Raw genomic sequence first — 137,819 nt, forward strand, 5'->3', positions numbered from 1 at the left:
TTTCTTCAACCTAAACTTATCCTTCTTAGACAATATCCAGTCAAAATCTTTCTCAGACCAATCACAATGACATATATTCACACAATATAAAGGAATATTCTGTAACCTGTTCTTGATTAGTTAATATCCTCTCTTTTTATTACATTTTATTTATATGCTGATGTAGACATAAATTGCCATTTTAGCTATCCACTTGTAAAATTTTATGATTAAATTCATTCATAATAGTGTTAGTATGTATTATTTTATATGTATTCTTAGTAGAAAATATCTATGTTTTTCCTTACATATTTCACTTACTCAGCAGTGATGTCATCATCATGTCTACAAGCTGAAGATCGACCACATGGACATTGAATTTAAACATGCCCAGATGATTCTTAACATCTTACCACAGAATGGGCTATGATCTACAACTGCCTTACAATATGGGATAAATAAACAAGCTCATTTTCTTAGTCAGACTTCTCCTCCCATTTTGCTACCTGACATAATCAAACAGTACAATTTCAAAGAGTAAAAGCACTGTGACTTTGTCTCCAAGGAGATAAAGAAAGCCTAGTAAAGGGAAATATTACAGTACTCATATTTTTTCTGTCTACCACCTGAAATAATTCAAAAGCCAAAACACATTTAAATAACAATAAGTTATATGTAAAGGCTCTCATTTGTTTTTAATGTATTTTTTTGCTTTTTTTATATATGATATACCTGGTACCTTAAAAAGACATATCACTAACACAGGGAATTTCATTAGGTATTATTTTACTTCATATGATCATATCATCATTGCATTTTTTTTGTTCCCACTATGCCTAGCCTTTACTAGATAGTCTTCCAGAGAATGGGTTCCCTAAAATCAGAACATGCAAGATGAATCAATCCTGGTCCCGCTGGCCCTGGGCCCACAGTCTGCCCCAGTCATTCAACTCTCTCTCACATTCAGAGTGCTTAGATTGTTAGTATCCTAGTTCCCTCACTGTCAGGCCAGAGATCCTAGGCTACCAATAGCTCAGGTAAGCTGTTTCAGTGGGTGGTCACATCATGCCCTTGATATCTTGCATGTATTCTTACAATTCCCATTATTCAACTGGGCTTTAGGAACTCAGCCATGTGATCAATTGTGGATCTTTGTATCTGCTTCCATAATTTGCTGGATTTAGGTTCTATGATGATGACAATTAATAGTCATCAATCTGACAACAAGGCAAGGACTGTTGAAGTACCATTTCCACTATTACTTAGGGTCTAAGTTGTGGTAATCTTTGTGAATTCCTCCACTTCTAGATTTTAGCTATTCCCATAATATTTCTGTCAATGAATTTAACTTTTTCTTGCTCGCTGTCTCTTTTCTTCCCCAATCTTTACAATCCTGTTACTTCCAGTTCTTTCCTATTTGTTTTTCTCTTTGTACTTACTTTTCACCACAACCATATTTTCCCATTTTTTCATGATATTTGTCTTTTTCTTCTTCCCAGGGTTATCAGTTTTTTTTCACTTACTGTTCCCCTTATTTCTTAGCTTCTCTGTAGTCCTGAGTTATAGGTTCCCTATTAGATGCTTTATAGTTGTTTTTCACCTATGATTAGGTACAAACCATCCTCATCATTCTGGTCTAGGTTACCTCAATTTTGATGGATTTTTATAATTTTATTCATTTGACTGCAAATTTCAAAATATCTTTTTTTTTACTGCTGAATACTTCTTTATTGTGTAAATATGCTCACATTTTTTAAAAATCTATTTTTGGCCAATGACCATGGATTTTCTTCCATGTTGCTTTTATTACATTACATGCTTAAGGATTATAGAGGAAGAATACAGACATTTGCCTATTTCTGGACATTATTATCTACTATTAAGAAATGATAATTTAACATTGGTATTTACAGAGGACCATATCATATTTGGTGAGTTAGTAGAATACAATGATCTTAGAGTGGTTAACTGTGTGTTCTGTAATTTATACTCATTATATTAATTTTTATGCCTTCACAGTTACATTGAAAACTGAGACAGTCGGGAATATTCTCATTTGGAAATTTGCAAATCTGGAAGCCATTTTTAGAAAATTTGTTTTCTAAAGCTGTTAAGCTGGTATTGTACAATTCCAGGACATTAGAGAAGTGTGGTAACAGGAAGTTTTCTGAGTATTCATGGCCAGCTATGCTAGAATGGCACGTTTTAGTCCGAGGAGGAAACTTATCTCAATTGCACAAGTTGTAATAAATACCTGCATTAAATCACTATTGATTAAAATGTAAGCACGTTTTCCCTAATGAATTTCCAACAACTGTAACTAAATGCATAATCCTTGGCGTATATCCAGTGCTCAAAACGCAGTATGCGTAGAGGAAGGACAGTGAAGCCAAACCCTTATTAGAATAGCTATTTGTAGTATTGAGCTAATTGAGAAAGAAATTTAGAATTATTATCAGCATAACTTTCCATGTAGGGCACTCATGTACCAATATATGATTTCTAATCAATGGACATACAACTTCCTTAAATATATTTTGTATACATTAAAGATTGAAAAATATGATTCAAATTTAATAGTGATTATGAAATTTTGAGAGGAATTCTAGTACTTGGAATCTAGTGGATTTTTAAAACAAATATAAATTTATATCAAGAGAAGATTTTATGAATATTAATTACATATGATAAGAAACATTATGAAAGTTGCTTTTTGCAAAGGTGGGGGTGTAAATACCTATAAGGACTTTAAACAGGTAAACATATATGTTAAGAATATAAATATATATAATTTTTTTCTAGAAATGAATTAGCGGAAATTCATTTTTTATCGTTAAGACACAGTGGGATAATTTATTACAGTCACGACTATTTCAAGAGGGCTTGAAATCAACATTTCTTTCTACAATCCATCCATCTCCTTATACAACATTCTAATGGACTTAAATATATTATGTATTGTAATCCAACTAAATGAGCCATTTTAATCATATATTTATATATTACATATAACATGCAGTATATAAAACATAATTAATTATATCTCAACTACATAAACAAAGACACATAAAAAACAGACAAAAATAGATCACAAAGCATATGAAGCCAGATGCACTTGACAGTGCGAAGTCACAATCAAAGAACCAAAGATAGGAATGGAGGCTTTCATGTATACAGTTAGAATCTAGGCAAAGTCTGCTGTAATGTCGCTGTGGCAACCAGTTATAATTAGCCAGGTTTGTCTGTTGTTAACTGGAAGCAAAACAAAGGATAAATTACATTTTATCCTCTGTTCCCTTTAAATGGCTCTGCTTCTTTTTACAACACATAGGGAGGGGGGAGACTCAGCTCTGGATGAGATCACCACGTAAAAGAAAACGCAGTCAGGTGCTTTCTTGTCCTTCATTTGAGAACTCTCTTCTTATTGGTTCCCAGATAACATAAAAAGGACTGCACTGAGGGATTTTGCCAGCCAGTCTCCTGGCTAAAGTCCAGCGTTTAGCTGGAATTTAGTCAGGAGATTGGCTATAAACAAACTCAGAAAGAAAATCAGTTGCAGAAACCTGCAGGATACAGAAACAATAGAGACCCAGTAATAGCAAAGAATTTCTGAGATTCCCCATGCTTCTGCTAAGAGTCACCTGTTCCTGTTTGCCGTGGAGAAAATGTACTCGAGTCTCTGAAGTCACTGCTTCAGCCATAATATCTGTGATTTTTTGATTAGCTTTTGATTATTCATTTTCTGTAATCAAATTTTAGTTTGGGAGTCAATACCTGACAGAAACCGGAAATGTATTGATCATATGAACCATTAGAGGACCCACTATGATAATAGCTATATCGGGGAATAGCTTCCGGCATCTCAGAATCTGAAAATTTCAAGTGGCAGATTCCACAATCAGTGTGTTTAGGGAATATGATGTGACATTTCTGAATGTGATACCAGAGAGCTGCAATTGGCAGCGAAGAACAATAATCAGCCACCTGCAGGCAGAAATGTTGGATTTCAGGAAGATAGGCAGGATACAAACCCAAGAAGTAGAATATATGATCAATTTCTAATTACCTCTCAGTGGTTTCCCCTATGATAATTGGATTCTTTTCTGAGATAAACTGCATTTTTTTTCTGTCACCCACTTTTAGTTTCATTATTTCTTCCGGACCACACATTGAAATGGGAGGGAGAAATGAGTCAGTAGCTCTGATGGACATCTCCATGGTTACCACAGGATTTGTTCCTATTGGTAGAATGCAGATAAGTCTCCTCATTGGTTTATATTCCAGGAACAATTTGAAAGCACACACTCCTGCTGTGTGAGGCAAGGACTGCTAATAACACTTTCAGCATAGCAGGTCCTTATTAGGCATGCTCTGGCTATATTCTATTTCTCAGATGCTCATCTCAGTAACCAAAACCAGATTATATAGCACTAAGTAGCAGTCAATGTTAAACTATTACATATCAGCCCTTAGGCATATTTTGGTGTCACCAGAGATGGTCCCATTGGCTGTCATAAGTATGGGTGCTGGATATGTGAGGGAATGAGGTGTCAGAAGAAAGATAGACATTATCTGAGTCACTTGGAATCATAGCAGGAAAATTCTTGAAAGAAAGACAGCATTTGTGTGGATGCTATTGGTGCAGGACTAAAAGACAGCTAGGAAGTTCATGGAAGGTATCCATCATAAAGCAATCTAGGGGAAGACAAATTTATCCCTTGTGAGGATAAATATCTATTGCAACTTTTCACTATGCTTCCCAATTTAACATGAACAGCCTGGGAATAACCATATCCTTATTCTGTTGTATGAAACAAACAAGAGTTGAAGAACTGACATTTTCTACAATTAGGACCTATGTAGAAAATAGGTAGATATTCATGAAGTAGAGGCCTAAAGTCATCCCCGTTGCAGTTTGAGTATCTTAAAGGTAGAGAAGGTAGTAGTATTTTCATGTCTCATCTAAATACACAAGTTTATGGCATAGCTGCAGGTATTCTCAATGTTATTCTCTGTACTAATATAAAAAACGTGACTAAGATTTACAAAAGCCAAACTACATAGAAAAACTAGAGGTACACCTAGTGATCTAAGCATTCTGTGCATATTGTAATTAAAGAAAAATGAGAGTAGTCACATCCAAATCTCTCAATTCATGCATTGGTGGGAGAAATAAGGAGTTCCATTGATGAGATCTAGGTGATGGATGTTGTTAGATTCAGGGGAAATTAAATTGAATTTACACTTCTTATCAAAGAGAACATCATATTTTCATGTGCATATAACACATGAAAATTATATGTCAGAGATATAAATAGTGACAATACATAAGAATTACACATCCTCCAGAAGACCATGCCTATATAAACCTTAGTTTGTAATTAGCTTTGAATATTCTGACACTTTCTCAGAACAGGTGACTGTGAAATTCACAAATATTCACTATCTTTTGTATCATTGCAGGCCTATTTTTAATTTTTTTAAAAAATTTTATTATTATTTTATATGCATTGTTGTTTGACCCTGAGTGACCTTCTCTTCACATCACTGAGTTATTTCCCATCTAGTTTCAGTAGAAATATTTCTCGTGAGTTTCTGGTGATGCACAAATATATAGGTATGAGAATATATGATTAGGAATAAGGTTATTTCTATATGATCATTCACATGAGAGTGAGAAATTTTGTTCCTTCTTAATTAAGCCATATCATGCAGGTTCAATTTCAGTCATATCTCATGAATTCAATTCCTCTGAGAACATAATTGTGCAGGAACATCAAAAATAGATGTTTTTGCCTTATATTGGGAGGTGCAAATATATTTTTGAAATGCTCTTTTAGCCTGAGTGTGGAATTATAGGAATGCCCTTTCCCAAGAAGCACATCTGGTAACAATGTATTGAAACCTTTGTTAAAATATTCTCCTATTATTTCATAATAAAGGGGGTTCACTTTTCATAATATCTCACCAATTGTCCTGTGAAGTTTTCAGTTCTGTTCAAATATTTATATAAGTTTATGTATGGCATATATATATATATGAGCTTCATATATATATATATATATATATATATATATTACAAATGTTTTATATAGTTTAGAAATTTCATGTGTAAGTGCAGTATTTATATTACCTCACAATTTTTCCTGCTACTTTCAGTGAAATATCTACATTAGAAAATGTCAAAATAAATAGAATAAGTAGGAATGTTATTTTACATTTTTGTTCACATGCAAATGTACACACAACTATCACGAACTGTATAAAGAACGGGGTAATTATATGTAATCATTTTAGATTATCATCTTGAAGTTTAAAACTATCAATATTATTTTATAGTAAAGCAGATCTTTTCTGTTTTGCATGAAATTTTTGGCCCTGACTTTTCTGCTATGAGCAGGAATTTGAGGTTTTCCCAACTTTGCCGGCATTACAATTTCTGATGTCATTTTCCTTACAATATTTTTAATTTTAATTGCTGTTTTTTTTTTACTTTTTGTTGGAGTTTTTATTTTCTAACCTTATTTTTTTATTATTCTCTCATGAAGTGAGAGATGATGTATGCTGAGAGTTGGTTTTATTGCCATTGGCTAATTAAGAAATGCCTTCAACAAATGCCTTTATAGAGTAAAGCTAGGCTGAAAGAAATAAATAGAGAGAGTAAACAGATTTTGGGAAAAGCCATGCAGCTACTGCAAGATGCAAATGCCTCCAATGGTGCCTGCCGAAACTTTGCCAGTGAGTTATGTATTAATAAACAGATTTGTGAATATTGGTTAGTTTAGGATAAAGGAGCTAGCTACAACACACTTAAGGGAAGAAATTGGACAAATAGTAATGCTGATAATATAGTTTCTTAGTTATTATTTCAAGTCTGGGCAGTTTTGAAATGAACTAGCAGTATGGTCAACTATTTCCATGTAAAATCTGAGAAAGCTTAAAAAGGAATGCTAGACACAAAAGGAGAGAGTTAAGCATGGATTTTGATAGTATTTTCTTGGGAGGAATCTGATTGGTAGTAGCAAGCTGAGGCATTAGTTTTATTTTCAGACAAGACTTCCTGACTCAGTGGTACCAACAAAAACTTCAAAACTCAGTTTAGAAAGCTCCCAGGTTCATGCTAGTTGCAGGATTAACTATGATCCTTTGTGGTGCTCTGGGTGCAGAGCATTTAACTGAGGTTTGTGATCAGATTACTTCAATTTACTTAATTACAATCCAGACCTGGGGAGACCTTGGGTGAGAACCAAGCTTGGACCTGGGTCTGAGAGATATGCTCTCAGAGGCAGTAAACATGCCCTCACCATGATGGACTAAAGGAAACTGGCAGGCATGATGGCAGAGTTAGTCCTAGCCATGCCTGCTTAGCATTTAAAATGTTTCTTTTCAAAAATCAGTTATAGCTATAAAAGAAACAACTGGTTGCAAAAATAAAACAAAGCCTTTAAATAGACAAAATTTAAATAGTCGTAGATTAAATGAGTAAAGAAAAACAAGTCATGTAAAGATGTCATGTAAAGATGGAAAATACACAGAGAGACTGAATTATGTACATTATTGCGTTTTCTTTTATTTCTGACTGTTGTTGCATGGAGAGTGGGACCTTTTGTTCCATCCACGCCGTCCCTCTAGCTTTCACCTGAAATAATCACACAGAAACTGTATTCATTTCAACACTGCCTGGCCCATTACCTCTAGCTTCTTATAGGCTAACTCTTACATATTAGTGTAACCCATTTCTATTAAATCTGTGTATCGCCAAGTGACTGTGGCTTACCAGCAAAATTCTAACCAGCATTGTATGAGGCAGGAGATCCATGGCATCTCTCACTCTTTCCCTTTTCCCAAAATTCAGTTCTGTCTACTCCCTCCTTACCTAAGTTCTGTCCTATAAACTAGGCTAAAGCAGTTTCTTTATTCATTACTAATGAAAGCAACACACAAATAGAAAGAACTCCCACTCCAGACTGTAAATGAGTTAAGTACAGAGGTACATTTCATACTATGTGGTGCTAATCTAAACCAGCATATATGTTTTAAAGATGTCTTGACTTCAAAATTTGGTTCGAGTTGTATATTTGCATATAATTCATTCTTTCATAATACATGTAAAAATTATAATCTGACTACATAAAAACTACACATATAAACAGGCAAAAACCGATCACAAACAATCAGGAAATAAGATGCTTTGGCAGCCCAGATTCCCAATCAAAAATCTCCAGACATGAATGAAGGCTTCTATGTATACAGGTAGATTCGAGGCAAAAGCAGCTGCTGCTCACTCAGCCTGTCACATTGCCAGTTTTGTAGTCTGTTAACTGGACCTAAAACCCGGTATAAAGTAGATTTTATCCTGTGTTCCCCTGTCATTTTTTTTCTGCTTCTTTTCACAACACACAGGGAGGAGGGAGACAGAGATGACTCATCAGCTCTGGATGAGATCACCATGTTAAATGCAGTCCTGCGCTTTCCTGTCCTCGGTTTGTGATCTCTTTCCTTATTGGTTCCGAGATGGCATAAAAAGGATGGATCTGAGGGATTTTGCCAGTGGGGCTTTGACTAAAGTCCTGCTCAAAGCTGGACTTTAGTCAAAGCCTCACTGTAAACAATACCAGTGAAGAAAATGTGTCCCAGAGACCTGCAGGATACAGAAGCAATAGGAAAAGCATGGAATTTGTGAGAAGAGTCACCCGTTTCTGTTGGCAGTGCAGGAAATGTGCTCGAGTCTGATGCCACTGATTCAGCCGTAAAATCTGTGATACCTAGGTGAGCCGTAGGTTCTGTATTTTCTGAAATGAAGATTTACTTAAAAAGTCTATACCTGATAACATCCGGGTTGTACTGATCTTATGCGTCTTTGGAGCCCTCCCTAAGATAATTGCTATGCCGGCAAATAGACTCAGGTACCTGGGAATATGAAAATTTCAAGTGTCTGATTTCCTCATCAGTATGCATAGGGGACTCTGACTTGATATTTCTCAATGTGATACCGGGAAGCAGCAATCGGAAGCACAGTATCACAATCAGCCATCAGCAGGAAGAAATGGAAATTTTCAGGTAGATATAGGATGCAGACCCAAGAAGTCAGATATGTGATCACATCCTAGTTAACTCACAATAATTTCCCCTTTTTAATAATCGAATTCTGGTCCTAGGTAAACTATATTTATTCCTGTTATGCACTTTACTTTCATTTTTTTTCTGTCAGAAGAAACATTGAGGTTGGGGGAGAAATGAGTCAGCAGCTCTGATGCAGATCTCCAAGGTAACCACAGGCTTTGTTCCTATTGGTGGAATTGAGATCACACTCCTCATTGTTCATGGAAAAATTTGAATGCACACACTCCTTCCGTCCGCAGCAAGAAGAGCTAATAATATTGTCAGCCTACCAGGTCCTTCCTAGTCCGCCTTTGGAAATATGCTATCTCTCTGCTACAAATTTTTTTATACTGGAACCTGGAATGTACATTGGCTCAGACCCGGCAGACTGCTCTTGACATCTGTATGAGAAAAAGCCCAGGGAAATTAGCAGTCAGGTAATGTTTTATTCCCACTATTAGAGTTCTGAGGCACCTGCTATGGTCTGTGCGTCATGTCCATCCCTGTTTCTGAAAATTCTCCTTCTCTTTAAACTCGTGGTACCACTGTATCTGTTTAAAACACTGCAGTAACGGCAAGTAAATATTTCAATTCAGGTTTCAGTATCTGACAGCGTCTAGGGGAGTCATGCCCTTTACTCTTTTCCCCGAATTTCATTGTGAAAATTGGTTGGCATTGCAGGTTTCTTTTTAATAAAAGCTTAGACTCATTGAAAATATCATGTAGTAATCTATGAAAGCACTTCTGTATCCCTCACCAAAGACTCTGAATTTAGAATAAGGTTTCGAAGAGGAAACATACTTCTTACCATCCTATTGCTTTTTAGGTTCTTACATTCTCAAATTTGCTGTTTTGGTCAAAATAGTCTTTGTGATTTTGTGTATAAATGCTCATGTACATGATACTTTCATACTGTAAGCCCATTCCTAATTAGGAAATCTGACAGCCTGAGCTTTTTTCGAAATCAACTCTTTATTGATGATGGTTGCTAGGTATTACATACTTCCCTTGAAAATAATTAACACAATATATTTCTTTGTTATTGTGTGTCTTGTTGTTGTATGCTTTAAACAAGTGCAGATCTTATATTGTATCTTCCATAGCAGACTCTAAATGCATATGTCTGCTACTAATGTTGAGACTTGAAAACATTGGTACCTTAGAATCAAGATCCTCCATTTGAATCAGTCACAGTATTTCTGATATCTTTAAAATATAAATGTACAAAGCTTTCAAGTAGTTTTAAAGGCATGAAACATCAAACACAGTAACACACAGCCTCACATTTTCTATAAAAAGATCTTCCCTGCACATGTTATTTTCCTACTAGTGCCAAAGATCATCTCTGATGAGGGTCAAATAATGCTCAGATATATGAACATATCTATATTTTTAGACTATGGAAGAATAAAATATATTATATTTATGAAAGTCTGTTATATTTGTAGTCATAGATTCCTAACATTAAGGCTATTTGAGTTATGTCTTCCATTATATAGTTTTAATAACAATATTTACTTGATTTCTGTCTTCATTTTTGGCTATTATGAAAAGAAAGAACTTCTGAAGCCTTCTTACTATTTTCTTATTGACTTGTAGCTAATGAAAGAATTAATCTGCAATTTTTGCACACGTAGTTAATCCCACTTAAATTACTCATAATTGGAGAAGTACTAACATTCTATAGTGATGAAAATATGTAGGAACTTCCAAAGCAGTTTCTTTCCATTGTATTGGCATTGTAAGCATAATTTTGAATTTTTCTGTGAATGTCTAGTTTTGCACCTATAGCCATGACTTCGGCAATTATACAGATGAAATAACACACTACATGGATCTGAGTGAGAAACAGCTGATATACCTCATAGTATAAGAAGTTCAGTTTTACAATCTTTTTCCTAATATATTATGAAGCATCTCAATTACTTTTCAATATTTATATAAGTTTGTATATTTGTACAAATATGAGATTGACTATGCATAATTATATTTATACATACATATGCGCGTATGTGTATACTTTCTCAATATAGTTGAGAATTTTATACACCAGTACAGCATTTATGTTACTTTATACTCAATTCTGCTTCTTTCTTTAAAAATATATCTATACTCAGTGTGTGGGTGCACCCCTTGCGGTCCTGAGTTCCTTGCTCGTGCTCTCTCTCCTTCTACTCCTAATTTGGACCTTGAGATTTATGTCCGGTGCTCGAATGTGGGTCTCTGTATCTGTCTCCTTTCATCGCCTGCTGAAGGTTAATATTCAGAAGGATGCCTATATGTTTTTCTTTGGGTTCTCCTTATTTAGCTTCTCTAGGATCACTAATTATAGGCTCAATGTCCTTGGTTTATGGCTAGAAACCAAATATGAGTGAGTACATCCCATGTTCCTCTTTTGGGGTCTGGGTTACCTCATTCAGGATAGTGTTTTCTATTTCCATCCATTTGCATGCAAATTCGAGAAGTCATTGTTTTTTACCACTGAGTAGTACTATAATTTGTATATATTCCACACTCTCTTCATCCATTCTTCCATTGAAGGACATCTAGGTTGTTTCCAGCTTCTGGCTATTACAAATAATGCTGCTATGAACATAGTTGAACAAATGCCCTTGCCATATGATTGGGCATCTCTGGGGTATATTCCCAAGAGTGGTATTGCTGGGTCTAGGGGTAGGTTGATCCCAATTTCCTGAGAAACCGCCACACTGATTTCCAAAGTGGTTGCACAAGATTGCATTCCCACCAGCAATGGATGAGGGTACCCCTTCCTCCACAGCCTCTCCAGCAAAGGCTATCATTGGTGTTTTTTATTTTAGCCATTCTGACAGGTGTAAGATGATATCTCAAAGTTGTTTTGATTTGCATTTCCCTGATCGCTAAGGAAGTTGAGCATGACCTTAAGTGTCTTTTGGCCATTTGAACTTCTTCTGTTGAGAATTCTCTGTTCAGTTCAGTGCCCCATTTTATAATTGGGTTGATTAGCCTTTTAAGGTCTAGTTTCTGGAGTTCTTTATATATTTTGGAGATCAGACCTTTGTCAGTTTTGGGGTTGGTGAAGATCTTCTCCCAGTCAGTGGGTTGCCTTTGTGTCTTAGCGACAGTGTCTTTGCTTTACAGAAGCTTCTCAGTCTCAGGAGGTCCCATTTAATCAATGAGGCCCTTAATGTCTGTGCTGCTGGGGTTATACGTAGGAAGTGGTCTCCTGTGCCCATGTGTTGTAGAGTACTTCCCACTTTCTCTTCTATCAGGTTCATTGTGTTCGGACTGATATTGACTTGAGTTTTGTGCATGGTGATAGATATGGATTTATTTTCATTCTTCTACAGATTGACATCCAGTTTTGCCAGCACAATTTATTGAAGATGCACTCTTTTTTCCATTGTATACTTTTAGCTCCTTTATCGAAAATCAGGTGTTCATAGGTCTGTGGGTTAAAGTTAGGGTTTTCTATTCGATTCCATTGGTCGACTTCTCTGTTTTTATGCCAATACCAAGCTGTTTTGTGTGTGTGTGTGTGTGTGTGTGTGTGTGTTTTGGTTTTTTTTTTTTTTTTTTTTTTTTTTTTTTTTTGGTTTTTCGAGACAGGGTTTCTCTGTAGCTTTGGAGCCGGTCCTGGAACTCTCTTGGTAGACCAGGCTGACCTCGAACTCACAGAGATCCGCCTCTCTCTGCCTCCCAAGTGCTGGGATTAAAGAAGTGCGCCACCACCGCCCGGCTATCAAGCTGTTTTTAATACTGTAGCTCTGTAATAGAGTTTGAAGTCAGGGATGGTGATGCCTCTGTCTAGAGTCTTTTTTTGTCCCGAACTTTTGTTTTGTTTTGTTTTTCGAGACATGGTTTCTCTGTGGCTTTGGAGCCTGTCCTGGAACTAGCTCTGTAGACCAGGCTGGTCTCGAACTCACAGAGATCCGCCTGCCTCTGCCTCCCGAGTGCTGGGATTAAAGGCGTGCGCCACCATCGCCCGGCTGTCCCGAACTTTCTTTACTGAACATCTGCATTGTTCTTTGTTCAGATGAGACAAATGTGAAACTACAAAATTAGTTGCAGTTTAACATCGCTCAGAGTAAAGCATGTGTTGTTGCATGGCATTTGTAGCTGGCTCCTCACCTTTGGTCCCCCTGAGATGAGCTTCATGGCTGAGGACTCAGGGAATCCTAATTATCACTGCACCTCTGGGACATTATTGGGTTCATTCTTACACTGAGTATCATACAGGCCACTGTGAATAAACCTTATAAAGTATTTGATTGTGGGAACATTTAATAGAGCTATGCTCTTGGTAGTCACCAGCACCCAGCTCATAAAAGATCTCTTAAAGAGCCACTCCACTGTTTTCCATTAGCATTGATCTTAGCTGAACAAAGACACGTATTCAGATGCTATGTTTGATTCAACTTTTTGATTGCTTAGATTCTTTTAGATATCTATTTTTATTTGTTTTATGATAATTAGGTTTTCCACATCAGAATGTCATTAGTAGACAGAGTTTTGTTTCCCTCTAGACAGTTCCTGAGTAAACATAGAGAAAATTATTATCATTTCTAAACACTCAACAAATTGCTCAGGTCATTACTAGTTAACATATAAATTTTAAATTAATTATATTTCTTATAAGTGCTCTGCCATGGGGATTGGTACCTTTACTCAGTAGACCAATTATATCTAATTCCCACAGCTTCTCATGATACTGAGACTCCTCCAATTTCATAACTACTATTTCGTCTGTTTCTTCAGCCTAAACTTATACTACTTAAACAATATCCAATCAGAATCTTTCTTAAATCATTTACAATGACATATATTCAAATAATATGAAGGAATATTTTATTCCCTGTTCTTCATTAGTTAATACCCTCTCTCTTTTTATTTCATTTCATTTATATGCTGACATTCACATAAATTGCCATTTTTGCTATCATCTTGAGAAGTTTTATGATTAAATTTATTCATAATATTGTTGGTATGTATTATTTATATGTATTCTTAGTAGAAATTATTTATGTTTATTCTTTACATATTTCATTTACTCAGCAGTGATGTCATCCTCATGTGTACATACTGAAGCACAACATCATGAACATTTAATTTAAACCTGCCCAGATGATTCTAAATACCTTACCAGAGACTGGGCTATGATCTACAACTGTCTTACCATATGGGATTAATAAACAGGCTCATTTTCATAGTCAGGCTTCCACCCACAGTCTGTGACATGACATAAGCAAATAATACAATTGCAAAGAGTAAAAACACTGTGACTTTGTTTCCAAGGAGATAAAGAAAGTCTAGTAAAGGGATATAATTCAGTATTCATATTTTCTGTCTCCAATTGAAATTATTCAAACGACGACTCACATTTAAATAACAATATGTTTTATGTAAAGGCTCTCTTTTGCTTTTTAATGTATTTTTGTTGCTTGTTTACATATGATTTACATGATATCTTAAAAAGACATCACTAACACGCAATTTCTTTAGGTATTATTTTATTTCATATGAACATATCATAGTTACATTTTTCATTTATTTTTTGTTCCCACTATATCTAGACTTTGCTAGATAGCATTCCAGAGAATGGGTTCCCTAAAATCAGAACATGCAGGATGAATCAATCCTGGTCCCACTGGGCCTGGGCCCACAGTCTGCCGCAGTCATTCAACTCTCCCTCACATTCAGAGTGCTTAGATTGTTAGTATCCTAGTTCCTCACTGTCAGGCAGAGTTCCTAGATACCATCAGCCTAGGTAAGCTGTATCACTGGGTATTCCCATCACGACCTTGATCTCTCTTGTATGTATTCTTACAATTCCCATTTTTCAACTGGGCTTTAGGACCTCAGCCATGTGATCAACTGTGGATCTCTGCATCTGATTCCATAATTTTCTGGATATAGGTTCTATGATGATGACATTTAAGATAGTCATCAATCTGAAAACAAGGCAAGGACCTTTCAAGTACCAACTTCACTATTACTTAGGGTCTAAGTTATGGTCATATTTCTGAATTCCTACAATTCCAGTGTTTAGCTATTTACATAATATTTCTGTCAGTGAATCTAACTTTTTCCTTCCTTGCTATCTCTTTCGATCACCAATCTTTAAAATCCGGTTACTTCCAGTTCTTTCCTCTTCATTACTCTCTTTATCCTTACTTCTGCATTTTATTTTTACCGCATCCATATTTTCCCATATTTTCATACTTGTCTTTTTCCTTTTCCCAGAGTTATCATTTTTCCCTTAATGTTCCCCTTATTACTTAGCTTCTCTGTGGTCCTGAGTTATAGGTTCCGCATTCTATGCTTTACAGTTGTTGTTCACCTGTGATTAGGTACAAACCCTCCTCATCATTCTGGGCTAGGTTACCTCACTTTGAAAGGATTTTTATATTTCCATTCATTTGCCTGCGAATTTCAAGATATCTTTGTTTTTACTGCTGAATAGTTCCTTATTGTGTAAATGTGACCGCATTTTTAAAAAATCTATATTTGTTAAAATAACCTGAATTTACTTCCATGTTGATCTTATTATATTATATGCTTAAGGATTATAGAGGCAAAACCCAGACATTTTTCCACTTTTTGACATTAGTATCTACTATTAAGAAAAGATAATTTAACATTGGTATTTACATAGGGCCATATCATATTTGGTAAGTAGAATACAATAATCTTTAGAGTGGTTAACTATGTGGTCTGTGATTTATAATCATTATCGTAATTTTTATGCCTTCACGGTTACATTGAAAACTGAAACAGTAAGGAATATGCTCATTTGGAAATTTGAAAACCAGGAATTAATTTTTTGATATTTGTTTTCTAAAGCAGGCCTGCTGGTATTGTACAATTCCAGGACATTAGAGAAATCTGGAAACAGGAAGTTTTCTGAGTATTCATGGCCAGCTAGGCTAGAATGGCACGTTTAAGTCCCAGGAGGACACCTATCTCAATTGCACAAGTTTTAATAAATAACTCCATCCAACCACTATTGGTTAATATGTAAGCACTTTTGCCCTAATGAATTTCCAACAACTCTAACTACCATAATTCTTGTAGTAAATTCATTGATCAAAAACACACTATGCACAGAAGAAGTACAATGAAATAAAAATTCTTATTAGAGTAGCTATTTATAGTCCTTAACTAATTGAGAAAGAAATATAGAATTATTATCAGCGTAGTTTGCTATGTACGGCACACATGTATCAAGAGATGGTTTATAATTAATGGACATACAACTTCCTTGAATATATTCTGTATACATTAAAAATAGAAAAATATGGTACAGATTTAATAGTGATTATGAAATTTTGAGAGGAATTTTAGTATTTGGAATCTAGTGGATTTTTAAAACAAATACCTATAAATTTATATTAAAACAATATTTCAGGTATATCAATTACATATGATAAGAAACATTATGAAAGTAGCTTCTTGCAAAGGTGGGGGTGCAAATATCTATAAGGACTTAAAAATAGGCAAACATAAATGTTAATAATAAAAATATATTTATTTTTTTTACAGAAATGAATTAACTTGAATTCATTTTTTATCATTGATACACAGCTGGAATATGTTATTACTGTCAGGTCTATTTCAGGAGGGCTTAAACAATATTTCTTTCTAAAATCCATCCATCGCCCTATACAACATTCTAATGGACTTAAATATATTGTGTATTGTAATTCAACTACATGAACCATTGTAATCATATATTATATTTATATATTACATATTGCATGTAGTATATAAAACATAAATAATTATATTTCAACTGCATAAACAAACACATAAAAAAAACAGATCAGAAAGAATAAGAAGCCAGATGCACCTGACAGCGCGAAGTCACAATCAAAAAACCCACAGATAGGAATGGAGGCTTTCATGTATACAGCTAGAATCTAGGCAAACGGAGCTACAATGTTGCTGTGGCAACCAGTCTTAATTAGGCAGGTGTGACTGTTGTTAACTGGAGGCAAAACAAAAGGTAAATTATATTTTATCCTGTGTTCCCCTTTACATGGCTCTGCTTCTTTTTACAACACACAGGGAGGAGGGAGACACAGATGAATCATCAGCTCCGGATGAGATCACGATGTAAAATGCAGTCCTGTGCTTTCAGGTTTGAGAGCTCTCTTCTTATTGGTTCCTAGATAACATAAAAAGGACTGCACTGACGGATTTTGCCAGCCAGTCTCCTGGCTAAAGTCCAGCGTTTAGCTGGAATTTAGTCAGGAGATTGGCTATAAACAAACTCAGAAAGAAAATCTGTTGCAGAGACCTGCAGCAGACTGAAGCTATAGATACCTAGTAAAAGCACAGAATTTCTGAGATTCCCCATGCTTCCGCTTAGAGTCACCTGTTCCTGTTTGCAGTGCAGGAAATGTGCTCGAGTCGCTGAAATCACTGCTTCAGCCTTAATATCTGTGATTTTTGATTAGCCTTTGATTATTCATTTTCTGTAATCAAAATTTTAGTTTGCGAGTCAACACCTGACAGAAACCGGGAATGTACTGATCATATGCCCCACTGGAGTACCCAATATGATAATTGCCATATCGGGGGATACTTCCGGCATCTCAGAATCTGAAAATTTCAAGTGGCAGATTCCACAGTCATTGTTTCTAGGAAGTATCACATGGCATTTCTGAATGTGATACTAGTAAGCTGCAATTGGCGGTGAGGAATAATAATCAGCCATCCTCAGGCAGAAATGTTGGATTTCAGGAAAATAGGCAAGATACAGACCCAAGAAGTGGGACATATGATCAACTCCTAATTCCCTTGCAGTGCTTTCCCTTATGATAATTGTATTCTCCCCTGTGAAAAACTGCGTTGTTTTTTTTTTGTCATCTACGTTTACTTTCATTTTTTTTTTTCTGCCAGACCACACTTTGAGAAGGGAGGGAGAATGAGGCAGCAGCTCTGATGGACATCTCCATGGTTACCACAGGATTTGTTTCTATTGGTAGAATGGAGATCATTCTTGTCTTTGGTTCATATTGCAGGAACAATTTGAAATCACACACTCCTGCTGTCTGAGGCAAGGACTGCTAATAACACTTTCAGCACAGCAGGTCCTTACTAGTCATGCTGTGACCATATTAGATTTCTCAGCTGCTCATCCCTATAACAAAAACTAGACTGTATAGCACTAAGTAGCAGACAATGTTGAATTGTTACATTTGGCCCTTAAGCATGTGTTGATGGCACCAGAGATGGTCCCATGGATGTCACAAATATGGGTGCTGGATTTGTGAGGGAATGAGGTGTGAGAACAATATGGACAATATCTGAGTCAATTGGAATCATAGCAGAAAAATTCCTGAACGAAAGCCAGCATTTCTGTGAATGGTATTGTGGCCAGACTTAAGAACAGATAGAAAGTTCATGGAAGGTATTCATCATAAAGCAATCTAGGGAAAGACAAGTTTATGCCTTGTGTGAATAATATCTATTGCAAATTTTCACTATCCTGTCCAATTTAACATGAACAGCCTAGCAATAACCACATCCTTATTTCATTGAATGAAACAACCAAGAGATGAAGAACTGAAGTTTTGTACACTTAGGACCTATGTAGAAAATAGGTAGATATTCAAGAATAGAAGCCTAAAGTGATACCTGGTAGGGAGTGAGTATCTTAAAGGTAGAGAAGGTAGTAGTATTTTCATGTCTTCTCTGAATACACAAGTCCAAAGCATAGCTGCAGGTATTCTCAACGTTATGCTCTGTACTAATATAACAAATATGTCTAAGATTTTCAAAAGCCAAACTACAATGAAAAACCAGAGTTAACCTGAGGGATCTAAGCATCACGTGCATATGTAATCAAAGGAAGAGGGGAGCAGACACATCCAAATCTCTGAATTCATGCATTGGTGGGATTAATTAGCAGTTCCACTGATGAGATCTAGGTGATGGATGTTGATAGACTCAGGGGAAATTAATTTGAATTTTGTACATACTATCAAGTGGAGCATCATATTTTCATTTGCATATAACACATATATGTCAGAGATATAAATGGTGGCAATACATCAGAACTACACATTCTCTCAGAATATTATATCTACATAAAACTTAGTTTGTAATTAGCTTTGAATATTATCACACTTCCTCAGAACAGGTGACAACGAAATTCACAAATCTTTACTATCTTTTGTATCACTGAAGGGCTATTTTTAATTATTTTTCTATTTTTTTAGCTGTTGAAAAAAAATTTCCGCCTCCTTCCTGTCTCCATTTCCCTCCCCATCCTCTCACACTTCGCCCCCTCCCCCCCACTCCCCTCCTCCTGTCCCCCTCCCTCCCACTCCATTCCCCCTCCCTCTGGAGAATGAAGACCATTCCAGATTCCCTGCCCTGCTGGAAGTCCAAGCTTTTCCCACTTCTATCCAGGACCAGGAAGGTGAGCATCCAAACAGGCGAGGCTCCCACAAAGCCAGTTCATGTATTAGGATCGAAACCTAGTGCCATTGTCCTTGGCTTCTCATCAGGCTTCATTGTCCTGACGTTCAGAATGTCTGGTTTCATCCCATGGTTATTCAGTCCCAGTCCCGCTGGCCTTGATGAGCTCCCAAAAGATCAGTTCCACTGTCCCAGTGGGTGGGTGCACCCCTCATGGTCCTGACTTCCTTGCTCATAGTCTCCCTCCTTCTGCTCCTCATTTGGATCTTTAGAGTTCAGTCCGGTGCTCCAATTTGGGTCTCTGTCTCTATCTTGATCCACCTCCAGATGAAGGTTTTTTATAAGTCAAGTTATTGTTAATTTTTTTTTTAATTTTATGTTTATTTTTTATGAATTGGTGTTTTACATGGGTAATTGTGTTAAAATATCCTATTCTTTCATATTATAGGAGGAAAACTTTTCAAAATATCTCACCAACTGTATAGTGACATTTTTAGTTTCTTTCAAATATTTATATACGTTTATGTATCACTTGTATTTATGTGTTTCCTCATATATACATATATAATTTATTTATTAATTGGTACAATTGTTTTATGTAGTTTTGAATATCATGTGTAAGTACAGTATTTATATTACTTCACAATTCTTCCTGCTACTTTCAGTTAAATATGTGCATTGGAAAATGTCAAATAATACAATAATTATGTGAAGTTATTTTACATTTTTTTGCATACAAAACTATCAAAAACTGTATAAGGAATGTGGGGATTATATGTAACCATTTTAGCTTATCATTTTGAAATTTAAAACTATCAATATTATTGTACAGTAAAAGCTGGTCTTTTCTGATTTTGCATGAATTTTTTGTTCATGACTTTCCTGCTATGTGTGGGAATTTGAGAGTGTTTGAAGCTGTGTGGGCAATAAATTTTCTGATGTCACCGTGCTTACACAATTTTGGATTTTTAATTAATTTTGTTTAGTTTTTTGGTGAAGCTGACTCAGTGGTAGTATAAAATCTTCAAGGATTGTTAAGAAAGCATCCTGGTTCATGTTCGTTTCAGGATCAACTATAACTCTTTCTGGTGGTCTGGCTGCAGAGCATTTATCTGGAGTTTGTGAGCAGAGTGCTACAACTTACCTTATGACAACACATATCTGATGAGACCCACGCCTGGATCTGGATCTGAGAGAAAGGCTCTCAAAGGCAGTAAACATGCCTTCAACATGTTTGATTGAATGGAACTGACAGGCAATATGGCAGAGTTAATTCTAGCCTTGACTGCATAGCATTTCAAATGCTTCTGGTCAGAAAACAGTTATAGCTATAAAAAGGAACAACTCGTTGAAAACAAATTAAGTATTTAAATAGACAGAGTATAGATAGTCATAGATTAAATGAGTAAAGAAAAGTAAGTCATATAAAGATGAAAAATACACAGGGAGACTGGCTTTTGTATATTATTGTCTATTATTTTTGACTGTTAATTAGTTAAGTACAGAAAGACATTACATAGTATGTAGTTCTAATCTAAACCAAAATATGTGCTTTAAACGTATCTTGACTTAAAAATTTGTTTCTCGGTAAGGATATTTGCTTTGGAAAAGAGGTTATACTACCTTTGAAAAGAGAATGGAAACCTGTGGATTTCTCAAGATTAATGTGATTCAAGGGAAAAAGACGCACTTAAAGGTCTAAATAATCTCCTCCAAATACTTAGCCCAATAAACATCAGGAAGAAGTTAAGAAACAGGTATGACCAAAAAATTTTTTTTATAAAATTTGGTTACATTTAAAGCATGATACACAATAGAGATATGCATTGGTATAGATTTTGGTTTATTAATATAAATTTAATAAATTTGTTATATATATTATAAATCATATATATATATATATATATATATTTCTCTCCTGTTTAAGGTATTGTATTGTGCAGCTAGTTTAAAATAGAATGTATAATTTTGAAACATAGGTTAATATAGAGTCATCTATAAGAGTCAAGTTTGTTGCCAGGTTACTTAGCTTTTCTAGAGTTACAGAGATATATTTCAGATGGATAGTTATTATTTAAGCTTCTCAAAGTTTAACAAAATATGATATTTAAAATGTTTTCAAAACTTAGGACTTTTCATGATATTGAGACTCATACTCATCTGTTCCTGGTAGCACCAATTACTTCAAGAGGAAGATGGGCATCTAGCAGGCTCCTTATGGAGTTTGCTAGCCATTTGGACAAGAAACTGTTTTTTCCTGGACTGCTTAATGATATATTGTATTAACTAGACATGCTGGACCCACAGAGAAATGTCGGCTAAAGTTGCCTAGAGAAGGTGAGAGAAGTCTTTAACAGATCCTGCTTTATGAAAGGGTCTCTAGGACAATCTGCAGGACATAGAAGAAAGTGACTGACAAACTGCCAATATAGGGGGAACTGTCTTTGAAATTTCTTGATAAAGTCTGCCAGAAACTATGGGCCAGTAAGATGAATATAGGTGCCTGTAAAGTTACAGAATATCCCTGGATGATTGTACAGGCAGTCAGATGACTTTCTTAATTCTAGAGTTTTGGAAATTGCATACAATGGAATTCCTGTTAACTTAGGTAATATCATCTCATTTTCGATACATTGATGGAGTTGAAGAATAAATAGTTATAATTAATTATAGTTTTCCCTAGTTATGATAAAATATAAGATACATATGAATATAATAACTGTGATTCTTGCTAGATCACAGATTTTTATAAGAGATTTCAATATGTTAAAGTTAATTCTTTCTCTTTTATTTAGAAAAAAGGGAAGGTGTTTTGGAAGGTTATGATATCTGTGAATATTTTTAATTGCAGGAGCAGTCAAGAAGATATCTTAACTAAGCAAGCTATTTTAGGGTTGGCAAGAGTCTTGGCTCTAGAGGGGTTCCCAGGTGTCCAAGAGGATTTCCCCAGCTAGGTCTGTGGGCAGCACAGGAGAGGGTATCGGAACTGGCCTTCTCCAATAGCAACACTGATGAATATCTTGCATATTACCATAGAACCTTCATCTGGCTAGGGATGGAGATAGAGAGACTTAGACAAAAATTAGGACACTGACCTAAGCTCCCAAAGCCCAGATGAAGAGCAGAAGGAGGGATATTATATGAACTGCGGGCTGTGTTCCATCCGGCTCCCAGCTGCCTGGCTAGCTTATGGCCCGAAATAATTACATGGAAACTGTATTCATTTAAACACTGCTTGGCCCATTAGTTCTAGCCTCTTATTGGCTAACTCTTATGTATTGATCTAACTCATTTCTGATGGAGCTGTGTCATCTTTCTATCTGTTTTTCATTGGTTAATTAATAAAGAAAACTGTTTTGCCTTTAATAGGACAGAAAATTAGATAGGTGGAGTAAACAGAACAGAATGCTGGGAGAAAGAAGCTGAGTCAGTCAGTAGTTATGATTTTCCCACCCAACAGAGCATCAGGTTAAGATCTTCCCTGATAAGCCACCTCATGGGCTATACAGATTATTAGAAACGGGTTAGATCAATATGTAAGAGCTAGCCAATAAGAGGCTGGAACTAATGGGCCAAGCAGTGTTTAAAAGAATACAGTTTCCACGTAATTATTTTGGGGCATAAGCCATGTGGGCGGCTGGGTGCCGGGGATGAGGCCCCGCCACAACCTCAACACATTTCTGATATTTTGTGTAGCCCCACAAGGTGTGGCTTACCAGGGAGATCTTCACCTGCATCTGTGTCTGGTGGGAGAATCATGGAGACTGCTTTACTGGGCTCCTTTCTCCCAGCATTCTGTTCTGTTTACTCTGCCTACCAAATTTTCTGTCCTATCAAGGGACTAAGCCAGTCTCTTTAACCAATGAAATTAATACAAAACAGAAGACTCTCCCCATCAGAGGGAGAACATGAGCAAGGAAGTCAGGACTGTGAGGGGTGCATCCACTCACGCAGACAGTGGGCCTGATCTAATGAGAGCTCACCAAGACCAGGTGGACTGGCTCTGAACGAGCATGTGATCAAACTGGATTCTCTTAATGTGGCTGACAATGAGGATTAACTGAGAAGCCAATGATAATGTCATTGGATTTTGATTCTACTGCATGTACTGTCTTTTGGGGAGCCTTGTCTGTTTGGATGCACACCTTCCCAGACCTGATTGGACGGGGGCTTGGACTTCCCACAAGGCTGGGCACCCTGACTTCTCTTATGTCTGGAGAGGGAGGGGGAGGGTGAGTAGGGGAAGTTGGAGGAAAATGGGAGGATGGGATGAGCTGGAAATTATAAATAAATAAATAAATAAATAAATAAATAAATAAATAAATAGACAAAAAAGAGTTATGGAGTTCAGTCCCCATAAATACATCTACAAGATACTATCTGAGCTAAAGCTCAGGTAAAATTTGAAGGTCTGATGGCGGTGGTCGAAAGAATCTTAAGAGCCAGATAAACAGGGAGTTTTCTTCAAGCCTGTTTCTTTGTGTCACATGAGTTCTATTTGGAATTAATAATAAAAACTCGGAGCCAGACATAGGGTAAATGCTGAAAGATCAGAGAGACAAAGCAGAAAGTCACAATTAACTCTTAACTTGCTAACACCTTAGAAGAAAAAGAGGCTGATCTCCTATCCTCCTACCTTATATTCCTCTCGCCATCCTTTCTGTCTGTACAGGCCTCCAGATCTCTATGGTTAACTAGTAGCTAGCTCTGCTCTCTTATCTTAAGGCAAGCTTTATTTTTTTAGAACACAAGCAAAATATCACCACACCTTTGGACTTAATAATTTAACTGTCCTACTATCCTTTAGTGAGTTGACAATATTGGAACTTGACAACTTATTCTAACTTTTTTTTCCTGTAGACCACTTGGTTTCAATGAGTATTATCTTTGCAAACAGAAAAATACCTTTAGCTTTTTTGGTATAAAATATTGCTGACAATTCTTTCTGCTATTTTCATCACTTACTTGACCTTTGCATTTGAAAGTTATTTTCTCTGACTGCATTTTAGATTGATAGATTTTTGCACTTATTATATTTGATTGCTCACATTTGCCTGTTTTGTTTTGTTGTTTAGCATTTCAGCATTCTGTTCCACTGTCTAACCTCCTGATTCTGATGGGACTTACAGTTGTTTACCAGAGTTTTCTGCACATAATGTTACTGTTTGTTTTGTTTCCTTTCTATGTTCTCTTATTTTCTGCAGTTTGATGAAGTTTGTTTGAAGTTATATAAGTCACCATGATAAAAACTGGCACCAAATAACAATTTACTGAACTTGTTTTGTTCCTCATATCAAATGGAAGCAAACATTTAAAGAGCTCTTGATGGGGCAATCTTCCAGTTGAGAGCCACAAAGTGACATTACTTGTGGCTGAAAGAAACAAAGATACTACCTAGCCAAATATTTTTTTAGATATTATGACCACCAAAAATAAGGGATAAAATGGTTAATCTTTTTCTCATTATTTGACAACAGTTGGAATAGATTTGTTAGACAAAAACAATATTTACTGAAGAGTAATAGATTAAATAATAAACTCCACATAATTAATTTCTTGAGATACTGGGTAAGCATTTCACAACATGCAATAATCCACAGTTTTAACTTAAAGAATCAGAATGATCAGGAATGCTAAATATAAAGATAAATGTTTTTAAAGACCTGAGCAATTAATACAAAAATTATAACAAATAGGTAAAATTTGGTAAAAAGAGAAAAACATTTAGTATTATATCAAATAAAGTTAAAAAAGATCATGCTGAAGTCTATGAAGATCCTTCTAATTACAAATACATCACTATCATATTCATAGTCAGGCATGTTATCTGAATGCAAACCCTCTAAACCATCGTCTACCCATTGGAGAAAACGTGGAGTGGGAAGATATGGAAGTACATGCAATGGTATATAAACTTCTGCATTACACTTTTTTGTTTTAATGAGCATATATTGTGATATTTTTGTGACTTAAAATTAAGCAATGCAAACAAACAAACGAACAGAGAATGGAACAATAAATTCATGTTTGATGCAGTCTAGACACAGAAAATGGTGAGTTCAGTAACGTTTGTAACAGAAATCTCTGGTTTCCAACTCTGGCACTTTCTTACTCTCTCAGAATTAAGAACTCTAATTAAGAAGAAATACATATCTCCTCACCTAACTTTGAGGTGTTAAAATGTGATTACATTTTTGTTATTAAGCTGAAGTACATTTTCAGAAAAAAAGAATGTAGAAATCTTTTCAGTGTTGTAGATAACAAACCACTGTCTTTTTGCTATTATTTCACATTCTCCTGTTCATCCTGGGCTTTTGAATGAGACGATTTTTTGTTATTGTGTCCTGTAATGTTTCTATGAACTCACTTTTTATTCTGCCTCTGTTCTCTCTTTTCCAGCACATTCTGATTCCACAGAATAATCTACAATGAGTGTTTTAACTAAGCATACTTCAAAACCAGAACCCTCCTTATGAGATCTGAGCCTCCCTGAATCAGGTATTTCCTTGAAGCATTGACTTCCCAGCTTTATACTTCATTTAAAATATTGTTAACCACTTCAAGTTTTTCATGTTGTAATTGTGTATCTTTTGTGCTGTTTCTGCTCTTGGAAGTCCCAGATTAGCAAAATGGATGTTGCCTTTGTTTTGCTATGCTTCTTTTCACACTTTTACTCAATTTTTCTTTCAGTATGTACCCTTCTTTTTTTATTTACTACATCTTAAGTTTCTTACTTGTCTGTTGCTGTATATGCTATGCTAGCAAAAGCCTGTATGTTTGCATTTACCCAAAGCTTGTCATCATTGAGTATGACATCTTTCTATTTAACAAGAGGGTCTAGTTCTGTACTTTGTATAACATAGGCTACCTGTCCACACATTCCCCTCCCATGGTTCACAAATACCCATCTTCTTTCTATCATTGGTGTACTTACTCTGTTTCTAATTGGATATATTTTCTGTAGAATATGCCCCTGTCAAATCTAATTACTGTGATGAAATGTGCTTTTTGTGTTGACAATGTGCCCATTGAATTAGCAAATTTGTATCTCCTTTCGTTAATCAAATCTTTAACTTTTCTTTTTTTTTTGTTTCATAGAGATAGATGTCAGAAAAAAAAAAAAAGAACCAGAGCAAATAGAATGTTACTCTGTGCATGACATACCTTCTTGTACATCTTTATGAGGAAATATATCTTGTGGAAATTATATGGTCTTAATATTGCCAACATTTTGTTAGCCATAAGATCTATAAAATACTGAAATGGCTTCTCTCTTTCCCTTAGAGGATATAAAAATATCACCACAGAAATGGTGATGGTCACCTTTATTACTGTTGATGAAACACAAAGCAGAAAGAGCACAGAGAGATGTTAAAATGATCACCACACTACGAGGTCACACAGTGCTTACTTCCTTATGCCTCTGTTTAGTTGAAGCATATGCGTTCAAATTAGAATACAAAGAACTCTTTCCTCTTCTGTGACAGGTGTGATAAATCAAGAAATCCCTTTGTCTTAATCAACAGAGGCTGTGAACATTCTCTGGTATGGCCAACAAGACGTTGTAGCTACAATGAAGTACATGAATTTGAGATGTACAAGTGATCGTGTACTATTTAGATTAGCTATCTCAGTATACCCACAGAGGTCTTTATTGAGATGATAAGGGACCTAAAAGATAATGTAAGAAACACAAGCATTCACTGAAAAGGCAGGAAGTCACCCGTCTATTTGTATGACATTGGTATGGACTCCTGAACAAAAGTCGCAGAAGGAAAGCAGCCTGAACAATACCTTGTTTTGAGATCAGAAAAACCCATTTAGTACACTAACAATCAGGAGTATTATCCACTTGTGTTGCCTTAAGACAGCAAATGCTTGGTGATTTGTCTCAGCTGCAACAGAAAACTAATACATTGTCCAAAGAGGTAGATTCAATATGATTTACTGATTCAGTTCAAGGCTCCAGCTAACTTCCTAGAGAATGAAAGAGGTTTAATTACTTCTCACTTGGACCTTCTCAAATTAGGTTCATTTTTATTTCAACAACCTAAATGTCTGTTCCCGACTTCCCCTTAGGCTGAACTTACTTTAATATCTTCAGGTCTTCATCACTGCTGCCTCGGTTTGCTAAAATGACCTAGTCATACAATACAAAAAAAGCCCTAGATGTTCCTTGCTCTATCTTCAGTAGAGCAGAATCAGTGAACCTTGGGGACCTGCCTTTTATTGGAGCAAAACATTCTTCCATCGAGATGAAGACTAATTTTTGCAATCAATCCTCTTTGCAATGATACAACATACGATCACACAGCTTGTGGAGGCTGAGTTGCTGGAAGGATAAAATCTGCATTTTCGAGTGTAAGAACATCCCTGCAAACACAGAGATCATTAGAAATGATGTCTTTCTTCCTCATTATAACAAGAGGATACTCAGGAAATAAAATGTTATGTACTATAAAAAAAGAATAAATAGTTATAATTATAGTTTTCCTTAGTTATGATAAAATATAAGATACATATGAATATCATAACTGTGATTATTGCTGGATAACTCTTTTTATATCCAATATAAGTATGTTAAAATTAAATATTTCTCTTTTATTTAGAAAGAAAAGGGAAGCTGATATTTGGAGGTGATATATTCTGAGAATACCTTGTATTGCCATTTGTTAATAAGTAAGCTGAATCAACCAATGTCTTAGCAGAGTAAAGAAAGCCTGAAGTAGCTATATAGACAAATTAGGAAGAGTCACAGAGAAGTCATGAAGCTGCTGCCAGAAACAGATACCTTTTCTGGCATCTGCTGAAATTTGCCAGTAAGTCACGACCTCATTGTGGTCCACATATTAGGAGAAGTGGGTTATTTGATGATATAGGAGTATGCTAGAATTACTCTTAAGCTATTGGCCAGACATTATTGCAAATAATATAGTTTCTGATTGGTTATTTCAAGTCAGGGCTTTAGGATACAAGCCATCATTATCTGCCAATAGATCCACTCCTTATGATATGCTGTCTTCAAATAAGGTATCCTTTTCTTTGGAATATTAATTGGATATACACATGGCATGAAGTATTTTTAAGTCCAAGAATAATGGTAAGTAGTAGGTATTAATAAGGTGTAATTAGAAGAAACACTGCAAATTTTTAGCTCTTTGAATAACTGTGCATGAGTAATATTGGTGTAAAGTGCTATGATATTTACCATTGCATTAGAGGATGAAAAGAACATTTGTTAAGATAAAAAACTGATTTTTATGGTATAATTTGATAACTGAGAAAATAATTTTAGAAATTGCCTCAAATATTCCACTCCTTGAGCTAGATCATATAGTTCAATAGGAACTAATGATGAATTTGTGACCATGATTATCACTTATGCCATAATCATTATTTGTGGGTCTTATAATCAATATTTGTGGATTTTCTATGTTTCATAACAATTAAGTTCTGCAAAGTAGCAAAGTTCTTATTGAATTAAATGTATGCTACAATCGAGGAAAAACTGTATTTTTAGAGCATCATGATAAAGTAGTCACACGTCATTTTGGCATAGATTATAATAAAGGATTCTCTATTTGGGGGTAGCCACTCAGATCAACAGTCCTCTGCATGAGCAGGGAACAGGGAACAGAATCAGACTGACAAGAATGAGCAAGAGCATGTTTCTTGATCTGTTGTTCTAGTATGCCAAGACCATATCCACGTGGTCCAGCATCCAAAGCCATTGTCTTAAGGAGTTCCCAGAGCAACTCTCCCTTTTGTTTTAATAAGAGAATTTTAAACCCATTGTAAAACTACATACAAATAAGAACAGATATCAAGTATCAAAATTAGAGATACCAGAGAAACCCTGTCTTGAAAAACAAAACAAAAAGTAGAGTTACACACATCATAAACTATATCAAGAGAGAAATTTATCCTAAATATTTCAATAAATATTCTATCCTATGGAGTCTAAGACTGATATTAATAATGGCTTGTCCAAGTCATGAGAGGAATGTAACTATGCCTACATAGTATCGAAACCCATTGAAAAATTGAGAGAAAAATAATATTACATAAAAATGAAGTACAAAGAAGCAACTTTCAAATATGCAATAAATGACAGAGACAACCGGATAAGTAGGCTATCAGCCAAGTTTCATTTTCAACATTGAAGCAAATAACTTTTTCTAAGACATATTGTTACTGACAGGCCATTTTCAGAAGCAGGAATAATTTTAAATACATCTTACCCAATCTTTTTAATGTTTGGCAATCTTTTTTCTTTGATCTTGCGGGTCCAGTTCAGACATCATGATTTTCTTCCAGTGTCAGGATATGGGGGGTTCTTTGCACAAAGACCAGTTTTTCCAAGGTCCTAGTGGATGTGTTCAGTGCCCCACATGCTCTGGGGAATAGACTGGTGCTGTCAAAGGATGAATGTTTATTCCCCTTAAGTTCACCTTGTTACTTAGCTTGTCTGGCATTGTGGGCTATAGGTTTGCTTTACTTGGTGTTCGCCGATGATTGGCTACAAACAATCCTCATTATTCTGATCTGTGTTAACTCACTCAGAATGGAGTTTTCTAGTTTCACTCTATTGCCTGCAAATTTGAAGATGTCATCGTCTTTTCCCACTGAGGAGTACCCCATTGGCTTATTATACCCACAAATTTTTATTCAGTTTTATTCAGTGGGCATAGATTTACCTCCATGCCATTCTAATTGTATTATATGCATAAGGACGATAGTCGAAGAACCCAGACATTTACCCATTTTTTCACATTATCATCTTCAATTCAGAAAAGATAATTTAATATTGATGTTACAGAACCATATCAGACTTGGTGAGTAAGCTGAATACCATTTTCTTTAGACTAGTAAACACTGTAGTCTGTGAGTTAGAGTCTTTATCTTATTTTTTTTTTTTTTTTTTGCTTTAATGGTTACATTGTAACCTGAGACAGTCAACAACATGCTCATTTGGAAATTTAGAAACCCAGAAGACATTTTCACAATACTCATTTTCTAAAGCAAGCATGCTGGTATTTCCAATTCCAGAATATTAGAGAAGTGTGGAAAGAGGAAGTTCTGTGAGTATTTATGGCCAGCTAGCCTAGAATGGCACATTACACTCAAAGGAGAAATCCAGTCTCATATATTCTAGTACCAATAAACATCTACATGAAACCAGTATTTGATTAATATAAAAGAACATTTGCCCCAATGCAATTTCAAAAAAAATGGAACTAAATGCATTATTCTTGTAGCTTATGCAGTGTCAAAAATCCTAGCAGGCCTAATGGCAGGACAAATTTTCAAAGTGGCTTGCCATGAAATAGATGTAACAATAGATGGCGGGAAACTGGTGGACATACAACTTCCTTAAATAAAATCTCTTTTTAATACGTACACACACACACACACACACACACACACATATAAATGTATATAAATATATATATATATCAGTTTTAATGGTGCTCATGGGATTTAGAGAAAACTTCTAATATTTTGAATCCAGTTGTTTTTTAAAATAATTATAAATTATTATTTATAGGATAATTATGTATATTGCTTGCATGCAAGGAACAAAAATATGAAGGATGCTTCATGCAAATGTATATGTCCAAATACCTATAAACCTTAAAACAAACAGGCACAAATGTTAACAATTTAAATATATTTATTTTTTTCTGAAATCAATGAAACTGAATTCATTTCTTTACCACTAAGACATTGTGAGCAACTATATTACTCTTGGGTCTATATGAGACAAGGTTTAAAATCTACATTTCTTTCTACAGTCTTCCCAATTCCTCGTATAGCCCTCTAATGAACTTAAATATATTGTGTATTATAATTAAACTACATGAAAAATTATAATTGAATTTTTATTTGTATATAATTCATAATATCATATTACATGTAACATATTTATTATAATTTGACTGCATAAAAACCACACCTAAAATCATAGAAAAAAATCACAAAGATTGAGAAGCCAGATACATTGGCAGCACAGATTCACAATCAAAAAATCCTTAGAGAGGAAGGAAGGCTCCCATGTATGTTGGTACATTCAAGGGAAAAGCATCTGCCAGCTGGCTCAACCTGTTACATTTTACCAGTTTAGTTGGCTGTTAATTGGAGGCAAAATGCAGGGTAAATTACATTTTATCCTCTGTTCCCGTGTCAATTGCTCTGCTTCTTTTCACAGAACAAGGTAAGGAGAGAGACACAGATGACTCATCAGCTCTGGATGAGATCATCAATTAAAATCAGTCCTGTGCTTTCCGGTCCTTGTTATGAGATCTCTCTGCTTATTGGTTCCTACACGGCATAAAACGGACTGCACTGAGGAATTTTGCCAGTGGGGCTTTGACTAAAGTCCTGCTCAAAGCTGGACTTTAGTCAAAGCCTCACTGTAAAAAACACCAGAGAAGAAAATGTGTCTCAGAGACCTGCAGGATACAGAAGAATAGGAAAAGCAAGGAATTTGTGAGAGTCACCTGATTCTGTTTGCAGTGAGGGAAATGAGCTCGAGTCTGAAGCCACTGATTCAGCGGCAAAATCTGCGATTCCAAGGTTAGCTTTAGATTATTTATTTTCTGAAATGATGATTTTTATAGAAAGTCTATACATGACAACACTGGAATGTACTGATCTTATGCGCTATTGGAAACCTCAGTAAGAAAATTGCTATGTTGGCAAATAGCCTCAGGCATCTGGGAATCTAAAAATTTCAAGTGTAAGATTCCGTAATAAGTGTTTAGGGACTCTGACACGGCATTTCTGAATGTGATACCAGTAAGCTGCAATCGGCAGCACAGAATCACAATCAGCCATCAGCAGGGAGAAATGGAAATTTCAGGTAGATAGGCAGGATACAGACCCAAGAATTCAGATACGTGATCACCTCCTACTTACCTCATAATGATTTCCCTTTTGATAATGGGATTCTGGTCCTAAGTAAACGACATTATTTCCTGCCATCTACTCTCATTTTCATATTTTTCTGCCGGAGCAAACATAGAGAAGGGAAGGAGAAATGAGTCAGCAGCTCTGATGCAGATCTCCAAGGTTACCACAGGCTTTGTTCCTATTGGTGGAATTGAGATCATTCTAGTCATTGTTCCGGGGAAAATTTGAATGCACACACTCCTTCAGAGGATTCCAAGGCAAGGAAAGCTAATAATATTGTCAGCATAGCGAATCCTTCCTATTCAGGCTCTGGCTATATGCCAGCTCGCAGCTGCAAATATTTATAGCTGAAATCCAAATGTACATTTCACATACACGGCAGACAGCTCTTGACATCTTTATGACAAAAACCCCAGGGTAATTAGCAGTCAGGTACTGGTATATTCCAGTATTACTGTTTGGAGTCAGCTGTTATGGTCTGTGCATCATGTCCATCCCTGCTCCTGAAACCTCTCTTACTCTTTAAAGTCCTTGCACCACTATCTCTGTCTTGAACACTGCAGCATCTGCAAAGGAATAATTCCCTTAATGTTTTATTATATGACAGTGTCAAGGGCAGTCATGCCCTTTCCTATTTTCTCTGAATTTCATTGTGAAAATTGGTATGTCATTGAAGGTTTTTTTTTTCTCATGAAAACAGAATCATTGATAATATTATGCAGTAACATATTAAAGCACTATTTTACCTGTCCCCAAAGACTCTGAATTATAATATGGTATAGAATAGTAAATCTACTTCTTCTCATCCTATTGCTTTTAAGGTTCTCACAGTCTCAGATTTGCTGTATTGTTTGACATAGTCTTTGTGAATTTTCACATAAATACTCTTGTAAATGATATTTTCTCACTTTTTGCCCATTCCCAATTAGGAAATCACACAGCATGTGCTTTTTGGAAATCCAGATTTTATTGGTGAAGACAGGGAGGTATTGCATACTTCCCTTCAAAATCATTAACACAATAGATATCTTTGTTATTGTGTGTCTTGTTTTATATGCTTTAAAATTTCCGAACTTATCTTGTTCATCTCAGTTCATCTCAGATTCTAAATGTGTGTATCTGCTAGTAATGTTGAGACTGGAAAACATTGGTACTTTGGAATCAAGAGCCTCCATTTCAATCTGTAACAATATTTCTGCCATCTTTAAAATATACATATATGAAATTTCTGATTATACTATCACTTACAATATAAAGTAGGCTCAAGTGTTGCAATTGGCAAATTGTGCTTTCTTTAAACTATATAGCTACAGTTCTTAAAAATCAAATAGTAGAAATTTGGACATGCCTATGCATATGTAACCAGTAATACCCTCTGAAGATAAATTTTGACAAATAATGACATTTGAATTAGCTGAAGAAATCATGCATTTTACCTTGATATTTTGTAGTCCAGTTAGTTGTGGGTTTGACTATAACATATTAGGATGATTATTAGAAGATATAGCTATATTAATGGTTTATGAGACTGACTCTAAGATCCTAATAGTGTAATAATATTGCTTAATTACCTATATTATTAATATAAACAGTAAATCTTAATTTTATTAATTTTTTTAGATTTGTATGGGAGTCTCCAGAATGTTGTTCTTCTTTGATATATGTGTGGATTATATAAAATCACAAAGATACTTTAGTCATCCTATGGTTTCAGTTCAGGAGTCAGACAAAAGTTGTTGAATCTGTAAGAATGCCAATAATATAATCAGAGCAAAGAAAGTAGTAGAGTAGTTAGTTACATATAAAAATATCAGTGTGTACTCTAAATAATAACCTTTATGTTATTTACTGCTTTTATGTTCAAAAAATTCACAGACTCATAAAGGGTTCTTCCATGAACTGGTAATTTGAAATATTAAATACTGGATATATTTGTAATACATACATGTGAAAAAAACCTGATATACAAACATGATCATGTTTTTCTCAGAACACTAAGCATATGCAATGAATGCAGGAGCTCTGAGATTTACTTGCCTGTTTTCATACCACGTGAGGCAAATTTCAAATCTGTGCCATCTTATTTTAGTAACACATGCAAATAGTAATTTATTGGTATTTATGTATATGTACACTTGTATTATTCAATTTAAACTATGTAAATTTGCTTATGTAATTGTTTTATTACAAAAACCAGAGAATGCTCTACTGTATTCTGGGGAACATTATGAATTCAAAATATTATCATAGTATCTTTTATTATTTACAGAAATGATGAAAGGGGAAAAATAGATTTTCTCAGGTATACTAGCTTTGAAATGATGCGTATGTACTGGAAGAATGCCCATACCAAAACACACACACACACACACACACACACACACACACACACACACACACACTCACATTTTCCCTGAAGTCAGATGTCACTGCAAAGAGAGAACAGATAAATGACCTGAGGCTGGAGTACTGATATTGGTGATTACAGGGAAAATCTAGAGAAGGCATTGCAGTGATTTTATCAAAATTTAAATGTTCATATAAACATATATTAAAATGTGTCAGAAATATTACTTGAGACTAGTACTCTGAAATTAATGTCAAAACATGTACATGTAAATGCAACACTAATACAAGTATGCAGAGAATTGTGAAATTTGAAAATAATACATGTATTGTGCTTTTTCTAATTGAAAACATCAAATTGTTGCTAAATTATCATGACATTGTTAGATACAATTTTGTAATATTTTCATGTTCATACTTGGTTTTAAAATAATGTTCCTATTTAAAAAATTCCCTTATTTCTACATATTTTTATGTAAAATACATACATACTGGTGTAGGAGGTCCTTTTCTCTAAGTGTTGCTTTCATTGATTAATGAAAAAAAAAAAACTGCCTGGGTCTTTGATAGGGCAGAACATAGGTAGGCAGGGGAAACAGAACTAAATGCAGGGAGGAAAAAAGCAGAGGAGAGAGCTACCATGGAGCCACCAGAGTCAGACATGCTGAATCTTTCCCGGTAAGCTACTGCCATGTATCAATATACAGATTGATAGAAATGGATTAAATCAAGATATGAGTGTTAGCTGATTAGTGGCTAGAGCAAGTGTGTTAAGAAGTATTTTAATTAATATAATTTCTGTTTTGTTATTTTGGGGCTAAGTGAGCAGGATGGCTGGGAGGAGCAAACAGCCTTTCCCTGGAACAAATGGCACTCAACGTGATCAACAAAATCAATAAAATATATGAACTACAAAAGGTATGAATAAATACAACTGCTTATTAAAATTATTTTTTTTGCAAATAGAAATGCATACATATAAACTCACACTCTATACACATTGTGGCAATATGTGTATCCATTATTATCATCAGAGTTTCAAAAACACAATTTCGGCAATCTCAATCCATTACTACTTGGTGAGCACTAGCAGCTACAATATCATCTAGTCTGGTAATCTTCTGGTCAATCCACTACACCAAACTTTCAGTAAGGTATTGTGGTTCATTTTCTTCCTGTAAACACACACACATACAAATACATGAGCTCACATGCACTTGACCCTATATTATAGCATGGTTTTGTCCTTTCCATAATCCATTGCAATGGTCTTTCAATTTGCTTAGGACAAAAGTCTCTTCTACACCATCATGCCAAAATCTATGCATGGTATAATGCTTGTGGGAATTCACAATTAGAAAATTTGGAATAAAAAGTGCATGGTGCAGTGAATTATGTCGTGACTCAAAGATAACTCACATTTATTTATTTATTTATTTATGTACTTACTTACTTACTTATTTATCTATTGAAATTATGTATTCAAGAAGCCAGGGAGAATGCTCACCTGAGTCAACACTTGACCTGCAGCATCAAAATAACTCACATACATTTATTTAATTAATTAATTTATTTATTCATTGAAATTGTGTATTCAAGAAGCCAGGGAGAATGTTCACCTGAGTCACTACTTGACCTGCAGTAACAATATATAACCTGGGATAATTGGGTCAATTCTCCCCTTACCAATCTCACTAAATTGCTCAAGATTTTCAGTAGACAATTTTAAAATAGGCACAGTCACTGAATATTTACCAGTCATTTCTGACATTCCTTCAAAGATTTCTAACTATTGATCCCAATATCCAATTGCTGAGTCTTAATTTCTTTAGGATAAAATATATGTCCTGATTGGGAAAGGTGGTTGCTTTTGTATTTTTTGTGGGAAATGAACTACCCATAAGGGAAGGGTTCTGCTGAAGCTGTCCAAGAATTGCAAGCAAATTCCCTCATTTTTCATGGACAAACAAGATCTGTAATGGATAATATAAACTTGTTGAAAATATTTAGAATATTTTGTATTGCATGAACTACACATATATTGCATAATATTACACTGTTTGCCATTACCTAAGGCAACACTTATCAATGATATCTCCCAATTTGGTCCTTCAATTGCCCAATGGAACACTACATAGAAATCTTTGAAAATATTTTGGAACAAAAAGCTTGGTAAAAATCAATCTATTAAATCTAAAATATTTTATAGGTATCATTTGGTCCATACCTTAATGAGAAGGTAATCCAGTCTCGTCTCTAAAGCTCAACCTAGGTGCACGGTCTCATTAACTATTTATAATTCTTGTATCAGTTTCCATTTTACAGATTTCAGTGTGTGAGAGAACATATTTACATGTTTACTCCTGAAAAGCAGCAGCCATAATTAGTCCTTGGGTGTATGAGGTTACAATTCCTCAATAATTTAGAAGTGATCAGAAAAGGCACCTTTCTTTCTAAAAGATGTCAAAGCAAGCTGATATATTACATTAGTACTTTCATGGGATAGATGTTTAATAATCAAAAATCAACATTGTGAATTTTTAATATTCTTATTAATGGCTGCATCAGCATGGATACAAAATTCTGGAACAACTTAATAGGTCCCTGTATTATTTAAGGTAAGTCCATAGTCTGTTCTCCTGAAGGAAGAAATTTATTCCAAGAACTACTTGGGCCATATTACTCACAGCGGTGGACTGACTTTGTTCTGAAAACTCAGTTTTCCTCGTCAGGTAGCCTTTTCCTGTCAGGCAAGCTTTGGCCATCTACTTCCAGATCCTGGAGTATGGCTTCTAAATCCATATACTCTAGCAGCATGTGTAAAAGGAGAAAGTTGGTCACACTGAGCTTAGGTTGCTTTTAATACTTTGCCTTGTTGTAATGGTTTCAGGTCTTGTTGTCTGAGTAGATTTCCCTGATCATCTCATTGCTCTATTCTAGAAATACTTGAAATCCCTGAACAACTCCACATCGGCTCACTCCTTCTCTGGAAACTAGCTTGTAGGAAAAATGCACAAAAAAAGGTGGATGTTTGCCTTGCTCCAGGAGATCTCTGCACCATAGATGGATCTAAACCAGCCACTATATTAGAAGTGTAATACTTTTATGACAGAAGATATTCAGAGACTTCAACTTCTGTGAAAGTGAAATTACTAAGTATTTCAGGCCTTTTAGCTCCTGTTCTAGCTTTCCACCATCTTTGACTCTCAGTATTCCTAGTCAGAAGTGATTGATTTTAAAGATCTTCACTATGGTATTTGTGACTTCTTCTACAGCTTACTAGGCTCAGACTGATTGTATCACAGTCCCATAAATACTTCTTAATCTATCAGCTCCTCTGTCTGCAGAGAGTCTTCTCTTTCTTCTAACAATTTCATGGGAGCCATCTCTGCTGCTCAGGGTAGAAAACATAACTCTCCCTTTTAAGCACCCACAAATGAAGTAATTTGTGCTGCCAGAAGCAGGCATGTTTCACTGTTGAGAAAATTGTAAGTTCTTAAAAACTTTTGAATGTTATGTTCTTTAGGTCTTTGAAGTGTTGAAGACTATCTATGTAACTGAACTATATCTCTGCATATCTAGAAAAACTAAATAATGTTACTAAGATTTTGTTAGTATTGTATGTTTCTGGAGTTCTTCTGGGAGATCTTGCTCCTTCAAATAACGTTGGCCTGGAAACAATCCATATGTTCTCATCTTCTGTGGACCAAAAGCAGGACATCTTTTCAAAAATAACATATCCACCAGGTGGTGATGGTGCACGCCTTTATTCCCAGCACTTAGGAATCAAGAGTCAGAGGCAGGTATGTCTCCGTTAGTTTTATTCCGGCCTGCTATACAGAGCTAGTTCCAGGACAGGCTGCAAAGCAACAAAGAAACCATGCCTTGAAAAACCAAAAAACTAATAGAATATCTTTAGATTCAAATTTTTATGCATTGATAATATATGTTTTCATAAACCATAGGAGCCCTTGAATCAAATGTCCATCTGCCATCTTTTGTTATTTTCCAACATAACTGCAGCCTCTACTCTGCCTCCTGTTTCACCCCTACATTTGGACAACCTCTTACTCTGTTTCTCCACTGTATTCTCACAGTATGAAGGAGTTTCTCATTTACACCAGAAAGCTTGGCATAACAGCTCGCCATAACACCAGGCAACATAAAAATATAACAAAATATGAATAAATATCAATAAAACAAAAATATAAGTCCCATATATTTATGCAGAACAATGCAATCCTGCATGAGGAACAGGTTTCAAAGTATCAGCCAAAGCCACAGAGACAAATCATTCTCTGACTTTCAGGTGTCCAACTAATTGTTCAAGCATCACAACAATCACATAAAAGCAGAGGAGCTAGGTGGGACTCATGAAGGCACAGTGGTTGTTGGTATATCACACTGTAATTTCTGAAAGTCATTCAAAGTTTGTGATCTTTCTCTTTTAATTTCCAATTTCTGAGGCTTAATTTCTTTTGAATAAGCATATATCCCCAAATATTCAAAAGATGGCTCTATTTGTACTACTTACACTTGGCCAATAACAAACACTAAAAGTACATGATTCTGTTGAAGCTGACAATATATTAGAAACTTACTTCATTTATGTGGACAAGTTAGTCATCATCATTAAAGCATAAAATAAAACTGTGGAAATTGAAATGTAAGATTTTATGGAGCCTGAGCCACAGATTTCTGCCTTAATATAAAACTTTTTGTCATGCCCTGAAGCAAGATGTTCTAATTCTATTTTCTAACTTGATATTTGAAATTAACTGATGAAACGCTAACTGCAAATTTTTTGACAATTTCAGTGGGCCCAGGGGATGGTCCAGAAAGAATCTTTTAAATATAGTACAACATTATGGGTTCTTTTGTTATGGAAGAAACAGAAGGCAATGCAAGATGTAAAGGTCCCATTAACTTTCATTAATGGCTTTTAAATCTTATATCAATTTCCAATTTCCAGATTTATTTTTCAGGAGAAACATCTATAACTATTTTTTTCTTCTGTAAAACAAAAGTCATAGCTAGGCACTGGCTATACTAGTGTCCAATATCTAAGAATATTAAAATAAAATAAGAAATATTACTCTTATTTCTAAATGGTCTCAAAGCAGACTTAAATACTATAATAGTATTGTTCTAGGCTAGCTTTACCTATCAAGTATCCAGTTTCGGTGTCTCCAATTAATCTGCTTGGTTACTGCAGCATCCTGAAACAATTCATCAGGTCCCTGAATTAATTGACATTAGCCTTCAGTCTGCCCTTCAAAAGATATAAGTTTATTCCAGTCCTTCTTGTCAATGAAGTAACTTGGGCATATACTGCTATTTCAAAATGTAATTGCTGATTTCTTTTTCTATGAAGTCACTCACCAGTAAGCATATGAAAAGAAAAGGGAATTTGTTGGGTCAGATTTCTCTGATCTGTGACCCAACATCTTTCTTCATGTTTGTTTTTTACAGCAGATAGTCTCCATTTGACAGGTAAGCTTTGTCCAGGTGTTTACATTTTCCATAGTTTAAGTCTTCTAAAATTCTGTACTCCAGCAGCATTTGCATCAAATGAGCATTTGAGCCATAATGAGCTCGAGTTGCTTTTAATTCTTTGAGGTTTTTGAATGGGCTCAGGGCAACTAAATTATTATTTCTCTTGCACTTATCTTTGCTCAATTGCTAATAACATTCATACTTTCTCTCCTCAGCAAGTACCTTCCCAGAAACTAGCTTGCTTGAGAGATACACAACACAACTGGTTGTTTACACTACTCCAGGTCTCTGCATCATTGCTTGATCTAAACCAGCCCTTGGGTAAGAGGAGGAGTGCTTTTGTGATTAGAGGAGATTTACAGAGTTTCCAACTTCTGTGAAGGTAATATTGCTAAATTCCTCAAGCTTTTCAGATCCTGCTTAATTATTCCACTAGTTTCTACTTCTCAGCATTGCTCACCAGAAGCAAAGGACCTGAATCCTCCCTATTCTTGTTCTTAGCAGTTTCTACCTATCGTTCTCTCTAGGCACAGGCTGATCATAATCAAACAGTACTATAAATGTTTCCTCATCTAACAGCTCCTGTGGTGGATAGGAGTGTCCTGTCTCATTTCTAACCATTGCAGGCAGAACTACTTTTTACCTATTATGTGCAAATACAAACTCACCCTTATGAGCCCCCACAAATGAAAAGAATACTTTGTGTTAATTCCAGGTTATAATGGTCTTGGTATTTCACATCAATTTTTCTGTGTCCACGGGACCATGCTTGGGAAATCAAAGGGTAAGTTTCTCAACAAATTCTAAAAACTTTGGTTTTTGAAACTGATCCACCTAAGCTCCTCTAGCTTGTAAATTATCTCCTAGGCAATTGCATAGTCACTTAACTACTGATTTTCTTTCACAATACAAATTTATTTACAATTATATTCTCTTATTTTTCAACCCATGTTCACTTTTACTTTTTTTCCCAAGCACTTACTCTTTACTTTACACCTGTGGAATCGTCTACCTTTTGGTATTGATCAAGCAATATGTCCATATCCCATTTTCACTTCTGAGGAGCCATCATTTATTGTCCTGACCTACCCATTTCCATACTTGTGGAAGGGATAAGATTAAGATAAAAAATTACAAGAAAAACTATATAGATATTCAAGACACACAGTGAATACTGTTATATATCTCAAGTTTATTATTCAAAGTTCATATATATCTCAGTCCAAAAATGATTTAGGAGGCAAAACTTCCTTGCCATGATACAAAGAACAAACCAAGTAATATTCTCTTAAAATCACCAAGCAGGGAGCAACCACACCCTAAGTCAAAATATCATTATTCTTCTCACAATGTCCTATAACAACACGATAAGTCAAATCATCCCAGCTTATACCCTTCAAGAAGCAAGTGTAGATCTGTGGAATTGGTGAGTCTCGTGAAGCCACCATGGATTTGGTGTATCTCACAATAATTTCTGAAAGTAGTTCAAAGTTTGCCATCTTTCTCTCTTGATTTCTGATTTTTTATGATTAATTTCTTCTGGATAAAACATATTTCCCAAATATTCAAAAGACAGCAATTTTTTTTCTTTCACTTGGGAAATTACTAACCCTGAAGGGACAGGATTAAGATGAAGTTGACCCGATATTTCAAACAAACTTACTTCCTTTATAAGGACAAACAAGTTATCATCCTTTATTGGATGACATAAACTTGTTGAAATTGATCTCTAAAAATTTGTGTAGCCTGCGAAACAGAATTCAAGCAAAATGTAAATCTTTTTGTCATATCATGAATCAAGATATTCCAATTGTATCTTCTAATTTGAGTTTTGAATTGACTGATGAAACACTAAATGCAAATCTTTGACAACTTTGAGGAACCCAGGGATAGAAAAAAATATAAAAAAATCTTGTAAATCTAAGACAATGTTATTGGTATCTTTTGATGTGGAAGATTGTGAAGGCAATAGAAACAGTAATTACGCTAATTACTATTCTTGAATCTTAAATCAATCTCCAATTTCTAGATTTCATTGTTAGAGATAAGGTCTATAACTATTTTTTTCATGTAAAGGAGAAGTCATAGCTAAGACTGATTATATAAGAGTCCAATATCTTAAGATATTCAAATGTAATCAGATATATTATGTTTCATTCTAAATGGTCTCAAAGCAAACTTAATAACTGCAATAGTATTGTCATATGTTTGCTATTCATCTCTCAATTGTCCAGCTTCTGTATCTCCCGTTAATATGTTTGATTAGTATGTCATCATAAACAATTCATCAGGTCCTGATTGAGTTTATATTAGCCTGAATTCCACGAGACAGAAGTTTATTCCAGGAATTCTTTTTTTTAAAAAAAAATGTTTGTTCTATGTAACTCTTTTTATAAATTTATTTTTAATTAAAGATTTCCACATTCTCCCCTCCTCCCATTTCCCTCCCCTTCTACGCATCCTCTCCCTCTCAAGTCCAAGAAACAGTCCTGGTTCCCTGCCCTGTGGGAAGTCCAAGATGCTCTCCCCTCCATCCAGGTCTACGAAGGTGAGCATCCTAACAGACTAGGATCCCACAAAGCCAGTACATAGAGTAGGATCAAAACCCAGTGCCATTGTCCTTGACTTCTCAGTCAGCCCACCTCGTCTGCCACTTTCAGAGAGTCCGGTTTGATCACATGCTTCATCAGTCCCAGTCTAGCTGGCCTTGGTGAGCTCCCATTAGATCAGCCCCAACATCTCAGTGGTTGTGCACACCCCTAGGGGTCCTGACTTCCTTGCTCATGTTCTCCCTCATTCTGCTGCTCATTTGGACCTTCGGAGCTCAGTCTGTTGCTCCAATGTGGGTCTTTGTCTCTAGATTCATCCTTCGCCAGATGAAGTGTCTATGGTGATTTGAAAAATACTCATCAATATGGCTATAGGATAGGGCCATTTCAGGCTCCCTCTCCTCAGATGCCCAAGCATTTAGCTGGGGACATCTCCATGGACACCTGGGAACCCCTCTAGAGTCAAGTCTCATTCCAACCTTAAAATGGCTCCCTACCTTAAGATATATACTTCCCTGCTCTCATATCTGCCCTTCCTCTATCCCATCAGTCCCTTTCCCCAAGCTCTTCCCATACTCCCCTTCTCATTTTTCTCTCCCCATCTCCCCTTACTCCCATGCCACCACCACCCCCAAGTTCCCAACTTTTGTATTCCAGGCATTCTTTAAAGTTGAATTAACTTGGGCATATGCTGCTATTTCAAAATTTACTAGCTGATTTCTTTTTCTATGAAGTCCCTCACCATTAAGCATATGAAAAGAGACGGGAATTTGTTGGGTCAGATTTCTATCATCTGTGTCCCAACAATTTTTCTGCATGTTTGGTTTCCCGCAACAGATAGTCTCCATTTGAAGACAAACAGTGTCCTGGTTGCTTTTAATTCGTTGAGTTGTTAAAATGGGCTCAGGGCATCTAAGTGTTTTATTTTTCCTGCACATAACTTTGCTCTATTGCAAATAACATTTATGCTATCTCTCCTCAGCTGGTACCTTCTCTGAAACTAGCTTGCTGAAGAGATATACAACTAAATCTGAGTGTTTGCAGTACTCCAGGAGGTCTCTACACCATTGACTGCTCTAAACCAGCCCTTGTGTAGGAAGAGGAGTGCTTTTCTGATAAGAGGAGATATACAAACTTTCCTAATTCTGTGATAGTGATATTGCTACATCTCTTAAAATGTATAGCTCCTACTTAATTTTTCACCATTCTCTACATCTCATCATTCCTCACCAGAATCAAAGGACTTCAGTGCTCCTTATTCTGTTACTTATTGCCTTCTTCCTATAACTCTCAAGGCACAGGATGATCAGAAATACAGAGTACTATAAAATATATCCTCATCTCACAGCTCCTATGGTGGATAGGAGTGTAATGTCTCACTTCTGACCATTGTCGATGGAAATACTTTTTACTTATCATGGTGGAAATCCAAACTCTACCTCATAAGTACCCACAAATTAATAGAATACTTTGTGCTGTTTCAAGGTTTTAATTGTTTTAAATTTTCACCTCATTTTTTTGTGTTTCCAAGATACCATCCTTGGAAAATCAAAGGGAGAGCTGCTCTACAAATTCTACAAATTTCTCTTCTTGAAACTGTTACACGTGAGCTGCTCTAGCTTTTAAAATATCTCTAAGTGGACCTTGGGAGCTCTGCCCAGTGCTCTGGTATGGGTCTCAGTCTCTATTTCTATCTATCACCTCTAGAAGTTTCTATGGTGATATTCAAGTTAATAATCAGTCTGATTATGGGACAAGGACAGTTTAGACACCCTCTCCTCCACTGCCCAAGGTCCTAGCTGGACATCCCCAGGAAGACCTGGGAACCCCTCTAGAGCCAAGCCTCTTGCCAACCCCAAATTGGCTCCCTTAATTAAGATATCTTCTTTACTGCTCCCATATCCATTTTTCCTTCATCTCAAACATCCCACTTTTCCAAGCTTTCCACAGCTCTCCTCTTCTCTTTTCTCACAACTTCTGCCTACCCCCATGCTCTCAATCTTTTCTTTATGGTGTCTTCTTCCAGTTTCCTGGAGGATCTATATGTTTTTTTCTTTGGGTTCACATTATTACTTAGCATCTCTAGAATTGTGAATTATAGGCTCAATGTTCTTTGTCTATCGCTAGAATCCACCAATGAGTGAGTACATACCATATTAATATTTTTGGGTCTGATTAATCTTACTCAGGATAGCGTTTTCTATTTCCAAACATTTGCATGCAAATTTTAAGATGTCATTGTTTTTTACCATGGAGTAGTACTCTAATTTGCTGATGTGCCACATTTTCTTTATTCATTCTTTCATTGAGGGGCATCTAGGGTGTTTCCAAGATTTGACTATTACAAATAATGCTGCTATAAACATAGTAGACCAAATGATTTTTTTTCCAAATGATTTTATAGTATGATTGGGCATCTCTTGGGTATATTCCCAAAAGTGTTATTACTGGAACTGAGGTAGGTTGTTTCCCAATTTTCTGAGAAACCTCTACACTGATTTCCAAAGTGGTTGTACAAGTTAGCATCCCCACAAGAAATGGATGAGTGTTTTTTTTTTTAATTCACATCCTCTCCAGCATATGTTAACAATGGTGTTTTTGATTTTAGCCATTGTGACAGGTGGAAGATGATATCTCAAATTGGTTTCATTTGCATTTCCCTGATCACTAAGGAAATTGAAAATGACCTTATGTATGTTTGGCCATTTGAAATTCTTCTGTTGTGAATTCTTTGTTCAGTTCATACCCCATTTTTAATTGAGGTATTTAGAATTTTAAGGTCCAGTTTCCTGAATTATTTATATATTTTGGAGATCAGACCTGTGTCTGATGTGGGGTTGGTGAAGATCTTCTCCTATTCAGTAGGTTGCCTTTTTGTCTTAATGACTCTACCCCTTTCTCAACAAAAGATTCTCAGTTTGTATAATTTTGGCTTTTTTTTAAAAAATCAGGTGTTCATAGGTTTGTGAATTGATATCCGGGTTTGATTCTATTCCATTAGTCAATGTCTCTGTCTCTATTTAAATACCAACCTGTTTTCATTACTGTAACTCTGTGATAGGGTTTGATGTTAGGGATGGCAATGCCACTGGAAGTTCGTTTATTGTATAGGATTGTTTTGAATACCATGAGTGTTTTTTTCCATATAAGCATTATTTTTGTTCTCACAAGGTCTGTGAAGAATTTTGTTGGAATTTTGATTGGGATTGCACTGAATCTATAGATTTCCTTTGGTAGAATAGCCATTTTACTAAGTTGATTCCATGAATCCATGAGCATGGGAGATCTTCCCATTTCCTGTTATCCTCTTCAATTTCTTTCTTCAAAGCTTTAAAGTCCTTGTCAAATAGATCTTTCACATCCTTGGTTAGTGTTACCCCGAGACTCTTTATGCTATTTGTGGCTATGGTGAATTTGATGTTTCTATGTTTTCCCTCACTGCTTCTTTATACTTTGTGTATGGGAAGGTCACTAATTTTTTTTATAAATTGATCTTACATCATGCCACATCACTGAAGGTATTTTTATGCTCTAGTATTTCTCTGGTAGAGAATTTGGGTCACCTATGTACACTATCACATCATCTGCAAATAACAAAATTTTGACTGCTTTTTTTCCAATTTGAATCTCCTTGATCCCCTTATGTTTTCTTATTGCTATTGTTAGAATACCAAGCACTATATTGAAGAGATGTGGAGAGAAAAGTTTTCACTTTTTCCTGATTATAGTGGAATCTTTGAGTTTCTCTCCATTCAATTTGATGTGAGCTGTGGCTGTAGTCAGCACCACGAAGTGTTTGTCCATCCACTTAGACAGCGTGCCTGATCTATTGGGGGCACATCAATTCCAGCTGGACAGGGACTGAACGAGCATGGGATCAAACTGGACCCTCTGAATATGGCTGACATTTGGGGCGGACTGAGAAGCCAATGATAATGGCACTGGGATTTGTCTCTAATGCATGTACTGGCTTTTTGTGATCCTAGTCTATTTGGTGGCACAGCTTCCTAAACCTGAAATGAGGGGGGAGGCCTGGACTTCCCGCGGGATAGGGAACCGTGCCCTCTCTTAGTACCGGAAGGGGAAAGGGAAGAGTAATGGGAGGGAAGTAGGAGGAGGGGGACACAGATATTTGGAATGTTTTTATTTATACAGAAATAAAAATAATAAATAACAAAACTTTAAGACATCTCCAAGCAATTGAATAGTAAGTTAACTACTAATTTTCTGCCCCATTACAACTTTATTTACAACTATATTCCCATGTTATTCAACTTATGTTCACTCTTAATTTTTTTCCAAGTACATATTCTTTACTTACATTTATGATATTCTCGACTTGCAGTATCCATAATGCTATACCACCATACTCAAGCTTCACTTCTGAGGAGCCATCACTCAGGATCTTTACTGAACTATTCCAAGTTGGGATTAAGATTAAGATAGGAATTAACAAGAGAATATTTATAGATTTTTGTAGGTAATGCAGTGAATATCGTGATCTGTCTCAAGTTTATTATTCATAGTTCTTATGTACCTCAATATAAAATTGGGTGTGAGGCAAGATTTCCTTGCCATGATACAAAGAACAAACATAGTAATTTCATCCACACATCTCCAAACAGAACGTAACCACACACTAGGCAAAATACTCTTTTTCCTTGGCACAGTAGTCTGTAGCAACACCTTAGGTCAAAGCATCCTAGCTTATACCCTTGAAGGTGCAAAAGTAGGTCTGAATTCTCTGACCTTGGGACACATTGAAAAGGATTCACATAAGCACATGTGAACTCATGAATTCCAAGTAATAGAACAAACTACTTAATTCTTGTGGCATATCAAAAATTCAGAAATTCCACCTTTCATACTGACAAGATAAATGATGCCTGATCCTTATTGGAGTGAGATCACTGAGAAAGAACATTAGTTGTTCTTTTTTTTCAAGGACATTTACCAAATTTGTCTACTAATGTTCCAGTAGGTAGATTCATACTGAACAACATACAAGTTGCTTAAATGAACTGAGTTGTCATTAAAGAGAGAAAAGGATACAATCTTCAGATATAATAGTGATTTTTGAAGGGCAGTTGTTTTAAAACTGGGATGTGATAAATTTATTCCTATTAATATTTGTATATTAATAGAAGAGAGGCAATTTTCAATGGTCTGAAGAGATACCAAAATGCCAACCAAGTAGGAATTATATGAGCAAGGGAGGTTGAACATCTTCAGAAACTTACATAGAATAGAACCAAGTTCATGGGAAATCATGAACTCTATATCAACTGCTATAAAGTCTATTTTCCACTGATCTAGGGTATCTGCTTCTGGGAGATAGATGTGTAGCTTGGTCAATTTAAGGGGCTGGGAGGGAGACCAGGACTCATTTCTGGTACAAGATCTAATTTTAGAAACAATTCCGTAAGTTTGGATGTCTAATACTTCTTGATAAGTTAGGGTTTGAACTGAGTCAGCTTAATATGTCAAGTTATGATGCCTCCCCAAGTGTCCCCTATCCTTTGGGAAGAATTGATGAGGATGGACTGTGGGGAGAGAAGAATGGGAAGGGAGAGTCTGTGGGATAAATTTATTTAGAATGTAAAATGAATGAAGAGAACGTAAAAAGAAAGCAATTACTTAAATTCCCTTTTATAAGTGTTTCATGAATACTACCTCATTTAAATAAAGAACTAACATTTTTAAAAAGACCAGCAGAGACACTGACACGTGCATATCTATAAACACCCAGCTGTCTGTCTAGAGTCTTTTTTGTCCTGAACTTTCTTTACTGAATATCTGCATTGTTCTTTGATTAGATGAGACAAATGTTAAACTACAATATTAGTTGCAATTTAACACTGCTCAGAGTAAAGCATGTCTTGATGCATGGCATTTGGAGCTGGCTCCTCACCTTTGGTTCCCTTTGAGATGAGCTTCATGGCTAAGGTCTCAGTGAGTCATGATTGTCACTGCACCTCTGAACATTATTTGGTCTATTCATACACTGAGTAGCACACAGTCCATTGCTAATAAACCTTATGATGTATTTGGATGAAGGAACACTTAATAAAGTTATGTTCCTGGTAGTCACCAGCACCCAGCTCATAAAACATCGCTTAAAGAGCCATTCCACTCTTTTCCACTTGCATTGATCATAGCTGAACGAAAACACTTAATCAGAGCCACATTTGATTCTATTTTTTGATTGCTTAAAAACTTTTAGATATCTATTTTTATTTGTTTTATGCTAATTAGTTTCCCCACATCAGAATATCTTAGTAGAAAGAGTTGTGTTTACCACTTGACAGTTCCTGAGTAACTAATGAGAAAATTATTATTATTTCTAAACACTCAGCAAATAACTCAGGTTATTACTAGTTAACATATAAATTATGAATTAATTATATTTCTTATATGTGCTCTACCATGTGGACTTGTATTTTCTCAGTATAATAATTACATCTACTTCCCACAGCTTCTCATGATACCGAGCCTCCTCCATTTTTTCTAACTATAATTTTGTCTGTTTCTTCAGCCTAAATTTATACTACTTAGACAATATTCAGTCAGAATCATTCTTAAATCATTTACAAGGAAATATATTCACACTATATGAAGGAATATTTCATACCATGTTCTTCATTAGTTAATGCACTCTCTCTTTTTATTTCATTTTATTTTTATACTGATGTCCACGTAAATTGCCATAATTACTATCATCTTGAGAAATTTTATGATTAAATTTATTAATAATATTGTTTGTATATATATATATATTCTTAGTAGAAAATATCTATGTTTATTCCTCACATATTTTACTTACTCAGCAGTGATGTCATCCTCATGTCTACATACTGAAGAACAACATCATGAACATTTAATGTAAACCTGCCCAGATGATTCTAAATATCTTACCACAGACTGGGCTATTATCTACAACTGTCTTACCATATGGCATTAATAAACTGGTTCATTTTCTTAGTCAGGCTTCCACCCACAGTCTGTGACATGACATAAGCAAATAATACAATTGCAAAGAGTAAAAACACTGTGACTTTGTTTCCAATGAGATAAAAAAAAGCCTAATACAGGGATATAGTTCAGTATTCATATTTTTGTCTCCAATTGAAATTATTCAAAAGCTGAATTACATTAAAAACAATAAGTTATATATATAAAGCCTCGCTTTTGCTTTTTAATGTATTTTTATTCCTTGTTTACATATGATTTACATGATATCTTAAAAAGACATATCACTGATACAGGTAATTTCATTATTTTATTTCATATGAACATATCATTTTTTTTCTGTTCCCAATACATCTAGACTTTGCTAGATAGAATTCCAGAGAATGGGTTCCCTAAAATCAGAACATGCAGGATGAATCAATCCTGGTCCCACTGGGCCTGGGCCCACAGTCTGCCCCAGTCATTCAACTCTCCCTCACATTCAGAGTGCTTAGATTGTTAGTATCCTAGTTCCGCACTGTCAGGCAGAGTTCCTAGATACCATCAGCCTAGGTAAGCTGTTTCAGTGGGTATTCAAATCACGACCTTGATCTCTCTTGCATGTATTCTTACAATTCCTATTATTCAACTGGATTTTAGGAACTCAGTCATGTCAGCAACTGTGGATTTCTGTATTTGCTTCCATAATTTGCTGGATTTAGGTTCTATGATGATGACATTTAAGATAGTCATCAATCTGACTACAAGGCAAGGACTGTTCAAGTACCTTCTCAACTATTACTCAGGGTCTAAGTTATGGTCATATTTCTGAATTCCTACAATTCCAGGATTTAACTATTTCCATAATGTTTCTATCATTTATTTTAAATTTTTCCTTCCTTGCTATCTCTTTCGCTCACCAAACCTAGTTCTTTCCTCTTCATTACTATCTTTATTCTTATTCTGCCTTCCCTTTTTACCGCATCCATATTTTCCCAATTTTTTCATGATATTTGTCTTTTTCCTTTTCCCAGGGTTATCATTTTTTCCCTTAATGTTCCCCTTATTAGTTTGGTTCTCTGTGGGCCTGAGTTTTAGGTTCCCTATTCTATAATTTATAGTTGTTGTTCACCTGTGATTAGATACAAAGCCTCCTCATCATCCTGGTCTAGGTCACCTACTTTGAATGGATTTTTATAGATTCATTCCTTTGCCTGCAAGTTTCAAGATGTCTTAGTTTTTAATGCTGAATAGTTCTTTATTGTGTAAATGTGACCACATTTTTTAAAAATCTATTATTTGCCAATGACCATGGATTTTCTTCCATGTTGCTCTTATTTCACTATATGCTTAAGGATTATAGAGGCAAAACCTAGACATTTTTCCACTTTTGACATTATTATCAACTATTAAGAAAAGATAATTTAACATTGGTGTATACAGAGGACCATATCATATTTGGTGAGTAAGTAGAATACAATGATCTTCAGAGTGGTTAATTATGGGGTCTGTGATTTATACTCATTATCTTAATTTTTATGCCTTCACGGTTACATTGAAAATTGAAACAGTCAGGAATATGCTCATTTGGAAATTTGAAAAACAGCAATTAATTTTTAGAATATTTTTTTTCTAATGCAGGCATGCTGATATTGTACAATTCCAGGATATTAGAGTAATCTGGAAACAGGAAGTTTTCTGAGTATTCATGGACAGCTAGGTTAGAATGGCACATTTAAGTCCCAGGAGGACACCTATCGCAATTGCACAAGTTTTAATAAATAACTGCATCAAACCACCATTAGTTAATACGTAAGCACTTTTGCCCTAAAGAATTTCCAACAACTGTAACTAAATGCATAATTCTCGTAGTAAATTCATTGATCAAAACACACTATGCACAGAAGAAATACAATGAAATCAAAACTTTTATTAGAGTAGCTATTTTTAGTCCTGAGCTAATTGAGAAAGAAATATAGAACTATTATCAGCGTTGTTTGCTATGTAGGGCACTTATGTACCAATAGATGGTTTATAATTAATGGACATACAACTTCCTTAAATATATTCTGAATATATTAAAGAAAAAAATATGGTTCAGATTTAATAGTGATTAAGGAATTTTCACAAGAATTCTAGTATTTGGAATCTAGTGGATTTTTAAAACAAATACCTATAAATTTATATTAAGACAATATTTCAGGTATATTAATTACATATGATGAGACATTATGAAAGTAGCTTCTTGCAAAGGTAGGGGTGCAAATATCTATAAGGACTTAAAAACAGGCAAAAATAAATGTTAATAATATAAATATATTTAATTTTTTTCCAGAAAAGAATTAACTTGAATCATTTTATTATCGTTAAGACACAGCGGGATACTTTATTACAGTCAGGTCAATTTCAGGAGGGCTTAAAATCAATATTTCTTTCTACAATACATCCATCGCCCTATACAATGTTCTAATGGACTTCAATATATTATGTATTGTAATTCATCTACATGAACCATTGTAATCATATATTATATTTATATACTACATATTACATGTAGTTTATAAAACATAAATAATTATATTTTAACTGCATAAACAAACACATAAAAATAAACAAAAACAGATCAGAAAGAATAAGAAGCCAGATGCACCTGACAGCGCGAAGTCACAATCAAAAAAGCACAGTTAGGTATGGAGGCTTTCATGTATACAGCTAGAATCTAGGCAAACGGAGCTACAATGTTGCTGTGGCAACCAGTCTTAATTAGGCAGGTTTGTCTGTTGTTAACTGGAGGCAAAACAAAGGGTAAATTATATTTTATCCTGTGTTCCCCATAAGTGGCTCTGCTTCTTTTTACAACACGCAGGGAGGAGGGAGACAGAGATGAATCATCAGCTCCGGATGAGATCACGATGTAAAATGCAGTCCTGTGCTTTCAGGTTTGAGAGCTCTCTTCTTATTGGTTCCTAGATAACATAAAAAGGACTGCACTGAGGGATTTTGCCAGCCAGTCTCCTGGCTAAAGTCCAGCGTTTAGCTGGAATTTAGTCAGGAGATTGGCTATAAACAAACTCAGAAAGAAAATCTGTTCCAGAGACGTGCAGGAGACAGAAGCTATAGATACCTAGTAAAAGCACAGAATTTCTGAGATTCCCCATGCTTCCGCTTAGAGTCACCTGTTCCTGCTTGCAGTGCAGGAAATGTGCTCGAGTCGCGGAAATCACTGCTTCAGCCTTAATATCTGTGATTTTTGATTTGTCTTTGATTATTCATTTTCTGTAATCAAAATTTTAGTTTGCGAGTCAATACCTGACAGAAACCGGGAATGTACTGATCATATGCCCCACTGGAGTACCCACTATGATAATTGCCATATCGGGGGATACTTCCGGCATCTCAGAATCTGAAAATTTCAAGTGGCAGACTCCACAGTCAGTGTTTCTAGGAAGTATCACATGGCATTTCTGAATGTGATACCAGGAAGCTGCAATTGGCGGTGAGGAATAATAATCAGCCATCCTCAGGCAGAAATGTTCGATTTCAGGAAAATAGGCAGGATACAGACCCAAGAAGAGGGACATATGATCAACTCCTAATTCCCTTGCAGTGCTTTCCCCTATGATAATTGGATTCCCCTCTGTGAAAAACTGCGTTGTTTTTTTTTTCTGTCATCCACGTTTTCTTTCATTTTTTTTTTTTCTGCCGAACCACACCTTGAGAAGGGAGGGAGAAATGAGGCAGCAGCTCTGATGGACATCTCCATGGTTACCACAGGATTTGTTCCTATTGGCAGAATGGAGATCATTCTTGTCTTTGGTTCGTATTCCAGGAACAATTTGAAAACACACACTCCTGCTGTCTGAGGCAAGGACTGCTAATAACACTTTCAGCATAGCAGGTCCTTATTCGGCATGCTCTGGCTATATTCTATTTCTCAGATGATCATCTCAGTAACCAAAACCAAATTGTATAGCACTAAGTAGCAGTCAATGTTGAATTGTTACATATCAGACTTAGGCATGAGTTGGTGTCACCAGAGATTGTCCAATCAAATATGGGTGCTGGATGGGAGAACGTTGAAATTTTAAATAAATAAATAAAAAGACAAAAAAAACAGTTCTGGATTTCAGTCTCCATAAATACACCTACAAAATATTCTCCCAGCTAAAGCTCAGGTAAGACTTGAAGGTCTGGTGGTAGTGGTAGAAAGATTTTTAAAAGCCAGATAAACAGGGGGTTTTCTGCAAGACGGATTCTTTGTGTTGCATGAGTTCTAATCGGAATTAATAATAATAAAAAAAAATCTCGGAGGCATAAATAAGGGTAAATGATGAAAGATCCGAGAGACAAAGGAACAAGTCACAGTTAACTCTTACCTTGCTAACACCTCACCAGAAAAAAGAGTCTGTTCTCGTGTCTCCTCCTACCTTATACTCCTCTCTCTAGCCAGCCATATTACTTCCTGTCTGTCCTTACAGGCCTCCAGACCTCTATGGTTAACTAATAGCTAGTTCTGTTCTCTGATATTAAGGCAAGTTTTATTTTTTTGAACACAAGCAAAATATCACCACACCTTTGGACTTAATAATTCAATTGTCCTACTATCCTTTAGTGAGTTGACAATATTGGAACTATACAACTTATTCTAACTTTTCTCTCCTGTAGACCACTTAATTTCAATGAGTATTATCTTTGCAAACAGAAAAATACCTTTAGCTTTTTTGGTATAAAATATTGCTGACAATTCTCTATGCTATTTATATCACTTATTTGACCTGTTTATTTGAAGGTTATTTTTTCTTACTGTACTTTGGATTGATAGATTTTGTACTTATTATATTTGATTGCTCACATTTGCCTGTTTTGTTTTGTTGTTTAGCATTTCAGCATTCTGTTCCACGGTCTAACCTCCTGCTTCTGATGGGACTTAGAGTTGTTTACTAGTGTTTTCTACACATAATGTTACTGTTTGTTTTGTTTCTTTCATATTTTCTCTTATTTTCAGCAGTTTGATGATGTTTGGTTGAAGTTATATAAGTCACCATGGTAAAACCTGGCACCAAATAACAATTTACTGAACGTTTTTGTTCCTCATATCAAATGAAAGCAAACATTTTGAAGAGTTCTTGATGGGGCAATCTTTCAGTTGACAGCCACAAAGTGACATTACTTGTGGCTAAAAGAAACAATGATACTACCTAGCCAAATATTTTTTTAGATATTATGCCTACCAAAAATAAGGGATAAAAGGGTTAATACATTTCCCGATTATTCAACAACATTTGGAATCAATTTGTAGCCTAAAAACAATATTTACTGAAGAGTAATAGATTAAATATTAAACTCCACATAATTAATTTCTTTAGATACTGGGTAAGCATTTCATAACATGCAATAATCCACAGTTTTAACTTAAAGAATAAGAATGATCAGGAATGCTAAACATAAAGATAAATGTTTTTAAAGACCTGAACAATTAATACAAGAATTATAACAAATAGGTAAAATTTGGTAAAAAGAGAAAAACATTTAGTATTATTTCAAATAAAGTTACAAAAGATCATACTGAAGTCTATGAAGATCCTTCTAATTACGAATACATCAGTATCATATTCATAGTCAGGCATGTTATCTGAATGCGAGCCTTCTAAACCAATGTGTACCCATTGGGAAGACATGGAAGTAAATGCATTGGTATATAAATTTCTGTATTACACTTTTTTGTTTCAATGAGCACATATTGTGATATTTTTGTGACTTAAACTTAAGTAATGCAAACAAACAAACGAACAGAGAATGGAACAGTATATACATATTTGAGGCAGTCTAGACACAGAAATTGGTGGGTTCAGTAAAGTTTGTAACAGAAATCCCTGGTTTCCTACTCTGGCACTTTCTTACTGTCCCAGAGTTAAGAAATCTAATTAAGAAGAAATAAATATCTCCTCACCTAACTTTGAGGGGTTAAATTATGAGTTCACTTTTGTTATCAACCTGAAGTACATTTTTAGCAGAAAAGAATGTACAAATCTTTTCACTGTTGTAGAGAACAAACCATTATCTTTTTCCTCTTATTCCACATTCGCCTGTTCATCCTGGGCTTTTTAATGAGACGACTTTTTGTTGTGTCCTGTAAGGTTTCTATTATCTCACTTTTTATTCTGCCTTTTTTCTCTCTTTCCCAGCACATTCTGATTTGACAGAATAATCTACAATGAGTGTTTTAACTAAGCATACTTCGAAATTAGAACCCTCCATATGAGTCTGAGACTCTCTGAATCAGGTATTCCCTTGAAGCATTGACTTTCCAGCTTTATATTCCTTTTAAAGTATCCTTAACCACTGCAAGTTTTTCATGTTGTATTTGTGTTTCTTTTTGTGCTGTTACTGCTCTTGGAGGTCCCAGATTAGCAACATGGCTGTTGCCTTTTTTGCTAAGTTTCTTTTCACTTTTTTACTCAATTTTCCTTTCATTATGTACCCTACTTTTTCTCATTTAGTACATTTCAAGTTTCTCAACTGTCTGATGCTGTATACGCAATGCTGGTGAAACCTTGTATGTTTGCATTGACCCAAATCTTGTCATTAGTGAGTATGACATCTTTCTATGTAACAAGAGGGTCTAGTTCTATACTTTCTATAACATTATAGGCTACCTGGCCACACATTCCCCTTGCATGGTTCACACATGTACATCTTGCTTCTATCATTGGTGTGTTTAATCTGTTTCTAATTTTATACATGTTCTGTTGATTATGCCGCTGTCAAGTATAATTGCTGTGATGAAATATGCTTTCTGTATTGACAATGTATCAATTGAATTAGCAAATTTGCATCTCCTTTCATTAATGCAAATCTTTATCTTGTCTCCTCTTTTGTTGCATAGAGATAGATGGCAGAGAAAAAAAAGTACCAGAGCAGATAAATTGTTACTCTTTACATGACATAACTTCTTGTACAACTTTATGTTGAAATATATTTCATGGATATAATCTTAACCTTGCCAACATTTTGTTAGTCATAAGATCTTTAAAAGAACTGAAATGGCTTCTCTCCTGCCCATTGAGGATGTAAAATTATCACCACAGATATGGTGATGGTCACCTTTATTACTGCTGATGCAACACAAAGCAGAAAGAGCACAGAGAGATGTTAAAAAGATCATCACACCTATGAGGTCTCACAGTGCTTACTTCCTTATGCCTCTGCTTAGGTGAAGCATATGCATTCAAATTAGAATCCAAAGAACTCTTTCCTCTTCTGTGACAGGTGTGATAAATCTAGAAATACCTTTGTCTTAATCAAAAGAGGCTGTGAACATTCCCTGGCATGGCCAACAAGACGTTGTAGCTGTAATGAAGTTCATGAATTTGAGATGTGCAAGTGATCGTGTACTATTTAGTTTAGCTATCTCAGTATACCCACAGAGGCCTTTATTGAGATGATAAGGGACCTAAAAGATAATGTAAGAAAGACAAGCATTCACTGAAAAGGTAGGATGTCACCTGTCACTTTGTATGGCATCAGTATGGACTTTTGTTCAAAAGTCCCAGAAGAAATGCTGCCTCACAACACCTTGTTTTGAGTTGAGAAAAATCCATTTTTTGTACACAAACAATCAGGAGTATTATCCACTTGTGTTGCTTTAAAACAGCAAAATGTTTGCTGATTTGTCTCAGCAGAAACAGGAAACTAATACATTGTCCAAAGAGGCAGATTCAATTTGTGATTTACTGATACAGTACAGGGGCCCAGCTAACTTCCTATAGAATGAAATATGTTGAATTACTTCTCACTTGGACCTTTTCAAATGAGGTTCATTTTCATTTTGACAACCTAAATATCTGTTCCCGACATTTTCCCTTAGGCTGAATTTACTTTAATATCTTCAGCTATTCACCACCTCTGCCTAGGTTTGCTAAAATGACCTAGTCATACAATACAAAAAAAGCCCTAGATGTTCCTTGCTCTATCTTCAGTAGAGCAGAATCAGTGAACCCTGAGGACCTGCCTTTTATTGGAGCAATACATTCTTCCATCGAGATGAAGACTTATTTTTGCAATCAATCATCTTTGCAATGATACAACATAGGATCACAAAGCTTGTGGAGGCTGAGTTGCTGGAAGGATAAAATCTGCATTTTGGAGCGTAAGCGCATCCGTGCAAACACACGCACCACCAGAGGGGATGTCTTTCTTGCTCTTTATAAAAAGAGGATACTCAGGAAATAAAATGTTTTGTACTATAAAAAGAATAAATAGTCATAGTGTCCTTAGTTATGATAAAATATAAGATGCATATGAATATCATAACTGTGATTATTGCTAGGTAACTGTTTTTATATGCAATATTAGTATGTTAAAATTAAATCTTTCTCTTTTATTTAGAAAGAAAAGGGAAGCTGATTTTGGAGGTGATATATTCTGTGAATATCTTGTATTGCCATTTGTTAATAATTAAGCTTAATCAACCAATGTCTTAGAGTAAAAAAAAGCCTGAATGAGCTATATAGACAAATTAGGAAGAGTCACTGAGAAGTCATGAAGCTGCTGTCAAACACAGATACCATTCCTGGCATCTGCTAAAATTTGCCAGTAATCCACGACCTCATGGTGGTCCACAGATTAGGAGAAGTGGGTTATTTTAGGATATAGGAGTAAGCTAGCATTGCTCTTAAGCTATTGGCCATACAGTATATTAAATGATATAATTTCTGATTGGTTATTTCAAGTCAGGGCATTAGGATACAAGCCATCAGCATCTGCCGACAGATCTACTCCTTAAGATATGCTGTCTTCAAATGTGCAATAAATGACAGAGACAACCAGCTATGTAGGCTATCAGCCAAGTTTCATTTTTAACATTTGAGCAAACAACATTTTCTTAGACATATTGACACTGACAGACCATTTTCAAAAGCAGGAAGAATTTTAAATTCATCTTACCCAGTCTTGTCAAAGTTTGGCAATCTTTTGTACTTTAATCTTGCTTGTCCAGTTCAGACATCTTGCATTTTTTCCAATGTCAGGACATGGGGAGTTCTTTGCACAAAGGCCAGTTTCGCCAAGCTCTGAGTGGATGTGTTCAGTGCCCCACATGCTCTTTGGAATAGACTGGTGCTGTCAAAGGATCAATGTGTATTCTCCTTGTTACTTAGCTTGTCTGGCCTTGTGGGCTATAGGTTTGTTTTATTTGGTGTTCACTGATGATTGGCTACAAACAATCGTCATTATTCTGATCTGTGTAAACTCAATCAAGAGGGACTTTACTAGGTTCATTCTATTGCCTGCACATTTGAAGATGTCATCGTCTTTTACCACTGAGGAGTACCCCATTGGCTAATTATAACCACAAATTTTTATTCAATTTTATTCAATGGGTATAGATTTACCTCCATGCTATTCTAAATGTATTATAGGCATAAGGATGACAGTTGAAGAACCCAGACATTTACCCATTTTTTCACATTATCATCTACAATTTAGAAAAGATAATTTAATATTGATGTTACAGAACCATATCAAACTTGGTGAGTAAGCTGAATACCATTTTCTTTAGACTAGTAAACAGTATATTCTCTGCGTTATATTCTTTAGCTTATTTTTTTTGCCTTTAGGGTTACATTGTAACCTGAGACAATCCACAATATGCTCATTTGGAAATTTAGAAACCCAGAAGACATTTTCACAATACTCCTGGTCTAAAACAAGTATGCTGGTATTAGGCAATTCCAGAATATTAGAGAAGTATAGAAAGAGGTAGTTCTCTGAATATTTATGTCCAGCTAGCCTAGAATAACACATTACAGTCAAAGGGGAAATCCAACCTCATATCTTCTAGTTCCAATAAACATCAACATGAAACCAGTATTTGATTAATATAAAAGAACATTTGCACAAATGCAATTTCAAAAATATGGAACTAAATGCATTATTCTTGTATCTTATACAGTGTCTAAAATCCTAGCAGGCTTAATGGAAGAACAAATTTTCAGAATGGCTTGCCATGAAATAGATGTAACAATAGATGGCGTGAAACTGGTGGACATAAAACTTGCTTAAATAAATTCTCTTTTTAATATATATATATATCAGTTTTAATGGTGCTTGTGCTATTTAGAGAAAACTTCTAATATTTTGAATCCAGTTGTTTTTTTTAAATAAATAATTATGAATTATTATTTAAAGAATAATTATGTATATTGTTTGCATGCAAGAAACAAAATTATGAAGGATGCTTCATGCAAAAGTATATGTCCAAATACCTATAAGCCTTAAAACAAACAGACACAAATGTTAACAATTTAGATATATTTATTTTTCCTGAAATCAATTAAACTCAATTCATTTCTTTATCACTAAGACATTGTGAGCTACTATATTATGAGAGAAGGTTTAAAATCTACATTTTTTCTACAGTCTCCCCAATTTCTCGTATACCCCTATAATGAACTTAAATATATTGTGTATTATAATTAAACTACATGAAAAATTGTAATTGCATTTTTATTTGTATATAATTCATAATATCATATTATATGTAACATATTTATTATAATTTGACTGCATAAAAACTACACCTAAAAACATAGAAAAAAATCACAAAGATTCAGAAGCCAGATACATTGGCAGCACAGATTCACAATCAAAAATCCTCAGAAAGAAAGGAACGCGCCCATGTATATAGGTAGATTCAAGGGAAAAGCATCTGCCAGCTGGCTCAACCTTTTACATTTTGCCAGTTTAGTTGGCTGTTAATTGGAGGCAAAATGCAGGGTAAATTACATTTTATCCTCATTCCTGTGTCAATTGCTCTGCTTCTTTTCACAGAACAAGGTAAGGAGAGAGACACAGATGACTCATCAGCTCTGGATGAGATCATCAAGATGAATGCAGCCTTGTGCTTTCCGGTCCTTGTTATGAGATCTCTCTGCTTATTGGTTCCTACATGGCATAAAACGGACTGCACTGAGGAATTTTGCCAGTGGGGCTTTGACTAAAGTCCCGCTCAAAGCTGGACTTTAGTCAAGGCCTCACTGTAAAAAACACCAGAGAAGAAAATGTGTCCAAGAGACCTGCAGGATACAGAAGCAATTGGAAAAGCAAGGGATTTGTGAGAATCACCTGATCTGTTTGCATTGCAGGAAATAAGCTCGAGTCTGAAGCCACTGATCCAGCCGCAAAATCTGTGATTCCAAGGTTAGCTTTAGATTATTTATTTCCTGAAATGATGATTTTAATAGAAAGTCTATACACGGCAACACTGAAATGTACTGATTTTGTGCTATAGGAAACCTCAGTAAGATAATTACTATATTGGCAAATCGCCTCAGACACCTGGGATCTGAATATTTCAAGTGTGAGAATCCGCAAAAAGTGTTTCAGGACTCTGACATGGCATTTCTGAATGTGATACCAGTAAGCAGCAATCGGCAGCAAAGAATCACAATCAGCCGTCAGCAGGGAAAACGGAAATTTCAGGTAGATAGGCAGGATACAGACCCAAGAATTCAGATACGTGATAACCTCCTTCTTACCTCATAATGATTTCCCTTTTGATAATGCGATTCTGGTCCTAGGTAAACGACATTATTTCCTGCCATCTACTCTCACTTTCATATTTTTCTGCCGGAGCAAACATAGAGAAGGGAAGGAGAAATGAGTCAGCAGCTCTGATGCAGATCTCCAAGGTTACCACAGGCTTTGTTCCTATTGGTGGAATTAAGATCATTCTCGTCACTGTTCCCGGGAAAATTTGAATGCACACACTCCTTCAGAGGATTCCGTGGCAAGGAGAGCTAATAATATTGTCAGCATAGCGAATCCTTCCTAGTCAGGCTCTGGCTATATGCCAGCTGGCAGCTGCAAATATTTATAGCTGAAATCCGAATGTACATTTCCCAGACACAGCAGACTGCTCCTATGTGACAAAAAGCCCAAAATAATTAGCAGTCAGGTACTGGTATATTCCAGTATTACTGTTTGGAGTCACCTGTTATGATCTGTGCATCATGTCCATCCCTGCTTCTGAAACCTCTTCCTCTCTTTAAAGTTGTGGCACCACTATCTCTGTCTTGAACACTGCAGCATCTGCAAAGAAATAATTCCCTTAATGTTTTAGTATATGACAGTGTCAAGGGGAGTCATGCCCTTTCCTCTTTTCTCTGAGTTTCATTGTGAAAATTGGTATGACATTGCTGTTTTTTTCTCATGAAAACAGAATCATTGATAATGTTATGCAGTAACATATGAAAGTAATACCCTACCTGTCACCAAAGCCTCTGAAATATAATACGGTATAGAAGAGTAAACCTACTTCTTATCATCCTATTTCTTTTAAGGTTCTCACAATCTCAAATTTGCTGTTTTCATTGACATAGTCTTTGTGTATTTGCATATAAATAATCTTGTACTTGATATTTTCTCACTTTTTGCCAATTCCCAATTAGAAAATCAGACACCATGTGCTTTTTGGAAATCCGGTGTTTATTGGTGATGGCAGCAAGGTATTGCATACTTCCTTGAATATCATTAACACAGTAGATATCTTTGTTATTGTGTGCCTTGTTTTATATGCTTTAAATGTTCAGAACTTATCTTGTTCATCTCAGTTCATCTCAGATTCTAAATGTGTATATCTGCTAGTAATGTTGAGACTGGAAAACATTGATACTTTGGAATCAAAAGCCTCCATTTCAATCTGTAACAATATTTCTGCCATCTTTAAAATATACATATATGAAATTTGTGATTGTGTTATCACTTACAATATAAAGTAGGCTCAATTGTTGCAATTGGTAAATTGTGCTTTCTTTCAATTATATAGCTACAGTTCTAAAATATCAAATAGTAGAAATTTGGACATGTCTGTGCATATGTAACGAGTAATACCCTCTGAAGATAAATTTTGACAAATAATGACATTTGAATTAGCTGAAGAAATCATGCATTTTACCTTGGTATTTTGTATCCCTGTTAGTTGTGGGTTTGACCATATCATATTAGGATGATTATTAGAAATTATAGCTATATTAATGGTTTAAGAGACTGACAATCAGATCCTAATAGTGTAAAATATTGATTAAATATCTTATTTTTAAGATAAACACTAAAACTTTATTTTATTGATTTTTTGTAGATTTGTATGGGAGTCTCCTGAATGTTGTTCTTCTTTGATATATGTGTAGACTATATAAGAACCTCAAAGACATTTTAGTCAACTTATGGTTTCAGTTCAGGAGTCAGACAAAAATTGTTGAATCTGTAAGAATGCCAATAATACAATTAGAGTAAAGAAAGTAGTAGAGTAGTTAGTTACATATAAAAATATCAGTGTGTACTCTAAATAATAACCCTTATGTTATTTTCTGCTTTTATGTTAAAAAAATTCACAGACTCATAATGGGCTCTGTCCTTTATATAATTTGAAATATTAACTACTGGATCTATTTCTAATACATACATGAGAAAAAAACTGATATACAAACATTATCATGTTTTTCTCAGGACATTAAGCATATGCAATGAATACAGAAGATCTGAGACTTACTTGCCTGTTTTCATACCACGTGTGGCAAATTTCAAGTCTGTGGCATCTTATTATACTAACACATGCAAATAGTAATTTATTGGTATTTATGTATATGTACACTTGTATTATTGAATTTAAACTATATAAATTTGCTTATTATAATTGTTTCATTACAAAAACCAGAGAATATTCTACTGTATTATGAGGAACAATATGAATTCAAAATATTATGAGAATGTCTTATATTATTTACAGAAATGATGAAAGGGGAAAGATAGATTTTCTCAGGTATGCTAGCTTTGAAATGATGCCTATGTACTAGAAGAATGCCCGTACCAACACACACACACACACACACACACACACACACACACACACATTTTCCCTATAGTCAGATGTCACTGAAAAGAGAGAACAGATAAATGACCTGAGGCAGGAGTACTCATATTGGTGAAAATTCTCTCTCTCTATAAACAATAAACCAGCCACAGAAGTAGTAGCAAAAACAGCAATAAGATTAAGAATGACAACTATTGTTATACCGAACATGTGCTTTATCTTTTCAATATCTTTTTATCTATATTATCTAGAGGATTTTGAGCCCAAGAATGACCCAAGTTTTTGGCAGCCAAATATGTGTATACTGTTGTAATATCATAAGTGATTGATTATGATTTTTTAATTTTAATATTCACATATTAATTCTGAACAGAATATTTTATGAGTGTAAAATCATAAAATTTTGATGAGAATTTGTTGGTTTTGCTGTTTTCTTTGATCAGTGTTTTTACTTTCTCTATGGTATCTTCAGTGTCTGACATTCTTTCTTCTATCTCTTGTAATCTGTTGGTAGTACTTGTCTCTGTAGTTCCTGTTCGTTTACCCAGATTTTCCATCTCCATCCTTCCCTTGGCTTGTGTTTTCTTCATTACTTCCATTTCATTCTTCAAGTCTTGAACCACTTCCCTTACCGGTTTGATTGCTTTTTCTTGTTTCTCTTGGTTTTCTTTGGTATCTTTGAGTGATTCATTCATTTCCTCTACCTTTTTGTTTGTAATCTCTAATTGTTTATGGCAGTTTTTCACCTCCTGTTTAAGGTCTTCTATTATTTTCATATAATTCACTTTTGAGTCAATTTCTTCTAATTCTTCCGGAGTAGGGTGTACAACTCTTCTTATTTCGGGATCCCTGGATTCTGGTGATGTCATGTTGCCTTTCAGGTTGTTAGAGGAATTCTTGCATTGGTGCCTTCCCATCTTTCCCTTCAAATGGAGCCAGGAGAGGCCTGGTGTCTTGGTCCAGTCTTTGCTGTGACTGACTCTCTGGGTGTATCTCTTCAGTGTAGAAGCAGAAACGGTCCCATCCAGATGGAACTCCTCAGCACCCAAACATGGATGCCTGGTAGTCCAATGATCCCAGGACAAAAGGGAAAACTTGGGGGGCAGGGCGGGGACAAGTAGAACACAGGACACCCTGTGTCAAAAGCTGAAGGTGCACGTGCTCCCTTTCGGGGGTCCTTGAGGCCTGCCCTGTAGGCCTGCACTCACCGCTCTGGGTGGGTAGCCTTAGTGTAGGAGCTTAAAACTGTTTCTGAGCAAAGGACCTAGCAGAAAACGCAGACTTGGGGCGGGGGGTCGTGTGTACGAAAGACAGCCCTGCAGAAGGAGCTGGGGGCGGGGGTTGTGCTCTCTTCCAGGACAATCAGCCCCTGGATAGCACACACTCACCCATCCAGATGGAACTCCTCAGCACCTAAACAAGGCCGCCTGGTAGCCCAATGATCTGGGGACTAGAGAGAACTTCTAATATTTTGAATCTAGTGGTTTTTAAAAATCAATTATTATTTAGTGGATATTTATGTATATTGATTGCATGTAAGAAACAAAAATATGAAGGCTACTTCATGCAAAGCTAAAGGTGCAAACACCAATAAGCCTTAAAACAAGCAAACACAAATGTTAAAAATTTAAAAATATTTAATTTTTTCTGAAATCAATTAAACAGAAATCATTTCTTCATCATTAAGACATTGTGAGCTAAAATATTACAGTAGGGTCTATGTGGGAGAGGGTTTAAAATCTACATTTCTTTCTACCGACTTCCATCTATAGCACTCTAATCAACTTAAATATATTATGTATTCTAATTAAACTACAATAAAAATATAATCACATTGTATTTGTATATAATTCATAATATCATATTATGTAACCTATTTAATTAAAATTTGACAGCATAAAATAACCACACGTAAAATCAGAGAAAAAAACTACAAAGAATCAGAAGCAAGATACACTTGACAGCACAGATTCACAATCAAAAATCTCCAGACAGGAATGGAGGCTTCCATGTATATAGGTAGATGCCAGGCAAAAGCAGCTGCTGTCACATTTTGCCAGTTTCATTGGCTGTTAACTGGAGGCAAAATGCCAGGTGATTACATTTTATCCTGTGTTCCTCTGTCAATTGCTCTTCTTCTTTTCCCAATACAAGCTAAGAAGGGAGACACAGATGACTCATCATCTCTGGATGAGATCATCAAGTTAGATGCAGTCCTGTGCTTTCCGGTACTTGTTATGAGATCTCTCTTCTTATTGGTTCCTACATGGCATAAAAAGACCTGCACTGAGGGATTTTGCCAGTGGGGCTTTGACTAAAGTCCTGCTCAAAGCTGGATTTTAGTTAAAGCCTCACTGTAAAAAACACCAGAGAAGAAAATGTGTCTCAGAGACCTGCAGGATACAGAAGCAGTAAGAAAAGCAAGGAATTTGTGAGAGTCACCTGATTCCGTTTGCAGTGCAGTAAATGTGCTCAAATCTGAAGCCACTGATTCAGCCGTAAAATCTGCCATTCATAGTTAGCTTTGGATTAATTATTTTCTGAAATGTTGATTTTCTTAGCAAGTCTATTCATGACAACACTGGAATGTACTGATCTTTGGCGCCATTGGAAGCCTCACTAAGATAATTGCTATGTTGGCAAATCGCCTCAGGCACCTGGGATCTGAATATTTCAAGTGTAAGATTCCGTAGTAAGTGTTTAGCGACTCTGACACGGCATTTCTGAATGTGATACCAGTAAGCGGCAATCGGCAGCACAGTATCACAATCAGCCGTCAGCAGGGAGGAATGGAAATTTCAGGTAGATAGGCAGGATACAGACCCAAGAATTCAGATACGTGATCACCTCCTTCTTACCTCATAATGATTTCCCTTTCGATAATGGGATTCTGGTCCTAGGTAAACTATATGATTTCCTGCCATCTACTTTCACTTTCATATTTTTCTGCGGGAGCAAACATACAGAAGGGAAGGAGAAATGAGTCAGCAGCTCTGATGCAGATCTCCAAGGTTACCACAGGCTTTGTTCCTATTGGCGGAATTGAGATCATTCTCGTCATTGTTCCGGGGAAAATTTGAATGCACACACTCCTTCAGAGGATTCTGAGGCAAGGAGAGCTAATAATATTGTCAGCATAGCGAATCCTTCCTAGTCAGGCTCTGGCTACATGACAGCTCGCAGCTGCAAATATTTATAGCTGAATTCCGAATGTACATTTCCCAGACACGGCAGACTGCTCCTATATGACAAAAAACTCAGGATAATTAGCATTCAGGTACAGGTATATTCCAGTATTACTGTTTGGAGTCACCTGTTATGGTCTTTGCATCATGTCCATCCCTGTTTCTAAAACCTCTCTTTCTCTTTAAAGTTGTGGCACCACTATCTCTGTCTTGAACACTGCAGCATCTGCAAAGAAATTATTCCCTTAAAGTTTTAGTATATGACAGCGTCAAGGGGAGTCATGCCCTTTCCTCTTTTCTCTGAGTTGCATTGTGAAAATTGGTATGACATTGCTGTTTTTTTTCATCAAAACAGAATCATTGATAATATTATGCAGTAACATATGATAGTACTACCCTACCTGTCACCAAAGACTCTTAATTATAAAAAGGTATAGAAGAGGAAACCTACTTCTTATCAACATTTTGCTTTTAAGATTCTTACAGTCTCAAATTTGTTGTTTTGATTAACATAGTCTTTGTGTATTTGCATATAAATACTCTTGTACATGATACTTTCTCACTTTCCCCCCATTCCTAATTAGAAAATCAGACAGCATGAGCTTTTTGAATAATGATGGCAGTGAGGTATTACATACATCTCTTGAAAATAATTAACACAATAGATATCTTTGCTATTGTTTGTCTTGTTTAATATGCTTTGAAAAGGTGCAGAACTTATCTTGTACATTATCTCAGACACTAATTTCCTATGTCTGCTAGTAATGATGAGACTGGAAAACATTGGTACTTAAGAATCAAGAGCCTCCATTTCAATCTCTTACAATATTTCTGCCATCTTAAAAACATATGTGTATGAAACTTTCAAGTAGGTTTTAAAGACATGAAACACCATAACATAGGACCACACAGGCTCTTAGTTTCTATAGAAATACATTCCCCGCACACCATTATGTTAATTTCTTAACTAGTGCCACAGGAAATTCTCTGTTGAGGGTCAAATGATGCTCAGATATATGAGCATATCAATATATCATTAGAGTCTGGGATAATAAAATATATTATTATATTTTTTCTTTTTTTATTGAAAAATAAATGTCTGCCTCCTCCCAGCCTCCCATTTCCCTTCCCTTCCTCCCACTCCTCTCCCCTTCACCCCACTCCTCTCCCCCTCCCTCTCCAATCCAAAGAGCAGTCAGGGTTCCCTACCCTGTGGAAAGTCCAAGGTCCTCCCCCCCTCCATCCAGGTCTTGGAAGGTGAGCATTCAAACTGGTTAGGCTTTCACAAAGCCAGAACATGAAGTAGAGTCTGTCATCATTGTAGGTTTAGATTCCTAGCCATTAAGGATGTTTGAGTTATGTCTTTCATCATAGAGTCTTAACAACAATATTTACTTGATTTCTTGATTTTTTGGCCACTATGACAAATTTATATCTGAAGACTTCTCTTTTCAGGGATGTAGCTAATAAGAGTGAAGAAAATTGGTCATGTTAATTTCAGCACTAATCTTCAATTATAGCCCAAATGTGAAAATAAATTCTACTACATAATACAATTATTATATCCTATTTAATTTACAAATAATAGCAGAAGTATTCACATTCTATGATGATGTAACTATGTAGAAACTTCCAAAACAGGGTTTTTTTTCCACCGTATTGGCAGTTGTAAGCATATTTTTGAAACAGTCTGTGAATCTCTAGTTTTGACTTATAGTCATGACTTTGGATAATAAAAAATGAAATAACTCACTACTTGAAACTCAGTGAGAAAATCTGATACCACTCTTAGTATAAGAAGCTCAGTTTTGCAATCTCTCTCCTAATATACTATGAAGTATCTCAATTACTTTCTAACATTTATATAAGTTTATGTATGTGTACATGTATGATATTGAGTATGCACAATTATATTTATGCATACATATTACGAATGTGTACACTTCCTTAACATAGTATAGAATTTCATACATGAGTACTGTATTTATGTTATTTCACGCTCATTCTTCCTCCTTTAAAATAATATCCATACTGAAAATGTGAAAATAAATTCTACTACATAATAAAATTATTATATTTTATTGTGTAATACAATTGTATACATCAGTATTCCTACTGACTAAACACTCGTGTGATTTTGTATAACCAATTCAGCATTGACCTTTTCTAACTCAAAAGCCTATCTATATAACTTTATAGTAAAAAAATAATCCTTTCTGTCATAGCCTCCAATATTTGTCCATGGCTTTTCTGATAATTGTGTTACTTTTAGAGAGTTTTCCACCTTTTTGACATTTCAATAGGGGATGTTATTACGCTAATCATTTTTTTCTTTCTTTTAGTTAATTTTAATTGGCATTTAAGATTTCTAAAATTTGGTTCTTTAATACCTTAAATTTATCCATTTTATATTTTTTCTTGAAGTTATATCTAATGATTCTTGTGCATCGATGGATAATATATTTAGGGCAGAGTTAGAAATTATATTCCTTCAGAAAAGTTGCAGATGAAATTTCTGATTGTGCTACCACTATCTCGCTATCAATATAGAGTAGGCTCGATTGTTGCAATTGGCATATTTTTCTTTCCGTCAATTATATAGCTACAGTTCTAAAATAATCTAAGAGTAAAAATTTAGACATGTCTATGCATATGTAACCAGTAATACACTCTGAAGATAAATTTTCACAAATTGTGACATAAGAATTAGCAGAAGAAATCATGATTTTATCTTGATATTTTTTAGTCCTGTTGGTTGTGGATTTGACCTTAACATATTAGGATGATTATTAGTAGAAATTATAGCTATATTAATGGTTTAAGAGACTGGTTCTCAGGTTCTAATAGTGTAAAATATTGATTAAATACCTTATTTGTAAGATAATCAGTAATACTTAATTTTATTAATTCTTTGTAAATTTGTATGGATGTCTCCCGAATGTTGCTCTTCTTTGGTATATGTGTGAATTATATAAAAACAGCAAAGACATTGTAGTTATCCTATGATTTTAGTTCAGGAGTCAGACAACAATTGTTGAATCTGTAAGAATGCAAAATATACAATCAGAGGAATGAAAGTAGTAGAGTAGTTAGTTACATATAAAAATATCAATGTCTACTCTAAATAATATCCCTTAGGTTATTTTCTGCTTTTTTTGTTTGATTTTTGAGACAGGGTTTCTCCGTAGCTTTTGGTTCCTCTCCTGGCACTAGCTCTTCTAGACCAGGCTGGCCTTGAACTCGCAGAGATCCGCCTGCCTCTGCCTCTTAAGTGCTGGTATTAAAGGCGTGTGCCACCACATCCTGGCTATTTCCTGCTTTTATGTTCAAAAAATTCACAGACTCATAGAGGGCTCTGTCCACGAACTGGTAATTTGAAATATTAACAACTGGATCTATTTCTAATATATACGTGTGAAAAAAAAAACTGGTATACAAACAAGACCATGTTGTCCCTGAACATTAAGCATATATAATAAATGCAGGAGCTTTGAGAATTACTTGCCTTTTTTCATACCACATGCGGCAAATTTCAAGGCTGTGCCATATGATTATACATTAACTATATGTCCACTTGTATTATTGAATTTAAATTGTGTAAGTTTGCATATGTAATTGTTTCATTACAAAATCCAGAGAATGTTCTACTGTATTATGAGGAACATTATGAATTCATAATATTATCAGAATGTCTTATATTATTTACAGAAATGATGAAAGGAGAAAGATAGATTTTCTCAGGTATGATAGCTTTGAAGTGATTCCCATGTGCTAGAAGAATGCCCCATATACAAACACACACACACACACACACACACACACACAGACACAGACACACACACAGAGACACACACTTCCCTGAAGTCAGATGTCACTGAAAAGAGAGAACAGATAAATGACCTGAGAATGGGTTACTGATATTGGTGATTACAGAGAAAGCATTGTGGAGAATTTTATCAAAATTTAAATATTAATATAAAAATACCTTAAGGCATTTCAAAAATATTAATTGAAACTATAACTCAAAAATCAATTTCAAAACATGTACACATATGTAAAACACTACTACAAGCATGCAGACAATTGTGAAATTTAGAAAATAATACATATATTGTGTTTTTTCCAAAGGAAAATATCAAACTGCAGCCTGATAAATTATGTTAGTCCTCACATAGGCTAGGTGTTTAATAATAAAAAATATACTTTTTGTATCCCTAATTATTGTTATTGACAGCTGCATCAGTGTAGACACAAAATCCTGGACCAACTCAACAGGTCCCTGTATTATTTAAGGTAAGTCATCTGTCTGATCTCCTGAAGGAAGAAATTTATTCCAAGAACTACTTTGGCCAGATTACTCACAGCTGTGGACTGACTTTGTTCTGAAAACTCACTTTTCCTCAACAGATAGACTTTTCCTGTCAAGTAAGCTTTGGCCATCTGTTTCCAATCCGTGGAGTATAACTTCTAAATCCATATATTCTAGCAGTGTGTGTAAAAGGAGAAAACTGCTCGCGCTGAGCTTAGGTTGCTTTTGTTAATTTGCCTTGTTTAATGGTTTCAGGTCTTGTTGTCTGAGTAGATTTCCTTGATCATCTGATTGTTCTATTCTAGAAATACTGAAAATCCCTGAACATCTTCACATCGGCTCACTCCTTCTCTGGACACTAACTTGTACGAGATATGCAAAGAAAAAAACAACAACAACAACAAAAAAAACATTGGGTGTTTGCTTTGCTCCAGGAGATCTCTGCACCATAGATGGATCTAAACCAGCCACTATGGTAGAATTGTAATGCTTTTATGACAGAAGATTTTCAGAGACTTCCATTTCAGTAAATTGAAATTACTCTGAGGCCTTTTAGCTCCTGTTCTAGCTTTCCATCCTCTTTGACTCTCAGAATTCCTAGTCAGAAGTTTATGACTTTAAAGATCCTCAGTATGGTACTTCATGGCTCCTTCTTCAGCTTACTAGGCTCAGACTGATTGTATCACAGTCACATAAATACTTCTTATACTATCAGCTCCTCTGTCTGCAGAGTCTTGTCTCACTTTTAATCATTTCAGGGAAGCTATCTCTTCTGTTCAGGGTAGAACACCTAACTCTCCCTTTTAAGCACCCACAAATGAAGTAATTTGTGCTGCCAGAAGCAGACATGTTTCACTGTTGAGAAAACTGTAAGTTCTTAAAAATTTTTAAATACCATATTCTTTGGTCTTTGAAGTGTCGAAGATTATCTATCTAACTGAACTATATCTCTGCATATCTAGAAAACTTAAATAATGTTACTAAGATTTTGAGTATTATTGATGAATATCTATTAATCTATATTTCTTAACTATGCATGACATTAAATGATCTGCAAAGATTATACCTTAACCAAGAGCAGAAATACATTTTCCAAAATCAACCCTAAATTTTTCTATCAGTAAACTAACTTCCAATTCAATGCAAAGTGTTCATCTCTCTATATGATATCCCACTTTAAATAAAGATCAACATATGTAATTATTCTGAAATTTGCATGTAGATTTCTCCAAAATGCTTCCCATACTTGTTGGGAAACTTTTTATAGGGTTTCTAGAGATCTTCTGGGAGATCTTGCTCCATCAAATAACATTAGCCTGGTAACAATCCACAGATTCTCATCTTCTGTGGAACAAAAGCAGGACATCTTTTCAAAAGTAACATATCCACCATGTGGTGATGGTGCACAACTTTAATCCCAGCACTTGGGACTGGAGAGTCAGGGGCAGGTGGATCTCCATGAGTTTTAATCCCGCCTGTCTACAGGGCTAGTTCCAGGACAGGCTGCAAAGCAACAGAGAAACCATGTCTTGAAAAACCGATAAACTAAAAGAATATCTTTAGATTCAAATTTTGATGCATTTAAAATATATGTTTTCATATACCATAGCAGCCCATGAATCAAATGTCCATCTTCCATCCCTGTATAACATTCAGTTATTTGATTTTAATTTAATTATTTTCTTTTGCTATTTTCCAACATGACTGCAGCCTCTACTCTGCCTCCTATTCCACCCCTACATTTGGGCAACCTCTTACTCTGTTTCTCCACTGTATTCTTACAATATGTGGCAGGATTCTCATGGACACCAGCAAAGCTTGGCCTAAAACCTGGCCATAACACCAGGCATCTCTCCCTATATTTATGCAGAAAAATGCAATCCTACATGAGGAACAGTTTTCAAAGTATCAGCCAAAGCCACAGAGTCACATCATTCTCTCACTGTCAGGTGTCCCACTAATAGTTGAAGCATCACAACAGTCACAAATAAGCAGAGGAACCAGGTGGGTCTCAAGAAGGCACCGTGGATGTCGGTATATCCCGCAGTCATTTCTGAAAGTCATTCAAAGTTTGTCATCTTTCTCTTTTAATTTCTAATTTCTGAGGCTTAATTTCTTTTGAATAAGCCTATATGCCAAAATATTCAAAAGATGTCTGCCTTTGTACTTTCACTGTGGTAATTACTAACTCGAAAATACAGGATTCTGCTGAAGCTGACAATATATTATAAACAAACTTACTTCATTTAAATGGACAACCAAGTCATCCTCCTTAAAGTATTATATAAACTTGTGGAAATTGAATTGTAAGATTTTGTGTAGCCTGAGCCACATATTTCTGGCATAATAGAAAACATATTGTCATATACTGAGGCAAGATATTCTAATGGTATCTTCTAATTGGTTTTTGAAACTAACAGATGAAACACTAACTGCATATCTTTTACAATTTCAGTGAGCCCATAGGATGCCATAAAAATTCTTTTCAATAGAAAACAACATAATAGGTATCTTTTGTTATGGAAGAAATAGAAGGCAATGCAAGATGTATAGCTCCAATGAACTCATTAAAAATTCTTAAATCTTATATCAATCTCCAATTTCAAGATTTCTTTGTCAGGATGAACCTCTTTTACTTTTTTTTTCTTCTGTAAAACAGAAGTCATAGCTAGTCACTGGCAATATGAGTGTCCCATATCTGAGGATATTCAAATAAAATCAGAAATAATACTCTTATTTCTAAATGGTCTCAAAGCAGACTTAATTAATAAATTCGCACAGTCGTAGGCTAGCTTACATTCTCCAGCATCCAGTTTCTGTGTCTCCAATTAATCTGTTTGGTTACTGCAGCATCCTGAAACAATTCATCAGGTCCCTGAATTAATTGACATAATTCTTCTGTCTGCTCGCCAGAAGACAGAAGTTTATTCCAGGCCTTCTTGTCAGTGAAGTAACTTTGGCATATACTGCTCTTTCAAAATGTAATTGCTGATTTCTTTTTCTATGAAGTCACTCACCAGTAAGCATATGAAAAGAAAAAGGAATTTGTTGGGTCAGATTTCTCAGTTCTATGACCCAACATCTTTCTTCATGTTTGGTTTTCAACAACAGATAGTCTCTATCTGACAGGCAAGCTTTGTCCAATTGTTTCCATTTCCCATAGTATAAGGCTTCTAAAATTCTGTACTCCAGCAGCATTTTCATCAAAGGAGCATTTGGGCCATACTTAGCACGAGTTGCTTTTAATTCTTTGAGTTGTTTGAATGGGCTCGGGGAAATTAAGTTATTATTTGTCTTACACTTATCTTTGCTCAATTGCTAATAACATTTGTATTTTCACTCCTCAACAGGTACCTTTTCTGAAACTAGCTTGCTTGAGAGATACAAAACACAACTGGGTATTTGCTACAGGTCTCTGCATCATTGCTTGATCTAAACCAGCCCTTGGGTAAGAAGACGGGTTCTTTTGTGATAAGAGGAGATTTACAGAGTTTCCAACGTCTGTGAAGGTAATATTGCTAAGTTCCTTTTTAGACCCTGCCTAATTATTCCACCAGTTACTACTTCTCATCATTGCTCAGCAGAAGCAAAGGACTTAAAAACTCCCTATTCTTGTTCTTAGCAGTTTCTACCTATCGCTCTCTCTAGGCACAGGCTGATCATAATCAAACAGTACTATAAATGTTTCCTCATCTAACAGCTCCTGTGGTGGTTAGGAGTGTCCTTTCTCAATTCTAACCATTGCTGGCAGAACTACGTATTACCTATTATGTGCAAATGCAGACCCTCCATTATGAGCCCCAGAAATGAAAATAATACTTTGTTCTAATTCCAGGTCTTAAAAACAAAGCCGTTCGGTGGTGGCAAATGCCTTTAGTCCCAGTACTTGGGAGGCAGAGGCAGGCAGATCTCTGTGAGTTCGAGAGCAGCCTGGTCTACAAGAGATAGTTCCAGGATAGGTTCCAAAACCACAGAGAAACCCTGTCTTGAAAAACCATAAAACAAAACAAAAAAAAAATCTTAAAAACAGACAAACATAAATTTTAATACTATTAATATATTTAATTTTTATCAAGAAAAGAATTAACTTGAATTCATTTTTTTTATCGTTAAGACACTGCCAGATACAATTTCAGGAGGGCTTAAAATCAATATTTCTTTCTATAATACATCCATCACCCCATACTACATTCTAATGGACTTAAATATATTATGTATTGTGATTGAACTACATGAACCATTGTAATCATATATTATATTTGTATATTACATATTGCATGTAGTATATAAAACATAAATAATTATATTTCAACTGCATAAACAAACACATAAAAATAAACAGATCAGAAAAAATAAGAAACCAGATGGAATTGACAGCGCGAAGTCAAAATAAAAAAAAAAAAACTACAGATAGGTATGAAGTCTTTCATGTATACAGTTAGATTCTAGGCAAAAGCAGCTGCAATGTTCCTGTGGCAACCAGTCTTAATTAGGCAGGTTTGTCTGTTGTTAACTGGAAGCAAAACAAAGGGTAAATTATATTTTATCCTGTGTTCCCCATAAGTGGCTCTGCTTCTTTTTACAACACGCAGGGAGGAGGGAGACACAGATGAATCATCAGCTCCGGATGAGATCACGATGTAAAATGCAGTCCTGTGCTTTCAGGTTTGAGAGCTCTCTTCTTATTGGTTCCTAGATAACATAAAAAGGACTGCACTGAGGGATTTTGCCAGCCAGTCTCCTGGCTAAAGTCCAGCGTTTAGCTGGAATTTAGTCAGGAGATTGGCTATAAACAAACTCAGAAAGAAAATGTGTTCCAGAGACGTGCAGGAGACAGAAGCGATAGATACCTAGTAAAAGTAAAGAATTTCTGAGATTCCCCATGCTTCTGCTAAGGGTCAATTGTTCCTGTATGCAATGCAGGAAATGTGCTTGAGTCGCTGAAATCAATGCTTCAGCCTTAGTATCTGTGATTTTTTGATTAGCCCTTGATTATTCATTTTCTGTAATCAAATTTTAGTTTGGTAGTCAATACCTGACAGAAACCGGGCATGTACTGATCATATGTCCCACTGGAGAATCCAATATGATAATTGCTATATCGGAAAATACTTCCGGCATCTCGGATTCTGAAAATTTCAAGTGGCAGATTTTACAGTAAGTGTGTTTAGGGAGTATGACATGGCATTTCTGAATGTGATACCAGGAAGCTGCAATTGGCGGCGAGGAATAATAATCAGCCATCCTCGTGCAGAAATGTTGGATTTCAGGAAAATAGGCAGGATACAGACCCAAGAAGAGGGACATATGATCAACTCTTAATTCCCTCTCCGTTCTTTCGCCTATGATAATTGGATTCTCCTCTGAGAAAAACTGCGTTTTTTTTTTTCTTCTGTCATCCACATTTACTTTCATTTTTTTCTGCCGGACCACACCTTGAGAAAAGAGGGAGGGAAAAATGAGGCAGCAGCTCTGATGGACATCTCCATGGTTACCACAGGATTTGTTCTTATTGGTAGAATGGAAATCATTCTTGTCTTTGTTCATATTCCAGGAACAATTTGAAAGCACACACTCCTGCTGTCTGAGGCAAGGACTGCTAATAACACTTTCAGCATAGCAGGTCCTTACTAGTCATGCTGTGACTATATTCCATTTCTCAGCTGCTCATCCCTATAACCCAAACTAGATTGTATAGCACTAAGTAGGAGTCAATGTTGAATTATTACATATCAGACATTAGGCATGTGTTGGTGTCACCAGAGATGATCCCATCAAATATGGGTGCTGGATGGGAGAACGTTGAAATTTTAAATATATAAATAAGAAGACAAAAAAAACAGTTATGGATTTCAGTCTCCATAAACACATCTACAAAATATTCTCCCAGTAAAGGTCAGGTAAAACTTGAAGGTCTGGTGGTGGTGGTGGTGGAAAGATTTTTAAGAGTCAGATAAAAAGGTGGTTTTCTGCAAGACTGTTTCTTTTTGTTGCATGAGTTCTAATCGGAATTAATAAAAAAAAAACGCGGAGGCACATATAAGGATAAATGCTGAAAGATCAGAGAGACAAAGGAACAAGTCACAGTTAACTCTTACCTTGCTAATACCTCACCAGAAAAAAAAGAGGCTGATCTAGTGTCTCCGCCTACCTTATATTCCTCTCTCCAGCCAGCCATATTACTTCCTGTCTGTCTGTACAGGCCTCCAGACCTCTGTGGTTAACTAATAGCTAGTTCTGTTCTCTGATATTAAGGCAAGTTTTATTGTTTTGAACAAAAGCAAAATATCACCACACCTTTGGACTTAATAATTCAACTGTCCTAATATTCTTTAGTGAGTTGACATTACTGGAACATTATAACTTATTCTAACTTTTCTTTCCTGTAGACCACTTGGTTTCAATGAGTATTATATTTGCAAACAGAAAAATACCTTTAGCTTTTTTGGTATAAAATATTGCTGACAATTCTCTATGCTATTTACATCATTTATTTGACCTGTGTATTTAAAGGTTATTTTCTCTGACTGCACTTTGGATTGATAGATTTTGCACTTATTATATTTGATTGCTCACATTGCCTGCTTTGTTTTGTTGTTTAGCATTTCAGCATTGTGTTCCACTGTCTAACCTCCTGCTTCTGATGGGACTTACAGTTGTTTACCAGAGTTTTCTGCACATAATGTTACTGTTTGTTTTGTTTCTTTCATATTTTCTCTTATTTTCAGCAGTTTGATGAAGTTTGTTTGAAGTTATATAAGTCACCATGGGAAAACCTGGCACCAAATTACAATTTACTGAACTTGATTTGTTCCTCATATCAAATGAAAGCAAACAATCTTCCAGTTGACAGCCACAAAGTGACATTACTTGTGGCTAAAAGAAACAATGATACTACCTAGCCAAATATTTTTTTTTAGGTTTTATGCCTACCAAAAATAAGGGATAAAATGGTTAATCCGTTTCTCCATTATTCGACAACAGTTGGAATAGATTTGTAGCCTAAAAACAATATTTACTGAAGAGTAATAGATTAAATAATAAACTCCACATAATTAATTTCTTGAGATACTGGGTAAGCATTTCATAACATGCAATAATCCACAGTTTTGAGTTAAATGAATAAGAATGATCAGGAATGCTAAATATGAAGATATATGTCTTTAAAGACCTGATGAATTAATACAAGAATTATAACAAATAGGAAAAATTTGGTAAAGAAAAGAAAAATATTTAGTACTATTTCAAATAAAGTTACAAAAGATCATGCTGAAGTCTATGAAGATCCTTCTAATTATGTATACATCAGTATCATATTCATAGTCAGGCATGTTATCTGAAAGCGAGCCTTCTAAACCAAACTCTACCCATTGGGAAGACATGGAAGTAAATGCAATGGTATATAAATTTCTGTATTACACTTTTTTGTTTCAATGAGCACACATTGTGATATTTTTGTGTCTTAAAATTAAGCAATGCAAACAAACAAAAAACAGAGAATGGAACAATAAATTCATGTTTGATGCAGTCTAGACACAGAAATTGGTGTGTTCAGTAAAGTTTGTAACAGAAATCCCTGGTTTCCTACTCTGGCACTTTCTTACTGTCCCCAGAGTTAAGAACTCTAATTAAGAAGAAATACATATCTCCTCACCTAACTTCGGGGGGTTCAAATATGAGTTCACTTTTGTTATTAAGCTGAAGTACATTTTCAGCAGAAAAGAATGGAGAAATCTTTTCAGTGTTGTAGAGAACAAACCATTATCTTTTTCCTGTTATTCCACATTCTCCTGTTCATCCTGAGCTTTTTAATGAGACGACTTTTTCTTGTGTCCTGTAAGGTTTCTATTATCTCACTTTTTATTCTGCCTTTGTTCTCTCTTTCCAGCGCATTCTGATTTCAGAGAATAATCTACAATGAGTGTTTTAACTAAGCATACTTCAAAACCAGAGTCCTCTCTGAATCAGGTATTCCCTTGAAGCATTGACTTTCCAGCTTTATATTCCTTTTAAAGTATCGTTAACCACTGCAAGTTTTTCATGTTGTAATTGTGTTTCTTTTGTGCTGTTACTCCTCTTGGAGGTCCCAGATTAGCAAAATGGATGTTGCCTTTGTTGCTATGATTCTTTTGACTTTTTTACTCAATTTTCCTTTCATTATGTACCCTACTTTTTCTCATTTAATACATTTCAAGTATCTCAACTGTCTGCTGCTCTATATGCTATGCTAGGAAAACCTTGTATGTTTGCATTGACCCAAATCTTGTCATTAGTGAGTATGACATCTTTCTATGTAACAAGAGGGTCTAGTTCTATACTTTATAACATTATCGGCTACCTGGCCACAAATTCCCCTTGCATGGTTCACACATGCACATCTTGCTTCTATCATTGATGTGTTTAATCTTTTTCTAATTTTATACATGTTCTGTTGATTATGTCGCTGTCAAGTCTAATTACTGTGATGAATATGCTTTCTGTATTGACAATGTGTCAATTGAATTAGCAAATTAGTATCTCCTTTCATTAATGCAAACCTTTATCTTGTCTCCTCTTTTGTTGCATAGAGATAGATGGCAGAGAAAAAAAGAACCTTGAAGATAAAATGTTACTCTTTACATGACATACCTTCTTGTACAACTTTATGTTGAAATATATCTTCTGGAAATGATATGATCTTAACCTTTTCAAAATTTTGTTAGTCATTTTGTTAGAAATGGCTTCTCTCTTGCCCTTTGAGGATCTAAAATTATCACCACAGATATGGTGATGGTCACCTTTATTACTGCTGATGCAACACAAAGCAGAAAGAGCACAGAGAGATGTTAAAATGATCATCACACCTATGAGATCTCACAGTGCTTACTTCCTTATGACTCTGCTTAGGTGAAGCGTATGCATTCAAATTAGAATCCAAAGAACTCTTTCCTCTTCTTTGACAGGTGTGATAAATCTAGAAATACCTTTGTCTTTATCAACAGAAGCTGTGAACATTCCCTGGTATGGCCAACAAGATGTTGTAGCTACAATGAAGAACATGAATTTGAGATGTACAAGTGATCGTGTACTATTTAGTTTAGCTATCTCAGTATACCCACAGAGGTCTTTATTGAGATGATAAGGGACCTAAAAGATAATGTAAGAAAGACAAGCATTCACTGAAAAGGCAGGAAGTCACCTGTCACTTTGTATGGCATCAGTATGGACTCCTGATCAAAAGTCCCAGAAGGAATGCAGCCTCACAACACCTTGTTTTGAGATGAGAAAAATCCATTTTGTACACTAACAATCAGGAGTATTATCCATTTGTGTTGCTTTAAAACAGCAAAATGCTTGGTGATTTGTCTCAGCAGACACAGGAAACTAATACATTGTGCAAAGAGGCAGATTCAATACGTGATTTACTGATTCAGTACAAGTGCCGAGTTAACTTCCTGGAGAATGAAATAGGTTGAATTACTCTTCCTTGTACCTTTTCAAATGAGGTCCTTTTTATTTCAACTATCTAAATCTCTGTTCCTGACTTCCCCACTTAGGCTGATCTTACTTTAATATCTTCAGCTATTCACCACCTCTGCCTAAATTTGTTAAAATGACTTTGTCATACAATACAAAAAAAAAAAGCCCTAGATGTTCCTTGCTCTATCTTCAGTAGAGCTGAATCAGTAAACCTTAAGGACCTGCCTTTTATTGGAGCAATACATTCTTCCATCGAGATGAAAACTTATTTTTGCAACCAATTTTCTTTGCAATGATACAACAAAGGATCACACAGCTTGTGGAGGCTAAGTTGCTGGAAGGGTAAAATCTTTATTTTCGAGTGTAAGAGCATCCCTGCATACAGTGAGATCATTAGAAAGGATGTCTTTCTTGCTCATTATAAAAAGAGGATACTCAGGAAATAAAATGTTATGTACTATAAAAAGAATAAATAGTTATAGTTTCCTTAGTTATGATAAATATAAGATACATGTGAATATCGTAACTGTGATACTTGCTCGATAACTGTTTTTATATGCAATATTAGTATGTTAAAGTTAAATATTTCTCTTTTATTTAGAAAGAAAAAGGAAGCTGGTTTGGGAAGTGATATATTCTGTGAATATCTTGTATTGCCATTTGTTAATAACTAAGCTGGATCATCCAAAGTCTTAGCAGAGTAAAGAAAGCCTGAATGAGCTATATAGAAAAATTAGGAAGACTCACTGAGAAGTCATGAAGCTGCTGCCAAAAACAGATACCTTTCCTGGCATCTGCTGAAATTTGCCAATAAGCCACGACCTCATGGTGGTCAACAGATTAGGAGAAGTGGGTTATTTTAGGATATAGGAGTAAGCTACCAGTACTCTTAAGATATTTGCCAGACAGTATTTTAAATAATACAGTTTCTGATTGGTTATTTCAAGTCAGGGCATTAGGATACAAGCCATCAGCATCTTACGACATATCTACTCCTTATGATATGTTGTCTTCAAATGAGATATCCTTTTCTTTGGGATATAAATTGAAGCTACACATGGCATGAAGTATTTTTAAGTCCAAGAATAATGCTAAGTAGTATGTATTAATAAAATGTAATTAGAATAAACACTATAAAAATTTAGCTCTTTGAACAACTGTGCATGATTAATATTGTTGTAAAATGATGTTTTTATGGCATATAAAGCTGATGTTTAACACTCTAGTGCATATTACCAGCATGCTTACCCTCAACATAACAATGCTGTTGCTTTCTCATGAAGACATTTGTGAGAATATTTTATCTTTTCTTGTTATGGTCATACTTCCAATTTTGGATTTTTCCTTACCAAGTTATTTTTGTATTCCCCCATCTTTTTCTTTTTTTTAAGTTTTACTGGTGTTTGATTATTTTAAAATCAAGCATTCCAAACAAAGACACAAATCTCTTCTGAAACGTAAGTGCTGATGATTGAAAGCTCTATGCTAAACCCCAGGGTGAAGAAACTCATATGATGTATGACATTTCTTATGCTAATATGGTAGACAGTGGGCATGTAATCTCTAATGAGATGACTGATTCCAGGATGCTTGCTTCTTTAAAGGAAGTCACATTCTAAAAAAGATCAGATATATATAAGAAAGAGAGCATTTTGCAATTTTCAATGCAGGATGTGAAGACTTTGAAATTAGTAAATTATCTGTAGATGGAGGAACATGCATCCATATCCAAGGTTGTGTGGATAAATTTGGGCAGAAAAGGTTTTTCAGCCAACAAAAATCCTCCAGCCGTGTTAAGCTAATGAAACCTTAACTAAGTTACATAGAAATAATATTATGAGCTTTAAATGTTTCTCTATAGAAAGGAGCAATTTTAGTAAAATGGTTCCACCCATTGTTGAAGGCCGAATTTCAGAGAAAAAAATAAGAGAAACTAACAACTAGTTAAACTAATAAACATCAATTTGCTTACAATGAAATCAGAACCCTGATGAACCTCACTACTTCTCAGAATCATGTCACAGTCCAGTTGAGAGTGACAGGTAGAATTTCAGACAGGTAATAATGGCAGGCTATGCCTAACTGACAGGAGTAAGAAACATGCCCATTGTCACTGACACAACAAAGCAGACTAAAGCAACGGCTGACAGGTAGTAATTTGAAAATTTTTATAAATTTTCTTCAATATTTCTTCACAGTGCTTATCATTATTATTGGTTCATAAAAACTAATTTAATTTTAATTTACAAGATATAATTTCTTTCTATTTATAACTCATTGTATTTTCTATTTTTTAAGCATCTGGTTTCTTATTTGTGTTTTTTAACTTTGTGGCATGCAAATGACCTTTATATCTGTTTATATGCTCATTCATTCATTTATTCAATTATGTAAATTTTGTGTCATTCCTGACCGCAGATTCCCCCCTCAATCTCTTTGCCAGCTCCCTCCCTTAGCCCCCTTACTCTATTGCACCACATTATTCACATGATATGGGGCAGGCCTCTCAGGGATGCCAGAACAGCATGACATATTCCTCTACTATAAGGCCAACACCTCCCCCATACTTAGGCAGAATAAGGCTATCCAGTATGGGGAGCAGGTTACAGAGCACCAGCCCAACCGCATGGACAGACACTTCTCCCATTGTCAGAGGTGACACAAGTAGATCAAGACCCACAACTGTTATTAATTAAGAGGCACTCAAATGTGTTTTAAGAATTGTGGAAAATTTATTCACAAAGTGTACAAATTATCATTGAGGTTTTATAGTAGAGTATGACAGAAATGCAATTCAACAAGGTGATTAGGAAAGTTTCCAAAAAGATTTTGCCTGTAAATATTATATCGTACATAAAGTATGAAAACATAATTTTTGAGGCTCCAACTTTGTAAATAATGAAGGCTATTTATTTCAGGCCTCATGTTCCAAGAAATTGTTGATCACAGAGGGCTTACAAACTTCTCAATATATAAAGAGTGCTGTGATATTTATCATTGCATTCCAAGATGAAAAAAAACATCTGTTAAGATGTAAAAAAAAAAACTGATTTTCATGGCATAATTGGATACCTGAAAAAATAATTTTAGAAATTGCCTCAAATATTCCACTCCTTGAGCTAGACCCTATAGTTCAATAGGAACTAATGATGAATTTGTGAACATTAATCACTATGTCATAATCATTATTTGTGGATCTTATAATCAATATTTGTGGATCTTCCTTGTTTCATTACCATTAAGCTCTGTAAAATAGCAAAGTTCTTATTGAATTAAATGTGAACTACAGTTGAGGAAAAACTGTATTTTTAGAGCATCATGATAAAATAGTCCCACATCATTTGGATTAGATTATAATAAAGGATTCTTTATTTGTGGGTAGCCTCTCAGATCTACATTCCTCTGCACGAGCAGCAAACAGGGAACAGAATCAGACTGACAAGAATGAGCAAGACCATGTTTCTTGATCTGTTGTTATAGTAAGCCAAGAACAAGTCCAAGTGGCCCAGAATCCAAAGCCATTGTCTTAAGGAGTTCCCAAAGCACCTCTCCCTTTTATTCAAATAAGAGAGTATTAAACCCATTGTAAAACTACATACAAATAAGAACAGATATCAAGTATAAAAATTAGAGTTACCAGAGAAACCCTATCTTGAAAAACAAAACAAAAAGTAGATTTAAATACATCATAAAAAATATCAAAACAGAAATGTATCCTAAATATTTCAATAAATATCCTATCCCATGGAGTCTAAGTCTGATATTAGTAATGGCTTGTCCAAGTTATGAGAGGAATGTTAACTATGCCTATATAGTATTCAAATCTATTGAAAAATTGAGAGAAAAATAATACTACATAAAAATGAAGTACAAAGAAACAACATTCAAATGTGAAATAAATGACAGAGACCACCAGCTATCTAGGCTATCAGCCAAGTTTCATTTTCAACATTGGAGCAAATAACATTTTCTTAGACATATTGTCACTGACAGACCATTTTCAGAAGCAGGAAGAATTTTAAATTCATCTTACCCAGTCTTGTCAAAGTTTGGCAATCTTTTTTCTTTGTCATGCTTGTCCAGTTCAGAAATCGTGCATTTTTTCCAGTGTCAGGACATGGGGAGTTCTTTGCACAAAGGCCAGGTTTGCCAAGCTCCCAGGGGATGTGTCCAGGGACCCACATTCTCTGCGGCATAGACTGGTGCTGTCAAAGGATAAATGTTTGTTCCCCTTGTTACTTAGCTTGTCTGGCATTGTGGGGTATAGGTTTGCTTTATTTGGTGTTCCCCGATGATTGGCTACAGACAATCCTCATCAATCTGATCTGTGTTAACTCACTCAGGACGGAGTTTTCTAATTTCATCTTTTTGCCTGCAAATTTGAAGATGTCATCATCTTTTACCACTGAAGAGTACCCCATTGGCTAGATATACCCACAAATTTTTACCCAATTTTGTTCCATGGGCATAGATTTAACTCCATCTGTGCTAATTATACTATATGCATAAGGATGATAGTGGTAGAACCCAAAAATTTACCCATTTTTTTCACATTATCATCTACAATTCAGAAAAGATAATTTTTTGTTTTGTTTTGTTTCTTTTTCTTCTTTTTCTTTATTGAGAAAAAAAAATTCCCGCCTCCTCCCAGCCTCCCACTCCTCACCTCCCCCCCCCCACTCCTCTCCCCCTCCCTCTAAAGTCTGAAGAGCAGTCAGGGTTCCCTGCCCTGTGGAAAGTCCAAAGTCCCCCCCCCCTCCATCCTGGTCTAGGAAGGTGAACATCCAAACTGGCTAGGTTCCCACAAAGCCAGAACATGAAGTAGGATCAAAACCCAGTGCCATTGTCCTTGGCTTCTCAGCAGCCCTCATTGTCCGCCATATTCAGAGAGTCCTGAGTGAGGTAACCCAGACCCAAAAAGATGAACATGGGATGTACTCACTCATAATTGGTTTCTAGACCTAAATAAAGGTCAGTGAGTCTATAATATAGTATCCTAAAGAAGCTAAATAAGAAGGTGAACCCAAAGAAAAACATATAGCTATCCTCCTGGGTAGGGGAAGTAGACAAGATTGCCAGGCAAAAAATCGGGATCTTAAGGGTAGGGTGGGAGGGGGGTAAGAGCAGATGGGGAGAGAAAAGTGAGAAGGGTAGGATGGGGAGAACTTGGGGCAAGGGGATGATTGGGATAAAGGAAGGTTGGATAGGGGAGCAGGTAAGCACATAATCTTAATTAAGGGAGCCATCTTAGGGTTCGGAAGAGACTTGGACCTAGAGGGGCTTCCAGGCACCCAAGGCAAGGTCCCCAGTTAGTTCCTGGGGCAGCTGAGGATAGGGAACCTGAAATGATCCTATCCTATAGCCAGAAAAATTAATTTAATATTGATGTTACAGAACCATATCAAATTGGTGAGTAAGCTGAATACCATTTTCTTTAGACTAGTAAACAGAGCAGTCTGTGAGTTATAGTCTTTGTATTATTTTTTGCTTTTATGTTTACATTGTAACCTGAGACAGTCAACAACATGCTCATTTGGAAATTTAGAAACCTAGAATATATTTTCACAATACTCATTTTCAAAAGCAGTCATGCTGGTATTTCCAATTCCAGAATATTAGAGAAGTGTGGAAAGAGGAAGTTCTCTGAGAATTTATGTCCAGCTAGCCTAGAATATTACAGTCAAAGGAGAAATCCAATCTCATATCTTCTAGTTCCAATAAACATCTACATGAAACCAGTATTTGATTAATATAAAAAAACATTTGACCCAATGCAATTTTTTTTAAAAAAAAATGAACTAAAAGCATTATTTTTGTAGATTATGCAGTGTCAAAAATCTTAGCATGCCTAATGGCAGGACAAATTTTCAGAGTGGCTTGCCATGAAATAGATGTAACAATAGATGGCGTGAAACTGGTGGACATACAACTTCCTTAAATAAATTCTCTTTTTTTAAATATCTCTCTCTCTCTCTCTCCTCTCTCTCTCTCTCTCTCTCTCTCTCTCTCTCTCTCTCTCTCTCTCCCTCTCTCTCTCTCTCTCTATATATATATATATATATATATACATATATATATATATATACATACATATATATATGTATATATATATGTATATATATCAGTTTTAATGATGCTTATGGGATTTAGATAAAACTTCTAATATTTTTAATCCAGTTGTTTTTTAAAATAAATAATATAAAGTATTATTTAGAGCATAATTATGTATATTGCTTGCATGCAAGAAACAAAAATATGAAGGATGCTTCATGCAAAGGTAAATGTCCAAATACCAATAGGCCTTAAAATAAATAAAAACAAATGTTAACATTTTAAATATATTTAAGTTTTCTGAATGCAATTAAACTGAATTCATTTCTTTATCACTAAGATATTCTGAGCTACTATATTACAGTTGGGTCTATATAAGAGAGGATTTTAAATCTATGTTTCTTTCTACACTCTCCCCACTTCCTCGTACAGCCCTCTAATCAACTTAAATGTATTGTGTATTATAACTAAACTACATGAAAAATTATAATTGCATTTTTATATGTATATAATTCATAATATCATACTATATGTAACATATTTATTATAATTTGAGTGCATAAAAACCACATCTAAAAACATAGAAAAAATCATGAAGAATCAGAAGCCAGATACATTGGCAGCACAGATTCACAATCAAAACTCCTCAGAGAAATAAGAAGGCTTCCATGCATATAGGTAGATTCAAGGGAAAAGAATCTGCCAGCTGACTCAACATTTTACATTTTACCAGTTTAGTTGGCTGTTAATTGGAGGCAAAATGCAGGGTAAATTACATTTTATCCTCTGTTCCCCTGTCAATTGCTCTGCTTCTTTTCACAAAACAAGGTAAGGAGAGAGACACAGATGACTCATCAGCTCTGGATGAGATCATCAGGATAAATATAGTCCTGTGCTTTCCGGTCCTTGTTTTGAGATCTCTCTGCTTATTGGTTCCTACATGGCATAAAACGGACTGCACTGAGGAATTTTGCCAGTGGGGCTTTGACTAAAGTCCTGCTCAAAGCTGGACTTTAGTCAAAGCCTCACTGTAAAAAACACCAGAGAAGAAAATGTGTCTCAGAGACCTGCAGTATACGGAAGCAATAGGAAAAGCAAGGAATTTGTGAGAGTCACCTGATTCTGTTTGCAGTGCAGGAAATGCGCTCGAGTCTGAAGCCACTGATTCAGCAGCAAAAATATGTGATTCCATGGTTAGCTGTAATTTATTTATTTTCTGAAATGATGATTTTCATAATAAGTCTATACATGACAACACTGAATTCTACTGATCTTATGCGCCATTGGAAACCTCAGTAAGATAATTGCTATGTTGTCAAATAGCCTCAGGCACCTGGGAATCTAAAAATTTCAAGTGTAAGATTCCGTAATAAGTGTTTCGGGACTCTGACACGGCATTTCTGAATGTGATACCAGTAAGCTGCAATCGGCAGCACAGAATCACAATCAGCTATCAGCAGAGAGAAATGGAAATTTCAGGTAGATAGGCTGGATACAGACCCAAGAATTCAGATACGTGATCACCTCCTACTTACCTCATAATGATTTCCCTTTTGATAATGGGATTCTGGTCCTAGGTAAACTATATGATTTCCTGCCATCTACTTTCACTTTCATATTTTTCTGCCGGAGGAAACATTAGAGAAGGGAAGGAGAAATGTGTCAGCAGCTCTGATGCAGATCTCCAAGGTTACCACAGGCTTTGTTCCTATTGGTGGAATTGAGATCATTCTCGTCATTGTTCCGGGGAAAATTTGAATGCACACACTCCTTCAGAGGATTCTGAGCCAAGGGGAGCTAATAATATTGTCAGCATAGCAAATCCGTCCTAGACAGGTTTAGGCTATATGCCAGCTGGCAGCTGCAAATATTTATAGCTGAAATCCGAATGTACATTTCCCAGACACGGCAGAATGGTCTTATATGAAAAAAAAAACAAGAATAATTAGCAGTCAGGTACTGGTATAATCCATTATTACTGTTCAGAGTCACCTGTTATGGTCTGTGCATCATGTCCATCCCTGCTTCTGAAACCTCTCCTTCTCTTTAAAGTTGTGGCACCACTATCTCTGTCTTGAACACTGCAGCATCTGTAAAGAAATAATTCCCTTAAAGTTTTAGTATATGACAGTGTCAAGGGGAGTCATGCCCTTTCCTCTTTTCTCTGAGATTCATTGTGAAAACTGGTATGACATTGCAGGTTTTTTTTTTCTCATTAAAACAGAATCATTGATAATATTATGCAGTAACATATTAAAGTAATATTTTACCTGTCCCCAAAGACTCTGAATTATAATATCGTATAGAAGAGTAAACCTACTTCTTATCATCCTATTGCTTTTAAGTTTCTCACAGTCTCAAATTTGCTGTTTTGATTAACATATTCTTTGTGTATTTGCATATAAATACTCTTGTACTTGATACTTTCTCACTTTTTGTCCATTCCCAATTAGGAAATCAGACACCATGTACTTTTTGGAATTCCAGTGTTTATTGGTGATGGCAGCGAGGTATTACATACTTCCCTAGAAAATTATTAACACAATAGATATCTTGTTATTGTGTGTCTTGTTTTATATGCTTTAAATGTTCAGAACATATCTTGTTCATCTCAGTTCATCTCAGATTCTAAATGTGTATATCTGCTAGTAATGTTGTGACTGGAAAACATTGGTACTTTGGAAACAAGAGCCTCCATTTCAATCTGTGACAATATTTCTGCCATCTTTAAAATATACATATATGAAATTTGTGATTGTGTTATCACTTACAATATAAAGTAGACTCAATTGTTGCAATTGGCAAATTGTTCTCTCTTTCAATTATATAGCTACAGTTCTAAAAAAATCAAATAGTAGAAATTTGGACATGTCTGTGCATATGTAAGCAGTAATACCCTCTGAAGATAAATTTTGACAAATAATGACATTTGAATTAGCTGAAGAAATCATGCATTCTGCCTTGGTATTTTGTAGTCCTGTTAGTTGTGGGTTTGACCATAAGATATTAGGATGATTATTAGAAATTATAGCTATATTAATGGTTTAAGAGACTGACTCTCAGATCCTAATAATGTAGAATATTGGTTAAATATCTTATTTTTAAGTAAACAGTAAAACTTTATTTTATTAATTTTTTGTAGATTTGTATGGGCGTCTCCTGGATGTTGTTCTTCTTTGATATATGTGTGGATTATATAAAAACCGCACAGACACTTTAGTCATCTTATGGTTTCACTTCAGGAGTCAGACAAAAATTGTTGAATCTGTAAGAATGCCAATAATACAATTAGAGTAAAGAAAGTAGTAGAGTAGTTAGTTACATATAAAAATATCAGTGTGTACTCTAAATAATAACTCTTATGTTATTTTCTGCTTTTATGTTCAGAAAATTCACAGACCCATTAATTTGAAATATGAACTACTGGATCTATTTCTAATACATACGTGAGAAAAAAAACTAATATGCAAATATTGTCTTTTTTTTCCTCAGGACATTAAGCATATACAGTGAATACAGGAGCTCTGAGACTTACTTGCCTCTTTTCATTCCGCGTGTGGCAAATTTCAAGTCTGTGGCATCTTATTATGGTAACACATGCAAATAGTAATTTATTGGTATTTATGTATATGTACACTTGTGTTATTGAATTTAAACTACATAAATTTGCTTATGTAATTGTTTCGTTACAAAAACCAGAGAATATTCTACTGTATTATGAGGAACAATATGAATTCAAAATATTATCAGAATATCTTATATTATTTTCAGAAATGATGAAAGGGGAAAGATAGATTTTCTCAGGTATGCTAGCTTTGAAATGGTGCCTATGTACTAGAAGAATGCCCATACCAACACACACACACACACACACACACACACACACACACACACACACACACACACACACACATTTTCCCTGAAGTCAGATGTCACTGAAAAGGGAGAACAGACAAATGACCTGAGGCTGGAGTAAAAATTCTCTGTCTCTATAAGCTATAAACCAACCACAGAAGTAGTAGCAAAAACAGCAATAAAATTAAGAATGACAACTATTATTATACCAAACATGTGCTTTATCTTTTCAATATCTTTTTGAAGAATTCTACAATGTTATCTAGAGGATTTTGAGCCCAAGAACGACCCAAGTTACTGGCAGCCAAATATGTGTATGCTGTTGTAATATCAAAAGTGATTGAAAATGAGAATCAAACTTAAAAGTGGAATTAATATAAAAATACAATTAATATTCATAAAAATTAATTCCAGTTGTAAAATTAATTCTTCCAACAAAAATGCATGTGGTAGTGGTACAAAAGCAGTAACATAACTACTTCCAAATAAGTGAAATTTATAAGTAGAAGCAGATACTTTTGTTGAAATAAATGAGCCATTTAAAAGCCGAACAGGTTTAAGCAGCCACAATCTTCTGAATTGCAGTAGCGTCTGTGAGTAAGGAATGTGATTATCACTGATTCCTCCATCTCCCCATGACAGAAGATGTCTTCCAGTTATCATTTCGTTCTTGACTCAATTCAACCTGCTAACATTAAGCAAATCACAAGTGATAATATTCCATTCAGAACAAGTGTTAATAAAATGACAATATAGGCACCAATGGTCTATTTATTTTGAATTATTTTGCCAAATTTGCCCAAACAAGTCTTCAAAATAAATGGCTGATATTTTAACCATAATATGTAAAATCTGGTCATACAGGTTATAATAATTCATTGTGAATTATTATAATTGTACCAGGTCTGATTAATTTACCATGCTGAAAGCCTTTGAAGATGAGAACGAGATCTGCAAATTTTAATTCCAGGTTGTTACCAATGATGAAATCCCACTTATAAACAAAGACCATTTCCAAAGCTTATTGGCTTTCTATCATCCATATAAGTAAAATTATAAGAGGTCCAATCAAAATTATTCAGATAAGTCAAGTCATTCCTAGGAGGAGAGAGGATCCTTACAGTGATATACACTAAAACATCAGTATCTCACCAAAAGACAGGCTTAACATAGGTGTACAAGAGACATAAGCACAATAATTTACAGCTGATCCCTGAACAAAAGAGACGAATAACAGAGCACATACGGCCAGAAAAAATGTTCAGCTGTAACTGGTCTTTTGAACTGCTGGACAATAATCTGACCATAGAGCACAAGATATTTCACCTAACCCCAAGTTGGTGATCGTGGTGAAGATCAGTATTGGTGAGGTCACTTCCATGAGTATAATTTTACCATGGCCAATATTGGAACGTCTACTTCAGGAGTCATAATTGTCACTCATCTTGAACAACCAATACCATACCCTGTTACTTTCTCCATTAGAAATGAAGGCTGCCATTCATATTTATGGCAATTTTTCTGCTAGTTCAACATTTGGAGTATGAGCAAAATATTTATCTACTCTAACTAGAATATCCATTCAGGGCAGATTTAAGAAATTTAATATGTATTAATGTAAAGTTGCAATTATTCTTCCAAATATTTCATATTTATTCCTTACCAAAATCTTCCTTTTTTTTTTTTTTTGGTTTTTCAAGACAGGGTTTCTCTGTGGTTTTGGAGCCTGTCCTGGAACTAGCTCTTGTAGACCAGGCTGGTCTCGAACTCACAGAGATCCGCCTGCCTCTGCCTCCCGAGTGCTGGGATTAAAGGCATGCGCCACCACGGCCCAGCCAAAATCTTCCTTTTTAAAATTTCAATTTGCTGTTTTAAAATGTAATGGACTTGAAAGTATGATTAATTTATCAAAATGGAATTTTTTCTTTTTATTAAAAAATTCCACCCCCTTTCCTCCGCCCATTTCCATTCCTTCCTTCCACCTCCTTCACCCACACTTTCCAGTCCAAAGAGCAGTCAGAGTTCCATGCCTTGTGGGATGTCCAACGTCGTCCTCCCTCCATCACGGTCTAGATAGGTGAGCATCCAATTAAACTTGGCTCCCACAAAGCCAGTACATGCAGTAGAATCAAAACCCAGTGCCATTGTCCTTGGCTTCTCAGTCAGACCTCATTTCAGCCACATTAAGAGAGTCTAGTTTGACCACATGCTCTAATAGTCCCATTCCAACTGGCCTTGGTGACCTCCTATTAGATCATCCCCACAGTCTCAGTGGATGGGTGCACCACTCGTGGTCCTGACTTCCTTGCTCATGTTCTCCCTCCTTCTGCTCCTCATTTGGACCTTGGGAACTCAGTCCAAGTCTTCCAATGTGGGTCTGTCTCTGTCTCCATCCACTGCCAGACGAGGTTCTATGGTGATATGCAAGATAAATCCAGTTCAGGCACCCTCTACTCTGCTGTCCAAGGAAAAGTATGATTATTATCTCAAAATGGAATTTTATCGTGAACATGTAGATGATTAGCATTAGTATGTATATGTCCATCGTCGTCTTTAACAAAGAAAAAGGCTACCAATGATCCCTTAGAGCATTTCCAAATTTTCAAATGTCAGATCTTCAGACATTTTGCATGCAATTATAGGTTATAACCTATTCAAAAAGACCTTTTAAATATGCTCTTTAACTAATTTTACTTTTGTCTGAAATTCTTTGATAAGAAACTGATTTTCCAATATCCAAAGCATTTTAAATCTTTTAAATTTTATTTTAATTTACAAATTATAATAAATGGTGGCCATAGTTTCTGCAGCCAATTGCACTTTTATTTCAGATGGAATATCTTTTCATACTTTCCTATAACTCTTAATATTTCCTGTTTTCTGAACTGATAGCATAGCTCATTATAACACACCTTGACATTTTTATATGCTTGGCCTTTTCAGAAGTTATTTCCTTGCTTCTTCTCCAATTACAGTTCTTTCTATTGCTTGTTTTAGATCGAACTAGGAATTCAATATAAGGCTCATTATATTTCTGGATAACTTTAATCCACGAACCAACTTTCTCTCCCATGGATCGAATATGTTGCGATGCTTCCATGCCTATTTCTCTCAGTTATTCATGTATTTCAACTGGGGTATGAGCCTGCTGATTAGGATTATCACAAGATCCACTAACCTGTTAACATAGGAAAAATAATTTCCCTTAGCAGAGGATTGGTGCTGACTGCATCAATTTGAGCCTTCTCAAATTTAAAAACCCATTGCAAATATTTAGGCTCCTTTTTAATGCATTATGTCCAACTTATCTTTTAATAATACTTTTTCTTCTATCCCAATAACATTGGCCACTACAAAATCATAGTACTCTAAAACAAAAAAACTATTAATTCTAGTATAAAAGACAGTTATAGGAACATTTCTTGGTATAAATGCTTAACAGTAATCTTCAAGAGCCTCTCTGACTCTCTATCATTTTTAGTAATCTATAAAACATCTTTAATACTCAAAAAAACTATACTTTAATTTTAGTATTTACCCCTCAAGCCTTGAATGCATGTCTCATTTCATGATAAGTAATTGTTTGTCCTGTGATCACTGTTCTGCTTTCCGAGGTTTAGAAGACACAGCAGGTTCCTGTGTTTTTCTTCCTCTTAATTATACTTCACATTATATGGGCCTCTCTGAACAGCTTCTTCACTGAATCTCCTGTGTTCGGGACACACTTTTGCACCACTCTGCCCTGGCCCACCTGAAAGTCAACAGAGTCGCTCGAGGGGAAATGAGAATAGATGGGACAAGAGATACTGGAGATGGAGACAAGACAGGATTCTCATCAAGTCTTATTTATTCAAGAGAAGAATCCAGGTAAATATAGGGTAAGGGAAAGGAGCAAATTCTCCTTGTGTATATGGGTAACTAGGCAACTTACTAGACAACCTAACTATGTTCTAATGGTCAGGCATAAAGTCCCTAACTGCAACATGAAGAAAAGTCAGAATGTTCAAACCATGGGAACAATGGAGCAATAAATCCGTGCAGAGTTAGTATGTGAGAGATCAGAACAGCATGAGGAGCCAAACACAGCAGGATGTGCAAAACTGAATCAGGGAGATGTAAAGTATCCCACAAAATTATTATATTTTATTGTTTAGATATGATTTATACACCAGTATTCCATACTGAATACACACTGTTGTGATTTTATAGAACCGATTTAACAGTGTCTTTTCTAATATAAAGAACTATCAATATTACTGCACAGTAGAAAATAATTCTTTTTTCCTAGCTTCCAACATTTGTTAGTGGTTTTCTCCTAATTGTGTTAATTGTAGAGAGTTTTCCATCTTTTTGACATTTCATAGAGGGATGTCATTATGCTAAGCATTTTTCATTCTTTCTTTGCTTTCATTTAATTTTAATGGGCATTTAAGATTTCTATAATTTTGCACTTTAATACCCCAATTTTATACTTTTTTTTCTCTGGAAGTTAGAGTCAATGTTTCCTGTGGGTCGAGGGATAAATATTTATGACAGTTTTGGAAAATAAATTCTTTCAGAAATGTTGCAGAAGAAGTTTATGATTCTCTCACCACTATCACCCTAACAATATGGAATAGGATTGTTTTTGCATTTGGCTGTGAGTGAAAATTTAGAAATGTCTATCCATATGAAACAAGTAATAACCTCTGAAGAGCTAATTTTTTTTTAATTTATGGCATTTGAAGTAGCAGGAAAATCACACATTTTACCTCAATATGTTGTACTTCTGTTAGTTGCGGTTTTGACATTAATATTTTAGGATGATTATAGAAATTATAGCTATATTCATGGTTTAAGAGACTGACTCTCTGATCCTAATACTGTAAACAATTATTTAAATACCTTATTTTTAAGATAAACAGTAAAACTTAATTTTATTTATTTCTAAGTGTTATTGTATGGGAGACTTCTCAATGTTGCTCTTATTTGATGTATTGTGGAGTATATAAAAACAGCAGATACTGTAGTGATCCTATTTTTTTAGTTAAGGAGGCAGGCAACAATTATAGAATCTGTACGAATGCAAAAATACAATCAGAAGAAAGAAAGTAATAGAGTAGTTACATTTAAAAACATCAAAGTCTACTTTAAATAATAACCCTTCTGTTATTTTCTGCTTTTATGTTTGTAAATTGACAGACTCATAGAGGGATCTTTCTATGAACTGGCAATTTGAAATATGAACAACTGGATCTGTTTATAATATATACATGTGAAAAACCAGTATACTACCATTATCATGTTGTCCCAGGACACGGAACATGAATGAAGAAATCTCTAAGATTTACTTGCTGATTTCATACCACATATGGCACAGTTCAAGGCTGTTGCATGCTGTTATACTAGCACATACAAATAGTAATTGATTGGTATTTATTTATATGTACACATTTATTATTGAATTTTCATTGTGTAAGTTTTTATATTTAATTGCTTCATTACAAAATCTAGAGAATGTTCTACTGTATTCTGAGGAACTTTATGAATGCAAAATATTATCAGAATGACTTAAATTATTTGTAGAAATGATAAACTGGAGTGATAGATTTTCTCATGTATGCTAGCATTGAAATGATGCCCATATGCTAAAAGCATGCCCCATATCAAAACACACACACACACACACACACACACACACACACACACACACACACATTTTCACTGAAGTCAGATTTCACTGAAAAGAGAGAACAGATAAATGACCTGAGGCTGGAGTACTGATATTGGTGATTACAGGGAAAATCTAGAAAAGGCATTGTGTTGAATTTTATAAAAAATTAAATGTTCATATAAATGTACCTCAAAACATTTCAAAACTTTAATTGAGACTATTACTCTGAAATCAATGTCAAAACATGTACACATATGTTAAACACTAATACAAGCATGCAGACAATTGTGAAATTTTAAAAATAATGTATATATTGTGTTTTACGAAATGAAAACATGAAATTGTTTCTAAATTAGCATGACATTGTTAGATACATTGTTGTAATTTTTGCATGTTCAGACTGGGTTTTAAAATAACATTCCTATTTAGAAAATATACTTATTATTACATAATTTTTATGTAAAATACTTAAATATTGGTGTAGGAGGGACTTCTGTTCACATGTTGCTTTCATTGGTTAATGAATAAAAAAACTACCTAGGCCTTTTGATAGGGCAGAACTTAGGTATCCAGGGGAAACAGAACTGAATGCAGTGAGAAAAAAAAAAGCAGAGGAAAGAGCTGCCATGGAGCCACCAGTCAGACATGCTGAATCTTTCCCGGTAAGCTACTGCCATGTAGCAATATACAGATTGATAGAAATGGATTAAATCAAGATATGAGAGTTAGCTGATAAGTGGCTAGAGCAAGTGGGTTAAAAAGTATTTTAATTAATATAATTTCTGTTTTGTTATTTTGGGGCTAAGTGAGCAGGATGGCTGGGATAAGCAAACAGCCTTTCCTTGGAACAACTGGCACTCAACGTGATCAACTAAATCAATAAAATATATGAACTACAAAAGGTATGAATAAATACAACTGCTTATTAAAATTATTTTTTTGCAAGTAGAAATGCATACATATAAACTCACACTCTATACACATTGTGGCAATATGTGTATCCATTATTATCATCAGAGTTTCAAAACCACAAGTTCAGCAGTCTCAATCCATTACTACTTGGTGAGCACTAGCAGCTCCAATATCACCTAGTCTGGTAATCTTCTGGAAATGCACTACACCAAACTTTCAGTAAGGTATTGTGGTTCATTTTCTTCCTGTAAAAAAACACACACACATACACATACATGAGCTCACATGCACTTAACCCTATATTATAGCATGGTTTTGTCCTTTGCATAATCCATTGCAATGGTCTTTCCATTTGCTTTAGACAAAAGTCTCTTCTACACCATCATGCCAAAATCTATACATGGTATAATGCTTGTAGGAATTGACATTTAGAAAATTTAGAATAAAAAGTGCATGGTGCAGTGAATTATGTAGGGCCTGAAGGATAACTCACATACATCTATTTATTTATATATTATTTATTTACTTACTTACTTATTGAAATTGTGTATTCAAGAGGGCAGGGAGAATGCTCACCTGAGTCAACACTTGAACTGCATCATTAATATAACCCATATTTATTTATTTATTTATTTATTGAAATTGTGTATTCAAGAATCCAGGGAGAATGCTCACCTGAGTCACTTCTTGACCTGCAGCATCAATATATAACCTGGGATAATTGGGTAACTTCTCCCCTTACGAATCTCACTAAGTTGCTCAAGATTTTCAGTAGACAATTTTAAAATAGGCACAGTCACTGAATATTTACCAGTCATTTCTGACATTCCTTCAAAGATTTCAAACTATTGATCCCAATTTCCAATTACTGAGTCTTAATTTCTTTAGGATAACATATATGTCCTGATGGGGAAAGATGGTTGCTTTTGCATTTTCTGTGGGAAATTAACTACCCATAAGGGAAAGGTTTCTCTGAAGTTGTCCAAGAATTGCAAGCAAATTCCTTCATTTTTCATTAACCATCAAGATCCTTAATGGATAATATAAACTTGTTGAAAATGTCTAGAATATTTTTATTGCATGAACTATTCATATATTGCATAATATTACACTGTTTGCCATTACCTAAGGCAACACTTTTCAATGATATCTCCCAATTTGGCCCTTTAATTGGCCAATGGAACACTACATGAAAATCTATGAAAATATTTTGGAACAAAAGGCATTTTAAAAATCAATCTATTAAATCTAAAACATTTTATTGATGCCATTTGGTTCATACCTTAATGAGAAGGTAATCCAGTCTCATCTCTAAAGCTCAACCTAGGTGCACGGTCTCATTAACTATTTATAATTCTTGTATCAGTTTCCATTTAACAGATTACAATGTGGGAGAGAACATATTTACATGTTTCCTCCTGAAAAGCAGCAGCCATAACTAGTCCTTGGGTGTATGAGGTTAAAATTCCTCAATAATTTTGAATGTGATCAGAAAAGGCACCTTTCTTTCTAAAAGATGTCAAAGCAAGCTGATAGATTACATTAGTACTCTCGTAGGATAGCTGTTTAATAATCAAAAATCAACATTCTGAATTTTTAATATTCTTATTAATGGCTGCATCAGCGTGGAAACAGAATCCTGGAACAACTCAACAGGCCCCTGTATTATTTAAGGTACGTCCATTGTCTGCTCTCCCGAAGAAAGAGATTTATTCCAAGAACTGCTTGGACCATATTACTCACAGCTGCGGACTGACTTTGTTCTGAAAACTCACTTTTCCTCGTCAGGTAGCCTTTTCCGGTCAGGCAAGCTTAGGCCATCTACTTCCAGATCCTGGGGTATGGCTTTTAAATCCATATACTGTAGCAGCATGTGTAAAAGGAGAAAATTGGTCACACTGAGCTTAGGTTGCTTTTAATACTTTGCCTTGTTTTAATGGATTCAGGTCTTGTTGTCAGAGTAGATTTCCCTGATCATCTCATTGCTCTATTCTAGAAATACATGAAATCGCTGAACAACTTCACATCGGCTCAATCCTTCTCTGGAAAGTAGCTTGTATGAAAAATGAAAAAAAAAAATATGTGCGTGTTTGCCTTGCACCAGGAGATCTCTGCACCATAGATGGATCTAAACCAGCCTCTATGTTAGAAGTGTAATGCTTTTATGACAGAAGATTTTCAGACACTTCAACTTCTGTGAAAGTGAAATTACTAAGTCTCTCAGGCCTTTTAGCTCCTGTTCTAGCTTTCCACCATCTTTGACTCTCAGAATTCCTAGTCAGAAGTGAATGACTTTAAAGACCCTCACTGTGGTATTTGTGGCTTCTCCTACAGCTTACTAGGCTCAGACTGATTGTATCACAGTCCAATAAATACTTTTTAATCTATCAGCTCCTCTATCTGCAGAGAGTCTTCTGTCACTTCTAACGATTTCAGGGGAGACATCTTTGCTGTTCAGGGTAAAAAGCATAACTCTCCGTTTTAGGCACCCACAAATGAAGTAATTTGTGCTGTCAGAAGCAGATATGTTTCACTGTTGAGAAAATTGTAAGTTCTTAAAACCTTTTAAATGTTATGTTCTTTAGGTCTTTGAAGTGTTGAAGACTATCTATGTAACTGAACTATATCTCTGCATATCTATAAAAACTAAATAATGTTATTAAGATTTTGATTATTATTAATGACTATCTATTAATCTTCTTAATTATACATGATACTTAAATGATCAGCAAAAACAAAAGCTTAAAAAAGAACAGAAATTCATATACCAAAATCAACCTTAAATGTTTATCAGTACACTAAGATCAAATCCAATGTAAACAGTTCATTTCTATACATAATATCCCACCTTAAATAAAGATCAACATATATGATTATTTGGAAATTTGCATGTAGTTTTCTCCAAATGCTTCCTATGCTTGTTGGGAAACTCTTTATAGGGTTTCTAGAGGTCTTCTGGGAGCTCTTGCTCCCTCAAATAACGTTGGCCTGGAAACAATCCATATGTTCTCATCTTCTGTGGAACAAAGGCAGGATATCTTGTCAAAAGTAACATATCCACCGTGTGGAGATGGTGCACACCTTTACTCCCAGCACTTAGGAGTCAAGAGTCAGAGGCAGGTGTGTCTCCATTAGTTTTAGTCCGGCCTGCTATACAGAGCTAGCTCCAGGACAGGCTGCAAAGCAACAGCGAAACCATGTCTTGAAAAACCACAAAACTAATAGACTATCATTAGATACAAATTTTTATGCATTCATAATTTAGGTTTACATAAACGATAGGAGCCCTTGAATCAAATGTCCATCTGCATCCCTGTATGACAATCAGTTTTTTTAATATACTTATTTTCTTTTGTTATTTTCCCACATGACTACAGCCTCTACTCTGCCTCCTATTTCACCCCTACATTTGGACAACCTCTTACTCTGTTTCTCCACTGTATTCTTACATTATGAAGGAGGTTTCTCATTGATACCAGGAAAGCTTGGCATAACAGCTTGCCATAACACAAGGCACCTCTCCCTATATTTATGCAGAAAAATTGAATCCTGCATGAGGATCGGTTTCAAAGTATCAGCCAATGCCACAGAGACAAATCATTCTCTCACTGCCAGGTGTCCCACTAATAGTTCAAGCATCACAACAATCACAAATAAGCAGAGGAACCAGGTGGGTCTCATGAATACACAGTGGTTGTTGGTATATCACACAGTAATTTTTGAAAGCCATTCAAAGTTTGTGATCTTTCTCTTTTAATTTCCACTTACTGAGGTTTAATATCTTTGAATAAGCAATTCCAAAATATTTAAAAGATGGCTAACTTTGGCCTTTCAATGGGTCAATTACTAACTCTAAAAGTACAGGATTCTGTTGAAGCTGACAATATTTTAGAAACAAACTTACTTCATTTATATGGACAAGCTAGTAATCATCATTAAAGCATAATATAAAACTATGGAAATTGAAATGTAAGATTTTATGTTGCCTGAGCCACAGATTTCTGCCAAAATATAAAACATTTTGTCATACCCTGAGGCAAGATGTTCTAATGCTATTGTCTAACTTGATATTTGAAATTAACTGATGGAACACTAAATGCATACTTTGACAATTTCAGTGAGCCCAGCGGATGGTATAAAAAGAATCTTTTAAATATAGTACAACATTATGGGTATCTTTTGTTATGGAAGAAATAGAAGGCAATGCAATATGTAAAGCTCCATTAACTCTCATTAATGATTTTTAAATCATATATCAATCTCCAATTTCTGGATTTATTCGTCAGGAAAAACATCTTTAACTGTTTTTTTTTTCCTGTTAAACAGAAGTCATAGCTAGGCACTGGCTATACGAGTGTCCAATATCTGAGGATATTGAAATAAAATCGGAAATATTACTCTCATTTCTAAATGGTCTCAAAGCAGACTTAAATACTATAATTGTATTGTTGTAGGCTAGCTTTACCTATCAAGTATCCAGTTTTGGTGTCTCCAATAAATCTTTTTGGTTACTGCAGCGTCCTGAAACAATTCATCAGGTCCCTGAATTAATTGACATTAGCCTTCAGTCTGCTCTTCAAAAGACATAAGTTTATTTCAGGCCTTCTTGTCATTGAAGTAACTGGAGCATATACTGCTATTTCAAAATTTACTTGTTGATTTCTTTTTCTATGAAGACACTCACCAGTAAGCATATGAAAAGAAAAGGGAATTTGTTGGGTCAGATTTCTCTAATCTGTGACCCAACATCTTTCTTCATGTTCGTTTTCTACCGCAGATAGTCTCCATTTGTCTGGCAAGCTTTGTCCAGTTGTTTCCATTTCCCATAGTGTAAGGCTTCTAAAAATCTGTATTCCAGCAGCATTTGCAACAAAGGAGCATTTGGGCCATACTGAGCTCGAGTTGCTTTTAATACTTTGAGATGTTTGAATGGGCTCAGGGCAACTAAGTTATTATTTGTCTTGCACTTATCTTTGCTCAATTGCTAATAACATTTGTACTTTCTCTCCTCAGCAGGTACCTTCTCTGAAACTAGCTTGCTTGAGAGATACACAACACTACTGGGTGTTTGAACTACATCAGCAGCTCTCTGCTTCATTGCTTGATCTAAACCAGCCCTTGGGTAAGAAGCAGAGTGCTTTTGTGATAAGAGGAGATTTACAGAGTTTCCAATTCTGTGAAGGTAATATTGCTAAATTCCTCAAGCTTTTTCGATCCTGCTTAATTATTCCCCAGTTTCTACTTCTCAGCATTGCTCACCAGAAGCAAAGGACCTGAATCCTCCCTATTCTTGTTCTTAGCAGTTTCTACCTATAGCTCTCTCTAGGCACAGGCTGATCATAATCAAACAGTACTATAAATGTTTCCTCATCTAACAGCTCTTGTGGTGGATAAGAGTGTTCTGTTTCATTTCTAACCATTGCAGGCAGAACTACTTTTTACCTATTATGTGCAAATACAAACTCACCCTTATGAGCCCCCACAAATGAAAAGAATACTTTGTGCTAATTCCAGGTTATAATGGTCTTGGATTTTCACCTCAATTTTTCTGTGTCCAGGGACCATGCTTGGGAAATAAAGAGAAAGTTTCTCTACAAATTCTAAAAATTTCAGTTTTTGAAACTGATGCACCTAAGCTCCTCTAGCTTGTAAATTATCTCCTAGGCAATTGCATAGTCACTTAGCTACTGATTTTTTGTCACACTACAAATTAATTTACAGTTATAATCTCCCATTTTTCAACCCATGTTCACTTTTACTTTTTTTCCCAAGCACTTACTCTTTACTTTACACCTGTGGAATCGTCTTCTTTTTGGTATTGATCATGCAATATGTCCATAGTCCAGTTTCACTTCTGAGGAGTCATCATTTATTGCCCTGACCTACCCATTTCCATACTTGTGGAAGGGATAAGGATTAAGATAAAAATTTACAAGAAACACCATATAGATATTAAAGACACAGAGTGAATACTGTTTTATATCTCAAGTTTATTGTTCAAAGTTCATATATATATCAGTCCAAAAATGATTTAGGAGGCAAGACTTCCTTGCCATGATACAAATAACAAACAAAGTAATATTCTCTCAAAATCACCAAACACGGAGCAACCACACCCTAAGTCAAAATATTATTATTCTTCTCACAATTTCCTATAACAATACGTTAAGTCAAATCATCCTAGCTTATACCCTTCATGAAGCAAGTGTTGATCTGAGGATTTGGTGGATCCCATGAAGCCACCATGGATTTGGTGTATCTCACAATAATTTCTGAAATTAGTTCAAAGTTTGTCATCTTTCTCTCTTGATTTCTTATTTCATATGATTAATTTCTTCTGGATACAACATACATACCAAATATTCAAAAGACAACTATTTTTTTCTTTCACTGTGGAAATTACTAACCCTGAAGGGACAGGATTAAGCTGAAGTTGACAAGATATTTCAAACAAACTTACTTCCTTTATAAGGACAAACAAGTACTCATCCTTTATTGGATGATATAAACTTGTTGAAATTGATCTCTAAAAATTTGTGTAGCCTGAGAAACAGAATTCAAGCATGATGTAAATCTTTTTGTCATATCATGAATCAAGATTTTCCAATTATATGTTCTAATAGAATTTTTGAATTGACTGATGAAACACTAAATGCAAATCTTTGACAATTTTGAGGAACCCAGGGAAAAAATAAAAAATCTTTTAAATCTAAGACAATGTTATTGGTACCTTTGCTGTGGAAGATTGAGAAGGCAATAGTAGCAGTAATTACTCTAATTAATTCTTCCTGAATCTTATATCAATCTCCAATTTCTAGATTTCAATGTTAGAGATAACGTCTATAACTATTATTTTCATGTAAAGGAGAAGTCATAGCTAGGAAATGATTATATAAGAGTGCAATATCTGAAGATATTCAAATGTAATCAGAAATATTATCTTTCATTCTAAATGGTCTCAAAGGAAACTTAATAACTGCAATAGTATTGTCATATGCTTGCTATTCATCTCTCAAATGTCCAGCTTTTGTATCTCCCGTTAATATGTCTGATTAGTATGTCATCATAAACAATTCATCAGGTCTTGATTAAATTTATATTAGTCTTCAGTCTAGTATCCACGAGACAGAAGTTTATTCCAGGCATTCTTTTTTTTACAATATTGTTTGTTCTAACTATTTTTTTAATTTATTTTTAATTAAAAATTTCCACATCCTCCCCTCCTCCCATTTCCCTCCCCTTCCACACATCCTTTCCCTCTTCCTCTCCAGTCCAAAGAGCAGTCCTGATTCCCTGCCCTGTGGGAAGTCCAAGATGCTCTCCCCTCCATCCAGGTCTAGGAAGGTGAGCATTTACTTCCCAGATTTATACTCCTTTTAAAATATCGTTAACCACTGCAAGTTTTTCATTTTGTAATTGTGTTTCTTTTGTTCTGTTTCTGCTCTTGGAGGTCCCATATTAGCAAATGGATGTTGCCTTTGTTTTGCTAAGTTTCTTTTCACTCTTTTACTTAATTTTTCTTTCATTATCTACCCTTCTTTTTCTCATTTAATACATCTCAAGTTTATTACCTGTCTGCTGCTGTATCTGTTATGCTAGCAAAAGCCTGTATGTTTGCATTGACCCAAAGCTTGTCATCACTGAGTGTGACATCTTTCTATTTAACAAGAGGGTCTAGTTCTGTACTTTGTATAACATTGTAGGCTACCTGGCCACACATTCCCCTCTCATGGTTCACATACGCCCATCTTTGTTCTATCATTGGTGTGCTTACTCTGTTTCTAATTGGATACATGTTCTGTAGAATATGCCCCTGTCAAGTCTAATTACTGTGATGAGATGTGCTTTCTGTGTTGACAATGTATCAATTGAATTAGCAATTTTATATCTCCTTTCAGTAATGCAAATCTATATCTTGTCTCCTCTTGTTGCATAGAGATAGATGTCAGAGAAAAAAAGAACCAGAGCAGATAAAATGTTACTCTTTACATGACATACCTTCTTGTACATCTTTATGATGAAATATATCTCGTGGAAATGATATGGTCTTAATCTTGCCAACATTTTGTTAGCCATAAGGTCTATCAAAAACTGTAATATCTTCTCTCTTGCACTTTGAAGATGTAAAAATATCACCGCAGAAATGGAGATGGTCACCTTTATTACTGCTGATGCAACACAAAGCAGAAAGTGCACAGACAGATGTTCAAAGGATCACCATACCTACGAGTACGAGGTCTCACAGTGCTTACTTCCTTATGCCTCTGCTTAGGTGAAGCATATGCATTCAAATAAGAATCCAAAGAACTCGTTCCCCTTCTGTTACAGGTGTGATAAATCTAGAAATCCCTTTCTCTTAATCAACAAAGGCTGTGAACATTCCCTGGTATGGCCAACAATTCTTTGTAGCTACAATTAAGATCATAATTTTGAGATGTGCAAGTGATCGTGTACTCTTTAGATTAGTTATCTCAGTATACCCACAGAGGTCTTTATTGAGATGATAAGGGACCTAAAAGATAATGTAAGAAAGTCAAGCATTCACTGAAAAGGCAGGAAGTCACCTGTCACTTTGTATGGCATCAGTATGGACTCCTGATCAAAAGTCTCAGAAGGAAAGCAGCCTGAACAACACCTTGTTTTGAGATCAGAAAAACCCTTTTCGTACACTAACAATCAGGAATATTATCCACTTGTGTTGCTTTAGAACAGTAAAATGCTTGATAATTTGCCTCAGCAGCAACAAGAAACTAATATATTGTCCAAAGGGGTAGATTCAATACGTGATTTACTGATTCAGTACAAGTGCCCAGTTAACTTCCTAGAGAATGAAACAGGTTGAATTACTCTTGCTTGTACCTTCTCAAATGAGGTCATTTTTATTTCAACTATCTAAATCTCTCTTCCTGACTTCCCTCCTTAGGCTGAACTTACTTTAATATCCTCAGCTATTCACCACCTCTGCCTAAATTTGTTAAAATGACCTAGTCATACAATATCAAAAAAAAGCCCTAGATGTTCCTTGCTCTATCTTCAGTAGAATGGAATCAGTAAACCTTGGGGTCCTGCCTTTATTTGGAGCAATAAATTCTTCAACGAGATGAACACTTATTTTTGCAACCAATTCCCTTTGCAAGGATATAACAAAGGATCTCAAAAACTAAGTTTCTGGGAGTATAAAATATGCATTTTTGAGGATGAGAACATTCATGCAAACACATGGATGACCAGAAAGTATAACTTTCTTGCTAATTACAACAAGAGGATACTCAGGAAAACAATTGCATGCCAGGATGAAATGAACATTCACTATGATCAGAAACTGATTGGTTTCCATGATATAATAGGATAACTAAAAGAAAAAAAAAACCCTAGAAATTGCCTCACATATTCCCCTCCTTGAGCTAGACCCTATAATTCAGTAGGAACAAATGATGAATTTGTGAACATTAATCACCATGTCATAATCATTATTTGTGGATCTTATAATCATTATTTGTGGATCTTCCATGTTTCAAAACAATTAACCTTTAATCATTCATTTTCTGTAATTAAATTTTTGTTTGGTCGTCAATACCCGAGAGAAACTGGGAATGTTCTGATCATATGCACAACTGGAGGACCCCTATGATAATTGCTATATTGGGGTATAGCTTCAGGCATTTCGGATTCTGAAAATTTCAACTGGCAGATTTTACAATCAGTGTGTTTAGGGACTATGACATGGCATTTCTGAATGTGATACCAGTACGCTGCAATTGGCAGAGAAGAATAATAATCAGCCATCTGCAGTCAGAAAGATAGGCAGGATACACAGACCCATGAAGTGGGATATATGATCAACTCCTAATTACCTCGCAGTGGTTTCCCCTTTGATAATTGGATCTGGTCTGAGATAAACTACATTTTTTTCTTGTCATCCACTTTCACTTTTATTTTTTCTGTCGGACCACACCTTCAGAAGGGAGAGAGAAATGATGTGGCTATATTCCATTTCTCAGCTGCTTGTCCCTATAACCAAAACCAGATTGTATAGCAATAAGTAGAAGTCAATGTTGAATTATCACACATCTGCTCTTAGGCATGTGTTGGTGTCACCAGAGAGGGTCCCATTGGATGTCACAAATATGGGTGCTGGATGTATAAGGGAATGTGTTGTGAGATGAAATATAGACATTATCTGGGTTACTTGGAATCATAGCAGGAACATTCTTGAAAGAAAGACAGCATTTGACAGAATGATATTATGGCCAGACTTAAGGACAGCTAGAAATTTCATGGAAGGTATTCATCATAAAGCAATCTAGAGAAACTCAAGTTTATGCCTTTTGTAGATAAATACCTATTGCAAGTTTTCACTATGCTGCCCAATTTAAGACGAACTGCCTAGGAATAACCAACCACATCCTTATTCCATTGTGGGAAACAACCACAAAATGAAGAGTTGAAGTTTTGTATAATTAGGACCTATGTAGAATTTAGGTAGATAGTCAAGAAGGAGAGCCCTAAGGTCATGTGGTTTTGGACTGAGTATCTTAAAGGTTGAGAACATAGTAGTATTTTCATATCTCATCTGAATTCACAAGCTTATGGTATAGCTGTAGGTGTTCTTAAGGTTATTCTCTGTACTAATATAACAAATATGTCTAAGATTTACAAAACCCAAACTACATAGAAAAACTAGAGATAACCTGAGTGATATAAGCATCATGTGCATATGTTATTAAAGGAAGAGTAGAGCAGCCATATCCAAATCTCTCAATTTATGCACTTGTGGGAGAAATAAGGAGTTTCACTGGTGATATCTAGGTAAGGGATGTTGATAGACTCAGGGAAAATTAATTTGAATTTCTCGTCCACAAATGAAGCATCATATTTTCATTTGCATATAACACATTTTACCTTACCTTTTTATTTTCCTTACCAATTTATTTTTGTATTCACCATTTTTTCTTTTTCTATGCTTTATTCCTGTTTGATTATTTTAAAATCAAGCACTCCAAAATTAAGACACAAATCTCTTCGAAAATTTAAGTGGTGATGATAAAAAGCTATATGCTAAACCACAGGGTGAAGAAACTCCTGTGATGTATGACATTTCTTACGCTGATCTGGTTGACATTGGGCATGTGATCTCTAACAAGATGCCTGATTCCAGGATGCTGGCTTCTTTAAAGGGGAGTCAAGTTCTAACATAGGGCAGATATATCTAAGAAAGAGAGCATTTTGCAAATTGCAATGCAGGAGGTTAAAATTTTGAAATTAGTGAATTACTTGTATATTGAGAAACATGGATCCATATGCAAAGATGTGTGGATAAATTCGGACAGAAAATGATTTTCAAACCACAAAAAATACCTCCAGCCATCTTTTCCTAATGAAACCTTAACTAGGTTACAAAGAAATAATATTATGAGTTCTAAATGGAAGTTTATAGAAATGAGCAATTATAGTTAAATAGTTTCACCCTTAGTTGAAGGCTGATTTTGAGAGAGAAAAAAAGGAGAAACTTTCACCTAATTAAGCTAATAAACATCAGTTTTGTTACAATAAAATCAAAACCCTGATGAATTTAACTACTTCTCAGAATTATGTCACTACACAATGAAATGTAGAATTTCTGACAGGTAAAAATGCAGGCTATTCCTGACTGAAGGAGTTCAAAACATGCCCACTGTCACTTACACAAAAAAAGCAGACTAAAGCAAAGTTTGAGAGGGATTAATTTGAAAATGTTTATAAATTTTCTTCAGTATTTTTTCACAGAGTTAATCATCACTATTATTTTTGGTTCATAGAAAGAAATTTTAATTTAGAAGACATGATTGCTTTCTATATTTATCTCATTTTTGTATTTTCCATTTTTTAAGCATCTGGTTTCATTCTTGTGTCTTTTACTCTGATGGCATGTAAATGATATTTATATGTATTAATATGGTTAATGCCTCCACTTGTATTAGGCAGAGTAAGGCTATCCAGTATAGGGAATAGTTTACAGAGCAGAGCACCAGCCCAGCAGCAGGGACAGATCCATCTCCCACTGTCAGGGCTGACACAAGTAGATCAAGCCCCACAACTGTTATTAATTAAGAGGCACTCAGGTGTGTTTTAAAAATTCTGGAAAATTTACTCACAAAATGTCCAAATTATCATTGAAGATTTCACAGTAGAATATGACACAATGGAATTCACCAAGGTGATTAGGAAAATTTCCAGAAAGATTTTGCCTGTAAATATTATATCTTTCATAAAGAATAAAAACATAATTTTTGATGCTCCAACATTGTGAATAATGAAAGCTATTTATTACAGGCCTTATGACCAAATAATTCTTGATCACAGAGGACTTACAAACTTCTAAATCTATAAAGAGTGCTATGATATTTATGATTGCATTCCAGGATGAAATGAACATTTGCTATGATCAGAAACTGATTGGTTTCCATGATATAATAGGATAACTAGAAAAAAGAAAAAAACCTAAAAATTTCCTCAAATATTCCCCTCCTTGATCTAGACCCTATAGGTCAGTAGGAACTAAGGATGAATTTGTCAACATTAATCACCATGTAATAATTATTACTTGTGGATCTTATAATCATTACTTGTGGGTATTTCATGTTTCATATCAATTAAGTTTTGCAAAGAAGCAAAGTTCTTATTGGATTAAATGTGTACTACAGTCAAGCAAAAACAGTATTTTTAGAGCATCATGATAAAGTAATCCCACATCATTTTGGGATAAAGTATAATGAAGTTCCTTATTTAGGGGTAGCATGGCAGATCAACAGTCCTCTGCATGAGCAGGGAACAGGGAACAAAATCAGGTTAACAAGAAGGAGAAAGATGATGTTTCTTGATCTTTTGTTATAGTATGCCAGACCATGTCTAAATGGCTCAGAATCCAAAACCATTGTGTTAAGAAGTTCTGAGAGCACTCCTCCCTTTTGTTTAAATAAGCGAGTTTTAAACCCAATGTAAAATTACATACATTAAGAACAGATATCATAGATATCAAATATAAAAATTAGAGCTATCAGAGAAACCCTGTCTTGAAAACCAAAAAAAAGTAGAGATATATGCACCATAAACAATATGCAGAAAAAAAAATGTATCCTAAGTGTTTCAATAAATACCCTATCCTATAAAACTAAGTCTTATATTAGAAATGGATTGGCCAAATCATGAGAGGAATGTAACTATGACTACCTATTATTCAACCCTACTGAAAACCTGAGAGGAAAATAATATTCCTTTAGTAAACATGAAGGACAAAGAAGCAACTTTCAAATGTGCAATAAATGACAGAGGCAACTGGCTATGTAGGCAATGACCCAAAGTCTCCTTTTCAACGCTGGAGCAAATAACATTTCCTAAGACCTAGAGTCACTGACAGACCATTTTAAGAGGCAGGAAAAATTTTAAATTCATCCTACTCTGTCTTGGCAAAGGTTGGCATTTTTTTTCTTTGATCATGTTTGTCTAGTTCAGACATCGGGAATATATTCAGTGTCAAGACATGGGGAGCTATTTGCAAAAAGGCCAGTTTTGTCAAGCTCCAGGTGGATATCTTCAGTGCCACACATGATCTGGGTCATAGACTGGTGCTGCCAGGAGGATGAATTTTTTTTTCCCTTATGATCCCCTTGTTTCTTAGCTTGTCTGAGGTCATGGGCTTTAGGTTTCTTTCTCTTTGCTTTATTTGGTGTTCACTGATGATTGGCTACAAACAATCCTCATCATTCTGGTCTTTGTTAACTCACTCAGGATGGAGTTTTCTAGTTTCATTCTTTTCCCTGAAATTTGAAGATGTCATCGTCTTTTACCACTGAGGAGTACTCCATTGTCTAAATATATCCACAATTTTTATCCAGTATTTTATTTCTGATGGGCATGGATTTACTTCCATGCTGTTCTAATTATACTATATGCATAATGATGATAGTGGTAGAACCCAGACATTTGCCCAATTTTTCAGTGATGTTTACAGAACGATATCAAAGAGTTTGATTTGTTTCATTATCTTCAGAGTAGTAAGAAGTGTAGTCTGTGACTTATAGTGTTTTTCTTCTTTTTTTTCTTTTTTTTCTTTTTTTTTTTTGCTTTTTTGGTTACATTGTAACCTGAGACAGTCAACAACATGTTTATTTGTAAATTAAGAAACCTAGAAGATATTTTCACAATACTGATTTTCTAAAGCAGTCATGCTGGTATTTCCAATTCCAGAATATAAAAGACGTGTGGAAAGATCAAGTTCTCTGAGTATTCATGGCCAGCTAAATTAGAATGGCACATTACAGTCAAAGGAGAAATCCAATCTCATATCTTCTATTTCTAATAAACATCTGCACTTAACCAGCATTTGATTAATATAAAACAACTTTTGCCCCAATCAAATTTCAAAAACTGGCACTAAATGCATTTTTCTTGTAGTTTATCCAGTGCTAAAAATCCTAGTACACCTATGGCAGGACAAATGAAGCCGAACCCTTATTAAAGGGGTTATTTAATGTATTTAAAATTGAAAAGGAAAGTTACAATTATTTTGAAAGTGGCTGGCTATGAAATGTGCTATGTAACAATAGATGTCTTGAATTGGTGAACATACAACTTAAATAAATTCTCCTTTTATTGTATATTATATAATTTATATATATATATATATATATATATATATATATATATATATATCAGTTTTAAAGGAGCTTAGGAGATTTAGAGAGAACTTCTAATATTTCAAATCTGGTTGTATTTTAAATAAATGGTTATATATTATTATTTAGAGAATACATATGTATATTGATTTCATGTAAGAAAAATATGAATGCTGCTTGATGCAAAGGTAAATGTGCAAACACCAATAAGCCTTAAAACAAGCAAACACAAATGTTAACAATTTAAATATATTTTTTTTTCTGAAATCAATTAAACTGAAATCATTTCTTCATCTAAGACATTGTGAGCTAAAATATTACAGTTGGGTCTAAGAAGGAAAGGGTTTAAAATCTACATTTGTTTCTACAATCCACCCACTTCCTTCTATAACACTCTAATCAATTTAAATATATTATGTTTTCTAATTAAACTACATGAAAAATATAATTGCATTTTATTTGTATATAATTCATAAAATCATAATATGTAACCTCTTTAATTATAATTTGACTGCATAAAAAAACCACACGTAAAATCAGATAAAAAAATGAATCAGAAGCAAGATACACTTGACAGCACAGATTCACAAAAAAAAATCTTCAGACAGGAATAGAGGTTTCCGTGTATATAGGTAGATTCCAGGCAAAAGCAGCTGCCAGCTAGCACAACCTGTCACATTTTTGCCAGTTTTATTGGCTGTTAATTGGAGGCAAAATGCCGGGTACATTTTATCCTGTATTCCCCTGTCAATTGCTCTGCTTCTTTTCCCAATACAAGCTAAGGAGGGAGACACAGATGACTCATCAGCTCAGGATGAGATCATCAAATTCAATGCACTCCTCTGCTTTCCGGTCCTTGTTATGAGATCTCTCTTCTTATTGGTTCCTACATGGCATAAAACGGACTGCACTGAGGAATTTTGCCAGTGGGGCTTTGACTAAAGTCCCGCTCAAAGCTGGACTTTAGTCAAAGCCTCACTGTAAAAAACACCAGAGAGGAAATGTGTCTCAGAGACCTGTAGGATACAGAAGCAATAGGAAAAGCAAGGAATTTGTGAGAGTCACCTGATTCTGTTAGCAGTGCAAGAAATGTGCTAGACACTGAAGCCACTGATTCAGCCGTAAAATCTGCAATTCCAAGGTTAGCGTTACATTTTGTATTTTCTGAAATGATGATTTTCTTAGCAAGTCTATTCATGACAACGCTGAAATGTACTGATCTTATGCGCCATTGGAAACCCTACTAAGATAATTGCTATGTTGCCAAATAGCTTCAGGCACCTGGGAATCTGAAAATGTCAGGTGTTAGATTCTGCAATACGTGTTTTTGGACTCTGACATCGGAATTCTTAATGTGATACCCATAAGCTGCAATCGGCAGCACAGAATCACAATCAGCCGTCAGCAGGGAGGAATGGAAATTTCAGGTAGATAGACAGGATACAGACCCAAGAATTCAGATACGTGATCACCTCCTACTTACCTCATAGTGATTTCCCTTTTGAAAATTGGATTCTGGTCCTAAGTAAACTACATTATTTCCTGCCATCTGCTTTCACTTTCATATCTTTCTGCCGGAGCAAACATTGAGATGGGAGGGAGAAATGTGTCAGCAGCTCTGATGCAGATCTCCAAGGTTACCACAGGCTTTCTTTCTATTGGTGGAACTGAGATCATTCTCGTCATTGTTCCGGGGAAAATTTGAATGCACACTCTCTCCTTCAGACGATTCAGAGGCAAGGAAAACTAATAATATTATCAGCATAGTGGTTCCTTCCTACTCCGGCTCTGACTATATGCCAGCTCCGAGGTGCAAATATTTATAACTAAAATCCGAATGTACATTGGCCCAGACGCAGCAGACTGCTCCTACATCTATATGACAAAATATCCAGGGTAATTATCAGTCAGGTAGTGGTTTATCCCAGTATTACTGTTTGGAGTCACCTGTTATGGTTTTTGCCTCATGTCCATCAATGCTTTTGAAAACCCTCCTTCCCTTTAAAGTTGTGGCACCATTATCTCTGTCTTGAACACTGCAGCATCTGCAAAGAAATAATTCCCTTAATGTTTTAGTATGACAGCATGAAGGGGAGTCATGCCATTTCCTCTTTTCTCTGAGTTGCATTGTGAAAATTGGTATGACATTGCAGGTTTTTTTTATGAAAACAGAATCATTGATAATATTATGCAGTAACATATGAAAGCACTACCCTACCTGTCACCAAAGATGAAATTTGTGACTATGCTATCACTATTTGCTAACAATATAGAGTAGGCTCGATATTTGCAATTGGCATGTTTTTATTCCTGTCAATTATATAGCTACAGTTCTAAAAAATCTAAGAGAAAAAATTTAGACATGTCTATGTATATGTAACCAGTAATACCCTCTGAAGATAAATTTTGACAAATTATGATATATGAATTAGCTGAAGAAAGCATGCATTTTACCTTGGTATGTTTTAGTCCTGTTAGTTGTGGGTTTGACCTTAACATATTAAGATGATTATAAGTAGAAATTATAGATATATTAATGGTTTAAGAGACTGGCTCTCATATCCTAATAGTGTAAAATATTGATTAAATATTTTATCTTTAAGATAAACAGTAAAACTTAATTTTATTAATTCTTTATAGATTTGTATGGTGTCTCCTGAATGTTGCTCTTCATTGGTATATGTGTGGATTATATAAAAACAGCAAAGAGACTGTACTTATCCTACGGTTTTAGTTCAGGAGTCAGATGAAAATTGTTGAATCTGTAAGAATGCAAAATATACAGTCAGAGGAAAGAATGTAGTAGTTAGTTATATATAAAAATAGCAGTGTCTACTCTAAATAATAACCCTTAGGTTATTTTCTGCTTTATATTAAAAAAATCACAGACTCATAGAGGGCTCTGACCATGAACTGGTAATTTGAAATATTAACTACTGGATCTATTTCTATTATATAGTTGTGAAAAAAACTGGTATACAAACAGGATCATGTTATTCCAGGACATTAATCATATACAGTAAATGCGGGGGCTCTGAGATTTACTTACCTGTTTGCATACCGCATGTGGCAAATTTCTAGGCTGTGCATGTTTTTATACATTATGTATATATACACTTGTATTATTGAATTTAAATTGTATAGATTTGCATATGTAATTTTTCATTACAAAATCCAGAGAATGTTCTACTGTATTATGAGGAACATTATGAATTCATAATATTATCAGAATGGCTTATATTATTTACAGAAATGATAAAGGGGAAAGATAGATTTTCTCAGGTATGCTAGCTTCAAAGTGATTCCCGTGTGCTAGAAGAATTCCCCATGTACAGACACACACACAGGCACACACACACACACACACACACAAACACAGACACACACACACACACACACACACACACACACACACACACACATTTTTCCTGAAGTCAGATGTCACTGAAAAGAGAGAAGAGATAAATGACCTGAGAATGGAGTACTAATAATGGGGATTACATGGAAAATGTAGAGAAGGCATTGTGGTAAATTTTATCAAAATTTAAATGTTAATATAAAAATACCTTAAAATATTAATTGAGACTATTACTCTGAAATCAAAGTCAAAACATGTACACATACGTGAAACACCAATACAAGCATGCAGACAAGTGTGAAATTTTGAAAATAATACGTATGTTGTGTTTTTTCCAAATGAAAACATCAAATTGTTGCGGAATTATCATGACATTGTTAGATAAAATTTTGTAATTTTTGCATGTTTAGACTGGGTTTTAAAATAACATTCCTATTTAGAAAATATCCTTATTATTGCATAATTTTTATGTAAAATACATACATATTGGTGTAAGGGGTCCTTCTTTTTATGTGTTGCTTTCACTGGTTAATGAATAAAAAAACTGCCTTGGCCTTTTGACAGGGGAGAACTTAGGTAGGCAGGGAAAACAAGAACTGAATGAAGGAAGAAAAAAAGCAGAGGAGCTGTCATGGAGCCACCAGAGTCAGATATGCTGAATCTTTCCCATTAAGCCACTGCCATGTATTGGACCTGGTGTTATGGTTTTGGTCTCTTTAAGAGACAAGCCAGGCCCACTCCCTTCCCCATCCACTGAGGCAGGCTGATCTTCAACTTCTGGCCTTAGCTCACTCCTAATTTCCATGTGCCTCTCTCCCCACTTCTCTGCTTCCACCTTTCTCTTTCTATTTCTCCTCTCTCTCTCTCTCTCTCTCTCTCTCTCTCTCTCTCTCTCTCTCTCTCTCTCTCCTCTCTCTCCCTCGATCTCTCTGTCCCCCTCCTTCACCCTTCCTCCTTCATAACCCCCTGAATAAACATTCAACCTCACCCTGCATGTCTTGTCTATCCATGTTTCTGTCTTCTACCAGCGCGCCACGTATCTCCCTGCCTGGGACCAGCCATTGCTCAGGGACCAGCAGCCGTCTCTGCCTGGAGCCCACTGCCTGCTACCACCATTTGGGACCTACAACATTTCTGCTGCCTACTGCCGCAGGGATCTTGCAGCATTTTTTAAGAATAACACCTGGGGAAAATAGGGTCACCTCTCCTTTTACTAATCTCACTGCATTGCTCTAGATTTTCCATAGACAATTTTAAAATAGGCACAGACGCTAAGTATCTACCAATCATTTCTGAAATTCCTTCAAAGTTTGTAAACTTTTTTTAATTACTGAGTCTTAAATTCTTTAGAATAAGATATATGTCCTGAAAATGGAAAGGTGGCTTGTTAAAAATATTTTGAATATTTTGTATTGCATGAACCACACATATATGTTATAATATTACACTGTTTGCCATTACCTGAAGCAACACTTATCAATGATATCTCCTAATTTTCTCCTTTAATTGGCTGATGGAACACTACATGAAAATTGATGAAAATATTTTGGAACCAAAGGGATAAGAAAAACAATTCATAAAATCTAATTTTTTTGTTTTTTTTTTTTTTTTTGAGACAGGGTTTCTCTGTAGTTTTGGAGCCTGTCCTGGAACTAGCTCTTGAAGACCAGGATGTCCTCGAACTCACAGAGATCCGCCTGCCTCTGCCTCCTGAGTGCTGCAATTAAAGGCATGTGCAACCATTGCCCAGCCTAAAATATTTTATAGGTATCATTTGGACCATACCTTAATGAGAAAGTAATCCAGTCTAGTTTCTAAAGCTCAACCTAGATGCACGGTCTCATTAACTATTTATAATTCTTGTGTCAGTTTCCATTTTGCAGATTTCTTTGTTGTGAGAGTACATATTTACTTGTTTGTCCCTGCAAAGCAGCAGCCATAACTAGTCCTTGGGTGTATGAATTTAAAATTCCTCAACAATTTTGAATGTAATCAGAAATGACACCTTTATTTGTAAAAGATGTCAAAGCAGCATGATAAATTATGTTAGTACTCTCATAGGCTAGCTGTCAAATAATAAAAAAAAATATACCTTCTGGATCCCTAATTATTCTTACTGATAGCTGCATCAGCGTGCAGACAAAAATCCTGGAACAACTCAACAGGACCCTGTATTATTAAAAATATGTCATCTGTCTGCTTTCCTGAAGGAAGAAATTTATTCCAAGAACTACTTGGGCCAGATTACTCACAGCTGTGGCCTGACTTTGTTGTGAAAACTCAGTTTTCCTCGTCAGGTAGACTTTTCCTGTTAGGCAAGCTTTGGCCATCTGTTTCCAATCCGTGGAGTATAACTTCTAAATCCATATACTCTAGCAGCATGTGTAAAAGGAGAAAATTGGTCACACTGAGCTTAGGTTGCTTTTATTAATTTGCCTTCTTTTAATGGTTTCAGGCCTTGTTGTCTGGGTAGATTTCCCTGATCATCTCATTGTTCTATTCTAGAAATACTGAAAATCCCTGAACATCTTCACACTGGCTCACTCCTCCTCTGGAAACTAGCTTGTACGAGAAATGCACAAAAAAAATTGGGTGTTTGCCTTGCTCTAGGAGATCTCAGCACCATAGATGGTTCTAAACCAGCCACTATGGTAGAAGTGTAATGCTTTCATGACAGAAGATTTTCAGAGACTTCCACTTCTGTAAAAGTGAAATTACTAAGTCTCTAAGGCATTTTAGCTCCTGTTCTAGCTTTCCAACATCTTTGACTCTCAAAATTCCTAGTCAGAAGTTCATGACTTTAAAGATCCTCAGTATGGTTTTTCATGGCTTCTTCTTCAACTTACTAGGCTCAGACTGATTGTATCAGAGTCACATAAATACTTCTTATACTATCAGCTCCTCCGTCTGCAGAGAGTCTTGTCTCACTTTTAATCATTTCAGGGGAGCTATCTCTGCTGTTCGTGGTCGAAAACCTAACTCTCCCTTATGAGCACCCACAAATGAAGTAATTTGTGCCGCCATAAGCAGACATGCTTCACAGTTAAGAAAATTGTAAGTTCTTAAAAATTTTTGAATGCCATATTCTTTGGTCTTTGAAATGTTGAAGATTATCTATCTATCTGAACTATATCTCTGGATATCTAGAAAACTTAAATAATGTTACTAGGATTTTGAGTATTATTGATGGCTATCAATTTATATTTCTTAACTATTCATGGCATTAAATGATCTACAAAGACAATACTTTGTTTTTTTGTTTTTGGGTTTTTTTTTTTTTTTTTGGATTTTTCAAGACAGGGTTTCTCCATAGCTTTTTGGTTCCTGTCCCGGAAACAGCTCTTGTAGACCAGGCTGGCCTCGAACTCCCAGAGATCCACCTGCCCCTGCCTCCCGAGTGCTGAGATTAAAGGCGTGCGCCACCACTGCCCAGCTCCAAAGACAATACTTTAACCAAGAGCAGAAATACATATACCAAAATCAACCTTAAGTGTTTATCAGTAAACAAAGTTCCAATTCAATGAAAAGTGTTCATCTCTCTATATGATATCCCACTTTAAATAAAGATCAACATATATAATTATTTGGAAATTTGCAGGTAGTTTTCTCCAAAATCCTCCTCATATTTCTTGGGAAATTTTTTATAGGGTTTCTAGAGATCTTCTAGGAGGTCTTGCTCCATCAAATAACATTAGTCTGGTAAGAATCCACAGGTTCTCATCTTCTGTGGAACAAAAGCAGGACATCTTTTCAAATGTAACATATCCATTATGTGCTGATTGTTCTTTTTCCTCTCGGATGTGTTGTTCTTCTTCTCTGAGATGAAAGGAGGACGCCAGACACAACAAAACCCACGTGGTATGAGGTTTATTGCAGCGTGCATAACAGTAAAGGGAGAGAAGGGAAAAGAGGATGAACAGTCTTTTAAAGGGTCGCACATGCACATGCATCAAACCCCACGTTCTTCCACCCTTTGTGTGGAAAGCTAGGTGCTCCTGGGAAAGGTAGTTCCCCAGAAGAGCGATGCTCAGGCACCTTCTGGGGAATAACATTTCCACCCTTTTTGATTTATTAAAAATCTGGCGGGTTGAGGGTCTAAATGGGTAGGGAATAGGGGCGTAGCCCAGTCACTCATAACTGCTTCCTATTGACTTTGTGGGCACCGAGGCGTCCGGGGTGTCCAGTGTGTCTTGGTGATCATGTCGTGTTCACTGGCATCTTGGGATGGCTGATCGAAACCACATCTGTCTGTGTCTTGAGGAACTCGGTCATCAAATCCGCCTGAGTCTAGAGGAGCTGGGTCATTTCCTCCGCCTGGGTCTCGACGGACTGGGTCATTGCAAGATGCTGGAAAACAAAAGTCACGTTAGGAGAGGGGAAAAAATTAAAGGGGAGATTTGAGGGGGGGGGGCTTTAGGGTTTGAGGTATGGGAGGCTTTTGGGTTTTTGAGGCCGGGAATGATTAAAAATTAAATGATACTTATTCCATTTGAGTACTTATTTCTTTCAAGTCCGGTCTGTTCAGTTGGGTCAATTTGAGGACTTATTCCTTTCGAGTCCGGTACATTCAGGTGGGTCAAGCTGGCTCCCTGGAGCTTAAAGAAAATGTATTAAAAGAAATAAATTCTTAACCATGTATGATGTTTTGGGCATTACCTTAACATCCAGGAGACACTGCTGCAGTCAGTGGTAAAACTGTTGTGTCAAAAACTTTGTTAAGAATTTGCTTACCACCTGAATCTTTGGCTCTGTGTCTGATGATGATTCCTGTAACGAGAGCTGAGTGGTTATTCAGAAATTTAGAAAAGTAGGAGAAAAGAAAATATGTTGGCACAAGAGAGTTGAGTGAAGGACAGGACCTCTATTTTCTTTGCACTGAAGTCCTCTGGAACTTAAGAGAGCAAGGTACTGTCTGAGTTACTGTGTATGAGGGATTGTCCTGAGCTGGAGGAGTAAACGGTTTTAAGATGTGACAGGTGAAACCAGTGAGGAATTTCCTCGAGCTTAGCAGCTGTGGGAGTCAAAAGAATTACTCTGAGGGGACCCAGCCATTTAGGGGAAAAGGGTGAGGGACATTGATCTGGGCGGGGAATAATACCTGATCTCCTATATTAATTGGTGGGTGGACATGGATTAGCACATGGTTGAGGTAATGAGTGGTCGGTAAAATCCCACAGTAGCGAGCATAGATGGGTTAGTAGTGGCGTGAGTAGGTGATCAGGAAGGGGGGAGGTTTTAGGTGGGAGGCCTGGGGTTAGAATGGGCTGCCCATAATGAGTTCGAAAGGTGAGATAAAAAGGGGACTTTTGTGGAGGGCTCTAAGCCTGAGGAGGGCCAGAGGTAGGAGTCTTACCCAGTCGAGTTGAAATTCCAGGGACATTTTTACAAGGGCATCTTTTAAAGAATAATTAGTCCGTTCAACCTTACCTGAAGACTGAGGTTGGTATGGGATATGGAAATGCCAGGGAATGTTAAGAGCCTTGGACAGGTTTTGAGAGATCTGGGAAGTGAACTCAGGGCCATTATCTGACTGAACAGAGGTTAGAATTCCAAACTGGGGAATGATTTCTCAGAGAAGAACATCGGAGACTGTCTGGGCTCTCTTGTTGGTGGTGGGGAAGGCTGCAACCCATCCAGACATTGTATCCACCAAAACCAGGAGATATTTAATTCTTTTGACTGTGGGCATACGACTAAAATCCAGCTGCCAGTCAGTTCCTGTAAAGGAGACCCTGGCCTGGTGAGTAGGAAGAGGGAAACTACGATATTTGGTCTTGGGGTCTGACTTCTGGCAGATCTGACAGGAAGCAGTGATAGTCTTTAGGAACCTGATATCCTCAGGGGTGGGTTGGAGGTGAGCCCTAAGAAAATGAAGTAGATCTTTGTTATTAGGATGAAAGAGCTGATGTAGGTAGGACAGGATCTGTTGGGTGTCAGGTGTCTGTGAGAGAGTGGGCTGCACTGTAAGAACTCCCTGAGGTGACTGAGACAGATCTGGGCTCTGGAGTGCTGCTGTCGTAGCTGCTCTGTCAGCCCGATTATTTCCCTTGGAAACAATGGAACTCTCGGACTGGTGAGCCGACAGTAAATAATTCCTATAGATTTAGGGAGATGGGAGGCTTTTATCAGGTTCATAATATAACTTGAGTTAGTTATGGATCCTCCTTTTGTTGTAAGTAGCCTGCGTTCATTCCAGATAGCTGCGTGGGACAGGAGAATATGAAACACATACTTAGAGTTTGTGTAAACATTTAAAGATTGTCCCTTGGCTAACTAAAAGGCATGGGTGAGAGCTATCCTCTCAGCCTGCTGGTTAGTAGTATGGGCTGGAAGTGCCTCTGCCTCCACTATCTCTGTATCTGATAATATGGCATAGCCTGCTCTACGGGTCCCATCACATAAAAAGGAGCTGCCCTCTGTGTACTAGGTATAGGTGGCCTGGGAAAGTTTGCCCTCCTGTATATGTGAGGGGTGGGGCAGTAGATCATCTAAGGTCTCTATGCAGGAGTGGGATGGAGAATCATTAACATTAGGCTGAGGTAGAAGATTTGAGATACTAAGGGGTGGGCAGCATTGAAAGGTGAGACTGGCATCTTCTACCAGCGCCACCTGGAGGGAAAGGACTCAGGAAGGGGGTAGGGTTTGTAAGCCTTTGTAAGTTAAGAGGTTGGACAGATTATGGTGAGAGAAGACTGTGGTGGGTGCCCCAAGATTAGTTTCTTTGACTCACGAATAGGGGGCTCAGCAGCCTCCAAAACACGTATGCAGGGTGCCCAGCCCCGAGTAGTGAGGTCCATCTTCTTTGACAGGTATGCTACAGGCACAAGAGAATGTCCCAATTGATGTCCTAAGACCCCAAGGGCATATCCCTCCTTTTCTGTTACATAAAGAGAAAAAGGATGAGTTCAATCCAAAAGATGAAGAGCTGGAGCCTGGATAAGGGCCTGTTAGAGTCTCTGGAAGGGTTTGGTAACAGGGTGGAGAAGGGGCTCATGCAGGGAGCCGAGAGTTGCTTCGTATAGGGGACTGGCAAGGAGAGAAAAGGAGGGGATCCAGGAAGGCAGGAAACCGGCCACTCCCAGGAATGATAAGACCTCTTCTTTGGTGGAAGGAAGTGCAAGATATTGAATTAGTTTTTTTCTGTCCAGAGTGATAGCCTTTTGGGTTGGGGCTATGGCTAATCCCAAATAAGTTACCTGAGTGGTGGACAATTGAGCCTTAGAAGGTGAGACTCTATAGCCCCTTTTGGATAGGAAATTTAATAGGGCTGTGGTGTCTGTCTTGCTGATCTCCAAAGACGGGCTGCATAGGAGAATGTCGTCTACATACTGAATTAGTTTTGATTTATGGAGAGACAGTGAAAGCATATTAAAGGCCAAAGCCTGGCCAAAGAGGTGTGGGCTGTCCCAGAATCCCTGGGGAAGGATTGTCCAGGTGAGCTGCATGGAAAAATTAGTGTCAGGATCAGTCCAGGTGAAGGCAAAGATATTTTAAGATTGAGGGCTGAGGAGAATGGGGAAAAAAGCATCCTTGAGGTCTAGAACTGAGAAGTGAGAGATTCCTGGAGGAATGTTAGACAGAAGGGTAAGGGAATTAGGGATGACTGGGTGAAGAGGAACAATAGCAGAGTTAATGAGCCGGAGGTCCTGAACCAAATGATAAGTTCTGTTAGATTTTTAACAGCCAGTATAGAGGTATTAAAGGGGGAGGAGGTGGTGCAGAGCAGCCTTTTCCTCAAAAGGTCAGAGATAATAGGTTTAAGCCCTCTGAGGCTCTCGGAAGAGAGGGGGTACTGAGCTTGAGTAACATACTTGGTGGGGTTTTGTAACTGAATAAAAATGGGGGAATGGTGTTTAGCTGTGGTGGTATTTTGTGTGTCCCACACCAGAGGATCCACTTGCGAGCCTGGAAGAGGAAAAGATGTATTAGTGTCAGAATATTGGGAGGCCAGGAGAAGATGAGGTGCGTCACTGAGGAATCTGGAATAAAGCGAATGGGGGGAGTGAAAGAAATGGAGGCTCCAACCTTAGTTAAAAGGTCCCTCCCCATAAGGGGTACTGGACAAGTTGGCATAACTAAGAATGAATGAGTGAGAAAAATACCTCTAAACGCACAATTGAGTGCTGGAGTCTGTTGAGGTAAATAAGGCTGCCCTCCTACTCCGACAATAGGGGAACTTGAAGAAGAGGTTGGCCCCCAGAATTCCCTCAGAACCGAATATGTTGCTCCACTATCCAAGAGAAACGAGATGAGCTGTCCTGACACAGTGAGAATTACCTGTGGCTCCTGATTGCAGATGACAGTGGCAGTTGGGTCATTAAGGGAGGAGCCTGGGCAACTTCAGTCATCCAGGGCCAAGCCCAAGGGGTCAACTTGGGAATTTTTAGGGTCTAATGCCTCCATGCCACCAAGCACAAGAGGACAATCTACAGACCAGTGACCTTCCCTGTGACACCTTGGACAAGGTCCCCTAAAACTTCGATGGGGATTAGGGCATCCTCGGGCCCAGTGACCCATCTTACCACACTTAAAGCACTGACCTGGTGGTTCACGCACCCTGGGAGATGGGGGAGCAGCACGAATGGGAGGGAACAGGTAGCCTGTCACCTGGGTCGGTTGAGCAGCCGCGGCTATCACATGGCAGTGGTTGCGAGTTTTGTCCTATCGTGCATGGTACACTTTGAAAGCTGTCTCCAGGACTTCTGCCTGTGGGGTTAAAGGGCCCTTCTCCAAACCCCTGAGCTTGGCCTTGATGTCTGAATAACAAAGTGAGTTATTAAAAGTGATTTAAAAAGTGAGTCATTAGTAACTGTCTGCCCTCCAGTGATTCTGGGTCCAAGTTCTTGAACTGCAACAGGGCTTTCATAAGGCATTCCAAGAATGCAGAAGGATTTTCCTTTGTATCCTGGATAATCTCTGAAAGTTTAGAATAATTTACTGGCTTCAGGGCAGCCTTATGGAGGCCTGTCAGGAGACAAGTTAAAAATCGGTCCCTGGCCAAGATCCCACCTGGTCTGTTATAGTCCCAGTATGGTTCTTGATCTGGGACTGCCTCTACCCCCGGAGGGTGGGAGGCTAGAGTTTGGTGAACTTTGTCTAACTGCCTGTTGTCTGGCCTGCTCCCAGACCTGCCAGTGGTCCTCAGGAAGCAAGATATTAGACAGGATCATAAAAATGTCGTGGTAAGTAAGGTTGTAGGATAGAGTAATATATTGAAATTCTTTTATAAAAGTGGTTGGATTAGATGTATAGGACCCAAGTAATTTGGCTATTTGGGAAAGTTCAGAAAGGGAAAACGGAACATGAACAATAACCAATCCTTTGGAACTAGTCCCCTCCCGCAGCGGCAGGATGGCAGCAGGCTTGGCTTGGTTAGGATTAGGCTCCATTGCAGCACGTGACCCTGTGAGCGGAGGAGAGAAGGAAGGTGCCAGCGCAAGACGGCTGTCACAAGAGGAAGGGGAACCTGGCAGGGCTTTGGAAGACCAAGAAGGCAGAGTAGGGTGGGAGGTGGATGGGGAGAATGAATCTCAAGAGGTTTCTGATGACCTGTGTAACCTACAATGAGGAGAGGGGGTTGGGAGGAAGCAGAGACTGAGGAGCCAGATGGAGACCTGCTGGCAGAAGAAGGGTGTTTAATGAGATTCTTTTAGATCTGGGATAGGATTTGGGTGGGGTCTCCGGGGACCTAGAAGGAGAAAGATTAGGTGAGTTTCTCTTATGCCTGAACCTGGAAGATCTACATGGGACTTCTGGAGACCTAGAACTGGAAGGTTTATGTGAGGTGTCATAGTGAGAAAGCTCAGGTGAGGGCTTTGTATGCCTGGAAGAAACTTTGGAAGAAGAAGGCTTAGGTGAGGTGTTGCTTGACTGGGCAGAGCGGGAGGAGGGGGCTCTCCAAGACCGGGAAGGTGGAGGTTCATCGGCTGGGTCCATAGCAGGAGTGGAGGGTTCTAGAGTAGCAGGTGGCATAGCTAAAAACATGTGAGCAGGTGAACAGTGGGCAAGAACAGAGGGGTCAGTCTTAAGAGCCATATAAAAGAAAGCCGTGACATAGAGGAGTTCCTTCCATTTGCCTGAATGGTGACAGTAGTTATCTAACTCCCATAAAATGTCTGGGTCAAAGGAGCTGTTAGGTGGCCATTTGAAATTACCATCTAAGGAATATTTCGGCCACTTCTTTGAACATAGACTGACGAGTATAGATAACTTAATGGAGGGAATTAAGGTGTGAAGCTGAAGAGCATCTAATAGTCAGCCTAGGGGGGAGGATGAGGGAATAGCTTTTGATTACTTGGCACCCATGGCTAAAATTGTGGACACACCCACAAAAAAAAACGTGGCACCTCAAGCCATAAGGTGAGATTTAGATGAACGAACTCTCAGGCCCTGTAAGCAGGCGTCCAAGCTTACAAGGAGCGTGCTAAAGGCCAGCTGAACCAGCTCTAGCCTCTGACAGGAAACTTATTCCCAGGCAGGAGTGGTTTAACCAAGGCCAAGCCGCAATATAGAGGCTGCTCACTCCTTAGCGAGATGTATGGATATTAGAGAGGAAAAAGAATGAAAAAAAAAGGGAGAGAAGGAAGGAGACCTGGGGGACACCAAACCCCCAAGGGGCGGGTGGATGAGGGGCTGGCTAGGCCAAGCCCTTTAAAATGGGTTTAGCCAAGGATGGAAGCTGGGAGTGAATGCAAGCAAAGGAAACAACCAACCAGGAAGTTTGCCCTGACCCCAGAAAGCAGCGGGGATTGCTGGGAGCTCAAACAGACAATCTCTGGTCTAAAAGGGGAAGTTCAGCTAGCCAAAAGGGAAAACTCACAATTAAGCTGGTGGTGGTCGTGGGACCATGTTCAGGCAGATGGAATACATGGGTCTTGTTGTGAAGCGGTCTTTGGTCCTGACAGTGCCCTGGAGTGATGATTTGAGCTCCAGGTGGCACCAGAAGCTGAAGGTCAGGCCCCAAGTGGAGATCTGGGGCAGGCTAGTCTCCTGAGTAGTTCAGCACCAAATGTTCTTTTTCTTCCTGGACGATTGTTCTTCTTCTTCTTGGAGACAAAAGGAGGACACAAGACACAATAAAACCCACTTGGCGTGAGGTTTATTGCAGCGTGCATAACAGTAAAGGGAGAAAAGGGAAAAGAGGACAAAGGAATGGCATTCCAGTTTTTAAAGGGTTGCCCATTAACATGCATCAATTGCCACTTCCTCACCTGCACAGCCTTTGTGTGGAAAGCTAGGTGCTCCTAGGAAAGGTAGTTCCCCAACGAGCAACACTCAGGGGCCTTCTGAGGAATAACACTGATGGTGCAAAACTTTAATCCCAGCACTTGGGACTCGAGAGTCATAGGCAGGTGGATCTCTGTGAGTTTTAGTCCCGGCTTGTCTACAGAGCTAGTTCCAAGACAGGCTGCAAAGCAACAGAGAAACCATGTCTTGAAAAACCAATAAACTAAAAGAATATCTTTAGATTCAAATTTTGAAGTGTTGATAATATATGTTTTTATAAACATACAAGCCCCTGAATCAAATGTCCATCTGCAATCCCTGTATGACAATCAGTTATTTGATTTTAATTTAATTATTTTCTTTTGCTATTTCCCAACATTACTGCAGCCTCTACTCTGCCTCCCTTTTCACCCCTACATTGGGAAAACCTCTTACTCTGTTCCTCCACTGTGTTCTCACAATATGGGTCAGGATTCTCATGGACACCAGCAAAGCTTGCCCTGAAAACTTGCCATAACACTAGGCATCTCTCCCTATATTTATGCAGAAAAATGCAATCCTGCATGAGGAACAGGTTTCAAAGTATCAGCCAAAGCCAAAGAGACAAATTATTCTCTCACTCCCAGGAGTCCCACAAATAGATCAAGCATCACAACAGCCACAAATAAGCAGAGAAACTAGGTTGGTCTTATGAATGCTTCGTGGTTGTTGCCATATCCCGCAGTAATTTCTGAAAGAAGTCATTCAAAGTTTGTCATCTTTCTCTTTTAATTTCCAATTTCTGAGTCTTAATTTCTTTTGGATAAGCATATATTCCAAAATATTCAAAAGATGTCTGTCTTTGTCCTTTCACTGGGGTAATTACTAACTCTAAAAAGACAGGATTCTGCTGAAGCTGACAATATATTGTAAACAAACTTACTTCATTTAAATGGACAAGCAAGGCATCATCCTTAAAGGTTTATATAAACTTGTGGAAATTGAATTGTAAGATTTTGTGTAGCCTGAGCCACATATTTCTGGCATAATATAAAACATTTTGTCATACCCTGAGGCAAGATATTCTAATGATATCTTCTAAGTGGTTTTTTGAAAACTGATGAAACACTAACTGCATATATTTGACAATTTTAGTGAGCCCATAGAGTGGTATAAAATAATCTTTTAAATACATAACAACATTATAGGTATCATTTGTTATGGAAGAAACAGAAAGCAATGCAAGATGTATAGCTCCATTTAACTTTCTTTAACAATTCTTAAATCTTATATCAATCTCCAATTTCCAGATTTCTTTGTCAGGAGGAACATCATTAACTGTTTTATTCTATAAAACAGAAGTCATAGCTAGGCACGGGCGTTACAAGTGTCCAATATCTGAGGATATTCAAATAAAATCAAAAATAATACTCTTATTTCTAAATGGTCTCAAAGCAGACTTAAATACTAAAATAGTATAGTCGTAGGCTAGCTTTGCTTCTCAAGCATCCAGTTTCTGTGTCTCCAATTAATCTGTTTGGTTACTGCAGCATCATGAAACAATTCATCAGGTCCCTGAATTAATTGACATAAGTCTTCTGTCTGCTTTCCAGAAGGCAGAAGTTTATCACCAGGCCTTCTTGTCATTGAAGAAACTTGGGCATATACTGCTATTTCAAAATTTAATTGCTGATTTCTTTTTCTATGAAGTCACTCACCAGTAAGCATATGAAAAAAAAAATGTTGGGTCAGATTTCTCAGATCTATGACCCAACATCTTTCTTCATGTTTGTTTTCAACAACAGATATTCTCTATCTGCCAGGCAAGCTTTCTCCAATTGTTTCCATTTCCCATAGTGTAAGGCTTCTAAAATCCTGTACTCCAGCAGCATTTGCATCAAAGGAGCATTTATTCCATACTGAGCTGGAGTTGCTTTTAATTCTTTGAGTTGTTTGAATGGGCTCAGGACAACTGAGTTATTATTTGTCTTGCACATATCTTTGCTCTATTGCTAATAACATTTGTACTTTCTCTCCTCAGTAAGTACCTTCTCTTAAACTAGATTGCTTGAGAGATACACAACACATCTGTGTGTTTGCACTACTCCAGGTCTCTGTATCATTGCTTGATTTAAACCAGCCCTTGGGTAAGAAGAAGAGTGTTTTTGTGATAAAAGGAGATTTACATATTTTCCAACTTCTGTGAAGGTAATATTGCTAAATTCCTCAAGCTTGTTAGATCCTGCCTAATTATTCCACCAGTTACTACTTCTCAGCATTGCTCACCAGAAGCAAAGGACTTGAAAACTCCCTATTCTTCTTCTTAGCAGTTTCTACCTATTGCTCTTTCTAGGCACGGGCTGATCATAATCAAAGAGTACTATAAATATTTCCTCATCTAATAGCTCCTGTGGTAGATAGGACTGTCCTGTCTCACTTCTAACCATTGCAGGCAGAACTACGTTTTACCTATTATAAGCAATTACAAAGTCTCCCTTATGAGTCCCCATAAATGGAAAGAATACTTTGTGCTAATTCCAGGTTATAATGGTCTTTGTATTTCCTTCAATTTTTCTGTGTCCAAGTTACCATGCTTTGGAAATCAAAGGGTGAGTTTCTCTATAAATTCTAAAAATTTCTGTTTTTGAAACTGATCCACCTAAGCTCCTCTAGCTTGCAAATTATCTCCAAGGCAATTGCTTAGTCACTTAAAGACTGATTTTCTGTCACAATACAAATTTTTTTACAATTGTAATTCCTCGTTATTCAACTCATGTTCACTTTTACTTTTTTCCCTAAGCACTTATTCTTTACTTAACACCTGTGGTATTCTATACATTTTAGTATTGATCAAGCAATACATCCATAGTCCAGTTTCACTTCTGAGGAGCCATCACTTATTGTCCTGACTTACCCATTTCCATACTTGTGGAAGGAATAAGGATTAAGATAAAAATATACAAAAAAAACTATATAGATATTAAAGGACACCCAATGAATACTGTTATATGTCTCAAGTTGATTATTCAAAGTTCATATATATCTGAGTCCAAAGATGGTTTAGGAGGCAAGACTTCCTTGCCATGATACAAAGAACAAACAAAGTAATATTCTCTCAAAATCACCAAACAGGGAGCAACCTCACCCTGAGTCAAAATACCATTTTTTTCCTCTCACAATGTCCTATAACAACACCTTAAGTCAAATCATAGTACCTAATACCCTTCAAGAAACAAGTGTAGTTCTTGACTCTCTGACCATTAGTTCTATCTGCTCCCTGCCTACCTGAGTTGTGTCGTATCTCATCAAGGCCATGGAAGTTTCTTTATTCATTACAATGAAAGAACACACAAACATAAGGAACTCCCACACCAGACTGTAAATGACTTAAGTATGGAGGGATATTTCATAGTATGTGTTGCTAATCTAAACCAGCATATATGCTTTAAAGATATATTGTCTTCAAAATTGTTTCTTGTTGTATATTTGTGTATAATTCATTCTATCATTTTATATGTAATATGAAATTATCATTTGACTGCATAAAAACTACACGTATAAACAGACAAAAACTGATCACTATAAATCAGAAGACAGATACATTGGCAGCTCAGATTCACAATCAAAAATCTCCAGACAGGAATGAAGGCTTCCATGTATATAGGTAGATTTGAGGCAATAGCAGCTGCTGGCTTGAACAATCTGTCACATTTGGACAGTTTTGTAGGATGTTAACTGGAGGCAAAATGCAGCATAAAGTACATTTTATTCTGTGTTCCCCTGTCATTTGCTCTTCTTCTTTTCACAACACACAGGGAGGAGGGAGGCACAGGTGACTCACCAGCTCTGGATGAGATCACCATGTTCAATGCAGTCTTTTGATTTCCGGTCCTTGGCTTGAGATCTCTCTGCTTATTGGTTCCTAGATGGCATAAAAAGGAGGGCACTGAGGGATTTTGCCAGTGGGGCTTTGACTAAAGTCCTGCTAACAGCTGGACTTTAGTCAAGGCCTCACCATAAACAAGACCAGATGGAAAAAAATTTGTGGCAGAGACCTGCAGGATACAGAAGTTAAAGGAAAAGCAAAGAATTTGTGAGAAGTGTCACCTGTTCCTGTGTGCAGTGCATAAATGTGCTCGAGTCTGAAGCCACTGATTCAGCCGTAAAATCTGTGATTCCTAGGTGAGCCTTAGGTTTTGTATTTATGAAATGAATATTTTCTTTAAAAGTCTATACCTGACGACAACCAGGTTGTACTGATCTTATGCGTATTAGGAGGCCACTCGAAGATAATTGCTATGTCAGCAAATAGCCTCCGGTACCTGGGAATATGAAAATTTCAAGTGTCTGATTCCCCCATCAGTATGCCTAGGGTCTCTGACATGATATTTCTGAATGTGATACCAGGAAGCTGCAATCAGCAGCACAGTATCACAATCAGCCGTCAGCAGGAAGAAATGGAAATTTTCTGGTAGATATGTAGGATGCAGAAACAAGACGTCAGATATGTGATCACATCTTAGTTAACTCACAATAATTTCCCCTTTTTAAAAATTGGTTTCTGGTCCTAGGTAAACTACATTTTTTTCCTGTCATCCCCTTTATTTTAATTTTTGCTGTCAGAGGAAACATTGAGATGGGAGGGAGAAATAAGTCAGCAGCTCTGATGCAGATCTCCAAGGTAACCACAGGTTGTGTTCCTATTGGTCAGATTGAGATCATACGCCTCATTGTTCAGGGAAAAATTTGAATGCACACACTCCTTCAGTCCGCGGCAAGAAGAGCTAATAATATTGTCAGCATAGCAGGTCCTTCCTAGTCAGTCAGCCTGTGGGAATATGCTAGCTCTAAGCTACAAATTTTTATACCGGAACCTGGAATATACATTGGCCCAGACCCGGCAGACTGCTCGTGACATCTGTATGAGAAAAAGCCCAGGGAAATTAGCAGTCAGGTAATCGTTTATTCCCACTATTACATTCTGAGTTATCTGCTATATCTATGTGTCATGTCCATTACTGTTTCTGAAAACTCTCCTTTTCTTGAAAGTTATGGTACCACTGTCTCTGTCTTTAAACTCTGCAGTAACTGCAAGGAAATATTTCAATTCAGGTTTTAGTATCTGAGAGGGAAAGAGGAGTCATCCCCTTTAATCTATTCCCTCACTGAGTTTCATTGTGATAATTGGTATGATTTTGTAGATTTTTTTCATTTAAAATTTAGACTCATTGAGATGAAATAGCATATGTATTTGTAAGGTAATTTGTTCTTGTAGAATAGATATTCCTTTCCCAACCATCACACGTTTTTATTAAGTACATCAATCACTGTCTGAAGCCAAACATCTATATGAGCTTGCTCTATCCAGAGTTCATGAGAGTCTTTAAGTTATTACTCTACAATGTGTTTTGTCAGCAAGGACATATGTAAACCAAAGCAGCAACAGAAGAAGTAGCAACGACAGCAATAAGATTAAGAATTACAATTATTTCTATACCGAACATCTGCTTTGTCTTTTCAATATCTTTTTGAAGAAATCTCCAATATTATCTAGAGAATTTTGAGCTCAAGAAGGAGCCAAGTTACTGGCAGCCAAATATGTGTATGCTGTTGTAATATCATAAGTGATTGATTATGAGGATTAAAATTAACAGAGGAATTAATACATAGATACAATTGACAATCATAACAATTAATTCCAGGTGTAAAATTAATTCTTCAAATAAAAATACGTGTGGTAGCGGTACACAAGCAGTAACATTACTACTTCCAAATAAGGGAAATTTGTAAGCAGAAGCACATAGTTCTGTTGCAATAAATGAGCTATTTAAAACCTGAACAGGTTTAAGGCAGCCACAATCTTCTGAATTGCAGTAGCGTCTTTAAGCAAGGAATGCGATTATCAATGATTCCTCCATCTCCCCATGCCAGAAGACGTTTTCCAGTTATCATTTCATTCTTGGTTCCATTCAACCTGGTAAGATTAAGCAAATCACAAGTGATAATATTCCATTCAGAACAAGTGTTAATAAATTGAAAATATGGGCCCCAATGGATCTATTTATTTTGAATTATTTTGCCAAATTTGCCCAAACAATTCTTCCAAATAAATGGCTGATATTTTAAACCATAATACGTAAAATCTGGTCATACAGGATATGGTAATTCATTACCTTCAATAATACGGTCCCAGGTCTGATTAATTTACCATGCTGAAAATCTTTGAAGACAAGTACAAGATTTGCAAATTTTAATACCAGGCTGTTATTAATGATGTAATCCAACTGATAAACAAGGACAACTTCCAAAGCTTATTGGCTTTCTATCATCCATATAAGTAAAATTGAGGTCCCATCAAACTTATTTAGATAAGTCAAGTCATTCCAAGGAGGAGAGAGGATACTTACAGTGATAAACACTAAAACATCAGTATCTCCCCAAAAGCCAGACTTAAACATAGGTGTACAAGAGACAAGCACAATAATTTACAGCTGATTCCTGAACAAAAGAGACAATTAACAGGGCACATACGGCCAGAAAAAAAATTCAACTGTAAGTGGTCTTTTGGACTGCTGGACAATAATCTGACCCTAGGGCACAAGAGATTTCACCTAACCACAAGTTGTTGATCGTGGTGAAGACCAGTTCTGGTGAGGTTACTTCCATGAGTACAATTTTACCATGGCCAATATTGGAATGTCTACTTCAGGAGTCATAATAGTCACTCATCCTGAACAAACAATACCATACCTTCTCCCTTTCTCCATTAGAAATAAAGGCTGCTGTTCAGTATCTATGGCACTTTTTCTGCTAGTTCAACATTTGGAGTATGATCGATATATTTCTCTATGCTAATTAGAATATCCCTTCAGGGCAGATTTAAGAAATTTAATACATATTAATGTAAAGTTGCCTTAATTCTTGCAAATATTTCACATTAATTCCTTACCCAAATCTTCCTTTTTAAAATTTCAATTTGCTGTTTTAAAATGTAATGGACTTGAAAGTATGATTAAATTATCAAAATGGATTTTTTTCTCTTTATTAATAAATTCCACCTCCTTTCCTCCTCCGATTTCCGTTCCCCTCCTCCCACCTCCTTCACCAACCTATGGTTCTATGGTGATAAGCAAGATATTCATCAGTATGGCCCTCTCCTCTGCTGCCCAAGGACCTAGCTGGGGAAATCCCCATGGACTACTGGGAACCCCTCTAGAGCCAAGTCTCTTGCCAACCATAAATGGCTCCCTTAGTTAGGATGTCTTCTTTCCTGTTCCTATATCTACCCTTCCTCCATTTCAACCACTTTGGAAATAAGTGTGGTGGTTTCTCAGGAAACTGGGAGTCAACCTTCCTCAGGTTCCCACAATTCCATTCTTAGGAATACATCCAAGGGATGCCCAATCATACTACCAAAGCCTTTGTTTAACTATGTTCATAACAGCACGATTTGTAATAGCCAGAACCTGGAAACAACCTAGGTGCATCTCAATAGAAGCATGGATAAAGAAGTTGTGGCACATATACACTTTAGAGTTATACTCAGCAGTAAGAAACAATTACATCTTGAATTTTTCATGCAAATGGATGGAAATAGAAAACACTTTACTGAGTGAGGTAACCCAGACCCAAAAAATGAAGATGGTATGTACTTACTCGTAAGTGGATTCTAGCAGTAAATAAAGGACATTGAGACTGTAAATCATGATTCCACAGAAGCTAAGTAAGAAGGTGAACCCAAAGAAAAACATATATTTATCCTCCTTGATATTGGAAAGATAAGATTGCTCGGCAAATGTTGGTAGCACAGGGGTGGGTTGGAAGGAAGGGGTGATGGGGAGAGAGAATGAATTGGGTATCTTAAAGGTAGAGAGGGTAGTAATTTTTCATGTCTTATCTGATTACATAGGTTTACAGAATAACTCTAGGCATTCTTATAGTTCCTCTCCATACTAAGATAACAATTATTTCTAAAATTTACAGAAGCCAAACTCCGTAGAACGACTAGATGTAAGCTGAGGGATGCAAGCCTGATACATAAATGTAATTTAAAGAAGAGGAGAGCAGCCAAAACAAATCTATCAATTCATGTGTTGGTGGGAGATATTAGGAGTTCCATTTATGAGATCTAGGTGATGGATACTGTTAAACTCAGGGAAAACTAATTTGAATTTTTCACATGCCATCAAATTGGAGGATCATGTTTCCTTTGCATATAACACTTACATGTCAGAGATATTAATGGTGACAATACATCAGAACTACACATCCTACAGAAGATCGTGCCTTTATAAAACTTAGTTTGTAATTAGCTTTTGAATATTCTGACACTTTCTCAGAACAGGTGACAATGAAATTCACAAATCTTCACAATCTTTTGTATCAGTGCTAGCCTATTTTTATTTTTTTTAAATTTTATTTTTATTTTATATGCATTGGTATTTTACTATGAGTGATCTTCTCTTCACATCACTGAGCTATTTCCCATCTAGTTTAAGAAGTAATATTTCTGGTGAGTTTCTGCTGATGCACAATTATTTAGGTATGATAATATATGATTAGGAATCAGATTATTTCTATAGGATTCTAAAAGAAAGAAAAATTCAGTATGGTTTTGTAATCTGTATAGTCTCAGTTTCTAGTCTATAAGAGTCATGTGGGGTATTCTTTCCAAACCAGGCTCTTAATCATAATCCTCATAGTTTCTTCATTTCACCCATGATTTTGGGGCACTTTGATAAAAAAAAATATCTGATTGTTCTTGATTCTTACTTTTGTGCCAAGTTGCACATGAAAGGGAGAAATTTGGTTCCTTCTAAATGAAGCCATGACATGCAGGTTAAATTTCAGTCATATCTCATATTTTCTATTGCTGTGAAGCTTCTAATAACAATAGAGGGATTTTTGTTTTTTGAAAAGGTAATTGTTTGGAACATCAAAAATAGATGATTTGCCTCATATTGGGAGGTGCAATTATAATTTGGAAATGCTCTTTTAGCTTGAGTGTGGAATTATAGGAATGCCCTTATCCAAGAAGCACATCTGATAACAATGTATTGACACCTTTGTTAAAATACTCCTATTCTTTCATAATAAAGTGGGTTAAATTTTCATATTATATCACCCATTGTACTGTGACATTTTCAGTTCCATTCAAGTATTTATATAAGTTTATGAATGTTATATAGATAGATAGATAGATAGATAGATAGATAGATAGATAGATATAAGCTTCTTCATATATATATATATGTATGGGTATAATTGCTTTATATACTTTAGAATTTCATGTGTAAGTGCAGTATTTATATTAATTCACAATTCTTCCTCCTACTGTACTCTTCACTAATACAGATATTCAGTGAAATATCTGCATTAGAAAATGTCAAAATAATTACAATAAGTAGGACTGTTATTTTATATTTTTGTGCATATGCCAATATCATAAACTGTATAAAGAATGGGGTGATTATATGTAACCATTTTAGCTTATCATTTTGAAGTTTAAAACTATCAATATTATTTTACATTAAAAGCAGATCTTTTCTGTTTATGCATTAAATTTTTGTCCATGACATTTTGCCATGTGTGGGAATTTGAAAGGGTTTCTCATCTTTGTCCGTGTTACAATTTTCGATGTCACTTGCTTACACTATTTTTGATTTTAATTGCTTTTTTTTACTTTTTAGTTGGAGTTATTATTTTCTAAACTTATTTTTTTCTTGTTAATATGCTTTCCTGAGTGAGAGGTGATTTATGCTGTGAGTTGGTTTTATTGCCACTGCCTAATTAACAAGATGCCTTCAACCAATGTCTTTACAGAGTAAAGCCAGGCTCAAAAAATGAACAGAGAGAGTAGAGAAATTCTGGGAGAATCCATGTAGCTACTGCTGGGAGCAGATGCCTCCAATGGTGCCTTCCCAAACTTTGCCACTAAGTTATATAGTAATGAACAGATTTGTGAATATTGGTTAGTTTAGGATAATGGAGCTAGGTACAATAAACTTAAGGGAAGAAATTGGTCAAATAGTACAGTAAATATTATAGTGTCTTAGTTATTATTTCAACTCAGGGCAGTTATGAAATGAACTAGCAGTGTGGTCAACTATATCCATGTAAAGTCTGAGAAAGCTTCAAAAGAAATGCTAGACACAAAAGGACAGAGTTCAGCATGGCTTTATGATAGTAATTTCTTGGGAGAAATCTGATTGCTAGTATCAAGTTGAGGCATTATTTTTATTTTCAGACAAGACTTCCTGACTCAGTGGTAGCAACAAAAACTTCAAAACACACTTAAGAAAGCTCCCAGGTTCATGCTAGTTGCAGGAATAACTATGATCCTTTCTGGTGGTGTGGCTGCAGAGCATTTCACTGTGGTTTGTGATCAGTGTACTACAACTTACTTAATTGCAATCCAAACCTGGGGAGACCTTGGGTGAGAACCAAGCTTGGATCTGGGTCTGAGAGAAATGCTCTCAGAGGCAGTAAACATGCCGTCACCATGATGGACTAAATGGAACTGACAGGCATGATGACAGTGTTCGTCCTAGCCATGCCTGCTTAGCATTTAAAATGTTTCTGGTCAGAAAATAGTTAAAGGTATAAAAGAAAAACTGGTTGCAAACACTAAAACAAAGTCTTTAAATAGACAAAGTATAGATAGTCATAGATTAAATGAGTAAAGAAAAACAAGTCATATAAAGATGGAAAATACACAGAGAGACTGGATTATGTACATTATTGTCTTTTCTTTTATTTCTGACTGTTGTTGCATGAAGAGTGGGCCCATTTGTTCCATCTGGGCTGGCCTTTTAGTTTTCACCTGAAATAATCACACAGAAACTGTATCCATTTCAACACTGCCTGCCCCATTACCTCTAAATTCTTATTGGCTAAATCTTACATATTAGTTTAACCCATTTCTATTAAATCTGCATATCGCCATGTGACTGTGACTTACCAGCAAGATTCTAACCAGCATTGTCTCAGGCAGGAGATTCATGGCATCTCTCACTCTTCCCCTTTTCAGTTCAGTCTATTCTCTGCCTACCTAAGTTCTATCCTATCAACTAGGCCAACACAGTTTCTTCATTCATTAGCAATGAAAGCAACACACAAACAGAAAGAACTCCCCCACCAGACTGTAAATGAGTTATGTACAGAGGGACATTTCATAGTATGTGGTGCTAATCTAAGCCAGCATATATGTTTTCAAGATATTTTGACTTCACAATTTGGTTCTAGTTGTATATTATATTTGTATATAATTCATTATATCATATTATATGTAACATTTAATTATAATTTGACTGCATATGAACTACACATATAAAGATGCAAAAACCAATCACAAAAATCAGAAAATAAGATGCATTTCAGCCCACATTCAAAATCAAAAGCTAAAGACAGAAATGAATGCTTCCATGGATATAGGTTGATTCGAGGCAAAGGAGATGCTGGCTCAGTCAACCTGTTACATTGCCAGTTTTGTAGGCCATTAATTGGAGGAAAAACCTGGTATAAAGTAGATTTTATCCTGTGTTCCCCTGTCGTTTGCTCTGCTTCTTTT

At 36.0% G+C, this 137,819-nt stretch overlaps 2 long non-coding RNA genes across 4 annotated transcripts; both read left to right on the top strand.

Annotated features, from left to right (window-relative positions):
* The first annotated feature begins 31,843 nt into the window (after positions 1–31,843).
* On the top strand, positions 31,844–58,494 carry LOC142837376 (uncharacterized). The gene is made up of 6 exons (XR_012908258.1): positions 31,844–32,064; positions 35,569–35,664; positions 37,687–37,769; positions 40,458–40,624; positions 55,925–56,022; positions 58,472–58,494. It is a non-coding gene; the product is annotated as an uncharacterized LOC142837376 (long non-coding RNA).
* A 14,314-nt stretch (positions 58,495–72,808) lies between these two features.
* LOC142837395 (uncharacterized) lies at positions 72,809–99,759 on the top strand. 3 transcript variants are annotated; one of them, XR_012908270.1, is made up of 7 exons: positions 72,809–73,107; positions 74,454–74,612; positions 78,992–79,071; positions 90,106–90,183; positions 96,928–97,023; positions 98,658–98,707; positions 98,980–99,759. It is a non-coding gene; the product is annotated as an uncharacterized LOC142837395 (long non-coding RNA). The 3 variants fall into 3 exon arrangements; XR_012908268.1 differs by having other exon boundaries at positions 99,030–99,759; XR_012908269.1 differs by lacking the exons at positions 72,809–73,107; positions 74,454–74,612; positions 78,992–79,071 and adding an exon at positions 89,016–89,123 and having other exon boundaries at positions 99,030–99,759.
* The last annotated feature ends 38,060 nt before the right edge of the window (positions 99,760–137,819 follow it).

This window comes from Microtus pennsylvanicus, chromosome 18 (assembly GCF_037038515.1).
Source record: "Microtus pennsylvanicus isolate mMicPen1 chromosome 18, mMicPen1.hap1, whole genome shotgun sequence".
Classification (NCBI taxonomy): Eukaryota; Metazoa; Chordata; class Mammalia; order Rodentia; family Cricetidae; genus Microtus; species Microtus pennsylvanicus.